The 144,179-nt window shown below is 39.9% G+C and overlaps 3 protein-coding genes across 4 annotated transcripts; 1 reads left to right on the top strand and 2 right to left on the bottom strand.

The window, feature by feature from the left end:
- Positions 1–50,220: 50,220 nt before the first annotated feature.
- Positions 50,221–71,976, bottom strand: TMEM182 (transmembrane protein 182). Its single transcript, XM_026103288.2, has 5 exons — positions 71,810–71,976; positions 71,326–71,425; positions 69,800–69,898; positions 61,719–61,856; positions 50,221–50,444 (listed from the first exon to the last, which is right to left on the bottom strand). Exons 1-5 carry the CDS (start codon positions 71,948–71,950, stop codon positions 50,221–50,223), a joined length of 702 nt encoding a protein of 233 aa, XP_025959073.2. The 5' UTR covers positions 71,951–71,976.
- A 9,844-nt stretch (positions 71,977–81,820) lies between these two features.
- MFSD9 (major facilitator superfamily domain containing 9) lies at positions 81,821–95,040 on the top strand. Of its 2 annotated transcripts, XM_026103215.2 has the most exons (6): positions 81,821–81,973; positions 85,331–85,418; positions 86,735–86,778; positions 88,054–88,183; positions 89,572–89,781; positions 90,350–95,040. In XM_026103215.2, exons 1-6 carry the CDS (start codon positions 81,887–81,889, stop codon positions 91,147–91,149), a joined length of 1,359 nt encoding a protein of 452 aa, XP_025959000.1. In that variant the 5' UTR covers positions 81,821–81,886; the 3' UTR covers positions 91,150–95,040. The 2 variants fall into 2 exon arrangements, with proteins under 2 accessions (XP_025959000.1, XP_064358972.1); XM_064502902.1 differs by lacking the exon at positions 85,331–85,418 and having other exon boundaries at positions 81,843–81,973; positions 90,350–93,258.
- A 3,200-nt stretch (positions 95,041–98,240) lies between these two features.
- On the bottom strand, positions 98,241–133,259 carry SLC9A2 (solute carrier family 9 member A2). The gene is made up of 12 exons (XM_064502886.1): positions 132,968–133,259; positions 126,849–127,312; positions 121,188–121,438; positions 114,109–114,326; positions 112,078–112,280; positions 109,158–109,247; positions 107,654–107,724; positions 106,019–106,180; positions 105,327–105,423; positions 104,255–104,386; positions 102,309–102,399; positions 98,241–100,139 (listed from the first exon to the last, which is right to left on the bottom strand). The coding sequence occupies exons 1-12, from the start codon at positions 133,242–133,244 to the stop codon at positions 99,769–99,771; spliced, it is 2,427 nt and encodes an 808-aa protein (XP_064358956.1). The 5' UTR covers positions 133,245–133,259; the 3' UTR covers positions 98,241–99,768.
- Positions 133,260–144,179: the final 10,920 nt, after the last annotated feature.

The raw sequence follows: 144,179 nt of genomic DNA, 5'->3' as shown, positions 1-144,179 counted from the left end.
TCCTGTGTGGACCATAAGTCTCTAGGAATGTCTTTCTTATATTGCAAAGCCTAGGAAAAAAGCTCCTAATTAGGTGTCTATGTAATACACAGAAATAGTGACAATTTATATCAATATCACAGTTCATTAGATTTACTGAGTTCTGGCCTGTTAATTGCTAGAAAGAAGTTTCATAAAAATGCATAGAAGTCAAAGTTATTTTTGACTCTGTTTATGGTTGTTCCTTTAGGGGCATTTCTGCTCTGCAAATTGAGGAAAGACCTGCATTTGCTCAGCCTGTGCTATGGGTTGACTGAGAGTCCTGTGACATGACAGGACAGAGTCAAGCCCAAAGTAGTAAATGCTGCTGAGAGTGAGGGCATCTTGATAAGGGCTCAGTGCATCATTTTAATTTTGGATAGGGAATGCCCAGTTTTCTGCCAGATCTGAGGCCTACCAGTTGGGTTCGTTTGCCCAAAAGTTCATGTACTCATAGCTTTAAGTAAGTCTATTTAGGACCTCAGCTGGCTGACACAAAATCTGTCTCCACCAAATGCACTCTATATACAACTAGAGTAGTGGCAGAACTTTTCATGTAAGTAGTGAAATAGTAAAAGGCACAGTTTGCCCTAGACCAAGTGCTATAGGAAACCAAGGGGAAGGCAGACTGATGGGACAGAAAAGCAGGAAGCATGGTATAGTCAGTGCCATGAAGAACAGAGGGGAGTGCAGAAGCCAAGGAGCAGCAAACCAGACTGTGTGCTTGAGGAAGGATTTGTCCATGAGCAATGTGGCATACTGTGATGCCCCTCAGGTGAGTATTACATCTCACGAGCATTAAGGATTTGACTTGCCCATCACTCAAGGGCTGCTGATCAGCTATGGAGGATTCTTCACAAGTGGAAGGCGCATGATTACTTTTTATGAGCAAGATACTCTAATTATCCTGTAGGGATTCATTTCAGGTTACAGAATTTTTATTGAAAACCATTTAATTTTCAGTGCCTGTCAGTTGAGGTGGACAAAGGAGAGAAGCACTGGAGAATTACTTAGCATAGGTCCAGACCCTTCATCATTAGCATACTCCCATATAATATAATTTTTATCTTCTACTTGTACAGAATGGCAGTGAAAGTGCTGATATGTATAGAATACAGTGTTGCTAGTGGCAAACCATTAATAACAGTATGGAAAATTGTAATTTTACATTATAGCTTTATACATTTAAGAATAACTGTTTTATGGGGGAATCTATTAGTACTAGAATTTCTGGGGTTTTATGCTTCATTTTTTTCATGATTCTGAAAGAGGTTAAAATAAATAGCAAACACTTATGCACAAGTCTGCAATACAATATTGCAATATTGCATACACTGAATATTTATAGAGGATAACTAAAATATCCACAATTACTGTAGTAAGGAGCAGAAAAGAAAACAAACAAAAAAAGACACCAAGGCTTTTGGGAAAGGATATAAATTCATATGCTTCAGGGCATAAAACAGTCTGCAGATTAGGAAGAAATTTTCCCTGTAGGCAAGTTGTTTCTGTAACAGCCTACTGCAGAGTTTCTGCCATATTTCTCTGAAGCTAGCCAATTTTATAAAGTTTACTGAAGGAGGTGGACAACTTGTCTGATCCAGTATGTCCTCTGTGTACTCAAATGAAAAATGAGAACCTATTTTACATTATGCTTACCTATGAGCAGTTTCATCTGCTTTAAGTCTGTTGCTTTTCCAAATGTAAATTAGACCAGCTTGCTGGATAAGGTTTCCTTTCCTATATATCTTCCCCCTTTCCCACTCCTCTCCCTGTTGTAGAGACCTGTAAGTGCCACCTGCTTACACTGCAAGAAGATACCACACGTGGAAAATAATACTCATAGCTCAACAGAGTGCTGTCAGTATAGCTGGCAGTGTGCTAGGAACAGGAACACCAGCAGACCACAAGTTTCCACTAGCTCCCCTGCTAGCACTGGGAAACAACAGCGGCTCCTCCGTACCTGACTGATGCCAGCAATTGCAGGGATTTGCTATGAGAAGCTGGCTTTAATTACTGCTTGAGGGGACTCAGAGGGAGATGCTATATCAGAGGGTTGGAGCTGTAGCTCCGTGTCCACTGCCCCAGTAGGCACCAAGCTGTGGTTTTCCAGGGTCTACACAACTTGCTTTGCCTGAGCGTTTTTTTATAGGAGCCATATGCTTTGGCCTCCAACAGCCTCCAACAGGTCCCATGAAAACACGGTCCGCTTACACCGAGTTATGCAGACCTTACACTTCCCTCCGCTCCCATGAGAAAGGTGTCACAGGAGAGTAAACCTAAAGGGGAGCTGTGCCCTGATCTCAAAGGTGCGAGCGACAAAGTGTGGGCAACCAGCCTTCCTCTCAAGGAGTCTGATGCTGCCTCTGGAGAGCAATGGGGGAGTGGAAGTGCTGGGATCATATATTGAATGTTATGGACATTTAATGCTATATTTAATCTTTTGATTAAATATACGCTTGGCGCTTCGGAAAATCAGACTCAACTTGTCTTAAATTGACTATCCAGAGTCAAAAGCCTCTCTGGAGAAATGTAACTAGTTTTGTATACATACCATTTTGCAGACCCTTTTTCTTTCTTTTTAAGGTATAACATAAGGCATAACATTTGAAACATTCTGGCAGGTCTGGGTTTTTTTGTGAATATGGACTATTCCATCTTTTGCATTGCTAGTTAGTAACTTTTGCAACATCTCAAATTCTTCTGGCTTTATTTGCATGGAGGACTTTTAAACACCCTATCATGTAATTTTCACACTGTGCTCCACAGAACACTACCGTTGGTAAGGCTGTGGTGCGAGTGAGGCTTGTCTGTGAGGGTTGATGCATGGACTGCCCCAAGTCACCGTGTCCAAAACTCACAGGGACCTCAATTATGGCCCATCCCTAGAGTCTGCACTAAAGTATAGGCTCTCTCTCTCTCCTGCCCTGAGATCCAGTGAGCTAGATGTACTTCCTGGTACAGATAATTTCCATAGCAGGACTAATTTTTGCTCCACTGTGCATGGAGCACCAACATAAGTTTGCAGAGCCATTAGTTCAAAAAGTTTGGGAACTGCTGGTGTATAAAACTCCTAACAGTCTGGCAAGCTGTTGGCTGAGGATTTATCAGAAAAATAAAACAAAAAGGGAGAGCAAAATAAAAGCATATGCTAAAATGGCCCTCTGACTTGGGCATTTCAATTTTAAGTCAGTGAAGATTGCGGGAACTCAAAATTTCTACAAAGCAAACACAATGTGCCTCAGACTGACCACCCAAAGTCAAAAGCTGCTTCTGACACTTTTAACTCCAATTTTGTGAATGAATTATTCAGCTGCTACAAATTACCCATTCATCTTCAGGCTTCTACACTGAGTCTGAAAGACTGTACTTTCTGTATAATCCAGAAAACTGAGATTATGCAGATGGAAAATATTTCTCTGCTGCAGTTGCCTCCTAAGATGTCTTACAAATACGGAGGATCCAGCCCCTGTGCAGAATACAGCTGGGCATTATTTGAATACTTCTTGAGAGAAGGTACAGGGAGATGTTGGAAATAGAGTATGTGAGGTTTCCACCAAAAGGCAGTAATTCCAGGAAGCACTGCTCACAGGAAGTTGAGGAGCTTCTTTCAGCAGTGACATTAACACAGTTGATTGAATGATACTGCCTAATCATTTCATTACTGTTTTGGGGGGTTTGTTTTCGTCTCTAGGAACTTTTACAGTGACTAACAAAAATCTGTCTGGACTACTGATATGTAGTTTAACAACCTCCACTAAGATCTTCAGGAACCTTCCTCCAAAATACTCTCAGCTATTCGGCTGATGACCAAAGTTTGCTGAATCTGTTTTAAGTAATATCCATTAATTCAATAATCCAGCAGAAATTAGGACTCTACGCAGCCTTCTGTATTAGCTCTAACAGATTTCCCTGAAACTTCATCACATGCAGTTTTCAAATTCTGCAAGCTACTGCAGGTCAGCAAGTAAAAGGCAGCAACAAAGCAAAGCAAAACATGTAACAAATTCAATGAGCATCTATTATCAGCCTGATTACACACTGCACCACACAGAGTCCTAATGATTTCAGTGAAGCTTCATGCAGCATAAGGAGTCTCCCATGCAGATTAGTTTACAAGATCAGGGTCTCCATATGGAACATCCTCCTCCCATTCTCTATGGAGCATTATAAAACAAAGGCCTGCCTTCTTGCGTATTTGCAAGGTTTTAGTTGCCTGTGGGCTTGTACAACCATTTAAAGAAAAATAGCTTTAAAATATTTTTGATGCTATTTGAAACCTACTTTGGTTTTCTTATTTTTTGTCACTCACTGCAGTGTTTTCTACCAGTCACCTTTCTAATAATCATCTTGATGAGTCTGTGCTGCTACAGAGTTCTGTGTAGATGGCTAAACTCATCACAGTCAGTTCCCAGGAACGGTTTTGTGGAGTGGAAGAACTGGATGTATAATATTAAGTGAAGAAAGCCCAGTGTCAGAAACTTCATATTGATACTTTGATCAGAAACAACATGAGACCGAAAGTTTTTGAACAACAAACCATTTGAGAGTGTGTAACATGCTTGTGAAAATATTCATAGCATAATTAGATAAATAACAGATCCAGTGTCTATTTTTACTTTCCCTTGATGAGAAGCTTTGCAGGAGAGACTGCTGGTAGTTAATTCTCCCTAACAACAATCTGTGTAATCACAAACCCCAATTAGCTGTGCCTGTTCTATGCTATACAAACTATTTCCTTAGCGCTTCACATCACTACTTTGTAATTAGCTTTCATCTACACGAGCTTTGACTAAAAAAATATAAAAGAGTGTAAGTGATTGTACTGCCACTCAGTATTCTACGAAATAATCGCTAGCGATTTCAATCAGATTAATTTTATCACCCGTATTAAGGAAAATTACCTCCCTCTTCACTCTCTACAGCTGAGGGCTATTTCATTTCCTGAGATGTTCATAAAAGCATAATATAAAGCAATCTGTAATTGTAAATATCCTTCCCTAATAACTTTGAGATATTTCCTTAATACATCTTTACATTTGGAGTTTCCGTTCCATAAAATACAGTAACAAGTGCTCTATTATGTTTTAAGTGTGTGCTGTTAAGCTGGACAACTTAGCGCTGTCCTTCCTGTTTTTACATAGGGTTATATTTAACTTGCAGATAATGGGAACAAGGTTTAAAAGTGATGGAGCGGAATAATGGCGTTACAGCAATAATATATCTTGCCTTTGTGAGGAATAGAACTTTACGGCCTATTTCAGGTCAGCCAACACCAATTCCATTTTTCACAGCCTGACAACTTTCACCTTCACCCACACTCCAAATGGATATTAAAAACTACTTTCCAAACAAGACCCAGGTTTGGCTAAACCAGTGCTCTAAACCAGTGGAGAACCCTGCCAATACTTAAAATTCAAATAAAATAAAACAAAAACTGGCAGCCTGTAATATCCTTCTGCCACTGGCCTGGGTGAGGAACCTTGCAGATATTCACAGAGCAAAGTGAGCAAAGTTCAGATCCTTGGGGAGGGCCATTCCAGGGAGATTTCCACAACTGAAGTGCCTGCATGTTCAATGTCTGTGACCTTAGCACGGTTTTAGTACCTTTTGTGGAGGAAATGTGAGGTGCGTGCTATGAGGAACACTGCAGCTGAGTATATCATCAACAACAGGATTTACTAAGGTGTTCGGGCCACCAGAACACTGCTTGAACATAGTTTTATGAGATCCGCATGTGGGACTGCCTCTTTGGGAAGCTCCTACCCAGGGCAGCTGGGAACACAGCCTGACTACTCACCAACTTTGTCAGACTCTTGTTACCATATATTTATGTCCTGCATTTATCAATATATTCAAAAAAAACACACACACAAAAGGCATCAGATGACTAAGGCATATTCTCAGCTATCCGTGTGTGCTTCGCCTGCATTGCAGGGCCTTTCCCCAACATCTTCAGCTTCACCCCAGCAGTACAAGGTGAGCAATGTGGAGAGCATGTGGCTCACGCCAGGACCGGCACTGCCCACAGCTGTTTGAAGCTGCCCCTCTTCTCAGAAAGCAGCCTGCAAGCCTGTCAAATGGAAAGATGTCTCATAGTCTGAGCAGCTTCATTTACACATGCTTTATATTTTGCTCTGTCTGGCTTAGCCTCTAGACCATCTCGCTCTCTACTTATTCCTGCAGCTAATAGTTGGAGACAGACCACTAAAATGTGATCAAGGCCAATGTGGGAGAGGGATCACCCGCACTGGAGAAGTGAAGTCACTCTGCCTGGTGCAGTGGAGCTTGAATTGTTCCCAACTAGTCAAGCTGCAGAGGAAAATGAGTTGTTCAGACCCCACACAGAAAAGCATAAGGGCTTCTCCAGCACACTGTGAAAGTGTCATGTGTTGCTGTATGTCCCTTGGCATTGTCAGACTCCCAAGGGGTCTGCATTGTATGTGAGGTGAGGAATAACACGGAGTATCTTGAAATATTTTGAATGGCATGGGCATTGTAGATAGGTGAACCTGTTTTACAATGTTACAGTGCCAGGATATGGAAGATGTTACAGAAAACAGCTTACTGGAGTTAAATGGGCACACAATAGCCTGTGCTGTCTCTATTATACTCACCCTTCTATCTACAGGAGTAAGATAAACTTTACCACCTTCTGAGTAGGCATGAGAAGAAGTTCATTCTTATCTACAAAAATGCCTTAACAGTTCACAAACATCTTTGCATGCATGGATGGGACAAGCCAGATAGGCTGCAATGGGTTTATTTCCTCTGCTATTCAATAAGATAGATATTTAACCTCTGCTGTCGCCCAGTCTATATGTTTCCATGAGAGTAGAAGGCACTGAAGACCACATCATACACCGCACTCGAGCATAACAGAGGTCCTAAAGACTTACCAGAAAGTTATTTTCAATTGCCTAGGAGTTTGAAGGAGTCCCTGGCCCTGGCCCTTTCCCAGAGATGTTGTCCAGAAAGACGCCAAGAGCTGGTATACCCCACAGAGCAGATGTGTTCCCAGCAGAAGAAATGTCAGTCTCCACTTCCTTCTTCTGCTTAAGGAGTGCCCAGAGACAGGGGCACGTCAGGCAGAAACACTAAACACTTTGGGGAAAATGAGACAGGATCATTGCAAGAAGCAAGGCTTAAGTTTATACATCTCCAGAGAAAACCATATGCAGAATGTTCAGTTTCTCATGCTAAAAATACCCACTTGGATCATAAACAAAGTCACCTGTTACAGTTATACAAATATTGCATTCCCACTGTTGTATAGTGTAATGAAATAAAGTGAATCTAGTCAAAAATCAGTATCCCCAGCAAATATCTGAAACTCTTTTTATGTGGCACAAGGATACAGCTAGGGCTGAGAGAACATGTTTCCAGTCCCACTGAAAATTTCACTGTCTTCATATTTGCTTTTATCCCAATTTAGAACACAAAGCCAAGAACTGACTACTGAAACTTCTGAAAATCCCAAAGTTCAGAAATGTCAAAACATGCCACTTCAGTATTTCTGATCTAAAGAAAATGCTGAATATTACAAAACTGCAGCATTGCATATCATTTTTTGAACCAAACCAAAACTTTTCATTTTAGCTCAGTTCAATACCAATATTAGTCCCTCTGAAATGATCTTGATACTTCACAAGAGTTGTAGTTTAGAAGTTCTGCATTATTAATTTTTCTCTACGGACAGATTTTCTGAGTGTGCCATAAGGTACATAGATATATGAATCCTCAGGTTCACCCCAAATAAAACATCCTGATGCATTTTGTGAAATGTAATGCAGCTAAGGTGCTTTCCATAGAGATCTCAGTCACCAGAATGTCAGGCACCATGACACTACATGGCAACACAGGTAAATGTTGAGCACGTAAGAAACAAAACTTTTAGGCTAGTTCAAAAAGCCAAAGGGATTTCAATTGAGTTGATCCAGCCTCAAGCAAGATATGCTTTTTTCACGTTTCCAAAGGCTGGCAAAGTAATTGTTCAGTGTTATGCTGATGACATGTTTATGTATAGCAGTCATTCTTAAAGATTCTCTGCATTTCATTTGGGCAAAAAAATAAGTATTACTGAGTAGCTACATAACTCTCTTGTGCTAATTTATTATTATAGTTTGGAATACTGTAAGTTATTCTACCAAGATAAAGTTAGCTAAGATAATGACAAGTTTTCTGACCGCTATAAATACATATTGCTGTCACATTTCAACTAGTAGATAATTAATGCAGAGCCAGCTGCTACTAATATACTGTACTAAGACTTGTTAATACAAGACTCTAATAAAGCTGTTAATTCTGATAATACCATACAGCATTTGAAGCTGTTGCAGAATTTTCCTTGGAATTGTCTCCTTATTACTATGGCAGGTTTTGATACATTTTGGTTTTCTTTTGATAATTAACCTCCAACAGCATACAGCATGTTATCTGTCATAAATAAAGTCGGCCCTTTCCTCAAGGGTCCTGAAGTCTAAAAGGCAAGAACAAGAAAGTCAAGATGTGGTAGAAATCTAAAACAAGTATTATTCATTATTTCGACTTGTAACAGAAGCTGGAGACCCAGTCAAACACAGGACTCCCTTGTCCTATGCACATTACAGACAGATAGAAAAAGATAGCTTTTGTCTTGAAGAGCTTGAATTAAAATAATATAAAACTAAAGGAAAGTATAGCTTAAGAAAATTACTTCTTGCTTGTAAACTTTTATTCTTTCTGCCTTTCACTCCAGCCTAAGAAAACTTGCAGCAGGGAGGGGCACTTAATGGCCAAACCAAAACCTCCTGAAATCTATGAAAGTTCTGGAGTATGCTTTTAAAAATTGAAATCCAGTTACCCAAATGCCTGAGGAATATCCTATTATAAATGAAAGGAAGGCATTCTTTGCTAATTCACTTACTTTTACAATAAAGCTAACTGAAAATGAGAATAGTTCTGATCAACAGAGTCAGAAATTGGTATTCCAACAGTTTCATAACAGAAACTATTTTACTGAATTATACTGTTCAGTAGTTAGAAACTCATTTTATAAGCAAATACATACTTACCTATTTTTTAAGGCTCTGACCCGCTGCTCGTCTTAATGGTTTATAACTAAGAGTGTTCCAACTGGTTGATACCATCTGTCTGAGTCTGCTAGACAAAAGGGTAGTGGACTAGATCTGTGGCTCTAGCTCATTTAGTTTATATTCAAGAAACTGTGATATTACAGTCTTCAGTATGGAACACTACTGAAATATGAAAGCAAAATCATTGTTTTTCTTCAGCAGGAAAAAAACAGCAAGTAATTAAACAGGAATGAAAAAAGAATGACACGGCAGCTATGGACTGTGTTATTCTCTAGTCCCTAGATACGGATGGACATTGAAATAGTCTGTCTTCTGGGAATTCAGAAAGGGGCACAAAAAGGGGAAAGTAGGCTCTGGCTGTCCAAAGTTAAAATCATCTTGCTAAAATAAGGGCAAGAGAGGAGAATAGCTGCCCACTCTGAATTGCATCTGGGGACTAAATCTGCGAGCTTGCGTATCTTAGCTGCAGCTGAACCTATGGTTCCCATGTGAATTCATAAAATATGATCACCTCCAATAAGCGGAAAAGATTGCCAGTGATAGAAGGAAAAAGCCTCTCTGCCTCAGGAGGTTTTGGAAGACCACTCAGCACATAGATGCTCACCGCCTTCAGGCATAAGCAAAAGGCAAGTTTGTGTCAGTGACCAGCATAGTTTCTGACATACGATGCCCATGACACTGAATATTAAGAGTAAGAGAGATCAATGCCTCATTTTATAGGACTCAAGGTTTATACTTTAAAAAGCCTGTTTAGAACATGGTCTTCACCCAAAGAGTTAAACACTGACTAAAACCTTTTTAACATGAAGGGTCCAATTTACTAATGATTTGTGTCCATGCACAAATCAACTTAATAGCACTATTTCTGGAAATATTACAAGCAGAGAGATAAGTTTCACATTCATCAAAGCTGTTTAAACCCATTTGGAGCCTTTTTTTGAGAGGTATTAAAAAGATTTAGCAGTTTAAGGGGATATCAAGGCTATTTTCATACAATTATTTGAAATTATTAAAAATTGCCTCTACTTTCTCTAAATTGCACATAGTGATGCCATTAAGGCAGCTCTGACAGGACTGTAGACAATGGATTTTTTCTCCTCCTCTTTTTTCGACATTTTTTGGACTTGCTTTAAGCACTCTGCTGGCCATTTGGATGCACAGCTGCCTTGTTCCCTTAAGAAATAGACATTATTAGTACTAATTGGCAAAGGATAAGAAAATTATTTGGGTTTTTTTGACACTGATGACTATACTTACACTCCAAACTGTTACCAACCAAAAAGCTGCCTTGAAAAAGGGTTGGTGTTAGCAAGACTTTTTTTCTCCTCAGCAGGAGGGATGATCGCAAACTTCAGATCATGGTAAAAACTAACAATTTCTCTTTTTTTTTCCTACTAATTAATTAAACATATACTCAGTTTGCTGCATGATATAGTCTGTCTCTGTTTGATAGGGTGTACCAGTCCCTGGAGCAGTTCTTAGCACCCTCAGTGGAAAAAACTTATTTAATAATGTTTTTCCCCAAATCTTAGGTGCCCTGATTCAGGCACCATGGTTAAACATAAAAAGAACAAAGTTTCCACTACTCCTCAGTGATTTAGCCCTGTAGTGGCCATCAAAATTAAAATTTCCTTTTAATCTAATTCAATTAAAATTAATTGGAGTCACATGCTTTAAGCTAGCTTGTCATACCGTCAGCATAGTCTGTTTGTCCTATTCTAGATAAAGCCATAACTGCTTGCTAAAGGTACACACATTCTGGCTTCTTCAATGACCTTTGAATGCTAATAAACTCCCCAGAAGTCAGGTAAGAATGCTTTTTTTTCTGTCAATACAGTGGCTTTCAGTGATAAATGTAAGGCCTTTCTTACTCTTCACACCAGTACTGTTCTACAAAGCCCCCTACTTTCAGAAGTTAAAATAGTATCCATACACAAGAGATCCAAGCTAGGCCATGAAAATGAGCTGCAATGGTCTTTCATGGGACTCCATCTTCGGTGTCCTGGGAGATGCATGAAAGTGAGAAAGCGAGTCTGTAGCAAAAGGGATGGGGAAGACAGTCACTGAAATGAGGAATGCACATTGGAAATATTTAACTTGCACAAACAGATAAACAACCAACATCTAATGGCGTCATAAATCATAATATGAAGCTCTTTTTATCTGCCTCCACGTGGACTGCCAGATGATATACAGGATACAGTACATTTCTGCTTATTCAATGAAATGAGAGGGTTAAAAATAATAATCATCTGAGGAATATTTCTATAGTACTCAAAAAGACAAACAAGTTTTCTTCTTTTTCTGCACTTCCAGTCCTTTCCCTGCCTGCTCATATTCTTCTTTTTTTGACTGTCTGACAAACATAACTTAGCAGGTGAGATACATACAGACACACACACATGCACCTGGGCGTGCACACACACACACACACAAATATACACATATATATTTTAACTTGACACTGGTTTTAAAGTTTTCTATGCAGAGTGTGGTGTACTTCATAACATGCACATCCAGAATGCACAAACATTCATCCTATGTTTTGGAGAGGCTGCTCTTTCCTGGAAACAATTCCACTTTTCCCAGCTTCCAAAAAACATGGGAAGTTGGGGGGGGAAAATGTAGTTTAAAAACCAAAGAACAGATATACTGGGCCAGATACAGAAGGCATAATGTAGGTAAATTAGGGAAATCAGCTTCTCATCAGATTATGTCTCTTCCTTTCTGTTTATTTGTTTTTGTAAATATGAATTCCTTCATTAAGGAATAATCACCTTGCACATCTCTCGACCAGTGTTAAGTGAGTAAATGCTCTCCATTTCCACTGTGACTTTCATCAGAAGCTCTCAGAGGATACTACTACAATATATAATCCCCTCAATACCAATTTGAGTATTAGCAGCTCTTTTTATGAGTAACAGCACAACTGTTTTTTGGCAGCAGTGCCAATATAAGCAACATGCTTGCTTTCCCGATCTCCCTTTCCAAGGCCCTGGAGCTGTTTGTTTGTCCCCCCGCTCTGTATCTTGCACTGGTCTGGCACAAGTGTTCGGTGACCCATGCAGTAGATTGGATTGGGGAACTAAATGGGCTGAAAAAATATTGTTGGGGGGACAGGGGCCTATATTTCAGCCAATTCAGTCCCCAGCTTTGCATCACCAAACTTGCATTTGTGCCAGCACAGCTCAGGGGTATGAACAAGTTCCCAGGAGAACAGATGGGGCATACAGTGACTGCTAAAGCTATCACCACCCCTGAACATCTACCCCTAATCTTGAAAAATTAGAAACTAAGGCCCTGTCCTTTCTCAGTTAAGAATCAAAAGTCAAATCTTCAGTAGCCCACCGAAGGTCACAGAGAAGGTCAGCAATGACAGGATATGGTCCCAGAATTCTGCTTTCTGGGTCTGCACTGCATGGATGGAGAGCCCCTGGTTATAATAGCCTTTAAAAAGTTTTCAGTGACTTGCTCCTCCGGATATATAATTGTGCATTACTCACATGTTTTTAATCACTTCTGAAAGGACCGTCTGCAATTGTGAAGGTATTTGGAGACAATCACCTCTTGCACGCATAGTCTAAAACAGGCGAATCGTAGAAGTCTGCATTGTTCACTGGCACATTAACTAGGCCTTTTTCCCCCTCCTCCCCTAAACTGAATGCCAAAAGATGCACAATCCATTTTCTGAGCCAGGTCACCTTTAAGAGCACAGTGACATGCCATAGAATTATTCACCAGTCCTCACCAGAGATGTCTGCAAGTGCAAAGCCTGTAACAAAGGACTGAAATGACAGCACTTTGACTCACTTCTACATTGTGTTTGTTTAGGAAGGTCCTAGAAATTGTATTTCACCAACCACATTCGCTATCAACACACAATTATCTGGCTTAATCATGTGGAACAGTGGCAAATTCACCTGGGGCTTAAGAACTAATGACATTCTCGTCTGAGCTGCTTTAGTGAAATGGCCTAGCACCTGAAGCAGGAACAGCAAGATTGCTCAAGAAAATTTGGTTTTCTTTTTTCATTTCACAGCATAGGGGCTCTGCTCAAATCAACAAACGCTCCTGATTAAATAGCTGTGGTAGTTGACTTATTTGCACTTGTGTGTATGGCTCTGAATGTACATTGAGAATCCCTAACCTTTACAGGGAAAAGAATTGTCTGTGACTTGTTTTTAATACATTGTCCTTTTGACATAGAAAATGGCCAAATAAACTGGTATCCAATAATTTTGGTATGATGAGATTTGTTAGTGTGGGTAACCCCAAATGTACCCAAGGCTAGCACAGGGGCAATAGAAAAAATGTTTTTTCAAACTGAATGTATTTTTATCTATTTTTGTCTGCTGCCTGGGCAGGGCCATTTAAATTCTGCTTGCTCAACAGAAATTCATACCCTCATGTTGGCCTTTCCCCCTAGTATATAGGAGATGAGTTGTGTTATTGCTGACTATGCCACTCAATCTGTGAAGTTTACAGGCTGGCAAAGATCAGAAATTGAGTGTTCGGGCTCCTGAATGAGTCAGAAAAGGGGCAAGAAGGGTTAAAAGATCACCCACTCCTGTTATTCTGACGGTGGGAAACAAGCCCCATTTCTCTGAATAAAGTCTGGAAGGACATTCAGAGAGATTTAGTAGGTGCAAATTTCATACCCTGACCCTGCATTCTTGAGCAAAACACCCACAGACTTCAATAGATAAACATAACAAAAAACAGTCCCAAAACAGGCTTGGTGTAACCACTGCCCTTCCTATGAAAATTAATTAGCATTAAATACAATATTGGTATTGGGCCAGATTAATATAGTGCCAAAATTTAGCTCATATGGATCAGCTACACATTCAAAGTTTATTCTGTATTGTATTATTACTAATACTCTATTCTATTAACACAGCATCAGCACCAAGCTACATATATAGTAAAAGCCCCACACAGTTTTTATACCCTGATTACTCCTGCACAGGTATGAGAAGTACCTGTGGGAAGTTGTGCACAAAGCAATTTTTGCTAAATCTGCCTAGGTAGCCCATCCATTGCAGCAAAGCTTTGGCAGCAGGATCTCCAGCAGCTACTGGAGGAGTCAGTGATTCAGGATCTTCTTACTGAATAGCACTGTCACAGATTAGGCTAGTAGGTAATGCACAAATAGGAATTTCCTCTTTTGAGTTAGTGCTTAAACATGGTTAGACATAATTCTGGCCGAGAGAGTCTCACTGAAAGATAGCAAAGGCAAGTTAAGTTTTAGAAATACAGAGCTAGAAAACAGCCAAAGCTTCAGAGACCAACAAAGAAGTTATTCAAATATGGCCACAACTGAAGTGAGTTTGGTTTGAGGTTAGTCTCCAGAGGAACAGGCTGCTGACATGTCATCGCGTTTAACTGTGAAGAGCTGAAAGCCTGCATCACACAGACCCAGAATGGAGAGAGCAGAGAGGCATATTTATGCAGATCAGCTTGAATGCAATGTTCAAGACATCTCAGGAGGAGGCTAGAGTCTTCTCTTGTTTGCTGGGGTGCCGTGGGAGCTACCCCAATATGAAACCAGGTAAAAAAATGGAGAGTATTGGAGGCTAAGAGGGAGTTCAGGTCCTCACTGCGTGCACTTTGTGCTGCATAACCTGAGGCTTACCTGGAGAGCCTTTTGCAGAACAGCCATCAGAATGAGCTGTTTCCATCACCACCACCTTTGAAACCCTCAGCATACTTCGCAGTCACTGGACATTCTCAGGCACCCTAAGACTGGATTTCTAGCATACTTCAACACCACTGACTGCTACTGATCTCATAGGAAGCTCGGGGTCTCTAGGAGCCACCAACAACAGACCCCAGATTTACGGTAACATGGACTGGGCTCTGTACTGTCCCAGCAATTGCGAGACGATCTGCCTGTTGTCTCTGCACTAGACTTCGCATGACTGCAGGGATTATTCCCCCCTTAATGCCTCATTCTGTCATAACTGTAATTCCTACAGTTTCATTAGCACTTCAGGTCACCTCACTTTTTAGATCTTAACCCACCAGTAGTAAAAATCCGTATATCTGGACTGAAGTCAACAGTTACACCAAATACTATTGACAGAGCATTTGGACAGTAAATCCAACTAGCTGTCATGAAAACCTGGGAGATAATGCCTTACAAATTCTGGTCATCTGAATAAATTTGTATAATTTGTGAAGCATTGGACAAAATTCAGTTCTCTGAGGTAACTCCAGCATTGAGGTTGCTCTGAACTTACCCCAGTGTGACTCCTAATAAAACAGACGTGGACTTGTCCATGAAGCAAATATGTTTTTAATCTCTTAAGTATTGAAACTCTTAAGCTTTTTCAATATACCTGTGTCACCACTTCTGTGAACTCCAATGTGTTCTGAGGAAAGGCAGTGCTTTGACAATACTGGAAGATCTAACATTTCAGGGAAGAAAACATAGTTAACAGATGGATTGCACTTTGGTGACAGATAAGGGGGTAAATGCAGTTAGCATGGATTTGTACTGGCTTCTGTTACATCAGTGCATTGCCATGAAGAGCAGTTTAGTCAGCGAGTTCAACAATATGAGGACACAGTAAATTCATTGTATGCCAGCAGAAGAGTGTCACTGTGACACTGGGATAAGTCCCTTTCAAGTGGTCTTACCCTACGGTCATGGGGACATTTGGCTGGTAATGCAGTATCATCTGTTAAATGACAGAGAAGCAGAAAATGTGAGACCAGGTGCAATAATGAAGGTTTGTATGTGAATCCTATCATTAAAGCCATTTCATGCCAGTCCCTATGCAGAAGTTACTATATGTATAGTCACTTATCACTAATACTAGGTTTCATCAGGCATATCTGAATCAGAAAATAATACGGTAATTTTCACAGTCACCAAGTGGAAAATATTTATGGTACAGCAGTTTAATATATCTGTATTCTACATTCCAAAGATTGTACCTGATGACATAATAAGAGTTTGAGTTTGAATAACAGCTGGATGAGCTCAGGTAGAAAAAATCGGAGTTGGTAGAAAGCTTACTCCTTTATAAAAAAAAATTTCCATGTTCATCAGGATTGCCAGCCTGGGGCAAGCTTAATTAAAGTCAATGGAGAAAAAAATTGAATAGTTAAAAGTGCTATTTGGGGCTCACAGAGCTTGAATGACTCAAAATATGAAATATTCAATTACTAATAATTGTGAGGTTTTGTTTGGTGAGCACGTTGTCACTCAGTCCACACTTCACGTCCTTCCCCTTTCTTTCTCTGCTAGACAGAAGGGTTAAAACAGGACACAATGAGGAGCTCAGCTCTCAGGGTGAAGAGGCTCCCACATTTCCCCAGCCCTTTGCTCTTCATCATCGTGGTCTCTCCTATTGATCCTGACCTTCTGCTTGTTGCTTGCTGGCTTGCTCATTCCCCCTTTCCCTGTAACACACAGTCTCTCCTCTCCGTCTTTCTTTTCTGCCTGTTCAGAGCGTGATCATGATTCATGAGGCGATGATCTGGCTTTGAACGTGACCTTACATTTAGCAGCTCTGTTGGCTTACATGCCTGAGAGAGTTTGAATTTCTTACTGACTTGGGCACACCATTTAACAAACCAAAATGGTTTGAATGGTGATTCGGAGAAAATGATGCCAGGACTTACTTTCAACACAAGCTCAACAAGCCTTGCAAAGGAAAAATCTGTTGGATGAGGAGGATGAAACTCAAAATGGTTTTATTTCCTGGATTGTATTATTAGAGGAGGTTAGTTCACGGCTGCTCGATTTAAAAATATACGCCCTGCCCAAAGGTGAATCCTATTCTGGATATCGAGTTCTGCAGCATGGGAGGCACAGCTCATTGTGACTGCCATTCCGGTAAAAGGAAAATAGGGATCGAGTAATTTCCTAAACTTTAGAATTAGAAAACAAATTAAATCAAAGGTTAGATTAATGTGTTAAAATAGGACACAAAAGTACTGAAGGCAACCTCCTACACCAGTATTAGATATTTCCTACTTTATTCCAAATATGCCCCATGAACAGAGACTTGATTGCTCAGTTTTGGACCATTCCACAATTCCAGAATTACTTGGAGAAACAAGAGTAAGGCTCATTAAGTGACCGATGAGGATAGGCTGGTTTGAGAGAAATTATTTTAACATATTTTGCTTTCTTACCATAAAAGAAAATCCTAACCTGGAGAAATGGCAAATTAATTAACGTATCCTCCAATACTTAATAACACCTCAGTAGAAGGCAACTCTTAAAATGTGAAACCCTTGACATTGCCAGTATAAAAAAATAAAGTACATGTCTCTCAGTGGGTACCAGGGACCTATATTATGTCCTACTGTTGGTTACAGAATTTTCAATATTTTCTTATCCTTTTTCACTCATATGAACTGCAGCTTATAGCAGTGGTAATCATTTCCTGTGTTTGAAAAAGAGATGAAAGCATTCATGGATGAAAGCAAGTTGGATTTAATCTCCTTCTCTCTCATCCAGTGCACTGTACTGATCATTTTCCAAAAAAACAAGACTTAAGCTCATTTTTGTCATGACAAAACTAGTTTCATAATAATCAGATGGCAATTCCTAGTGTACACAATTCTAATATAATTACCAGGAGGAAATGTAGAGGGAGTTGCAGGTTTGAGATAAAGAAAAGCCTGTGAATTTTGTATTAATGTCTCAGACTCTCTTATTTGTGCAAGTAATCAATCTTTCGGGGAGTAGAATAGTAATTCTTTGTGAAAAAATGACAAGAGTCTGAGGAAGAAAGAAGATAATCTGAGTTTCATTCTGTACACAGCAGGTCAGCTGTGATTGACAAAGCTCATCACAAAACTATAGCTCCCGGAATAATCCCAATAGCAGAGTTTCATTTGCAGCCGAAGCAGTGTTAATGACATGTTTAACAGCTGCTTGTTGAAGTTTGGAATCTGCATTAACCTGCAGAGCAGTGAACAGAGAAATGAGAGGAAGTATTGAAATCAAGCCTTCATTATGCTGACAGCCCAGGGTAAGGGGTAGCAAGGGGTTCATGGAGCAGGAGGATGGAAAGGCCCAGGTTTGGAGGGTTCAATTGCAGATAAGGATAGTCAAGGAGATGGCAGCGTCTGATCAATAAACACAAAAGGCTGCAAAAGGGAGCTGACGAGCTGGAGCTCAAGACACTGAGAAAGGGAAAAATTAGACAACTGGAATGAATAAAAAGGGAGAGGTGGAAAATGAAGGGCTGACAGCATGACTTGTGAAGAGGAGAACCAGCAGCACAGTGCCTTGCAGGCTATCATGGTACTACGACTGTTCGGCCAGCCCATTCTTCACTGTGTGTTTGTTCCCTTTTATCCAAAGACCTCTACCCTATTTAAAAGGGACTGATTTCACAGCATTCAGTCCCCTGCTGATATTCATTTCAAGATAAAAGACTATTCCCTAATGAAGAAACAATGAGAGGATACTGAATGTCTTTCCATGCCACACTGGTATCCAGCAACTGCAAATTTAGAAGTCCAGGACTGACTCCAGTCTTCCAGCAAGCAATGTACATGTTATCAGCCAGAGTGCATGCTTGAATTTCCCATATAGTACACCGTCCTACACTCACATTAACATCAATGACACACAATCAAAAGGCAAAGGCCTGAAAGTCTCTGATCTGTGCTGCTGTGGGCTTCAAAATGTTGGCAGTGCCAGCAGGCATCTCTTCATGGAGATGAAAATTAACAGGTGTATACATACAAGAACACCATAGATTAAGCAAAACACTTCATGCTGTGCTTTGTTTCTCTGGGTAGTGGGCTCAACTAGAGCTTCCACTAAAGTCATTGGAAGGCCATCCCTCACCCTAATTATGTTGACCTTGCTTGCCTGAGCAGCTGCTTAGTTGGTCTTTTTCATTGGATTGGGTTGTTCTCTGTTGCCTCATGGTATAAATGGGACTCACTTAACCCTCCAGGAGACCATTTAAATTAGACCTAGGCACTTAACTTCCACCTCAGTCCCAGTCTTCTTTCCAATGTTGCTTAAGCTTCCAGACAAGTAAACTCCAGGCACGTTCCTGCTTGACTGGAGAGCTCCTCAAGCATCTGACCAGACATCTTCCAAGGGTGCTTGAAAACTTTCACACGTTTGTGCTTAATCAGGTGCCTAGGCTGGACTCAGTAGACAGGATCAATAGACAGGAGCTTCTGATGTACTACTATAGTCACCTTTACCATTAACCCACATAACTATGCCTGGGAAGCTGGCACATACTTTGTCTCACAAGAATATTTGATATTCAAAGCCAAGACATTGCAAGGGTAAGTGCAAGCCACAAAAAGCAAGTACAAGGTTGGAGATGTGCAAGAGAGATCCAAGTTTTGGTGTCATGCTAATGATAATGTCTACCATTTGGACTTCCAACAGATTTCCGCCTATGTATGCAGTTCCACTGTTTTATTTGTTACCTCTTTTTCATTTTCAGTTCATATGTTTGTCTCTAGTGAGGGTCAAAATCTCTGCTTCAGAACAACATTTTCTGGGAAGCAAGCCAAAATACAGTTGATGCTCTCTGAAAACAACCAGACCAAGCAGAGCAGCACTGAATCGGCGTGGTTCAGAGGCTAGAGCAGGAGTCAGAGACCTGCATTATATGAATACCTTCAGAGTGACACATCATAGGACCAAGGGCAGTATTTCTCAATGTTCTCTTACTCAGAAGGGTTTTGAGTTACAGACAAAACAAAATTTAGCTAAATATTGAATGTTCCTAATATTTAATGCTTGATTGCATGTACAGAACATGTTTACCAGCATTTTGGAGGGGAGTCTTTTCACAAGCATTTGCAGACAACCTTCTCACATTTTAAGGAACATAATGACCCTCTGGCTGCAAAACACTGCACCAGGGTAAAAATAGATGTTGAAACTTATGTAAGGTACAAGTAATACACAGCATCTCTTGCACCCAAAATCTGCTGCCCCCACAGAAAATAAATGCATTTTGTCATTTTAGCTTCATATCCAGAAAGAGCTTCTCTTGCTGTGAAAAATTTTACTTCCTCTCTCGACTGACCTGTGAACTGGGGTGCTTAAAATCAGCCAGACTTTGTGATCATTTTCTTTAAACAGCCATTTGCTGTCAGTGAATAATATCAGATACTGCTTTTAGTCTTCTTTATGCATATCTGCTAGCTATTGCATTACCAAAAGACTTAGACAGTATTGTTAATTTGTCCCCTAAAACATATGCCATGGATTTACACTGATCCTGATGGTTTTGACAGTAAAATCTACTCCTGGGACAGTCTTCTTAATCCATGTTCTCAAACAAACCTGAGGGCAAAGACTGAATGATAGTAAGCTGTTGAATGTGGAAATAAATAACAAACAAAATGAAATGAGATATATCTATGGAACAATTTGGCAGTGATTTTTTTTTTTTTTGATTTTCACAGCTTTTTTTAAATAAAATTACTATGTTAGATAGAGAATTTTCTCAGTGAGAGTTTAGGAAGTTGTTTTATTTTCAGCAGAGCCTTTAATTTTGCAGTGGCCAGGGAGTTTATTATACAGAGTACAAATTCAGAAGCAGAGTTAGTCTTTGGCTCTAAATACACAATGATATGCAGTCACTAGAATTAACAGCCAGTTCATTTGCCACTCCCTTCTGCTTCAAAATATGAAGAGTATCATAATTGCTATTGCATTTTAACGTAATTTATCATTCTGAATATTTGCTATATGTTAACCATAAACATTGAGGGGGTGGATAGCATCTCACATGCCACTTATGGGTCTCTGTATCTGACTTTGTCAAGTGCTCTATCTCTCCCCACTTAGCTTCCATGTAAAAAAGCTAGCTAATACATGTTCATATTCCACTAGTAACAGTAAAAGCTCAGTTTAACTTGGCTGTGCAGAAGTTGGAAGACAGAGTATGCAGAAGCTACAATCCAAGGGATTTTCCTTGAAGAGAAATATTTCCCAATGAATTCTTTTTTCCTGAATTTTTTTCAGATCTTCCTAATGTTGTCAGTCAATATTATCCAGATTTATAAGTGCTTTAGAGAGGCAGACAGCATCACATGAAGAACTGAAGCACAGAGAGGTGAAGGGACTTGCCGAGATCCTTCATTGGACCAGAGGTAAACTCATTCCTATACCTTCAGCCACATGGCTTCCAAATTCAATTTGCTCCCTTTAAACATATGGTTTTATTGCTAAGCAAAATATTTCTAGATTTCTATTTTTTTCATTCTCAAGCTGGGACAAATGTCAGCATTTTGAAATTTTTCCCACATTAAAAAATCAGGGGGATAAAATTACCTCAAGTCAATTAAAATATTCCCTTTACATTTCATCCTTTTACAAAAGTTTATTGTATAATTAGACTAGCTTATAATGCAATCAGTTATTTTGAGCTGGAAATAGGAATTTTTATAGAGAGAAGGTCAGAACAGAACATTTCAGAATATTTTATCAAGATTTTGAAAAATTAAGTTTAAATGAATCAGCACTTTTAGGAGATACTATTTAAGTTGAATTATTTTCCAGTCATCTCCAAATAAACATAATGAATGCCTTGCGATTTGAAGGGAAGCCCACTAATTTCTGTTTTAGTGTATGAATTACCCTATGCATAGCAATTTATATATGCAGCTTTCCCAAGTTCATAACCTGAAGGAGGAGTACAGAGTGAGATGATGGGAAAGAACTGACTTAGGGAAATGTGGAAGTGAAAAAGGGAAGGCAGGCGGAGGTAGGTTTGGTAAAGGATTAGCACAAGAGATTTCAAATCACGTATGGAATGGGACACAGCAAGAAGTGAAATAAACATGAACAAATAAATGGGAAATGGCAGAACAAAAAACACAAGATATAATGAGTAAGGAGTCCACAGAGCTGTAAGAACTCTCATTTTACCTGGGACAAAGAGAGGAAACAGTAAGTCCTTGCTCTGTCATTGACCAAGGTATGATTTAAAAAATCACTACACTAATTTTGGATTTGAGTCAAGAAGGCCTGATGAAACTTTATGCTCATGACAGAACATTAGGCTACTTTGTCATAATGGTCTCTCTTTTCCTTTAAATCTGTGGCGATGAAGTTGTGGAAGATTGAAAGTCTCTCATGAATGCTGTGGAAATGTGATTACAACTAAATAAGCCATATGCGATGCATGCTAATGACACCACACATACAATGTGAGCGCAAAGTCATTAAAGAAAACATTTAAGACAAAAACAGAACCCCAAAAGGTATTGTGAGCAGTTTGATAATATTAGTGTGCAATGGTAATAACAAGCGATAGTAATGTCTGCTCACAACACTATCTGGGAGTCACAGCTCCACTTATTTAAGGGTGGGTGACAGTCAATGGCAGTCAATGATCATGACAGCTGAGGTAGATACAAATCCTTGGGAAATCTCCTGGACAGAGGTCACTACAGTAAGATCCTTGGCAGAACAAGGATCTCTGGAGCCTCTGTTAGTAGGTAAAGAAGATCTGTAATGCACAGCATATTGACATCCACAGTACACACATATCAGAGGGGTTGCTTCAGGCTTGGTCTTGCCCAAGCCTGTGGTCTGAGCACCCATTAGCAGATAGATTATGTTAGGTGCAGTCCTGAAGCATATATTCTGGTTTAGTTTCATCGAAAAGAACCAGTTTTGCACACTCTGAGACCACTCCATGATGTGAACCAAACTGTGGTAAGCGGAGCCAAGCGGCAGATTTACTTAAAAGCACACTCCTGAGCTGAACAAAAATGTTAATGTGCCACATCCTTGACTGTCTATGAACAGCAGGACAGAGTCAGTCAGAGCATCCTCCCTCTGAAATGGTTTCCTAACCGGAGGGAGAAACAGTGGAGGACTGTATGGATGAATCACAGCCTTGTTTTCACATTTTCCCATGAATGGCCACTACAGGAAGAAAATATAAGTGATCCCTCATCTTTCTGTTGGTCACAGTCATGAAAGAAAGATCAGGACCATTGATAACCTGGATAGGGGGGATGGGAAAGAATGGGGAAATGATCTCCACCACTCAGCAAGGCAGAAATACTGGTCCTCTGTCACATCTGGGGACAGGATACAGATAGCAGTCCTGCCCTACCATATGCATGTTAATGCATGCTTAATGCATGATTAATGTATGTTTTCCCTAATATTTTTAAAGATCATCTATCCTTTTCTTTTTAAGACCAGAAGCATGAACTGATACCATAGTAAATGGCCAAGCCTACAAAGTATCTCTCGCGACATGACTTAGGCTCTTTTCCCTTTCCTTGTTTTGACCTTTTTCCACCCATCTCCCTCCGGCAAGGTGCAGGCACTATAACCTTTAAGTTAGAATTATGCTTGTACCTGGTATTTGAGCCGGTGCAAAACCAAAAAAAAAGTAGTCTTTTCCATTTGTAGTTACTAGTAATCAGAGGGGCCTGCCACACCTTAGACTGTCAGCACTGAAGCAGATGTCCATGATCATTCATCTTTAAATTAAAGAATAGCTTCTCTACAGCTTTCACTAAAGCTAAGTTTTAGCCAATTTATCCATGAAGCTGCCCTCACACAAAGCTACTGTGATTTACATCTGATAAAGATCAGGACTACTAGTTGTGTCAGTATTCTTCTAGGAAGAGAAATATTAGATAAGTCCTTCATGGTAAGCAGGAATCAAACCCTTTCTCTGGCTAGCACAGTAGGAAATATACTCAAGAAACACTTTTGAAAGACCTTTGTCCTCCAAACCAAAAGGTAAGAATTTAGGGGAAAATTTGGAAGAAATTTATGGGAGATAGGTGCTTTCACAATTTGACCATTGGTACCCGTGCTGGATTTTAGGGTATGACTATCTCTAGTGATGCTCTGGTATGTCAGTCACTCACCACTTGCAGTGGTGATGTTCACTAAATGGATATCTGTTCTGTACTTCTAGACCAGCTATTTGTCTCACACTGGCCATTAGCTCACTGGAGTCCTACACCATGATTCACTAAAGCCAGAGGCTCTCACAGTGCAGCACCTCAGCTCAGTGAGAAGTAGGAAGATGGTGAAATATAAAGAAAATGGATTAGCCAAGGAGTCTTTACCCTAGGGCTATGAGGTACCCAGTCCCCATGGATATGGGAGTTTATGAGGCACTGCACTGACATTTCTAATTCAGAGTTTACGGTGACTGGACAAAAAGCCTTAATATTAGATTCTTTTTTTTGCAGAAAATTGTATTTTCCTGTGGAGGGGGACTAAGTCCTTTTCTAACCTTGCCTGGAAGAGAGTACTGTTGAATGGTGACAACCTGAATGTTAACATGGTCAAGCCTGATGGCAGTGAATGTACTAAAGTATGCTGCATTTTGTACATACATGCCAGCACTTCCTCCATGAATCTAGAGGTATGACTTCACTTACAGTTCTGTGCAAAGACAGTGACTCATTACCCAATTTTTTGTTTATTGTGGGTGTGGAAGGTTAAGAACCACTTATCGTCCTTTATTCTAATGTGTACAGGTTTAGTTATTTAAGATCAAAATAGCAAACCATTAAAAACCAGCTGGTCGAGAGACTGGAGTGAGTGATAAATCTATCGATCTGACAAATTTAGCTTCCTTTTTCACAAATCTGCTCATTATTAAAACCCTTTTAAACTCTATGAATTGATTTGAAGCAGAGCTCTGAGGATATCTGATAGCAGATACATTCTCTCCAGGGGAATTTGGAGATTGCAACATGTTCTGAAAGAGCAATGAACTTGGTACCCCTTTCCATGTTGACAAAAGGAACTGCTGTCCTCAAGAGATAGAAGCAGCATCTCAGTAAGAAAATAAGCTGAGAGCCACAGTTCTGGTCTGCGATGGTAAATTTGAGTGTCTAATTCACTCATCTTTTTGGTAGGGTTGGGTCCTGCTCCAACCAAATTTTGCAGGCAAATGAGAAAACCACTATTTCATTTTCTACATCTATGTTTGTGAATTTCAAATTCACTTCCCATTAAAATTTGAATGTTTAATGCCAGAGAAAAGATACACCTCAGACTGCAAGAAATAGATTTCTTGAAGTGTGATCATGTCAGTATGCAGGAAGTGGTTTTGGCATGCTCACTTTTGCTTTTTGCTTTTTGCTTTGTTCCAATCTGTTATATTTTGGGTTATACTATTCCTACATCTCTGATTTAATAAATAATAATTTTTTAATAGGTTACCCAGCCAAACATGCTGGCATATACAAAATTTGCCAAGAAACAATCAGAAGGGATTGATAGCCACAAAATATTTTTCTGACTCTGCAATATCATGAAATAAATAGCAGTCCTCTTCTTGCTCAGGCACCCAACACACTGCACTAAAGCTAAAATCTTACTTGAGGTTTTGTTATCAGAAAGGAGAAAACTTTGATTCTCTAAGTCAGGAGTAAATGAATGCACATCATAGCAATGTTATGACCATTTAATCGTTTTTCCATAAGAAAAGATTAAAATGCCTTAGTTATGCTAGATTAAATGCTCATTCGATAATTGCAATGGACAGTATGCTTTCAGAGTAGGAGAATTAAATTAAAAGAAAGACAACTACAGAAAATGTACTAGTGGTAGAATTAGACAATGTTTCATCAGTCCCCAATGTCTCTACAGTAATGAACCTGTCAAAAGATAATAATATTTTAGTGAAAGGTGTGATTGGATAAGTCACGTTATTTATTAACTGTTACCCTAAAATATCACTTTTGTCTTATTATTAAAGAATGGTTAGAGGGCAGCAGGGATGCCTGACATAATGCATTAAAATATGGATTATGGCTATAACAGGCCCTGGAGTGTATATGCTATGTTGTAAACTCTGTAGCATAACTTGCTAATACCCAATGACTAGGAGCATTCAGGAAACCATAAACCAGCAGAGACTTTATGCAAGTTCCTTGGATTGATACGATAATTCAGTAGTGTATTTAGATAGCTCCCTGGAGCTATGTTTGTCAAAACATCTTAACTATCTCCTGTCTACATCCTTAGTTTCTAAGCTTGACTTTCAAAACATTGCAATTGAATACTTTCTTTTTTTTAATGGTGGTGGTGATGGTCATAGGCAGGGGTGTATTATGGAAAAGGGACCTGTGCAGCGGCAAACACTGGTGAAACATTGGTCAAGGATGGCAGCAAGCTCTCCGGTATTCCCACAACACACGCTTTTTATTGTGAGCCCGGACTAAGTCAGCTAGATGTATAGTAAAGAATGGATCTTTGTAAGTTCAATATGCAATAATGAAGAGGGAGGAAATAAGCCTATAATGAGGATATTATACCAAAACCACAGATAATATGTACAATGAAACAGCTATTCAAAACATTACTTCCTTTGTTTTTGGAAAAGCAGTAGAAGTGAAGAATCAGAAATCCAGACTTTGCAATCACTGCCTGACATTTTCACAAAATAAAGCTAGGCACAAATAATTTTGTATTTGTTTTATACATATCTTTTTCATCTGTATTTCCTCAGCCCAAGACTGGCACTTACTAGTAGGGTTTTGCCATATCATACTGCCCTATAGCAATTACTGGTTACTCACGATATTTTGTCTTTCCTGCAGCTCACATCACTGTCATAAAATGCAAGATATGGAGCTACGTTCATAGAACCTTTCAAACAGCAAACTGTACCATCTCTAACTAACCATATGAGATTGCCTAAAACTGTTCCTCAGCTTCATTCTCAAATGAAATTTAGCTTGCATTTCCAGAATTGTTTTGATTAAGAGAGGAGGAAAAGTTACCAATTACAACAAGAAAAAGCTAACCTTATGGAAGGAGGAATAACTATTAAAGTGACCCCATCCATTGATAAAAACACAATTACTCACGTTAGATGCAACTTGGTCTGAAGTGTTAAGTGTGGGTTTACAGCCCCTCATGTTTCTTGTAATACAAGACCTCCATTAAGTCAGGGCACTCACAAGTTGTTGACTTTTTCCATCCCTGGCAGAAGAACTTCTGTTAAATGCATTATTTCAGGGAATGACAGTGTAGCACTGGAGAACACCAACTGTCCAAGCTCCAGAAATACACCTAAACTTTTAAGCCTAGTAAGAGAGGCTGCTCACAGGCAAATCAAGCATCCTATAGTAGGATACATACAGGATACATGACACAGATACCAAGAGTGTGCACATCACCTTGGCTTCATCAGCGCGTTGCATCCTCAGCTCATGTTCTTACAGACCAGCAGATCGGATGCTTAGGGTTGCTTATGATACATATAACACTTGTGAATGCACATACAAACCCATGTGGAAAAACAAAATCATATAATACCATATACATAATTCTTGTGCTTTGTGCTTAATATTGAGAGTCACGTTTCATTAGTGCTTTTCACATGAACTGATGTTGTTGAAAACAAAGCAGACACTGAGTCCCTGAGAAAACCTACCTTAGAGCTGAGGCTACATTCCTGTTTAGTCAAGTATACAGATCTCTTTCGGCTTGCTTTCTGCGAGAAACACGAAAACCTGAAAAGCTTCCCAACCTAGACTGCAATTATGAAATTACAGCTGAATTTCTGCACTAGATTTCTGCCATAATCAGATAATCACAAAGACCTTTTCTTCATGGCAAATCAAGGGTCATCTCCACTGCAGAAATGCTGGCAAATATTTTTTACTGTTTGATTCTTTTAAGGATGATTAATGCCAACCAAATATGTGGGTGGAAACATCAGAAATATGCAGATTCGACAGATTTAAGCCTTATCACAGGGTTATATGAGAGCCCCTATCATCACAGCTTTTGCCATTGACATGACAATAGTGTGATAATGCGGCTGCAGTAACCAAGGACACTGCACCTACCATGATGCACAGCTTGCTAGGAGGGGAGAACAGGCAACAGTCAAAGCATATTTGTGATTTAATGCAACCTTTGAACCTTTGCCTTGAGCACAAACAAAAAATTATGTGCCTTCCTGACATGGATGTCTGCAAAGTACAGTGCATGCCAGCCAAAATCTGAACTGAAGATGAGGTTTCCGAGGCGGGTTGTGGAAGGCGTGTTAAACTGCCTAGCTGTACCTTCATTGCTAGCGGTTCAAAACTGGAAATGACACATACTTGCACACATTCCTCTACACACTTACAGAGATATCCTTGCCCCAAGGAAGTTTCAGACCATGCAGCACCAGCTGGAAACAACCACCTTAATGAACAGAATAAAAACAGCTCAGGTTTCTAGAAAAGAGTCCACGCTAAAGAAAGGACATAGTAAAGATTAATTTTCAGCTCACAATATTAGATGGATACTATTTGCACAGTGGCAAACCAAGAGTTAATCTAATTCCCTAAAGCTTCTTATAAGATGACAGTTCTCAACAGGGCTGTACCTATAGTCATAGCCAGCTAGGCAAGATGCAAGGAAGTGGAGAATCAGACCCATTTGACTCTAATCCTACTGACTAAAATAAATAAATTTGTACATTAATCACAGTATGCACAGGAATACCTGTATAACAATACATAAGGAGAAGAATGGATTAAAGCACAGAACACTCCAGATGCTGGAAAAGGTTTTGCATCCTTATTTTTAGCAGTCAGCATCAGCAAGATTGTCTTTCACAGGAGGGAGGGAAACTGACTCCACAAAGACACTTGCGTTTTAGGTCAGCAGCACTTAGTGAGTATTTCTGTTCTCAGCTGGCTTCCAGAGTGTATTTGTAAGATGCAAAAAAAAGGACCTGCGAGTACTTCTGCACTCACTGCATTTTAATTTGGACATGTGATTAAAAGGAGGTGCCTGTGTAACTGTCACTAACCAGGCTCATATACATGTCTGAATAATTGCAGTGCCAAAAGGACAGAACAGTCTTGGCACCTGAAGCACTAAGAGAAAAGCCGCGGAAAGCCAAGGGATGAACACATACATCAGCACTAAGGATCAGATGCAAGTTATTGCTGTTATTTACTCCTGAAATTCTTAGCACAAGCAACAACAATATATAATGACCTGATAAACCATACCATTTTTTTTTTCTTTCAAGGTCAGTTCCAAGAACCCCTTGCTGGAATCAGCTAATTAATTTTTGGCCTCTTTAACTACAGGGTATTTGAAGCCACATGTTATGAACCATTTGCAGATGAGATATTAAAATCAGATTACAAGAGAAAAGGCTTGTAAATATTTGCCTTCAAATGAGGCTAAGAATAAATATATATTCAGTAATTCATCCATATTTAGGAGATATTAAAGAGACAAAGCGTGGCTTTAAATTCACTTACCATTTTATACAAAGAGGGGAAATATGAAACTTGGCTTGATTAGCTTGTTTCTTCCTATGCTTTGTAATACCTTATTAAAATTTGAACTTTGAAATTGATATTATCAGTCAAATAATGTCAGCAGAAATATTTAATCTGTGGTTAGAGCTTTATTAATAGAACTTTTATTTGAAGTATTTTATGTCCAAAAAGAAAAAATAATAAAAATGAAAGCCTGAAATGGATTTGGAAGGTTGATTTTTCTTCCCTGATTCCATTTTAAAACTCTACATAACTTGCTGCTAAAGAAAACTCCCCGAATCTAGTTTCCACACACACACACTTTAGATTAATAAGACTACTGTCCTTTCATTTAGGAAACTGCTCCTTTTTGGCTGGGAGGTTTTCAGCTCTTAATGTAATGAACCTCTTCAAGGTTCAGATGGCCTACTGCATTAAGCAACCAAAGACTAGACTGTTGTTTTCACTGGGAGAGACTCATAAAAGATGTTTCCCCTTTTCCTCCCCTACTGACAACATTTCAACAATTAAATAATGCCTGTATGGTACAGAAGTGAAACAGGAAAATCACAGATTCTTACTTGTTTTTTGACAAATTAGTGGCATTAATTGATGAAACAACAAGTATTTGGCCTCTGAGAGAGACCAAATCCAAAAACTAAATATAATTATTTTAAAGAAAATGAGGATGATATTACAGAGCCTCCAAGGGGACATTAAAGATGAACTCACTTCAGAATTTTGGCTATAGAGAGGCCGCATTTATGGAAATCTGAGTGACTGTCATTCATTGTATTCTATTTTGTGCTACAGGAATGTCATTTGAAATAGATTTCAGTTTCTCTGTAAAGTAACTTTTCATCTCCCCTGACACATGCACCAAATACTGCAGAGTGCACCTTATAAAGAGATACGTATGAGAGAAGGAATCATGAAGTCTTGCTGTGCATTGTTGTTTTTCCAGTAAATATCCCAACTGTCAGCTCTGTCAGTTATGATTTTGCAAGCATAGGTTTTCTCTTGCAAAGAGAAAAAAAAGAGAGAGAGAGAGAAAAAAAAAAAGAGAAAAGAGAGAAAGAGAGAGAAAGAAGGAAAGCAAGAAAGAGCAAGAAAGTGAGAGCAAGAACAAAAAAGAAAGGAAGGAAGGAAAGAAGGAAGGAAGGAAAAGAAAAAAAGAAGAAAGAAAGAAGAAAGAAAGAGAGAGAGACAAAGAGAAAGAAAGAAAGAGGGAAAGAGAAAGCAAGAAAGCAAGAGCAAGAAAGCCAGAAAAGAAGAAAAAAAAAAAGCAAGCAAGCAAGCAAGCATGGAACTGTAGGAGAGAGGAGAAATGTGTCCTACTGGGCAAATTTTAATGAGAACCTCAGTTTCTCAGTGTGAGTTTGCAAAGTAAGAAAGATATGAATGTTGATTTCACAGGGAATCTGATTTCAAAAGTGTTCAATAATTTTTAAGTCTTTAAAAAAAAAATCCTGATGCCTCTATTCATGACTGCTTTACTACCAAAGTATTCCTGATGTAAGGACAAAACAGAAGAATGCTTCATGTACCAGACTTTCTCTTTTTTCCACATACATCTTACATATTTGATTCATAAAAAGCTACAGGTCACAACTCTTGGCGACAAAGAGGGAAAAGACAATGCCTGCCACTTCAGCATGGTTTTAGTCTCATTTTCAAGAAAGAAACAATGTGATTCATCGTGCTACCATACAGTGATCTCTAATACATTTCAAAATTTTCATTCTGAAAGAAAATGTCAAGCAGAGATTTCAAAATCCTCTTTTTAGTGGCTATCTTTATGAAACGCTCACTCTGGATAATGCTGTAACATGAAGCATGGCCAAAGCCAGTCATTCACAAATCAGGAGTGAGGAATAGATCTAAACTGTTTTTGTGTTTTGCTTTTAGTTTTAAATAAGAATGGGTAGGTCTTTGCAGCTATCTCCTGTTTTTTAGGCTCTAAGCCACAGACGAAGCTTCCAGGGGGTATAAAGGGGGCTTGTTAAAAGCATGAAATATTACAAGATGTGTGATAATATCACCAAAGGTTGCAAGACGGAAGGCTTTATGCTGGTGCTGTTTCCCAGCCGGTTTGCTTGCAGGAAAGGAAAACATTTGAGCCCAATGCTGGTACTGCTCCTTTCGCGAATCCCCACAGCCACGTCTCCCGGTGCGTCCTGGGTGCTGGCCAAGGTGGGCAGACCCACATGCAAGCTGTGGCACACCTCCCTCAGGAGCCCGGAGAATATCGTCATAGAAATGCACTTACATTTTTATTTCAAGCGGCATTACCTCTCATTCCCCTTCCTAACCTCTCCAGTCAGTGGCAAAGTCTTTATTCAGATATGGACAAAAAAAATAACAGCCAAAACAAAGGAGAATACAGTTTCTGCCAACTAAACACTATTCAGGGCAGAAGCTTTGGATACAGTTGTTCTTGAATTTACGGAGATAGTTTATGCCAAACACGAAAAAATTAGAAAATCAGAAGTTATGGCTTCTGCTTTTTGCTACTCCAGCCCCAGTTTTATTTCCTTTTGTTTCTTGTTTAGTTGTAACGCATGCACTGCTGGGTGCATAGAGGACTATCTGTAGCACTCAGCCTGCAGGATAGTGGGGTTTACTTTGCCGTGACAATATTAACACCTGCACTTTCTTAGTGGCCTTTAAGTGTGTGATATTACTGGTGTACTAAAGCAGGCTTTTAAGTTTTAGTACATTTATAAATAAAAAAGAGGAAGGCTAGCAACTGCACAGGTTGGTTAAAACAATGAAGAAAAGGGCAGACAGCTGTGACATTAAATCAACTTTTTTAAAAGCATCCATTACTAATGAACGTACTCCAAATATTTAGACACTATTTAGTTTAATTCATTTCCAAATGCCAAACTAATTCCAAATGCCAAAGAGTGACTACAAAAGGCATTTCTGTTTACCTTAATATTCACAATTTTGTCTTTATTGCTGGAAAATTTTAAAACAACAGTGACATTAAATGGGAGATTGCCAGAAGGAACCAACGGGTCAGGAGCACAAGTCTCACTGCTGTGCAGAGAGAGTGCTGCCCCAAAGAGCAGCAGGAGCTTTGCAAAATCCTGCCCCAAACCAGCAACGATTTTAAGGCAACTGGGGCATGATTATATTAGCACTTTTCATATTTCCTTTCCAGCACTCCTGCATCTTGCATTAGTTCATTTCTTCCCTTGGAATGGAGGCACAAAATAGCATGAAGAGATGCAAAATAACACTCTGTTCTGTCTAATAGAGGAGCTTATTTGTGGTGTTGTGATGTTTCTACAGCATTGTGGTCTCCTCAGGAACCAGAGGGCACAGTTAATTTGCCAGGGTTTGTATGCAAAGATGCCTCCAGTATGCATCCTTTTGGGCAAGGCCACTGGACGTAGCAACGAATTGGGATTTTCAAACTGAAGTATGCATAGGTATTTTCAGACATCTGAAAATTAGCTGTGGCTGGAGTATCCCTGATTTGTCGGGCACATATGGGAAAATCACATCCCTCTGGCAGAGGAGAAGTAGCCTGACTGCAGAAGAGGAAAGACCTGACCTGAAAGATACTTTTCTTCTGGCAGGTGCAGGTGTGTAGAGGATGTGCCGGGAGCTGGAGGTTTGGAAAGGTGTGAGGAGGGGGCAGGGGGAACTGAGTTATAATGGGAGAAGAGGTTGATCAGGAGGGAGGGAGAATGGCAGCAGCCCGCTGGGCTGAGCCTGCTGCCTTTCCGAGGAGGAGCAGAGGCGGCCGCGCGGTTGTTCTTCCGGTAGGTGTACCAAGTGTATGATTGCTGCTGATGGAGGAAACAGTTTCAGCGAACAAGCACACTCTTTGTAATGCAAAAGAGAGGTTTCATTAATAACGAGTTGAGGAGCATTACTCAGGCACTGCAGATGCGTGAAGCAGAAAGGGGACATCCTGACCCACGTGGCATAACCCAGCTGTCAAGGCACCATGGCTGCACAGGCCAGAAAGCTGGTTTTCTGAAAACAGCACACAGAATCAGCTTCTAGGCTTTTATATTTAAACCCTCGAATTTAAGTGTGTGACAACTCCAGCAGGAAAATATCCTACAGTTGCTCAATGTGCAAACACAGCAATGAACAGAGGGAGCACTTAAAAATACATCTGAAATATTTTTTAAGCAGGAAAGTAGCAAAGCCACTCACCTTAGTATAGAGCTTAAACCAAAAATACAGACTAGCTAGTATCTTTTTTGCTTATAAATAAGCACCTAGACAGCTACAGTATGACTCTTGCTCTAAGAAAACCCTGCAATGCTTGGGTTGGAAGTGCTGGGGGGGTTTTTTAATTAGTTTAAAAAAAATCCAGTATTAATTTTACAGTTTTTCCTTTAATGAATGAATCCAAAGCGTAGGGCTGAACATTTCTGCCCATCTGTATAGGAACTACTACAGGAAAATTATATCGGCTTGCGTTCCTCACTGCCTCCCCCAGTCACCCAACGGGTGAATCCTGTAGCCTGCCTTGTTAGTGGCACAGCAGGAAGCAAAAATGAAACTGAGTTCTTTGTATGAGATGAGATGTTGGGCTGCCAACGGTTATAAATCTTGTGCTACTTACAGCTTCGGCTTTTCTTCAAGACTACTCCACCCCCTACTGTGGTTTCAACTGCTGGCGTGGCATTAGGAGACACAACTGAAAGCAGTAATATTGGCACTTGGAGAGGGGGAGGAAAAGGGAAAGCGTGAGGAATTGGCTAGGCACAAATGGTTTATTGGAAGAACGGCATGTACAAGTCCCGTAGCTACAGAGATTTGGGTGCTGTGACAGTGGAAAGGGGATTTGCCCCCTGCAATATTTACCTGCAGCCATACCTATTACTACCAGCTTGTTGTGTAAGTGTAACTGCTTGTAACCTCACACGAGCATTTCCACTGTCATATCATATTAAATGAGCTATAATTGTAGCCTAATAGAGTGCAATAACCTAAAAGTGATAGTGCATGACAGCACCTGTCAACACGTCACAAAGGATTGTATGGAATGCTGAATTATACCCATTTTATACCACATTAATGAGGCAGCTCATTCTTAGCCAGTCGTAAATAAATGGGTTTCAATTTCTTTATACAACATGATAGGCATTCTTTTTCACAGACCCACTGACGTCATGATAAGGTGATCGCTCGTCTGATAAGGGTATCATAGTGTGGCTGTTAATGACAATGGTGATTTTGTTTTTATCATTATTACATGCTCAATGAGTTTCTCTTGGTGTGACTCTTTCCTTCCATTTTCTGGAGAAGAAAATAGAGAAAAAATAAAGGAAAACCAGGCTGGTTGTCCCTAATAAAGCTTTAATATAAAATAGATCTATTGTCTGATTGCTTCAGCGGCACCCAAAGGATGGACTCATTTGGGCAAAAACCTACTCCCCTTAAGATCAATGGCAAACTTGAAATTTGTATGGAAAGAGAAAAAAAGGGAAATGACATTAGGAAGAGGAAAGTGAGAGAGAGAGGGAGAGAGAGACTTTCAGCCAAATCAAAAGAAAAGCAAAGGTATCAAAGTACATGTATAGTGCCCATTATTTTCTGTAACCTAACTGGATCAAGGTGCCTTCATTTCAAATAGCTGCTTAGGCCTCAGGAAAGGGATCCATAAATAACTGTCTATAGGCCTGTGCTGGGTCCACGTGAGGGGAGGCTGATACAGCCGTCTGCAAGCGTAGATCTGTGTGCCCTGACCCAGGAAGAGGCCCCATACACCAAATATACTCTCTTCTCTTGCGTAGGGCTCAGGCCTGACTTACTCAGTACCATCACTTCTTCTTAGTTTAAAGTGAGAGATGGATGTGGGAAGAGCGGTCATGCTAGACAATTTCATTCTTTGCTTTATTCTTGCTCTAAATTACTCAGATAATGTGAGAAGAAGTAACTCATTCAGTAACGTCTAAGTACATGCAAAGTCTGACATGGAAAAATAAAACATGCTTCTTGAGGCAGAGAAGGACTGATAAAGAGTGGACTGCATTTAGAAGAAAGAAAATATTTTTGCTATAAATACAGGGTTTAAGAGGAAGGAACCTGATACAGACCACAACAAGCACTAAATCCTGAACTAAATCTATTCGTTTAAGACCTCTAACAGTCACCACTCACGGAGTCCATGAAATGGGTGTCTTTTGGAATCCTGAGAAAATAATCTGTGTCCCTTCTTTAATCTTTCCACTATTACAGAGGGAGAGAGAGCTTGAAACCACAGCCTACAAAAGATGCAGCAGCTCTTCCCTAATGAGTAAAACCCAGTGATTTAGCCTTTGTAGCTTCCTGCTCCATGTTAACACCTGAGCAGTTGGGGAAATCAGACACATGATTTTGGCTGTGCTCAGCTCCACAAAGTAGCTAGGAGTCACCCGTTGCAGGAATGCTCATTACCAGTTTGCTGCAGAAATGATGTCTTTATAATTCCAGTACAAACCCATGACACTTACCTGAATACTGACACCACACACTATTTTATTCTGTTTTAATTCTCAGGATTGGTAATTTAACAGTAGTGTTTTGATGGACTGCTTAAGAATAACTACTTTATTTGTCAAGCCTTATTTACAGGTTATTACTTATTTACATATTACTGTATAAAAACCTACAGAGTAACTTCACTTGAATATTCTCTCCATACTCTTAACTTTGCAACAGAGGAATGGGATTAGAATTATGTTCTTCATCTCAAACACAAGTGAGTTAAAAATCCTCATTTAAAAATTATACCATCATTTTTTTCAGAAGTTATTTTCAATCATTCTTCCAAGAATGAACTATCCCATGAAAGCAAAGCTGAAGAATAGATGGAATTAGTGTCCTTATTTACTACAGAAACAGAACAGGTCAAAATTGGTCATGACTTTGGTTTCATTTGGCTAATAGTTTTGACTGAAAAGAAAGATTTCAAAATACTGAAATAAATTATTTTCAGATTTTCAAAGTATTTCAACCTTTCTCTTCAAAAGTTATAATTTTTAAACTCCCCAAAAGTAAAAATGCACTTAATGAGCATTTAAACTCCCCCAGACAAAATAAATATTCATTATCTTCGAGCCCCAACCATTTTTTCACTTTTTTCATTTTGTCAAGAAATTCAATAAAATTTTATGTTTCAGATCCACCCATAATGAAGGGGGTTTTTTCTTCAGTTTGTGTAGTGAAGTGAAAAATCAATTATTCAGACAGCTCTACTTTAAAACGACTTGGAACTATCTAATTGGGCATGTAGGCAGTCACTTACTGTGTGATCTTATTACTACTTTCCTAATTCTTGCTCTTTTCCCCCATAATTGTTGTTATGCTTTGTTCTAAGTCAAACTGTAAACTGCTATGGGCAGAAACTTTCCCACCCCGTATGTCTGAAATGTGTATGTACAACAATTATCCCTACACCAGTGGTAGAGAAGTGGAACAGGGCCATGCGCACTACATGTCCATCAGCCCTCCCTAACACTTAGACACCTTCCTTGTCACTACAAGTGGCATTCCTAGCCTTCAGGATTCATGGCCCTCTATTTTCTCCTGAAAATAATAATTTAATGTTCCCGACTAATCATTTAACCTTTTGTATCGGGTCCATCTACTGCCGTGTGAATTGGAAGCCAACTCAAGTAAGGAAACACAACAGAAACCTTTAAAATCTCCATAGAAGAGGGAGAGCTAAATGTTTGATTTCAAAACTGGAAAGCACATGAAAGAAGCAGCAAATGACAGAGAAGGTTGGAAGAGTCTAGTTTCTGCCTGCTCGCCAATGTTGGCAAAGGAAGAATAGATAGACGAATGAATGGCTCTTGGTGTACATATAATTACCAGATCATTCAAATACATCTTTATCTTCAACTGTCTCTTCCAGCTTTTTTGTTGTTTGGTTTGTTTGTTTTTTCCTTTTTAAAAGAAACACGTGGTACTATTTTCTGGTCTCTGCTCAGACTTGTGCGAGTTTATTTCAGGGGACTTACACCTCGTTTGCAGTGTGGTAACCGAGATATCTTTGCATCTCAAGAATTACACTTTATATAATCGAGGATTTGCTGTAAAAATGTTTTATTCCCTCTCAACACCAAATAGATATTTCATCTTGACCCAGACAAACAGCAGATCCTGCCGAAATCTCACTGCAGCAATCAGAGAGAGAGGAGAAAGCAACGTTGCATTCATACAGCAGCCCCCAGATTACTCTCAATCAGTCAAAAGTAATTCCTGTGTTGTGCTGGGTTTTAATGTCCTTATAAAGTTTTACTGCACCTCTCTTCATCCTGTAACTAACAACGCAGTTATCACAAATCTGCCTTCGAACAGCGCGATGCACAGTCTAAAAAGCATCTTTATGAAAGGAGACTCATTGGCAGCTTCTAAAACAAACCGCTTCGTATTTGCAAAGCCTTTCGCATGCATCCTCTGTACATGTAAGTCATAGCTCTCTATCTCTGTGCATGACCAAAGCTGAGGCAGAATCTCTGTATTAGACTACTGCTTAATATTTCAGGGCACTGAACAAGTAACTGGTTGCATAGAGTGCAAACAATTGTCATGAACTTCCACAGAAGTCCACACGCTAGCCTAGAAAACTGAGATTCTTACCTTGTTCTCCACCATTGCATATCTTCTTCGGGATCCTCTTAAGAACGTAAGTGCTGGCAAAAACACCCCACAAAAGACCCCATATCAAGCCCAGACCCAGAGACTAGCAAGACACTACTCCAAAAGATAACAACGTTTTTGGTGCCAGTCATGGCATCCGCTGGCCCCTGACCCAGGCCAAGGTCCTGCACGCAGCACTTGGGAAGGAATGGTACCTGAGACCAGAGCCACAAGGGACGACCCTCAGAGCAGTGTCCCACATCACTGGCAGAAAATTATATGCCATTTTGTATGTAGGGAACACATTATGGAATAAATTGTAGCTATTTAATTAACTGTACTTTGCAGTTCTATATTATTAGCTGCTGAGGGCAACTGGCTGCTTGGCACTGTAGGCAGTGTCGATTACATACGCAGCCTGAACTTGCTAATTGAGTAAGAGCAAGTGTACGCAGCTCGGCTGGCTGTTGTCCCAGACTCTCCCGCACCCGTAGCATGTCTCAGGTTTTTCTGCTGGACATGGGGTGCAATTATGTAAATCAAAGTAGAATCACTTCTCCAACTTACATATAGGGAACAACTTGCTGACTATTTGCTCACTCCATGATACCAAATTTGAGCCCTAATTTGAAAGGGCTGTTCTGGGAATGGAAGGAGGCTTTCTTCTCCTCAGCTGAATTTCTAAAAGAAGCTTTATCTGAAGCCCAAGTACCACCCACATTCGCCAGCTGACACCCTGCGTCAGACTGTGCTCCTGGTTTTGTAAATTCCATGAAGACCCCAGGGACAGCTGAAGTGCAATAGTAAACAGATCTTGGGTCTTTCTTCTCTCTCTCTTTTTTTTTCTTTCTTTCTTTTTTTTTTTTTTTTTTTTTTTTTTTGCAATTCCTTTTCTATGCCAGTGGAATTTAGAAAGATCAGTGGAAATGATACAGACTTGTGTAATGCTTGACATCGATTTCAGCAACATCTGAGCTCTCTACAAAAGAACTTTGCAGTTTAATTAGAATGGCTTACATCCAGCAACTGTGTTCAGAATAAACAAAAATTAGAGCATAGGGATGATGATTTTTTTTCCCAAACAGTAGCTCAAATAGGGAGAGGGGAGAATTTAATTACACTCATACATTCACAATTTGTTTTAGAAGCAGTCTGCCAGGGCAATTGCTTTGGGTTGGAGGCCATGAGGAGACCCAACAGGCTAAGTCAGACAGCGTGTGTGTTGTCCAGAGGGTGAAAGGAGGGCCCGATATTAGGCCTCTGCCAAGGACCTTCTTTTTGTTGTTCCAGCTCTTCAAAATGTACAGGAAATGATATGAGAAGCCTGATTTTCTTCATATATGATTTCCTATCATTTGAACTCTTCCTCTTGCTGAAAGTATCATGGATAAAATAGAGCATATCAGCTTTGATCTGAGCCTTTCCCAGCAGCCCATAAAACACAGCTTTGTGCACCAGCGCACAAACAACACCAATAAAAGGGGTGCACTTAAGGGCAGGATTTTATGGATCCATCTGCCAAGCATTTCTTTGCAAGGGAAGAAACACATCATGAGTCTAAGCAGATGCCAGGACTCACCAAATCATTTATTGCCAGCAAAACATCAAGCCAATTTGGTGCTCTCTGCAAGCTGTTTCCAGAAGAATTGCATTGCCCTTGATACATTTTTTTTCTACTTCGCAAACGATGGGTGAGGACATATGAGTTCTCCTAATGGATGCATCCAATTGTATCCATGCTCCGGCTGTATGACTAGGTGTGACATGGTGAGCTTGGCGTTATAGCTTCCCTGTAATTGCCCAAACTGGGCTCTACACTTCAGAGTAGAGTCTGAAGAAATCACGGAGGCACTGACTCTGAGGGAGCTCTTCAGGGAAAGGAACATGGCAGGAAATGATGCCAAGGGCACTAAAACACTTTCCCTGTTCACCCTTGAGCAAGTAGGGTCCTAATCTGTAGATTTATCCGAGTTCCTCCCAGACTGAGAGAGAGGATTCAGAGGACACCAGATTCATAATCAATTGAGGAGATGTCACATTCAGCCTTCCTACATGGAGGTCCTGAGCTTTGAGAAAGGCAGAGTGGAAGAGCAGGCATTGTCACTGCATAAAACTGGTCAATGACACACAGAAAATAGAAGTGCACTCACTGCTCAAGGACATGCATAAGTAAATGGGATGCCACTGCCATAGGGCACAGCCATAGCATTATAGAATAATTTCGGTTGGAAGGGACATTTGGAGGTCAACTGGTCCAACCACCTGCTCAAAGCCGAGCTAGCTTTGAAGTTAGTGAATCAGACCTACCATAGTGAGCGAGTTCAATCAGTCATGAAGGAGAACATGATTTTTAGAGACCCAGTAACACCTTCTGACACCCTCAGTCCCCTGGAACAGCCAGAAGTTGCCTGAGTCCCTGAAGAGGAATTGGGGAGGGACAAGCAGCATGGGCAGGGTGCAAGCTGCCAAGTAGCACTCAGGAAGCCTTAGGCTGGGACAAATCCCTTAGAAATAGGCTTTCTCCAGTTTTCCCAGCAAGCAAGGTGATCCAAGCCTTGCTGATGTGGAGATGCCACAGTATTGGTTGGGAGAGGTAACCGTTCAACCTCTCCTCTCTAGGCCTCCAAACACCTTCCCAGCTGCAAACACAAGGGCAGAGCAGAGGCAAGCGCCAGCCAGAAGGCCCCACACCCTGGGAGAGACGCGCTATTTGCACAGACCAAAGCACCTCCTGCACACCTAGGTGCCAACAAAACCTGACCACCCAAATGTTTGTGCAAAGGGAATAAAAGGAGCAGAAACGTGATCAGATGGAATCGCTAGCCAGCTTTAGCAAACATGGGCTCTAATTAATTTTTTCCTCCCATTGTTTACCCAGCTTTGTATGTAACTGAGAGCCGAACTGGGCTTATCAGTAATTACCAACAGTTCTGGAAACTTTACACATCATCGTGCTGTGTTACTACACAAGGTAGTGATCCATGAAGAAGGGTGTCTCTAACCCATTTCTTGGGAATATTTCAAAAAATCACAAAACCCCTCACATCCGTTATTAGTGTTCCTGCGGTGGGTTAAAAGAAAAAGAGGAGGGGGAAGCAGAGGACAGAATCGCATCTGTTTCAGATCTCATTATGAAAGTTTCCTGGACGTAGCGGCACGCTACCTTCCCAGCTCTGGCAGCGGATGCTCTCCCTGCAGTCAGGCTCCTGCGCGGGGCTCCGGCAGCTGCTTTCCCAGCCCGCAAATTGCATTTCCCCATTCCATAGTGACACCTGCTGGGAGCAACTGAGCTGCTCAAGCGGAGACTCCCCCGCTGCTCTGCTTGGCAAGGGGCTGTGGAGTGCAAAATGAAGGGTCTCCGGCAATCAGGCAGATTGATTCTCCCCCTTCCCTGCCAGATTTAGCCGGTCTTTTATCAGGGGAAAACGGATCTCTGCAGCATGATTAATGCTTCGAAAGGCCTCATGCAGCTCAGAAGCGGTGCCGGCGTATCAGCCGGAGGCCTGTGGGAGAGAGCAGCTAAAGGGATCGGAGGGTCGTTCAGATGCAGAGGGCCAAATTCGGCCCCCGTGGCAAGGAGGTGGAAGCAGGGATGAATTTGTCCCCTTTGCAGAAGCTGAAAGGTCGCCCCAGAGGGAGGGTCATGCTATGCTTACTCTTTTCTCACAGTCTCCCTGTAAATATGCCTGCCACTGCAGGAGGACAAGATACGGGGCTAGTATCTGTGCTCTGGTCCAGTGTGGCCATTCTCGTGGCAACCTGAACTGTGGCTTTTCTGTGTTTTCCATTCTCCTTTCCTCATGAGGATTTCACTGATCCTATTCACCGTTTAGACCCCATGGTGCCTGGCATGTGGGCTGTGATCCTGCAACACATGCACACTATAACCAGGGAAATGGAAAATCCTGCCATAACCCTGCACCTTGCTTTCCCCCACTCCAAGCTGAAGGGAAAAGACAACTTGGCAGGAAAAGTGCCAAAATGTTTTAGAAATAAATTACAGACACCAGAGTCATCACACATTTTCCGAGGCAGGATAGTAATTTCTGTAATGTATTTTTAACAGTGAGGAGTGATGGGAGGGAAGCCACTTAAACCTAATGCAAAGGGAGGATTTGTCAGTTACGCACTTTGTATAATGTCATACCTAGAAAATGTTATAAAAATTGAGGGATTATGGAGAGGAGAGACATTTCTAAAATCGGAGGCCTCCTTTTAGAGCTTTAACCCCCCACTCCTCTTCCAGATCACTGGGAATGCCCTTCTTCAAGGAAGGGCAGGAGCCTACCTCAGAAATTTTGACAGATCTTTAAGCTGCATGTTACTTAAGAAACTCTCCTCTGCCGCTCACTGCTACCTCTTCAAGTTTTTGCCAACTGCTGCGTCTCTTCATTTCAGCTCTTCAGTGATCCCAAAACATTTTAACCACAGCAGGGCAGTTTCCAAATGCTTCCAGTCTATTTTCTTCCTCCCTTCAAGGTAGCAGCAGCTTCTGTGACCAGAAACCTTATCTAATACGGAGGCTTCCTGCTGTTTTGTTTTTGGTTTTGGCCCTAGCTTAAAGGTGTTAGCAATGGGACCGTTTGACCAGCTGATGCACAGTGACAGCAGATATGAACACATCTGGAAATTCTTCACAGCAGTGGTTCAAGAGGGTTAATTGTGCTGAACTCATTTAAAAAGCACTTTGAGCTCTATGGATGAATAAAACTGTATAAAAACATATATTATTGTTATTAATATGTATATTTGTATTAATATTTATATTATTCTCATGGCTAATTATTTAAGGAAGAAATTGTTGAAGCACTCGTTTACAGCAAAAAGCAGAGCAGAACCCCAGAAGCAGGAGTCTGGCAGGCTGCAGGTTCTAGCACAACATTTGGGGCTGTCCTGCCCCAGAAATGGCATTCATTATTATTAAGGTAATTTAAGACTTGTGTTAAGGGTAAATTATGTTTATGCGTATTAGCCTTAGTTGTGTTAAGGCCGACACAATCTAAGCTCTGAAAAGATTTAAATGGATAATATCTGAGCTAGGAGCAAATGCTCTATGAAGGCAAGAGAAAAGCTATACTATTATTAACAACAGTAAAACCCGCAGCCGTCTTTTCTTTGTAAGAAGCTCCGGCTGAGCTTTGCCACAGCCCCAAGTGTGCTTCCAGCTCTCCTTTGGGAGGTGCAATGAAGCCCCCAGTGGCCGGCAGCTCGCCGTTGCTGCAGGGGTGCTGGGTGCCCCTTTCTGCTTGCACGGTAGCACCCACGTTCTTCTCGCTGCTCCCTTCAGCCTTACTCCCCATACGCCTGCAATGAATACAGAGCTTTTGACGACCATTTGTCCGTGGCAAGCCTTGCTGCGGGAATATCCAGCTCTGAATCTTCCCCTCTCCAAAAAATCGCCGTCTTTCTTCTTCCTCCCACCTCTAGTCTGCTTTTATGAGTCATTGAGTGAGAATAAATAGTGCTGGGCTGACAGATACAGGTGTCAGCTGACAGGATTTCCATCCTGCTTAAAATATATGGGCTATGGCTTACGTGGGGTGACATGGATATTACCTTTGTCTCCTTTTATGCTAAACTGTAAATACAAATCTCTACAAATGTGATATATGCTGCAGTTCCTCTTTCACAGAGGAAGCAGTAGGCAGGCATCCCTGTCCCACAAGGTTCGGTTTAGTTAGCCTTTTGCAAAGTCCTACACTGTGAGAATGGGTAGTTCAGAAGTTCGCATAGTAAAAGCATCTTTTTTCCACTTAAAACTACATCTTTGGCACTCTTCTTCAGCAGAATCTGGGTGTGTTGAAAAGCTGGCACGGGCCAAACCCTTTTTGTTAAATTGCTCCCTCACAGCTCCATCTTTTTCTCTGATTGAGCTTTTTTAGACATTCTTGTGAACAGACATTTAGGTGATAACCAAATGGGCAGTTCTATCAGAAATCTTCCAGTGAAATATGAGACTCTGCATAATTTCTACACATTCTTACATAAATCTTACTGAAGAATTGCAACCTACACATACCAAGTTCTGTTCTAAACCTCACCAGGCTCATATCCTCAAAAACAGCTAACATTTGGGGGACCCACAAATTAATTGTGCATTGTGCAACTTTAAAAACCAAACACACATTTCCTATAGGCAAAGGTGGATCTATAGCAATAGGAGTATAATACTGACACAGCCGGCCTTGTCTCTGTGGGTAAGACAGAGAGCATAATCCAAGTTATAGTTCTCTCTCTTGCCAACTCTGTTGCCCACTACAGTATGGTCACTATCAGCTGATAGAGTCCAACACCTGAGCTAACTTTTTAGAGCTGAAGATTCGTCTATGCTACATCACAATGTAGACATCTCCGGAGAGTCAGTGCAGAACGTATAGCCCATGTGTCAAGCTACGTCCTCTTCCTGAGGCCGGATTCCTCAGTGGGTCCTGAAGTAGCTCACACAGTTCTGCAGACTGATCTCAACAACTAACCAGGGGTTTTGGTGTGTATGGCATATGCACACCTGCGCTCTGAAGCACAGAGTCTCTCACAGGGAGCCTTAACACTTCCTTCCATAAAACCTGCTCCTCAGGGAGGGCTGAAAGTGGTGCTCTTTGCATTGGATTATGTGATATACGTGCCAAAGAAACAAGTTATGGTGTAACCTTAGCACTAGTCCCAGGAACATACTGGAAAACAGAAGTTGCTATCCAAAGTTCAGGGCAAAGCTTTAAAGCCTGAAAAAGGTTTTTGACTTAACTGCTTGGAAAAGAAAAAAGAAAAAGGAATAGAAGAAGGATTACATCCAAAATTTCGGTTTCCTAATCAATACCGACTGTTCCACTGGTGCTTCTGGGTATAGCACTGTCCCACATTTCCTGAGAGAGGCTAAATGCAATCTGATCACCCCAGCTCTTCAGTTCAATACATCTATTAGAGTTACCAGTGACCTGGGTTTGAGATCAGTTGCTTTACTTCACATGGAAAATTCTCCCATTCTCCATCAATAAAATAATTCCCTGCAGAGTAAGGCATTTATTGGTTAATTCTTCTTGGGAGTTGCTTGTCTTGACTTTGTTCAATGTTTTGCAAAATTCAAAATCAGGCTCATTATATTAAGAGCAGGATTCAAATCTATTTCCCATCTCATAATCGCTACCTCTCCTGCTACAAAATCTAGGCCTGGGCTTCATTTGAGAAGACAAAATTAGTCCTTTTCAAGAAGCAATCATCAAAGATCAATGACCATCAAAGCACTTTACTTGGGGAAAAAAAGAAAGAGGCCAAATTTCAAGATAGTACAGAAAGTCAGTGAGACTGGAGTGCTTGAAGCTGGTGGAATTTTTTTAAGTCATTCACAAATACTATATCTACCCTTGACAGGTCATTTCATTCTATTTAGCACTTTTTATTCTCAGTGGTTTATAAGCTCTTAAGCAAATGTAAGAGGGAGGAGAAGCTAATGCATCTGATAATACACTATATCAGGCTGACAACCTAACTGAATTTCCCCTGTGGTGCTAGCAAAATGCTGCTCTAAAAAGTAATAACGCACAGGGAAAAAAAAGAAAAGGAAGAAGAAAAGGGGGAGAAAGGATCATAGAGATCATGCCATCACATTTAATTTCAGAGAACAAAACTTGAAGCTGATTTCTCTTTAGATCAGTTGTATACCAGTTGGAACATGGGTGCCTAGCACTGCGACAGAGTAATACGATCTGAGCTTTAAATAGCTGCCAAATAACCATGTGGTGGCTGGCAGCATTAAACGTGTTGCAATGAGAGTGATCTGTTTCAAAGTAAAGCCACATAACAGAGGGTAAGTCAATCTGATGTGGGATAGAAGTGGAGGGAGGGAACATTTTTCATTATCTTTCTGGGTTTCTTTCTGTTTTAAATGTGTTTTCATCTTAAAAAGGCATTAATTTAAGGCCTTTTTCTTAACCAGTTTAATACTCGAATCATATGCAGGTCATTTCGGAGAATGTCTCCTTGGGGATCCAGGGCACAGGGTAGAGAGGAATGATGTGCCAAATGCGGAGCACCATTGCCGAGACCATCTCCTTCCCACAACCCAGGTCAAAGTGGCTGCCTCTCAATGTGAAAGGCACCTTCTGCGCATACACGCTCCCCTGGGTTTGTACAAAAGGCATCCTTGACAATTTTTAGGAACAGATAAGCTACAGATAGGCTCGGGAGTTTCACCTACAGCAAATAATCTGGGGTGACTTTCCTATAGTGCCATTGCTCTGCTCCAGGCACTCCCCTTATACTCAGAGAGAAATGTGAAGCCTGGTGGCACTCTGTGAGACACATTTGGGCTCTTACAGATGCAGAGAAAAATCAGATGCAGAGTTTGAAGGTCTTACACAGGAGATCCTACCAGTCCTCCATTTCTTCCTACCTTCATGTCAAATCTGCTCATCTGCTGATCACTATTATCAACATGTCTCCTGGGAGAAACAGCAATATTTCGGATTGGTTAGACAGACCAGTTTAAACTAGGAACATGAGTAAGACACATGAAGGAAAAAGTGGTACTGTAAATACTTGTGATTCTTCATCCCTTCTGACACTTCTGATTGATTACAAATGACTGACTTCTGTTTTCAATTTCAGTATCTCCACTGTCTACAACAATGTCAATCCTGATTTACTCAAAGCTAACACAGCAGAATTTCATGTGAACATATTTTACCTAGTCTTCACTGCTTGGAAATCACACTGCCTAAAGTACGAACAGGAACAGGAGAGCCAGAGGAAAACCCAGTTGCTCCATTAGAAGGTAAAGAGCTCCTATAAGAGGTTCAGTATGACTTCTTAAAAGATAGTAAGTGCAAGGTACTTTGCAGCCAGTTAGGATTTTGCAAGAATGTGGACAGCAGTACAGATATTACTTACTGCTCTCCTATTAGCAGTTTACTAGCACATTGTAGTTTCAGTGGCAGCAGCTAGGCACCCTGCAGAGAAATAGAGCAGGCTTTATTTTGCATTTCCTCAAAGGAGAACATTGCTTTACGTCACTAATGTAAATGTTAATATGCGACCACATACTTCGTGAAGATCAGACCCAGTGAGAATTCCAGCAGCCGCCCCAATGAGTAACAAGGATTAACTAGGGGCAAATCCTCTTCTGCCTGTTTTTGTCTGCAGCTGCCTTTGCCACATTGTGTCAGTGTATCCCTGTGGAATCCACAACAGCTGCACAAGGGGGAACGCTCGCCCTGCTTTCTTTCCCTCTTTTCTTCTCCCACCACCTATTTTTCCTTCATAGGCAGTCACAGTCCACACCATACCTGCAATGGACAAGTTTGTCATTGTGCAGGTGGTTGAACTTGTCAAAAAATGTTTTTTAATCTATCCACTCCTTTCACCATCACTTTTCCAGACACAATCCTCAAAAAATATCTTTTTTCTGATTTTACCACAGCTTTTTGAGCCAACCAGACAATTAAAAAAGAAAACCAAAAACGCTACACGTTTGCGAGGAACACAGTTCTATGACCAGTTTCACAGAATATTTTGATTACAGTATTTAATCCTCTTTACAATCTTTTACTCGGCTCTAATCATGAAAATACCTGCATCGCCACCAAGGATTTTCTAGACAAAAGTATATGTGGAAGAATGCCACAAAGCAAGTTTCTTTAGCTGGTCTGTCTTCCTGGAGATCTTAAAAAGCCATTTCTTTGTACTTAGTTTTTAAATGAAATCAGAGGACCAAGAGTTAGACTATGCTTTTAGGTAATATTTATATGGAAATGCTTCCTCACCACCATCAACCCAGCATCCTGATCTGCAACAGCTACATGATTTGCTTGACTATGTATGTGTATTGGAGTGTGCAAGCAACCTGTCCACCCTCTTTTCAGAAGGAACCTGACTCTCAGCTCTACCGTTAGGAGAAGGTGGTGGTGTCCAATTAAAGTAAATTGACAGAGCTACAGAATATTGCCAAAAGTGTGAATTTGAGTGAAAACTTAATGAGTACTTAAGCAATTTCTACTGACGCCAGAAAGGCTTCCTGAAGTTTCTAAGGAAACCCTCAGAAACACCTTCGATCTTCCATGGCCATTATGCCTGCAGCCTGACCCAAACGGCTCTCTAAGAGGGAGGCTGCATTGCACGTAAGAGTGTAGCTAATTTAGCTGCATAATGGAAAAAGCTCTGAAGATGCACATGGGCTGAATTAAGGGCTCCACGGGAGCCTCTGGCTCATTCCTTGCAGAGTTTATTAGTTGCCGCTGCACACATGGTTAGGTTTTCTGGAAGAAGTCCAGCTCTGAGGCACCTCTCAATCCTACAGCTTCTAAAAGTTGCAAGAAAGTGACTTAAGTTCTTATGGAGAAGGACTCTCCCCTGCAGAGAACCAGACAGAGTTCAGGAGGGGCACCTAGTCAAATAACTCTTGATTATTGAATTTAGCTCCACAATTGCCAGTGAGTATCCTGGACTGTAAAGGGGGTAAATACCAACAGATTGTATGATTTGAGAAACAGTATGTGATTGTGTAATTAAGGGCAGGAATATAATACCATATGCACAAGGGGCAGGGTTAACTTCAGCATTTCCTGACTAACCAAGCGCATTATAGTGTAACCTTAATATTCTCCGGATGGCTATCATTTATATGGAGTTCATATATATGTTTATGAATATTTGGTTAAAATTCACCCATCATACTCTCTGACACAGTAATTAAAAACACCATGTTAGCTTCCAATAAAAATACTTCTGTGATTTGGTAATTATTCCAAACCTCATAGTCCCAACTCCTCTACCCCCTGCCCTTGTTGTCTTCCTGTTCCTGTATAAAGCTAATCTTGATGACGGAAAAATAAGTAAGCAGCAGGGAATGCTGGAAATCTTCCAATCACAAAAGCTCCTGAAATGGAAGCAACAGTCAATCTAGCCCACCACGTCTTCTAGGTGGGCACTCCTTTCCTGCCTTTTAGTGATGCTTTTAGTATTCATAACAGCTGTGGAATTAAGCATTATGGACAAGAAGAAACCAACATGCAGTCTTTATTTTTCTCCATCCATCCCAAACTACTCTGCATTGAGTTACAAAGTGAAAAACTACACACTCTCAGATGGATTTAATTTCAACTTGGACACAATGCCAAATGACCAAAGTTTCCTCATTGTTAATACACCACCCAACTTTTCCATACCACGCATACAGTCGCATCTTCACCCCATCTTCCATACATATCCTCCCCACACACACACACACACACACACACCCCAGCCACTACTTCAATACAGAACCCAATCTTTCTCTTCCTGTTGTCTTAGCTATTTTCATTAGTTGCACTGGGATGACCAGTAGGCAAGCAGGATTTGGTCTATAATGCAGATTTTTAATATTTAGGAAAACGAAGGCTACATAAAACATACATTTCCATGGTCTGGATATTGTTTTCACAATAAGCCTTTTTTAATAAAGACATCATTTTACATTTTCTCCCCTTCTATTTAAATCTACACAACCAAGAAAATATGTATCAGAGGAGCCAATTATTCCATCCAAAAATGTAAGTGTTAAAACTTGATTAAAATATGAACACTATAATTCAAAGAACAATTTTGGCACAACTTTAGCTAGTGGTTTAACTGTGGCATTTTGGCTTACAGAATCATGCAACAAACAAACACGGATTTCAGATTATAAAAGTATACATCTTTCACATGCGTACAGAAAAGCATGTAATAGAAGCAGTTACGCTTTTACATGTACGGACTAGCACCAAATTGCTGTTCACTGAAATTGTCTTCCCTCTTGCCTTCTTCACATGGATGCCGCATGAACAACTGCACTCTATTTTTAAGTGCAGACATGTTTGCTTGTATTAAAGCTAAGGCAAGTAGTGGAAAACAGGAGAGGAGATGGGTCGAATTACTGTGTTTGAATGTTTCTTTTCCTCTCCATCTTGTATCATTCTCCAAAAGCAAAAGTACAAGACAAATACTAAAAAACAAATGTATAAAATCTTTATTTGGCCCATTTTATGTTGGGCTTTAGGTTGCAGAATATTTTTGCCTTCTTCTGTTTGCAAAATTATCTAATGCTGCTAATAGTACAACATGGAGAACTATGTGTATATTTTCTAAAGAATTAAAAGCAGCTAGCTGGGGCTGAAGGTTGCTTCTCCCTGTATTGAACTTTTGTGTCCTTTACCCTTAAATAAGTAACAGAAGAAATTCCAGAAGTGTGCCTGCATACTTAGGATTGCCATAATGGTAATAATGTATAAAATTCCAGTTTTAAATCGTCATGAAGTCTCACTAAGATTCCAATATTCCCTTAAGCTATGTAAGACTAGTCTGAGTGCAAATAAATGGTACACCCTATCAACAAGAAAAGCATTCCTGCTAATAAAGCAAAAAACACTCCTATAGGAGCCAGCATGAAAGACCAGCCATAGCATACATAAACAGCAAAGTCCGGGCACTCCATTTTTTTCATATTTGTGTAGTTTTCCAGATCAGCCATCACCTGGACCCAGATGACGTACATCACAACTACCAGTGAAAACAAGATACCTGGAAAAGAAACATGAGGTTTTAACAACAGTGTGTGAGACAAATGTGGGGTCCATTTTCTGGTTACAGTAATACCTAGAAACCCATCAATGTTTGAGGCCCTGTCTGCAAGGCACAGTCAGCTGCCACTGGATATTTTTTGCCTTTGGCTTCCCTGTAATAAGCTTGCTCTCTATCTTGTTTCTGATTTGCATTGAGAGGCATAAGTCCATATCCTCTAAGGAGCCCACAACAAAGGACATAATCTGGTTTTGGTCGGCAGATCAAAACACAGCTGTGTTTAGGGCCCCAATTCAGGTAGGTATTTACCGTTCAGAATGTACTGGGGTGGTGCGGAGGAGGAGGAACCACCTAGGAAAAAAACCTACCTTTTCTTCCCAGACTCTGGAATTGTTTCTATCATAATCTTTTCGATGCGATATGAAATGGGGAAAAGAATGGGAAATCTCTGGGAAATCTTTCTATCGTCCTCACCCCCCTACCTTATGCTTTTATTTTAATGAAAAAGGCTTTGTTTAGAACATACTACATTCAGATTCTACTCAAATATTTTAGAGACAAATTCAGATGAATTTCATTCAAAATCTTCCACATTCATTATGAAAGAAGGTCAGCATAGTGACAAAACCCAGCAATAATGAAATAATAGCTATGAAGCAGGCTTTTAGTATTAACCTCAGATTGGGTACAACCATTTCCTGGAATTAATCCACCACATAATTCACAACGTTTTCCTAACCACTCCTCTAAAAGGCCTTTGGATTGTTTACGCATGATAGCAACAGGAGCACATGTCCTTACCAACTCTGTTAATCTCTGTCACTATACACCAGAAGCAAATACAAGGAGAAAGTGCCTTCCAAAGTATCAGTTGCATGCCTAATATTTCACTTTACTTCAGAGGAATGTGGACACTCAGGAAACACAGGCCTGCAGCACAGATGCTCTAGCAGAAGATCCGTTGGAAAACTGGGGACACAAGTATGAATTTTCTGCATGCTGCAGCCTGAACCCACTTGTTCCCTGAGCTCCAGCTGTCATAGTACAGTTACGGCAGCAGGGTTAATTATTCAGATATTAAAATATTAGGGAGATACCACCCCATCATGCTTTCATCCTATGATGCTTATGTTGTTAAAATAACAAGGCAGCGCATACTTCTGGGAATACTTATTGTCAAAGCTGAGTTGACTGGCTGTAGAGCAGTGGAATACAAGTCAGAGGTGTTTGCATTCTCTCCCCAGTCCTGCTAAAAACATACCATGTGACCTTGCACAAATGTAGCACTTGGGCAAAACACACAACTGCACTTTGTAGGCACCTGTGGATTGATATTTGCCTCCGGACCCACCTGCGCTGGCAAATATGGTCACCCTCCCCCATCGCCACACTGAGATGCTCCCTCACCTCATCCCCCCTGCCATTCCTACCAACCTTCCGGGGAGCAACTCATGTCTTCGCTCCCTCCTCCACTTAAGGCAGGTGAGCTGCAGCACTTTAAACTGATCTGCTGACATTCTTGTTGGTCAATATATAATAGCTTTACGTTGTGGATATCATGAACATCTGACAGGCAAGAGCTCACAACTCCTCATGTTTGTGAACACTACCTTTCCAAGCCCACCAAAAAATGAGCTGAAGTAGTTTACCTGAGGCATAATCAAAATGTGACTGAAAACCCCAAAGGATCTGCAATTTTTATGAAGCTGAAAGGAGGAAGAATAACTAAATAAATATTGAGGCAAGCACACCGCCTGCTTATGAAATATACTTCCAGGATTACACTTTTTGCAAAATTCATTACATTTTGTTCAAATTTATGATGAAATTAAAAAAACCCCAACCCTCAACTCTAAGTGGTATAAATTCAATTTTGAAAATGCTTTGCCTAAGCAAAACTCAATTTTGATGGAATTTATTTCTGAGGTTATTTGAAACATACAACTGGTGAAACAATCAGAGAGAAGGATCACCTCAGGGCCAGACATAAAAAATGAGAAATTAAATTGAAGATTCTCCAAATATAAGTCAAGCTGAGCAGAAAAAACCCTACAACAGAACATCTAATGATAACAGATAATGTAGACAACTTAGGAAAAACAGAACCAAACTGAGCTAGTAACTTCTCATGGAAAAAAGTGAAAGGATTCAGGGTCAAATTCATAAATGGAGTTACTGGAGACATGAAGTTAGTTCTTCACAACTTCAACCAAAAAAATTTTAGCTCACATCACACCAAGATTTGGAAAGATGCATTGATAATATGGCAAAATCCATATGAACTTTGGAATTTATCCCTCTTTAGTTGGCTGTCTGTGCATTTTCAGATGTTCGTGGTCTTATATTTATTCTCTACAAAGACAGACAAACTTAATCTAAAATAATAATAAATTTAAAAAGTAGTGATGTACATTTCTTCACTATTGTAACACATAAGCATAACCAGGCCTTGCACATCTGGAATGCTTTTGACCTCTGGCACCCTGGACAGACATAAGCTAAGTAATCTGGTTAGTCAGAAGCTTCTGCCATTAAAATAACACTCTTTCAGAGGTCCTTTAAACTCAAAATCAACACCCCTAGTTCTTCAAGTACTCTGGAGCAACACTTTCTAGGTAGTTAAACTAGAGCCAACTCCATGTAGGTGCAAAATAGCAAGCTGGTGCTGTGAGTGGTAAAACAACTTCAGCTAAGCTACAGTCCATCAGGAGATTTCACAGCAAGCTGCTAATACCTGTGTGTGGTAAATTGTTTGGTATGGAAATTTGCTGAAGAAATGTATGTCAAGCAGAGATAAATGTCCTTCTTTAAGAGAGAAGAAAAAGAAAGGGAGAATATGCAAACCATCTTAGTTAATTAAGGCACTAGAAGAGTATTTAAGGGTTCTCACAGCTCCGATCTGGTAATGGAGGCGAATTAGTTACTATATTGTTTAGTGTGTTCAAGAAATGTCTTGAACAGTAGAATCAGCCTAAGTAGAAACTGGCCAAGTCTCATTGCCTTCAACAGGATTTCAATGGTTAGTGTTTTGTAACTCATAATTAAGTGCCTAACTTCCAAAGAGTTATGACTTCATGGAAGTTAAGCACAGGAGCTTATTGAGGCCTCTGTATGTCACAAATGGTAACATACAGGGAAAGTAAAGCAGAAGCATTTCTTAACAGGTAGACTTTCTGCTCTGCCTATTCAGCATGGTTTCCTAAGATGTTAGAATACACTAGAAGCAGTGGTGGGAGCAGAAAAGCAGATCATGTACTTGCATTATCACTAATGCATCTGCTTAAAATGTTTGATGTTTAGAGCTAGAAGCCTTGGTTCCTCCCTCTTCATTGAGTACTTCAGGTTGTACTTAAATTTAAGCACATGTGTAAGTCTCTTTGACTTAAAGGTTTTTCCTCCTGGCATCCACGCTGATTGAATCAAGTATTTGATTCAAAGGCAAATTGTGAGCTTAATGAATGGTTACTAGAGCTTGAACATTGTAAAAGAATGTTTTGTTTTCAGATGAGCTAATTTCATGTCTGTTTGCAATGTCTCATTTTAACAAAACAGAGGGATGTTAAGGGTTCAAGCACAGCTTGAGAGAAAAACAGTAACAAGAGTAGAGGACAAACAATTTGTCCAGTGGACTGAGTAGTGGACAAGATTCAGCTACATATAACATGTAAGGTATTTTTTATAGACCAAAAGGTAGCAATTGGGATTATACATAATGAATTATAATAATCATGCCAAGTAACAGTTAGCACTTTATATGGTGTTTAGAAAAGTATAGATCAAAAGCTGGATTTATCTCCATTTTTTATAAAGAAAAATGAGGCATGGAAAAAACTAATCTGATATTTAGAGGTTCTGAGCACCCAGTCTTTGCTTTTGACTGGTTTTCAAAGGAGTTTTGCTCCTCAGAGTCAAGGCAGATTTGCTTAAGTCACATAACACATTAGTAGCAGAGCTGCTAATAAACAGAGGTCTTCTGCCTCTCCATCCTGTTACCTTGTGCATACAGCTACACTTTCTGCCACATTCAACTTTTGTTATTTGTACCACTTGGTGAAGTACACTGGAGTGCCCATAAATAAAAGGAAGTCTGAAGACAATGCAAGGTCTTACTAAGCAATTGTCTATCTTTGGCTGCTTAGGTGCTTCAAGACTATCTTCCATCACTGCAAAATCTGACTGTTTCAATTCATGTGTAAGGAATACAATATTTTTGAAGGAAAATCATATATTGCAGAATGTTCAAAATTAGTCTGTTTCTTTCTATTTCCTCAATCACAAGCTTTGGACTTGATTCTGAAGACAGTTATATTAGTAACTCAGAATCAATGGCAAAGCCTATGTAAAATTGAAGTGAGATCAGAATCAGACCTTTTACTGCTGGAGAGTATTTTGTTAGATAAAGTTTATGCTGCTTGTAGAAGATGGCAGGGAGAAGTCTTCTATTTTTATAACTACATTACTGCTATTCTGTCTTATTTCTGTACTCACAAATTTTCCTCACCAGCTTGTCTCTTTCCTACAAAATATTAGTCATGCCAATAAGAACTGAGAAAGCATCCATTACAAGTGCAATAGGAGTACTTGTTCATTATGAAGGAGAATATACCAAAATGAATATATATTTATTTTGGGAAATCATTCCTGCACTCTTAAACTGACTATCTATTGTGAATGTCAGGAACTTTTCCAGCCAAGCTCCCAGGCAAAATTACCAAGATTGAAAAAATCTCCACAACTTCAAGAAGCAGATATTTTTAGGAACAGTTTGTGCTATGATGTATTTCTACATTTTCAGCATTTAGACCTTTTGCATAGTGTGCGGGTGTCCATTTGCCCTTGCCTTTTAGTGAATATAAAATAAAACAGCAGTTGCATGAATCAGGAATGATGGAGGAAATTATTCCTAGAACATGAAATATGTCTGAGAGAGATTAAGACAATAAATACTTTCCTCCTCCTCTTTTTCTTGTTCTTTTTTTCCCATTTTGCATTTTTTTTAAGAACACACGTTTGATACACAGCTCTGTGCAGTGTGATAAGACATGGACTTCTCTGAGGTCACTCTTTTCTGTCTTTTGCATTTATTCTTTTGAATTTCTTTCAAACACATACTTTTGCATATTGCAGAGGAAAAAGAATATAGAACCTTTAGAAATGTTTATGAATTCAAGAAGCAGTTTGCTGGCCTTTAGTATTTATTCTTCCCACGTATAAATGCCTTTCACTTGTCAATGGTGAATGGCTGTTTATAGCATGAATCTTTTACTATGCAGACACAAAGACAACAGGTGTTGGAAAGAATGATGTGAGCTTTTTAGTTGTGCCTAGAAGTTTAGAACTCTTTCTCTAATTTGAGGAAACTTGTATGCGTGTGTGTATATATATATCTTTTTCAATTGTATTTTCCTGTCTTTGCCTTTATTACAGATACTTCCTCCTATCTTGGCCTCTTGTGACCTTTATTTAAAAAGTATGGCTGACATTTCACTCTGGAGTATGTGCAGAGGATCCCATTTAGAGTTATGGAAGTTGGCACATCTCTCTAAGGACAGATTTCGTCCTCATCTAAAAGCTAGAATTAAGATACCAGCTTTTTTTTCACTCTTTTGGCAGCAAATGGAAGTCATACGTATATTTCTATATACGTCTGTCTGTTCACAAGGGGAGTGATTCTGCAACGTTCTGCGCACCTCCTGGGAGCTTGCTTGTTTGACATCAGTGCAGGCGGATAGTTTAAATCACCACCCAGACACCTTGCAGGAACAGGCCCAGGGTCAGTTATGCACTTTACTGAAGGCTGCTCTAAGTCATTAGGTTATGGCAACTTTCTGCTTTCTTCCTATAACATTTGAAGCAACTATAAAGCTTACAGTCTGCACTACCATACCTGTTCTTGTGCCATCCTCTCAAGGTGTAGGCATGGAGGTGAGGCTACAATGACAGTGACTGTGATATCTTTGAACTGATACGAACTTTCTCCCCACAGCTCTAGCATCTGTAGTTTCATCTGCAGGCTCAGGCAGGTAATGTGGTTTCGAAAGCTTAACATGGAGAGCTGCTAGTCAATAAGTTGCTACAAAAACTGATAACTGCCTACCCATTTGTGAGTAGTGCAGATGTACCTGTTCAGTGAGAGAAGCTTGCAGCTTTTCTTAAAGACTAAGATAAACAAAAGGCAGGTATGTGACTCTGCCACAGATCAGACATGAGACCTGCTGTCTTGGTACATTTGCTGCTCCCCTGTGGCCCAGAATTGGGACACCACGGAGAGACTCCTGAGGCTCCTTCGGTCTTCAGAGTACAACCCTTTGCTGTTCATCCACATGGGCACCAGTGATGCTGCAAAGAAGACCTTGCGTGGATGATTACAGGGCTCTAAGAGTGAGGCATAAGGGCAGGGGGCACAGGTGATGATGGTCTCAAATCTGCTGCTCTATGGATAAGGTTTGGGCAAAAGTGGGCACACTCTGTCTATTAACTCCAGGCTTTGTAGCCAGTGTCACAAGCAGGCTTTGGTTTCTGTGACCGCAGGACCGTCTTTGAGGTATGAGGACTGCTGAGGAGAGATGAGATCCACCAAACAAAGTGGGGCAAGAGCAACAGGCTCAGTAACCTCATGAGGAGGGCTATAGAAAAGGACCATCAGGAGATGGAGATCAAAGCTCCCAGATAATTGGAGGTCAGGGAGAGGAGGGCATATGTATGGGACACAGCAGTGAGGGAGGCACTCACACTTCCCTTGAGAAGCACCATAACTGAAAGCCCATCTCAAATGCCTGTACACAAATGAATGAGGCCTTGGATGATGATGTCATTGCAGCTGTAGACATGGTGGGATGACTTGCATGACTGGAGTCCCACGATGAATGGATATAGACTCTTTAAAAAGACAGGCAGGTAAGATGGGGTGGGGAGGTTGCAGTCCACATTCCAAAGAAATATCTTGAATGCACAGAATTCTTCTGAGGAACAGGGGCTTATAGGTGAAGATCAGAAAGATGGCCAACAAGGCGGATGTCAGGGTGAGTATCTGCTACAGGCTGCCCAAGAGGAAGTGGGCTGGAAGAAGAGTTACGATTTCAAGTCCAGATTCTCATTAGGAACTTCAACCACCCCAATATCTGCAAAAAGGGCAGTATTGCAGAAAACAAGCAATCTGGGAGATAGCAGGACTGCATAAAGGACAGCTTTTTGAGACAGGTGTTGGACATGCCAGCTAGGGGAAGTGCTTTACTGAACCTGCTACTCATAAATAAGGAAACCCAGGTCAGGGATATGACGGATGATGCTAGCCTTGGCTATAATGGCTATGAAATGGTAGAGTTTAGCATCCTAGAAGTATAGAAGTGAATAGGACATTAAAGATTCAGAACTTCAGGAGAATAGTCTTCAGCCTGTTCAGAGAACTGGTAGGCAGGATCCCAAGGGAGGCTGCCTGCAAAGGCAAAGGGGCACAGAAAAGTTGATTGTTCCTTGTTGTTGATTGTTGTTGATTGTAAGGGCAACTTCCTTAGAGCACAAGAATGGTCCTTCTCAGTGTGCAAGAAATGAAGCAGGTGTAGCAGAAATGAAGGTTAACCGCATACAGAGCTGCATTAGCAAGAGCATAGCCAACAGGTCACGCATTATCATTTCTCTCTTCTCAGCATTTGTGAGACCATATCTGGAATATTGCATCCAATTTGAGATGCCCTAGAAAAAGACAAACTGAGGCAATGACCACCAAAATGGTTAGGTGGATGGAGCACAAACAGAGGCTGAGGGAACTGGAGTTATTTAGCCTGGTGAAGAAAATAGAAACTCCATCTTTCTAAATGAAATAATAAAGAAAATGGGGACAGACTCTTCAGAGAGCTGCACAGTGAAAGCATGAGAGACAACGGTCACAAGCTGTAGCAAGGAAAATTTGAGGTGGATATAAGGAAAAAATATTTTTCACAGTAAGGGTGGCCAAACACTGGCACAGCTGTCCAAACGCATTGTGGAATAGCAATTATTGGAGATTTTCAAAACTTGACTGGATAAGCCCTGAGCAGCCTGCTCTAACTTTGAAGTCAGCCCTGCTTTGCATGGGAGGTTGAACTTCATTGCCACAAGAAATCCCTTCCAAACTAAATGTATTCTATCACATTCAGGATCAGTTTAGGCTTATTGTTCCTCCAGAATGCAGGTCTATCTGCCCCAACACAGACAGGGTGAATTGTCCTCTGAGAGCGTGTGTCTTACCACTGACAATAGAAATCTAACCAGCTAGTTCAGACAAAACATTTAGCTTTTGGATGGCTAAATAGATTATATGAATCCCACTCCAAATAATTTCTTCAGCTGCCATCTAAACCCAAAGATAGGACAGCAGATCATGCTACAATTTGCTCTCTTCAGTTTAGGCAGGGCTTTTAGCTGCTACTTAATTCATCAGTTAAGGCAGCAAAAAGATACAGATATAGATACTTCTTCAGTTCAATAACAGGAATTAAAATTGCTTCATCTAGCATTTTCCTCTAAAGACAAATATAAAGAAGCAATTGACTGTTCTTCCTATCTTCTGCCTTCAGCCTTCCATAGAACAACCATGGTGACTAACTTATTTCTCAGAAGCCTAGTGTTCTCTCCAGTATAATTCCTACATGAACTTTGCAGTAAGACAGCATCTAGGCCCTTTCAAAACAGTTTCTATGATTTTTTTTCTTCAAATCAATATGCTGTTTTCTGTCTTACGAGAACACAGACTTCACCTATCATCTAAGTCACATTACATCTTTTCATTTTCCCATTAAATTTGTGCTTAAATAGATACATGCCCTGGCCACATCCTGATTACATGCTGAATGTCAAATATGCACCATCCCTTTCACTCCCCTCTCCATGCCCCGTTTTCCTCTGAAAGGCAGTACAGGCTCCTGAAGGAGCTAAATAAAGGAAGGGGTCAGGTCAGCAGGGAACACTGCAAAGCACACTGCCCTTCTGTTTAGAGGCATGCTAAAACATTCCTCTTCTGCATCAGGCTGTGCCTCGTCTTACTCTGCCCCCAAGTTATCCCCGAATTAAGATACTACCCATCGTGAGTAATTCTTACTGGAGGAGAAACAGAGATAGCAATCCCACTGGACACAGCTTTAACAACTGACAATGCAAAGTATTTGTAAGCTTTTCTTATGTCTGCATGTTCCCGCCCTCCAATACGATTTTAATCTATCCACTGTAGTCAGTTCTATAAGACAAGCAAACTTGTCCTAATATAACTTGGCTATGTGAGTATCCTGACTTGTGAGCAGATTTGGGGGAAAAAAATCTTCTTTTTCTTAATGTTTTTGTGAGTGATCTGATGTGTTGGATAGGACAAGGATATTTACATGAAGTACCTTCCCCAGCCACCTCAGTATGACTACGGATGGATGCAGAGGGGCTTATTTGGGAACTCTGTCCCCCTACCCAAGCCACAATATCTTGTACTAGCTGAATGGCTCTAGGGTCCTACTGCCAATACTTCCTTTTGGCAAATCAAAGCATGATTTTGCTAAATAGCCTTCCATTTCAACCACAACAATGGTAATTGTGATAATAACACAGCCCCACTCTGAAGCTCTGATTGAGAATAGTGCTAAAGTTGAAAGATACTAGGCAAATACATAGCAAAAGTCAGGATTTCCCTTGAAAACCATCTGTTCTGTAGGGACAAAGGGTGAGAGGGGCAGAGACAGGCCCAAGGTCACACACACAGATGATAACAGCTCACCTAACTTCAGACACCTAACAAACAGTCTCTCTAGACTTCTTCAGTAAAGGAAAGAGAGATACAGGGCTCCTTCATAGGATATTCATATGACCTGTCTTAGGCACCTATTTTAGGATGAAATAAATTTCCAGATGGAGGAACTTCTTACATACCATTTTGGCTATTACAAATGTTACTGCCTCCTGCAGGCCTCCTACAGAAGCCAAGAATGACTAGCCCAGATTTAGGTGTTTAACTTTCACATGCCTAAATTAGGGCAGATGAATTGACTGAAGAATATATGCTGTCACTTCAGACCTCTACTCATTGGCTCATAGTGTCTTCCAAGTGTCTCTAGGTACACATGCTCTTGTTTCCTCTCTTACAGTCTCTGGAACTGCCTAGCGAGAGATGAGGTTTATTACAAATAATACTAGACTACAAATAATACTAGACTACAAATACTAGAAAAGAGCAGGACTCACAAGGGCTTTTAATCCGCAAATCAGTGACAACTTACATACTGTAGGATTTCCAATAGACTATGAATACTTTTGTATTTCTTTTAAAAGTGTGGAGGAGTAATTCTCAAGGGAGTAAATGCAAGTATTCAGGATTTTTTTCCAACAATAACACTATAAAATATTGCCCACTCAAGGTCCTTCAGAAGGGAATAATCATCAGCAGCCCATGTAGGCAGAGCTGCGAGGTGAAGTGGCTAAGCAAGGTCAGCAGGTTGGTAATACAAGTAGAAACAGAGCCCAGGCCTTTTGACCCTGACATGAGTACTCTACCCCAAAACACAACACCACTCTCACAGGACTGACTCCTACCAGGCTTTATACACAGTAGAATAGTGACTGAGCACATATTATCATTTACATCCTATACAACTGTACTTTACACAGCAGCATGACATCTTCTCACACTTTTCAAGATTAACAGAACAGCACCACAGAGAGTTGGACATATCAACTGAATGCAGGGTGGGTGCATCCTCCATGGTATGTGCAAGTAAAGAGGAAGGTGGGAACTCATTTATTTGTTGTCATTCATAGGGGTTTAGAGCTCCCACTTACTGATATTTGAGCACTATCTTGTGTACTCCATTCCTATTCAAAACATTCCTCCTATGTTGGTCATGTGAATGTGCTGTGTCTTTCAACTTCTTTACAGTCGACTGTAATCATCTTCATTGCTTTTGATTCACTGATAAAAACCTCTCCTTAACAAAAGCCCTTGGGAATCCTGCTTCTATAAGGCAGCATTACTAAATATGCATTTTTTTCTGCTAATAATGTCGATTGAAATTGCAGTGTAATTCCACAATTCATCTTGGATTTTTTATCTTAATTCAAAAGTAGCTTTTAGAGGAACTTCATGACTAAATAACTGTGGAAAGAATCATCTCCAAGGCAGGTGCTCCACTGGCCAAATGATGGAAGCAATTTTTTTTTTTTACTGTGATTAATATAATTTTTGATCAAGGAAAATGGGGAGAAACACCTCATGCTTTGTATTCTAACAACTTTAATTGACTAAGCAAACAGCATACCCACCAGCAATGATGAAAAGGCCTCCTCCTGCTTTGTACAGAACATGACTGGCAAAAGGAGCTGCACAGATGATGAAGAAACTAGCCGTCACAATAGTGACCACTCCCAGGAGCATAAGAACTGTCCAAAAACCTCGATAAACTGGAGAAAAGGAAGAAGGAAAAGAGAAAAAAAGAATACGGTATTTTTTAGAACTTAAACAAGTCACATATTTGGCTAACAAAGATTTTTGTTTTCACGTTCTGTTTTTACTTCCCTTATTAACAAACCAAATATTCATTTCATTGTGTACATATGTCAAGTGGACCAAATTAGTTTGACCCCCAGTTCTTATCTGATGATCACGGAAAATATGATATAAGTTATCAAGAATGAAATCCGGCTGCTTAATAGTTAGACAGTGTGTGCATGCTTAATACAGCCATTAGCTTGACCAAATTTATGCTCTTTGGAAAATGGTACACCACAGCTGTAGCAATAATCCTCCAGGATGAATGACTGGACTGAATGGATACAATTGTTTCACCAAAATTGACTGGGAGAAGCAGGGAGCAGTAACATCTTGAAATTCTTAGTGCTCAGACCATATCACCAATAACAATCTGTAAGTTCTCTGTAATTTAAAAATGGATAATTCCCCTTACATACAGTCATATTCAACAGAAGAAAATCTGAAGCAGGAGAGAAGAGAAACTAAGGAAAATGTAAACTGGGTTCCTGAAGTTAAGTATTTTAAAGCAGCCTATTCCTGCTGTAAAGCTTTTTGTATTTTATTACATTTTAAATGTGATGTTTCAGAAGTCCCTGTTAGACAGTGCCAAGCAGAGTTGAAATAATGGATGCAGCTGGTGATAAATGAGCCGAGAGTTTTGTGACATACTCTGGCCAAAAGAGTCTTTCTAACAATTATTTTTTAGCTAGTTAATTGCACATCCATTTAACAAAGTCATCATTTTACAAATGCTACAAGAGTGACATAAATTTCTCCCATGAATTTAAAAATTGGTACATTAACACAACCCATTAGTAAAATTATGAGTTGCAAAGCTCTCCATCGTCAGATCTGAAAATCTTGAAGCACTGACAATTCAGTCAGTGAAAAACATTTCCACCCAACTGAGGGAAAGCATATAAGCCAGCTGGCAAGTCAGAAAAAGTGAGTCACAAAAGAAATTGCCACTTATCATTTGACAGCACCTACTTACTGTTATGGCAAAACACAACTAAGCAACTATTGTATTGGGTTCATATCCTGAAAGTTTCAAATCCTTACAGCTTGTTAGAGCCAGCTATTCTGGCATAACTCAGGCTTGCTTTCATCTGGAATCTGAAGGTGCACTAGACATTATTGGTTAGTGTTTCCCACTAATGTATTCCATAAATCCATAGTTTTTAGCTTGACCAGTTTAACTCCTGGTAAAGTACACACTCTTGCTTGTATCAGTCTTGTAAATGTATTAGCTAGATCACATTCACCACATCACATTAGCTGTACTTCTTAAACAACATCCTTTCTAATCTGGGCAAAGATTCAGAGACAATTTTCTGCCACACTGATCAGCAGACTTGGGATAGGAAAGATGAATGTGCTATCATCTAGGTGAAAAAGGCTGGCAGAAGGGTTTATCCTGTTTTGGTTCATATCCAATACAAGACTTCTTTTCATATAAATAAATATTAATGGAAATAGTATGTAAGAAACAGGGCTCTGGTTCAGCAAAGTAGTTAAGTGTGCGTTCTGCTTTAAGTATGTAAGTCTTATGGGATTTAGGCACCTGCTTAAAGTTAAACACATAGTTAAATGATTCACTTAATGGAAACGGACAGACCTAGAAAGGTAAATCTCTCAAGTCCTTCAGTCTTGGGTCTTTGAAGCAATTTCATATTATTTTACCCATGGGGCTACTTTGCTAAGCCTGATCGCAGTCCCCAAGTCCATGGGACATTACTTCCTCATTTAAAACCTAATGCTGCTAAATCAGTCTATAACCACCCAACTCTTTTACATGGCTGGCACAAGATACTTCAAAGTCATGCTACATAATAGGACACATTGGCCAAAATGGACCTTGAAAAAGCTTTCTTCAATATCATTACGGTCAGTTACCTAAGTCATATGGCAATGTTTCTGTTTTCTGAATGGGTGAGGACACAAGCTTCTCCAAAATACAAAATTAGTACACAGTTTCATTATCTACTTTTCATCGAGGAAGCTTTGAAGTCTGCTCTTCGAGAAATGTTACCAGAAAAGTCTGATTTGTTCAAACATTTCTGAAAACTGACTGCAACAGAATATGCTACTTTGAATTACACTTCTTTATATCTTGCACAAAGGGAAGACTCTGTCAGCCACGGGACCTGTTTCAAGAAATAACGGTTCAGTGTACCTGTACAAAGTTTAAGAAAAGTTTGCACTGTTTCAAGTCTTGCTGAGGCAGTTTATAAGAGAGCCCACGTTCTGATCTAGAAGACAAGGAGTATCCTTGCCTTCTCAAAGGCGGCATGCAACTAACTAAATTAGTTTCACAGATATGTTTGAGTTAGCTACCTCGAGTACTTGAATTATTCCGAGTGCTTCCTACAGTAAAAGTAGTAAAAGTACAAGGCACTACCACAGAGTCCGAGGTAACTCTATCTGCATTATTTATCTTAGATATCATTGCTGCATGTTGCAAGAGTGCTAAACAGAAGGTTCTGTAACTTGCCTCAGTATGCCAGCCCTTCATAGGGGCATATTTGCCTTGGCAGCATCAGGCAGGCCTAAAAATAAAATGGTGCTTAGGGGAAAACAGAAGCGCTTGTCTTTGAGCTCTGCACCATTTAGTATAGCATGGCAACATTACAGCTGCAGTATATGCTTTCAAAATTGCATGACTTGTAATTTTGCCTTGCTACTTGCTTTTCTCCCAAAAGATCCTAACTTAGATTCCTCTAAAGACTTCTGCATCATTTGAAAACTAGCAGAAATATCTGGTTTTGAGTAACGGACTGAACTTTGGAGAAATAGCTGAACAATAGCAAAAGCCCCCTTTGCTAGTATAGTAGATCCCAGCCCTGATTATAAACTGAAGCCACAGTTTTATATTTGAAGATGTTACCAGTGTACGATATGAAAGACAAGCAGTGGTATATTTGTCAAAGTTACACAGTTGTGCCACCTCAATGCATACTTTTTATACAGTATTGACGCACACCTCAGAAACTCTGTAACAGATTATTCAGGAACAGGTTAGCTAAGGACACAATGCAACACCCATCCTCAGCTGGAGATGTTAACACAAAGTTCATGAAAACATACCAGGTATTTTATTGCTCTAACTGGCTGCAAGTGTTTTAAAATCTCAACCACTTAAAAGACTTAGCCTATGCATTTCCTATGGCCTACCAAAGCAACCATTTAATACCAAAGATGAATTATTAAGCACTGAGAAGCTGAAAACCTTTCTGAAGCATATGTGAGTACAGTGCTCTGTAATCATTACTACAGATAAGCAAAATAACTTGGAAAAGCTGCCTTCAATTTTCACCCACAAAGTCAAGTCCTGAACTGAACTATTTCTGTTTAGAATCCACCTTTTTATCTCTCTCTGTAATGTAAGAGACATTAGAATGCTTTTGACAGGACGTATCAAAATGCCACCTACAGTATAAAACACAATGTAAGGTAAAGCGCCTGAACTGCTCTAAATCAGGAGTATCTTCTCTGCAGATAAGCAGCAATAAATAAGATCACAGAGGTCAGCAGCAGCACAAGGTGCAATTGGAAACACAGTAAACCTTGCAAAACTTTTCTCATTGTTTCTCAATACCCTTTACTATCCCTTAGTAGTAATAATCTCTTCTTTAAAATAATCTTAACAGTAAAACAAATACAGTATTCACAGTATGAATACATTGCTTTGTTAAATACTTCTTGCTTTATTGCTACTTGGTGGCTGGGGAGTTTTCCAATAGTAAACGTACTGTATTACAATCTCTCATGGGCAATTATGTGACTGTATTACCTAACAGCATTTTTTGCCCTAGAAAGAAGTTACTTCTAACATTTCACTATACAATTATTATTTTCGGATGTCATTGCTGGTATTTCCTAGATTACTTTAGGTTAATTTCAACGCAGTAACAAACCTCCCAATAAATTGGATCACACCATTTTAGATGTAATAGTTGCTGAACCAGAATTTCTCTTCAGTCCCATAAACATTCTGTATTCTACATTATATTAAGCGCTACTTTAAATGCTGGCAACGTGCCCAGTACTGGACAAAATAAGATACTAATGGTCAGGAAAAATAGTACTAGCAGCTACAAATCAGAGTATTAAACTAATGGGTCAGTGTAGCCCCATTAAATAGTTTCCAGTTTAGCTTCAGAAGGCACTAGGGCAATTTACAACAGTTAAGGAACTACTGTTTATTTCCAAATAAAGCTGAAAAAAAGTTAACTCAAAAATAAAACTAATGACTTGAATAAGTGCTAGATCTTGCACTTCTTTTTGTTAGGAATAATTTCACTAAAGCCAATGAGATTACTTATGTGAGGGAGGCTTTGTACATTTTTAAAAAACAGGCCTAGTATTGTCCTATACTAAAAGAAAAAGCGGCATTATAGAAAATGTGACATTCCTTGAATGTCAGCATTAAGTAAACTAATGATGTAATACAATTAATTAATCTAGCTAGCAATGAATTATTATTTCAAAACAGCCTGACAGGATGGCTCCAACCAATCTGATCAGGATTATACAAACATGTATATATGCATATTATATGCATATATATATGTATATTATTTTAGAATGCAAATGTCACTCCTCTGGTGCTTTTATTGTATGGGCTAATTTCTTTTTTTTTATTCCTAGCTTGTAATCTGTGGTGCATATGTTTGAGAATCATCATACAAATGAATCTGCTGGCAACACAATGATGTGCCGTATGGGTCTGCTTAATAGTTGCACAACACAGTAACTGTCCCTATAAACCACTGTATCATCATGGAAATTCACTACAGTCAGGCTACCCCTGACTTCATTTAGATGCCTATTTCAGGTTAAGATAAATGGCACAACCTGAAAATTCCTTTAAGTGCATTAACTATAAAAGATGGTTAGTACAGCCACGGACTTCTACGCTGCAGGTAAGGTGAAGTCCTTCCTCACACTCCCAAGATACTTAACAAAACCAGTGAATAAACTAACCCATAATAATTGTGATTAAAAAATACAGCAAGCTGCAATTTCAAAACAGTTCTTTCGAACCCTTCCAAACTGATCATGCATCTGACAGTAATGACGGAAGGAAACCTTGGACAGTAAAACATGCATTCAAAGCCACACTATAAGCATCACTGTAGGCTTTACATTTCCACCTAAGGTTATAATTCTGGACATGCGGAGTGCATAGGCTAGGTTTTCACAGCAGGATGAACCAAGTCTTTGGTCTAAAGTTTTGTAAAGTATACTAAAACTCTAAACTTCAAAGTCTTCAGTGCCTGAGTGTTTTCAGAACTATCACAAAAGCACATAGGAATTACAGCTTAAAACCAACTTATGAAAAGATCTAAATAAACTAAGAGGGCATGGACTGAGTCTCTTTTAATTATGGCCCAGAAAAGCTTTGAGCCAAATTCTTACTGATACTAAAACCAAAGGAGTTATGTCAGCAGAGAACTTGGTCCAGCCACACCACTCAAAAATTATCAGAGATTATATGTTCCTCAGAAAACCTAGTTTTGCCTGAGCTGTTCTAACTGGATGAACTGAAGTTAACACAGGACTCCACCGAAAAACCTCACTTGTGTTTCCACTAGGGGCTGCAGTTAAACCAGAGTTACTCTAATATGATCCCAAAGCCTCTTATGACAAACAGCCTGTAAAAGAACAAGCCAGGTGACTTTGCTTAATTAGAAAGTAACAGTTCTGTTAAAAGAAAGTTAGAGATTTTTAGAAAATTTCATGTTGCACATGCATATTTGATTTTTTAAATTAAGTTTAAAGCTTTTATGTCAGCTGTTTATTTTTCTAGGAAGAAGCAGACTGAATATTTTTCAAAGGGCAGAATATTTCTTTTTCTTCACCCCTAACAAAAGCTGAAAAAAAAGGACTTGAGGAACTCAACAAAAACACTGTAATAAATCTTTGTGAAGAGACTAAGTGTGGGAGATTTCTTTTTAACCCCCAAAGTGAGTGTTGAGAAAGCTATGAGACATGAAAAGGAAAATATTTTATCACCAAACACTAGAAAAACTGGCAAAAGGCACAATAAGCTCAATCTTTTGGTAGTGCATTGTTCTATGTATAGTTGACATAGGTATTAGATGCAGCCAAGTAGATAAAGAAATTGTTGATAAAGTCCGGTTCTGCACAAAATCAAATGCAGCGTTTTTACTACCGGCTTTCACAGAGACAGCCCTTCCTTCACTGTGAATCGAGAAGAGGATTCACTTCTAGTATTTCTTAACTTAGTGACTGCAGTTGCAGCAAGGTTTAAAAAACTTGTTTGCTAATATCATGGGCAGGACTGTCAGACTAGACTAAAACAGAAATTAGTTTTGAACTAACAGAAGAGACAATGACATAACCCTCTTCACAAAACGTTGTGAAAGATTCTTGAACAAGCATATCTGCTATAGTAAATAACTGCACTTGAATGCTGAAAATGAACTGGATGCGTAAAAAAACCCTCAGCAGTTTTAATGAGCTCCAAAGCAATCCAATTGTATTTATTTATATAGCAGGAATGGATCTGAATATATGCTACCCGGGCCATCATCTATAGTACAGCTCAGGCTACTTTAATCTCCTAAAATGAAATACAGATAGGTAAATTTTATTTGAGCAGTGGTTCGTTTGGCAAACATTACCTAAAATTAATTAAACTTTTGATGATATACCTTCTCTCTTCCTTATTCTTTGTTTGTCCACTTCTGTGTAATCATGCAATATAGTTTGATGATCCTTTGTGAATGTATGAGTGGGACATAAACTCTGCCTAGATAAATTAGGCGCTCATGATTCTGTCATTTTTAACTGGAAGGATAAACTTTTCTAGATGTACTGTGAAGTTACAGATTAGATATCTGACTCTGAATGCTGAGGTTTGAATTCTTCCTGGACAAACAGTTTACAATTTCTAAAGATTAACAGAACTGTTATCAGTCTATTTGTTTTTCATGTCTGCAGCATAGAGATTGCATTCTGAAGACACTTCAAATTTAGCAAAGGTGTAATTACAACTTCAGGACAGGAAGAGATCACTTAAGTCACTGAGCCAGCGGGATAAAAGACATACAGCATCCACCCATCACTGGTTATTTTAGAAGTCATATGAAATAGCTATCAGAAGTGATTTCTTTTAAATACTTTTGCATAAAGCCCTTGATTTGATGACATGTGACCAATTTTTAAAGTGGAGTTGTAAAAACAGCTTTCCAGATATTATTCAAACATAAAGTTTTCAACCACTCTGATACATTTATTTATTTATATGTATATGTAGACATACATGTGTATATCTCTGTTACTCCACTAGAGTTTCTCGGTGTTAATACCTCAGCTTAACATAATACATGTTTCAGTGCTTCAGCTCCCTATCACGTCAAGGGAGAGAGCCTGGCACCTCCAGCAGTCGGTGCAGTATATCTGAGTTAGTTGACTAAACTTAGACAGTTTCAAGGCCCCGCTCCCTTCTTCCTCATAAAGTACAAAAGCAATAGAATTCTACATTGGCTTATTAATTTAACAACAAACAGTTTAATTGGAATATATAGGAAGAAATATGTGTACAGTGCATTCAGCCCATAAAAAGATACTTTTTATGTTGAAGAAAAAGTACTAAAAAAGAAATTTCTCTTTCTTTTTTTGGAAATGACTTCCATTCTGCCCCCACACTTAATGCGTAGCATGCATTCAAGTGCTTTGCTAAACAGTGACTTAAATATGTATGTTTTAAGTATGAGAAGTATGAAACACCAAAACTCTATTAATTAAACTGTGTGGAGTGATAACGCTGTTTATACTCAAGCATCCAAATTGTCTTCATGAAACTATAGGCATTGTATCCATTTGCAGTCAAAAAAATACCTACTGATTGCAGAGTCATAGGAGGTTGAGTTGTGTTCATCTCGGATAAGAGGAAATGGTGAGAGGTAAGCATGTGTGCAATTCTTAGAAGGTGACTGGTTGGCTGAAAAAAGAAAAAGAAAGTTAAAGATTAATGTTTTATTGCCTTAACAATAAAATATTTTTAAAATCTTCTTCAAATGGATAAACTGTGTTTCGCAGGTCAAGATTCCAGGTTCTTTCCCAGGTAGTAGCTTTACAGTGTATTTTGCTTTACTAAGAGATACCAGCCTTGATATCCAGCCAAGAATATTCCTTAAAGGGCAACTCAGGCACGATTTGTATTATAGGAACAGTAAAACAGGCTTGCTGGAGGCAAGGATCTGGTACACTGCAATTAATATGCAATGCATATGTGTGTTTTTGTATGCACATGTGCTTTTCTTTTGTGACAGATAATTATGTCCCTCTCATTCTTGCATGTCCTACAAAAACACTCCAGGAAATTAATTTTTCCTTTGTGAAAGAATAATGAAAAATATCAAGCATCTTCAGAAAGTTTATAGCCTCAACAAATATGAGTTCAGTCTATGGAATCAATAGACCCAAAGGATGGTTATTTCACCTTTTATATTAAATGCTTATAAAAAGCATCACCTTCTCCCCTGTGAACGATAAAGGCTGGCTATGGTGCAAACTGCATTTAAATTTCCGATTTCTGACTGCAGAATTCTCCAGATAAAGAACAAGAGGAAATTAAGAACAGTAACTATTACATTTGTCACCTAAGACTGAGCAATCAATTTAGCAAAATAGGGGCCACTGAAGTCAAACTTGTATGATGGCACTTGCTTTCCACATGCCCTGTGGAAATCCTGCAGTAAGGAGAAGGAGCTCTGTGCCTCAGAGGTAGGGTCAAAGATAGGAGGAGAAGTTTTGCTTGACCTCTCCTTCATGGGAGATTTTGGTGGCAAAGTACCTACTATTTTATCTTCTAGAATCCTGGCACGTAATAAAAGAAAACAAACAGTACTTTGTAGAGGTACAACATCCTCCTCTGTTCTGAGATATTCCAAAGTTTACATACATGTCCGGCCATCCATGAATTCAAGTAAGAAGGATTCTTCTGGAGATGAAAAGTCCTACACTGTTCTTACAGTAGAATTCCCCATGCCCTCCTTAAACCACTGCTAGAACCAGCTGACGGAACTTTGCAAGCAAAAATTCATAGAATTTCCTATTTCCCTACATTAAGGAAATAAGCAGTCTGTTAACAATAAATTGCAAGAGACCATCCTTGTAAGAATGGACTCACGGTTAACATTACAGACACAATACTTAAGGCGTGACTTGATAGTTAAAAATGTATCATTTTGTTTTGGTGTTTCTTTTAGTGCAAATTAAGAAAGTGTTTGTCAATAATCTGTTTCAGGAGAGCTGAAGAACATTATCACCAAAGATGCCATAAGAACTCAGGTGATTCACAAGAAAAATAAAATCAGCTTTGAGATCAAACCACTGTAGATAGTGCAAAAGAACAAAGTTACTTACTGTACCAGAACTTCCACATGCTTCCATTATTCTCTCCTGCATCTCCACTAAACCAACACCTCCAGAAGAAACCTTCATGATGGAAAGTGGCCTTCTCTTCCTATGAAAAAAAAAAGCCATTATCATATCATTTTTTAATTGACTGAAAGAATAAAGTCCAACTGAAATTAGATGTTCAAGAAAAAAAATACCACTACCACAAAGAAATGCATCTTGTCTGAATATCAGTTAGGAATAGCATATCTCTACAGTTACAGTTTCTTTGAAAGTATGGCATGTTGAAAAAGCAGCAGCACAAAAGACAAATTAATTTTAGAGTTGATTACAATTGGTTGCAAGAGGCTTTGGATCACCTTTGTAAGCCCCCAGAAGGTCAGGATGAACATGTTGAAAAGTTCATAAAGAAGAAAGTTCTTACAAAATAAATACATCCAAGAAACCTACACATATAATTCTTGTTATGAATCAAAATACCCATACTAACCCCAGCATCCTCAGGTCCTTTTGAACATCTTCCTATTTCCGTAGCAAGAAGCCAATAATCAGTTCCAAATGCCACCAAAAAAAGCAAAACCCCCAAAGCTGCAAAGAAGCCTCCAAAAAATATCCCCACGCTCAATTTCATTATCAAATTTATCTTCAAACAAATACAAATACTTTTCTTAATATCTTAAGAAAAAAAAAAGAAAAAGAAAGAAAATTTGGGGGCAACTAAAAAGCAGTTTGGAGAGTACAGCTCATATCTGAAGAAGTTTCTCTTTGCTTGCTTTTCTGTCTGTATTTCCCTGCACCCCGTGAGTTGATTTGTATCTCCTAATTTGTGTTCCATGCGGCTGACTCAAGCCTGAGAGATGATAAGGGCCTTCTATTTTAGGACATGGATGGCAGAGCTTCATTCTGTTTCTCTATCTGGGCGCGGCCAGTCAGAAATAGCTGACCTTCCCCTAACTAATCAGGGATTGACTTGAAATATTATCACAGCTGTTGCATCAACACCAGTGGAGATGGAGATGAAGTTGCAATGGCTCTGTCATTCCATGTAAACTGCATTACAGAGCACACACTAGTAGCAAGGACTTCCAAAGTTCAAGCCCGGTGGTGAATGCTTCCCCGGCTGCTAGTAGGGAAGGAAACACAGACAACACTTTGGAAATCACTGTAAACCACAATCCTAAATGAAGGCTGGGATTTTTTTAGAGAGCTTTGAAAGCACGGTAGTAAAATTTCACAGATCTCTTTGAAGAGTCCTAAACCTTACTGAAAATACAGTTAGCTTTAAAAATACCAAGAGTATTAGCTTAGAGGAGTAGCTTTAACAACACCAAACTGATCATTTAAGTGCTTTAGTTGTTCAGATTCAGCTTATTTTCATGTATCATAAATACGTGCAATCAAAAGAAAAAAAGAATGCCTTAAACCTGAAAAAGTGAAACCAATTCCTGCGCCACACCTCCTAGCACCTGATATATAAACATCAGTCTTTCCAAGAGGAACATACCTTTCCATATGGGTGCTCTGGACATTTTGGAAGATGACGAGGCAGTACACTTAAATTCCAAGGTCCTGCTGCAGTCCTTCTTCCCAAAAAAAGGTTGTTCCAACAACTTCTTTTCATGCCAGGCAGGCCTTCCCTAACATATCTAGTGGATTACAGGGCATGCTCCTGTAGAGATTTATTGAGCGGATATTATGCACCAGATCCTGCAGTCCTTACCCAACAAGATTCCACTGGTGTTATCACTGGAGTAAATAGTAACTCCACTGATATCCCATGCTGGGAAGTGCTGAAGCCAAGACAAAGATGAAGTCAGTTTACTCCAGAAAAGATCTGTCACAAATTGTTATGACTACTGACTTGTGTCTCCAGACATGGGAATTCCTACTGCCAATATCTTGGTTTGGACAGTGGTATGCTCAGGGAATATGACAGAAAAGACTTCTCTACCACCTCTCCTCATTTCCAGAGATAAGCCAGTCCTGAGTGTTTTTATAATACTACATTATCTGGCTGATGCCATATTTGCAGCTGTTAGAAAATAAACCATATTTTAGAAAGGGAAAACCTTCTAGTTAGAATAATGTGTCTGACTAAAATAGCAGAACAAAAAAAAAGTAGAATTCAGTTCAGGACCAATATGCCTAAATTTACACAACTTCATGTGAGCTAGATGTCTCAGTGTCTTTCCATTATAATCAACAGAGATCTGGTCAATACAGTGGGGGAGTCTAAAGAGAGGTTCAGCACAACCTAAATTAAGACACAAAGGTTTCAGTTCAATTACTTGCACCCAGACCCACAGCTCCATCTAGTCCCCAGTGTATCCCACTGGTTTTCAGCTGCCACTCCAGAAGGGCACGTTGCTGTCACAGATATAACTGTATTTGCCAGCCCAACCCACGGATCTCAGGCACCCTTTACCACTTGAAATGGCACTAGGAGCCTATGTGAGATTGACTGAATCAAGCCTGGACAGCAGGATTCAGTTGCCTTACAGTCATCTCCTAGCACTGAAGATGCTCCAGCATGTTTTGGCAGGCAGGTATGAGGAGGGATTTACAAGAGACCACACCTGTCTTGAGTGATAGCTAGAGGCCAGGTAGGATACTTCACACCACCTAAAAGTGCCACTAGACACCACTGTTTGGACAGCTGAAACTGGTCTATATTAGCTGGTCAATTATATCATTCTAGGGGCACTACTGACTGCATTAACTCGATCTCCAGTGACTACAGTGACAGATCCCTATTTCACATATAGACAGCTGAATTTAAACGTCTTAATATGGAACCAAATCCCACTCAATGGGTCTGAGTTCCCAACAATTTTCCTGTTGTTCGGGTGACCTTACAAAACACTGGGCCCAAGTTCAATCTTATTCAGTGAAATCAGAAGAGACAATGAGTCATGACACACAGAAAATCTGTATGCCACAGAGTTCTACACATTACTCATTACAAAAACAGAAATAAAATTGAGTTACTTCTGATGTACTATTCGACATAATGCCATTTGGCTGGCCTTAAATAATGTTATTTCTCAGCCTTATAGTATATGTATTTATAACCTATGAAATACCAGTTGGATGGTGCTTTGTGCAAGTACTACATTGGGGACAGAACTGAATTTGGTGGTGAATTCTGACAGTGGATAAAATTCTTCTCATTCACATGCTTTCATCTACAAATCTCAAAGATCTTTTCAAAGATTGTTATGCCTTGTTATTCATACCTGTAACTAAAGAAATTGTGGCGCACAAAGGTCCATGACTTTTTCAACACTACATCAGAAGTGAAAAGAGAACTCAAGCCTTCTGACTCAGCCACTGAACCACAAATAATGGATGAAATACAATGGTTAGTTCTGCTCTTATTTCACCTGCCTGTCTACAGGTGGCTTCAGGAACAGACAAAAGGAAATATATCTATGACTCCTTGAACCCATTTCTGCATGAGAGTAACTTACTCTCATAAGTACTTCCACTGAAATCAGTTTGTATGAAAAGTTGCACTGAATTCAAATGACAGCTGAATCACTGACTAGACAGTGCAAATATTTATTTTTAATACACTGTACATGCCGCATTCTGGTCTCCATTTAGAACGTTCATCCTGAGAGGATCTAATTTAATTATTCTTTTATATTTATGGCACATTCTCTGGCAGCACTATCTTCCAGATACCCTAACATCTCCAATATTATGCCTGACTATGTCAGGAATGAATCAGAAGCCACATTAAGACTTGTTATGTCATCATAAAAATTCACATTATCCACTACTTGAATACTCATGGAAAGTCTCAGGGCACTTTTTCTTCAATTAAATTAAATTCTGAAGGTCCCTCAATAGAAAACAGAAATTTTCAAAGCAATGAAAATAGGACCAGGCTTTTCAAGCCAAAACAATCATGATACTGAATCTTAAACAAGGTCAGTCGCTGACTCCTATCCAAAATTTGTAAGCTTCTATAGAAAGACTGGCATTTTAAAATCAAAGTTCCTGAGCCAAATTTATCCCTACCATAATGACAACACTGAATTAAATGAGTTTTAACATACAATCAATTTGGCCAATTATGCCCAGCATTCATTAATTGATTTTGTTGATTCATAGTATGAAAATTGAAGGCCCTCATATAATGGATGGATTCCAATCTCATTTAACAAAGCTGGCAAAAGTTTTACAATTTTATTTGCATTTCTTTTTTTTCAGATACGCCTACACTAACTCCTAATTATGTATATTTCTGTTTATTTATGTACTTAAATGGCTCCAGCACCAATATAGTATATGAGCCTCGCCTTGTTTTTAAAATCAAGAAAACAAAAACAAAACAAAACAATAGCAGGCGGTTTCTTTTTTCCTTTTCCATCTGAAGGAGAAATAGCTTGATTAGTTTTTGGAAAGGGGAGGTTGTTTATTTGCTTGTTTATGTTTGTGTGTGATTGAGTAAATGTCGTGTGTGTATGTCTGGAATTGGCAGGCAGCTCCTTATCTGTGCTGGCAGATATGTCCAGGATCTAAAAACAGCCTTTTGGAACTGGCTGTATGTCCCAAGAAGTCTATATACCAAGAAGTGATTTCAGCAGCTGCCTCAGAGCTGAGTCCTTCTGAGACCTCATTGCTCATTTTTGAAAAAAAAAAAATATATATATATATATATATGTACATATATATATTTAACAGTTATGGAATATTTCACCTACTGATTCAGATCCTCATCCTGTCCATCCTCCCAAGCTTTGCAGTATGTTATCCATTACCTACAAGATCAATTGTCTGCAGTGAGCTGGGCAGACATACAGAGTATAGCACACCTTGTCCACTAAATCTTTGGCTGGAAATCACCTCACTGAACTCTAGACAGCTGCACTGCAGCTGTCTCCAATGAAGCTGGTCACCTCAGGTTTCCTTTACAATCATATAGGCACTTTTAGGACACAGTCCATCTGACCTATTTTTGAGTGACTACTTCAACGTGCAATGAATCACACCCTCAAAGTACAATTCTTTTTTTTTTTTTTTTTTTTTTTTTTTTTTCTTGTTCTATTGCCCAGAAAGGAGGCCTGGAATAACTACTCTGATTCCTGTAGAGATATGACTATTTCAAGCTTAAGAAATACTATAGCAAATGAGGTCACAAATCCATAAAAGAAAGTACAAATCGTCTACCTACGGATGAAATCACGCCATTCTGAATACAGTATCACTAAGTTATCGATTCCTCAGCACTGCTACACTTGTGTTTAGCATAGCTCATGAAGAGAAGATGATAACTACACTTCTTATCCAAGGACAGAAGTAGTCCATATCGAGCTACAGCTTCAGCAGGGACTCTAATACATGAACAATTACATCTACAGATTTATATGTATCCAGAGTTTGTATCATACACACTGTGTGGGAGCTAAAAGCAAGCTACAGGCTCTCCCTCCCATTTCTACGAGCACTATCTGGTGTAACACACATCTGCCAAAATATGGAATAGGCTGGCAGCCACCCAGATGAACAGAGCCACAGGCAGTATATCCCATTTGGACCCTGCAGCATCCCCTCTCTGTGCTCAGGACATTCACACCCTGCACAAAGAATCACAGATATATTCAGCCAGGGGAAGGAAGAGGAAATGTTAGTATGACTGCGAGTGGGTCAGTTTCCTGACCAGTTTGACCATTCCCATCGCATTTTGCAATATATCTTACATTAAATCAACAATGGATAAAATTGATAAACAATACTGTAAAATAGATGTTTTAAATTGAGTAATACTACAGATTCTCACTGTGGTGAATCCACATTCCAGCGAGTTAGCTGATATAGCTGGAACCATCACAGGTGCAAGAAGGTGCACTTGGGTGAGTACTCTAAACTTTTACCACAATCAAAGAAAAGCAGGGCCACCACCATTACTGTTTCCAGTGGTGTTTTAAAGCAATGACTCACCCCTGACTATATTTTTCATAGAAATAAATAAGTTGCCTAATTTTAGGAGGTGTTCTGGGCAGTCTCCCATGGAAACAGAATTATGTGCCTTCTCCCTAGAAAAGGTCAGAAATAAATATTTGCACCTTTCTTCAGCATCTCCTATTGCTATCTTACATGGCTCCCTACACAGCAGAAAGCTATTATGAACCTCACGCTGAAGCAATTAACTCCTCCCACCTACTGCACAGTCATTTTTGGCACATATTTTAGGATTTTATTCAGGAAACTATCTTTCTGGGGATGTAGGCTTCAGTCCCTTCTGTGTACTTCCAACTTCCGCAGAGCTCCTGAGGTTAAAAAACAAAACAAAACAAAAAAAAACCCACAGGCTGGTGGATGAAATAAAGATATTGTAGTATGACAGGAAATGGACCGGAAAGGAGCCATCTAAGCCACCCTCTGCTCCACAGCAGGATCTAAACCATTCCTGAAAATTTTATTTATTCTGTTAAACATTAATTGGAAGAAACATAGAAATCTATGCAGCCCTAATTATGTTCCCACAGAAAACTCTAGAAGGGGAGAACTAGGCCAAATGCCTGAAATAATTCCTTCCCTTATCCAGATTTTTAAAAATGCTTTCTAAGTCACTCTGCCATGCCCACCAGCATTTATAGCTTTGAGGACAGAGTCAATTAAAAGGCTACTTTCCACATTCCTTAAATCTGCAGCTCTTTTCAGAGATTACACTTTAAAGGTCCTTAATATTATCAGCAGTTTCCAAACTCGAGTTCATTTACAGTACCTCTTGAAATGTTCTGGACCAGTGGATTGTAACTTCTTCTACTGGGCTCAATTTGTATATGAAAAGTTGAAATGACTGTTAAATGTTACCGTAATGATCTGAGGCTGTAAACCACAATGTCATTGTTAGATTTTCTAAATTTGATAACAAATGGTATATTTGGGGGTCTTGACCTTGCCTATTTGTAATGCAGAAATCTAATATGTTTCATTTACCACAATAAATTGCTGCAGTTGTCTTAGATCTGTCTGAAAAAAATGACTGTAGAAACTTTGATAATTTATACGGTTCAAAACTTTCTCCCTTGTTGAAGAAATGAAAGGATCTTTTCTCAAAACTTTGTTAGACTTCAGAAGACGCCTTCCATCAGGGCTTTCATTCTGTCATGGCTTGGAGCACACACAGCTATAGCAACAGCAGAATGCTTCAGCCCCTTCCTTGGCAAGTGACACCAAGCATTTCCCATAGGAGGTGTTTTTAGTAAAGGGTTGCAGATCCTTCACCCCTTCCCCTCATCAGCAATCTCAACCTCAAGCAGATAGTCCCCCTGGAGTACTTCTCCTCCTATTCATAATTCAAGACAAGAATAGCATACTAGGCGAGCCAGAGGACTCTCCCATCTCTGGCAATCTGACACTATGAGAAATGTTCTTCCGGTCTGTAAAGGCTCTTTTTTGAACCCTCTCCATTTATTCAACATTGTCCTTGAATTATGACTATGCAATATTTGACAATTGATACAGAATAATTGTTACAGAAATAATAGTTTTCTACTTTGCTACTTGAGGTTCCTTTATTACTGAAAGATAGTTAGCTTTCTTGGCCAGAGTAGCAGAAACTTATGCTCAGCTGATTATTTATTACTACTACGAAGTTCATTTCTTAGTCACTGACTGCCACAACAGAGATACACATCCCCTAAGTATGGCCTTCATGCTTTGTTTCTAGCTGTGTCTTTATACTCTCTCTTCTTCCAGATCATGGAAAAAGGGTAAGAAATTATCCCTGGGAAAGAAATGACCTATGCAGGCCCCTCTTCAAAGAAGATTCTCCATTCACAATTACAGTCTGGAGACTTGCCAATTAAACAGTTCTGAATCTACTTGATGTTTGCCATCGCTGAGTTTGTATTGCTCTACTGTTTTAAGCAAAGAATCATCCAGTAACAAGTCAAATACCTTACAGTAGCGTAAGTATATCATATTGACAGTATCATTGTAATCAACTATGTAAAAAGATACCATATTAGTCCGGTTCTATCTTCCTTAAGGCTGTGATAAATGGCCTTAATTATATTTCATTCCTTTAATTCTTTGTTAGTTAAGTGCCTTATCAGTCATTCCATTACTTTATTCGGGAACCTTTATCTTGCATTTCTTTATTTGGGAACCTTAATCTTAAATTTTGTAATTGCAATTAGAGAGCATGAGTGGGATCCTCTGAGGAAGCAAGAACCATCTGCCTTCCATTCAAAAGCAACAGATATTTGCCATGTTACTGTACATTAATGCCTTTTTCTTAAACATTATGTAAAAGTAAAAATGTAATATGTGCAAATTTTTAACAAACTAATCAAATTTGCCAGTACAAAAGCACATAGAAATGTGTTAAATGAACAGAAACCTGTATGTTTTCTAAATATTTTTTCTTCCATGAACAACTTGCATTGAAAGCGTTATTGGAAAACTGAAAAGTTTTGTTACTGTCTACTTTCAGGCCACTCTGCATGGCGATAACTGGAAATAATAAAACTAAGAAACAGCTCTCATTGTCACAGAATTCAAGGCTGTGTATATTGTAATATTTTTGTCTCCATTATATTTGATCATTTGGATCTTCAAAATCTGAGGACAACGCAGAATTGCAAAGTCTGGTTTCAGAGACTTATGGTGGAGACTTCAACATTTGCACAAAGCATCAAAAATTTCAACTGGGCTAGCACAAGAGTCAATCTACATTCAGCTCCAAGAACAGAATCTAAATCCTTGCACTATCTTTTAATCTTCCACTTCCTTCATAGTTTTCCCCAGTAAGTCTGTTTCTTCTCTCAGAAATAAAATGACCGGCGTTAAAATTAGTACACTATTAGGCAGATGGACAAGGTAGTGTCAATTCACATGATATTCTAGTATTTTAGTATCTTCTAACCATTTTGTTCCACTTTGGAGCAATTGTATGTAATTGTGGTCCCCATTAACATTATTCCCAAACTTTTGAAAATAGCTTTATTTCAAGAGGACTTGTTAAAATTATATGGATGGCCTCAGAGAATTAAATTAGGGGGATATATTGGTTAAGGCAATATAAAATATCACATCCATCAAGATAGTAAATAACTGAGTTATTTTGGAGACTACAATAACATCTTTTTTCCCTAGGCATATGCAGGTTATCCTTTGCCGTGGTACCTTAAAATAAGCTACGTATCTAGGGATTTGTCTTGTTTTCCAATGCCTTCTTTTTTTTTAGGAGCGTAATTCTTCTTGACCTAGAGGAAAACCACATCCCCTTCTCCTGTTTTGTGACCTAATTCTGCTGAAGACTCTCGACTCTGTGATACTATTTCTTCTGAAAACATGAAGATAGAACTGAAGATATTCTATTAACCAATGAAGAACTTACCTTCTCAAACTTTATCAGCTGGTTGTAAATTGGATACAAGTATAAATTTATCAGTCAAAGAAGGGAAGACCAGAAAAGCCCTTCTGCTACTAACATATATGCTCCATGTCACTAGAGATTTAGGTGAGCAAAGTGTCAGCAGCTTGTTCTGAGACAGTGAATTCTGGAAGCTATCAATGGGTCAAAGGAATTTGCTGAGTATAGCTGCAGCTCAAAACACAACTCTTTTAAGACATCCTGGCACATTCTGAGCTGAGCATTGGACAGTTTTAAAATTTAAAAATCAGATTTTGTTTTTAAAAAGCTTCTCCTTACTGGTACTTAAAAACAAAAAAGTTCTGTAGATCATTCTCTTCTTGCCTTTTTTTTTTAATGCCTTTAAAACATTTAAAAATGTCTTTTAGTTGATCCCTGGCCAAGCAGCTATATAAAAAGACCTCCTCTGGTTAAAATATAACACTATTTTGTCTGTAGTAAGTACTTTTATCTATGCATCTCACAAATTTATAAATGTTGTTTTATTTCTTTGGGTGCAAATACCTTATAAAGCAATAGTGATCCAGAATTCTAGGTAGCCCCGACATTAATTCAAATGCAACACAAAAATGCAAAGCCTTAGATAAAACTGGAACGCACTTCATCCTTGGATCAACGTCACAGACACCAGCCAGTTTACACACAGCACAAAGAGAAACACACTTTACCATCATAAACACTTGATCACACAAATGCACTTAGACATATGCCCTGAGTCAGCCAGGCAGGACTCTTTCAGACACGAAGGACAGCAGGACAGGACAGCCTCCCCATGAAGGAGACAGACTCAGAGTTTTATGGTTTAAAAAGTCTTTTTTTCTACAGTGAGCAGAGGGACCGTGTGTGGGATGTGTCACAGTGCTCCCCCGAGCATTTTTTGTCTCCCATCTAAAACCCGAAGAGATTTTTTCCTCCTCGCCTTAAAGAGAGGTAACACAAAAAATGCACTCCTTAATATAAATGAAACGCCAGGATTTGTGAGATTTTCCCCCAGTGCAGCTGCCCCTAGAGTTGCACAAGCAGGCTCAGCCTCCCCCTGCGCCACAGCCTGCCCAGGCCCTCGGCGCGCCGCGCCGCCGGCACCGCGCATGCTCTGCCCGGCCCGGCCCGGCCGCCGCCCCGCCCTGCCCGCGCCTGCGGGGGCGGGACCGCGCTGCCCCTCGCCGGCGCCGCATGGAGGATGAGGGCCGCGGAGCCGTGGGGAGCCGGCCGGTGGTGTCCGGCCGCTTCGTGCGGTGTCTTTACGCCGTGGGCTTCCTGGTGAGCGCCGGGGACGGGTGCCTGTGCCGGGAACCCCCTTCCGCCCTCGCACAGCTTCCCGGCCCGCACGCAGTTGGTTGCCCCGGCGCGGGCCGCGGCAGCGACGTGTCCCTGGGCCGGGCCTGCCGCTGCTGGGTGGGCGCGAGGACAGGCCGCCCGCCGCGGCCAGGCCTCGGCGGCGCGGCGGGCGCGCGGCGGCCGTTGGAGGGGGCCGTGCGTGAGGTGGCGGCGGCGTAACGGCCCCGCAGCCCGCGCCTGTCCCCGCGCGTTGGCGCGCGGCCGAGCTGGGCGGTCGGAGGCCGCACAGTTCCCTCCGGGTCAGGAGCCAGGAAATGCCCCAAAGCTGGAGATAAGGCAGAAAAACACCCCCTTCTGTCCCTCTTCTTCCTTTGCGGCTAACTGTCCTAAACGACCGGCCCTGGAGTCAGGTGTGAGGATGTAGCGGGTTTCCCCATTGCACTCCAAATGAACTACTGTGTTTTAAGATAGGTCATTTTAAATATTTTTGGTGTTTGCGTGTGTTTTAATAGTTTTATAGTGGTTATATTTTTTTTTCAATGGAAACAATGAGTCTTGCAGCCTGTTACAAAGATGTGACTTGCATCCTGTCAGTAAGGTAGGGTAGCATAGTGCCCTTAAATAAGTTTTGTCTTTTGTTTTTCAGAGAATTGTTCTTTGTTTCCTCGAAATTCAGGTGCTTAGCATACGCTCAGATAACACCTGCACTCTTCCTAAAAAAAACTTTTACTGGAAGAACATAGTATGTAGTCTTTAAAAAAAAAAAAAAAAAAAAAAAAAAGGTTTGTGCTGTATCATGGCTTTATGAATTTCAGCGAAAGGGTGTTTTGTTAATTTAAAATTAAACTCAGGATAATTTAGAAATTTGTTTAGAATACAAAATTGCACTGTGAAATGTAGGTTTACTCTGCTACTTACCTTTAGGTTGGGTAGTAGAAACAATCTAGTTGGTTTCAGTTCTTAAGCTAATACTGCAGGAAAAGGTGCATTAGAGCACAATTTGCTTCTTAGGTCTTTGGCAACTGTAGATCTAAAATTGTGTAATACGTTCCTGACACAGAGTGTAGCTTACACACTGCAATCCGCTGAGGAGCGAGTGCTGTTTTTAAGAGTGCATGGTATGGTGAAAGATCATAGTAAAGAGCTATTGCCTGTTATGTAAGCTTCCTGCAACCAAGCAAATACAGCATAGTTATCATTTGACATAAGAAATTATAAGTGAAATTAGAAATTACTGCCCATTAGAGAATGGTAGTTGACAGGTTGCATGTCTGTGACAAGTGTAGTACTGCTGGGATGTATACTGGGACCTATCCTCTTTAATGTCTTTATCAAGACATGGGGGAGGTGACAGACAACCGTCTTCAAGTTTGCAGGTGGCAAAATAGAGGGATGCAGCTGATGTGCTGAGGGGCAGGGCTGCCATCTTGGGAGGGACCCAGACAGACTGGAGGAATGGGCTGTCAGGAGCCTTAGGAAATTTAGCAAGGACAAATGCAAATTCCTGTGCCCGAGAAGGAATACGCCTCTGCAGATGTAGAGACAAGGGACTGCCTGGCTGGAGAGCAACTCTGCTGAAATGCCCTGGGGATCCTGGTGGGCAGCATGCTGAACATAAGTCAGCAGTATGCCATGGCACCAAAGACTGCCAGTGGCATCCTGGGCTGTATGAACAGGGAAGTGCTTGTCCTCCTTTACTTGGCACTCATGAGACTGCTCTTAATATACTTTGTCTAGTTTGGGGCCCCCCAGTACAAGAAAAACATTGATACACTGGAGTGAATTCAGTGGAGGGTCACCAGGATGGTGAAGGGAGTGGGGCACTCACCCTGTCAGGAGAGGCTGAGTGGTGACCTAACAGCAGCCTTCCAGTACATGCAAGGAGTTTAACAGGAAGATGGAGCCAGGCTGCTCACAGTGGCAAGGGGAAGAGAGACAGAGGTCTTAAATTGAAATGAGAGGTTCTGATTTGAAGTAAAGAAAGCACTTTTCACCATGAGGATGGTCAAGCAGTGGGACAGGTTGCCAGAGAGGTTGTGCAGTTCCCATCCTTGGAGAATGTTCAGGCTCCAACTGGATAAAGCCCTGAGCAATCAGATTTGACCTCAGAGCTGACCCTGCTTTGAGGAGGAAGTTGGACTAGAAACCTCCTGAGGTCCCTTCCAACCTGAATTAGTCTCTTAATCATGATTCTGTATGCAAATTCAGATAATAGTTATTGAACCCAGAGATTGTATTACTAAAGATGTTTATATGTTATGTGGGTTATTTACTCATGCTAATGTATTTAGTAATGTTTCTAACCTTGCAAGTCTCAGTTTAAGCTGTCATAAGATACTTAATGACAGAGTATAGCAATTTACCAAGTAATGTGCATCATCATTGCAGTTACTCTAGCTTTGGGCATACTATGAACTGCTAGTCTAGTTCAGCTGCAGCAATCACTGATAGAGGGCGATCTTGCTTCAGCAGCCCTCTTCTATAAAATTCTGCTGTGATGTAGGACTCACATGCCAGCAGCATTGTATAGTATAAAAAAAATAAACAAACAAAAAAAACACCCCAACCTACTGGGTCAGTGTGGCTAGCTCAATAAAAGATTTAAAAGGACTGAATAGGAGATCCTTGTACTATTTGGGATGGGCAATCTGCACTGGCTGCCTCCTATACTTCTGCAAAAGAGTCTTTCACTTTGCTTTATTTTTTTTTCATGTTTCCATCTTTTCATTGCATCTCTTAAGTTATGGACAAAGCTGGTCTCTTGGTAGGTTTAGATACATCTTGAAGCTTCTTTCCCGTTGTGGATGAAAGTTCAACTCATAAATTGCACTTTAAAAGTAAGAGAAATACATACTGTAGATTTTTCCAAACATTCTTTCTTTGCACTAGTAAAAAGTAGTTTTAGGTGATTGAAATAACAGACTACTTACTATGTCAAATTAAAAATACTAGTGCCAAGTACATTTCTTTTTAAACAGGCAAATTTTAAGATATATTAAAGGAATACTTAATCTTTAAATATACATCTTCAGGATAAATATACCTGAAGGGGGAAAGAGGGCTGATGTTTTTATAGCTTTCACTTCTGTATAAAACAATTGATTTTTTTGATTTTTTTTTTCAGCTTGTGTTTTGTAGTTTTGTACCTGAGAGGCAGAGGTACAGAGGCTATAGAGGTTACAACATATCACATTCATGACCACACAAAATATTTTTTAATCCTGTATTGATATGGAAATCATTTAAAAATTTTTAAATATTAGACCAATCTTAAGTCAGGGTGCCGTCGTCTGTGTCAGTTGTGATAAGTTATTGAAGCTTTTCCTGTCTCCTTTTCAGGATTTATTTGGTGTGAGCATGGTTGTTCCTTTACTGAACTTTCACATCAAATCTCTAGGGGCAGGTCCTACGGTTGCTGGAATAGTAGGTGAGTTGCAATGCTTATTTTGATTATCAAATAATAAGATAGTGTGAACTGGAATCTGTGTTACTGGAAACTGGATATTGTAACAATATTCTACCTTGGTAGTAGCATAATAAAAAGTAATGACAAATTTCAAGTAAAAACATAGGAACAACCATGCTGTTTTACACCCCAAAATCTGTCTTATGTTGCATCCCAACAGTAGCGAAAAGCAGATGCCTGGGAAAATAAATTAAAAAAAAAACCAAAAAAAACCCCCCAACTTGTAATGATACTTTTAGAGACTCTTTCTTAGTATCCAAGAATTCACAGCTTAGCATCTTTGGAAGCCAGAAGCATTACCTTTAGTTTTATTGTTATTTACTGACTTTGCAAACAGTACTTTCTGCAGCCATTTCTGATGCTCTTGATTGCTCCCACTTTGATTAAATTCCTTGCAGCTGCCTCTTGGTAAAACCTTTATCAACTTTAAGGGGTGTTTACAGGTAAATTCTGAAGGTTTGGGATTTTGACTTACAATATGAAGTGGTAAGATTCTGTGATTCTAAAGTGCTCATTTATATCTCACAGTATAGTTTATGGTTCATACTGAAAGAAGTGTGGTATTTTTATAGCTGTGTGTGGTTGACTTACGCTCTCTTTTTCATTTTTTTTATTACTCTGCTTTTTTATTTTGGGTGAAATATAGGACTTTTCATGAAATAGTTATGCTTCTGCTCTGAGTTGACAGAGTGTTATTTTAAGAAGCAATTCATCAAAAATATGTTTTCATTTCAACACTCTGCTTTGATTTAAACTTTAAAAGAACCTGGGTTTTGAGGTGTATTCTCATGAATGAAAGAGGCTGGCAGATGTTTCTCTGTGCTTGTCTTTTCTTTTTCTCTTCTGTCACTAACTGCTGCTAAACTCTTAGCCTCCAAAATGAGAGTAGGGCCTGTGGTTTCTTCAGGGCTTCTGTGAGATGCCTTGTTGTAGGAAAGTAATTAGTGCCTCCCAGTAATGAAATTAGCTCCTGATTCTGACAGAGCAATTGTAGATGCCAAGATCTGTTTTATTTAATACACCTTGCAAAGCAACATCCTTTTACATTACATACTTCTACAAGTTTGGTCTGCAATTGTTTCTCTTCTTTCTCATGTCTGAAACTGTTTCCACAATTTTGTGCAGAATTCCACACCTTTTTTGTCCTGCTTCTTCCTATTCTTTTACTAACTTATTCCCAAATCTTCTCTCATGTTTCCTCATTTAAAATTGTGTGCAATTTTCATAAACAATTCATGCTTAATTCTTACCATAGGTATTTTACATGTTTGTTTTAGGCTCTCTCTATGGTGTAATGCAGCTCTTTTCAAGCACATTTGTGGTGAGTTTTAAAACTGCATTTATAAGTATGTTGTTATTTCTATGGATTTTTATGGGAAAAACAATGTGGTTAATACTGTTATCTTGAAAATTTGAAAGTGTTTTTGGTGCTTATGCAAGCTTTTTTGATTGGAGGACCCAAGTTTTAGTCTGTGTAGAACTTCATTCCACTTATGGAGAACAGTCAGATCCTTCAGATCGTTACTAAGCAGGAACAGTCTTTAGACAAAAAGTAGAATCCAGGTTTGGAATCAGTCGTACATTACTGAGCACATCTCAATCATACAGGGTTCTCTTTAACATTGTTGCTATTAAAGCAGTTTTCTTCAACACAGTAGCCTGTCCAAAATGTAGTCTTACAAGTCAGTTCTTCATAAGCCTGTTATCTGGAGTTTGCTTTCCCTGCCTCTTGTAAGTTGCCATGTGGCCTTAATTCATGCAACATGTTTTCAAGCTTTGTTTGCTTTTGTTTTCTATTAGCTTTTTTACCTGCTAATCTAACAAAGAGTGCAAAGACTGAACATCAAGGCCAAACTTCCTGAATTCGTGCTTTACTGATCAATATCTTTAGTGTCTATATTTTAGCCAGGAGCACCTTTAATTTAACCCTGGTACATCTTAGCTCTCAAGAAAACAGATTTTGAGCATCTCCCCAAAAGAGTGTTTGAGGGTTTGTTATGCAGATTACCTGAGATAATTTGCTTTTGTAAGCTTTGTGACATTTTCTTTGAAGTTTGAACTGCAAGACCATTGCCTGCTTTCTTAAGAAATCTACTTCTTCTGTTTCCTACAGTTAATCCAGCTGATTTATAAATATGTTGCATGCAAATTTACTGCTGGCCCTTCTTATAACTACTTCCTACTTGTCTGCTCTCGGATAACAAGCTCTTTTTAGCTAAGACTGTTCCTTTTAGGATGCTCAGGAGTGCTTTGTACACAGTGATCATTGTTGCAAACAAACAATATGTGTATGGTTGTGATAACACTTTTTTTGGGCCTCTAATGCTAATATTTCATGGTGTTTGTCACAGGATGATATTTTTTAAAGGGCAAAATTAAATAGAATCATAGTTTCAGCAGGTGTACTGTCTGCAGGACAGAAATCCACTCTTCATTTCCAAACTTTGAACCCTTAGGAAAGGTAGCTGATAAGCTCATTAAGTTTTCATTGACAGCTCTTTGATGATATTTTTTTCTCAGTCTAATTTAGATGCACAGATTGTTCACAGTAGATCATTAAATGTTATAAAAAGCTTTAATTTCCTGCTTTGTCAAGGGCTGCTGGAGCGATATAGTAGGAAGACGGTACTCCCTGCTTGCTTGCATTCTTCTCAGTGCACTGGGTTACTTCCTTCTTGGAACATCCACCACAGTATTTCTGTTTGCCATTTCTAGGATCCCTGTAGGTGAGTAAGCACTTGGTATTTTGGGGCTTAAATTTCCTGTAGCCTCAGCATAAGAATTACTGTTGGAGAAATTGTGGCATGTGAATGGGTAAACAGATCATCCATTGGCACCAACTGAACCCCAGTAATGGAAAAGTGTCTACAAATCAAACATTCTCATGATTATTTTTTCTGAAAATAATTTGAAATGTATACTCAAATTGTTGCAATTTTTATGCGACCTTAAATAGTTGAATTTTGTAAGAAAGTGAATACAGCAGTTTCTTGAAAGAGGCTGTTGTAAGGTACAATTAGTCATAAGAGGTACACAATATACCTGATCACTGCCGAAAATCTCGGCCTTTATTTTCAATACAAAATGGAACGACATCTGCAATATTGTTTTTCTCATGCTGAAAACATACTTAAAAGTGGTAACGTAAAATCTGGTTGAAACTTTAGGTCACTACTGCAACAGAATATTTATGTTGTGCAAAAGCATATGTGTTTTTAATCACTGAAGCTAAGTTTGTGTCAATGTTCATATCTGAATTTTATAATAAGTTTACAATTTCATAATTTATAATTATAATTTTATAATAGTTGAATACTGTTATATGTATTCTGATATAATAAGAATTACTATTACTATGAACCCTTCTGTTAAAGGCTGCTAAAATGGCCAATGGTCTTGATTTAGGAGCTATTCATTCCTTTGGAGTTTTGTTTGCTGTTTCTTAATTTAAAGAAAGTTTGCTAATGAATGATTTTGTTGCTTATTGATTCGTTAGTAGGAGTAATGTTTTTTAATGTTAATGGCAACAGACTGTGATAGCATTGCTTTTGTCAGGAAGGAACATAAATGATTGCATAATTAGTATCCTGCAGTATGCTTACATTTCTGCCACCTACCAGTCTCTCATATGAATTCATTGTGTTGCGATCCCAAAGATGTCCACATGCAGGGAAGTTGGCACAGGGATATGTTTGTAATCAGATAAGCCATTCCTGTTTCACCACTACCCACTCACAGGATCCCATTTTTTTGAGGCTGCTTTATTCCTAATGAGATCCAACACTCAGAATAGTTACTTCTTCCTTTAGGAGAGCTGCAGGAGCACTCCTTTGAGAAAGATGCCTGCTCAATTTTGATTCCAAGGTCCATGTCTTTGAATAGCTGGGGAACAGTCATGGCTCAGTATACCACTTTATTCAGCCTGTCTCCTCCATCGCATACTCTTGCATGACTCCAGTGCTGAATGATTTGTGATTTATGGAATATTCTAAAATACCAATCATACAGACTTTGAACATTGATATCCCAGGTAGCTGCTGTCATTTGCAATCTTTCTGGATTGAGCAAAGCTTTCTTTTTTTTAAAAAAAAAAAAAAAAAAATTTATGTTGCAGGTATTTTCAAACACACACTCTCCATTTCTAAAGCCCTGCTTTCTGACTCTGTTTCTGAGAGAGACCGTCCTCTAGTAATAGGACGCTTCAATGCGGCCTCTAGTGTGGGCTTCATACTGGGGCCTGTGGTTGGTGGCTGCTTTACAGAGCTGGAAGACGGCTTTTATCAAACATCTTTAATCTGCGCCTCTGTCTTCATTCTGAATGCTGGTAAGTTGTACATCATACTTTGCATCTCAGGTCCCTTGCGTTTGTACTTTTGGGTATTTATGCCATTTGTGATACCTTGAATTCACCAGTGTCTTTTAAGATCTGTGACATAAATGTTTTATAAAGTGATACTACTCTTTGAATTTGAACCTGTGTGGAAGAGCAGGAATTTTGAAACAGTTAACTTCTAGATGCTCCTTCTTTATGTTGCTCCTTCACTTTACATTCCAACACAGGATTTTTTCTCTTTTTTTTTTTTTTTTTTTTTTTTTTTTTTTTTTTTTTAATGCCCAAATAGGAGAACTAGGAGTCAGAATTTTGGCTATGGTTCTTAAATCAGTTTGTATGTTTTGAGTGTGTCACATCAGTGTTCTCCTTCCTTTTTTTCACATTTAAAATTGAACTGATACTGTGAATAACACTAGACTTTGTGTTATTTTTTTAGCAAAATGAGTGTTAAAGTACTTTTATTTTTAATTTCTACACTAAGTAAACTGTAACAAACAAACTAATGTTAAAGTCTGTAAAATCAATGCAGTTGAATAAAATAATTCCCTTATCCTTATAGGTCTTGTCTGGATGTTACCATGGAGTGAAGAAAACACAAGCGGTAGTGAGGGTGAGCAAGGCACCAATAGCAACAAAGTTACAGACGATTTCTCAGCAAAAGCAAATCAGGACCTGCAGTTCAAATCAGTAGCTATTGGATCTATGGCAAGTGTTAGTCCTCTCCAGTCTTCATGGATCCAAACTGCAATGGTGTTGAAGAGGATTAAAGTCGTTGCATGCTCTGATTTGTGGGATATATTTCTAGTACGGTTACTAATGTCTGTTGCTATACTGCTATACTACAGTAACTTTGGTCTGGCCTTGGAGGAGAGATTTGGGGTGAAACCCAAGTTCACTGGATACCTACTAAGCTATAGTAGTACTCTTGGAGCCCTGGCTGGTTGTCTGCTTGAGCCGATAACAAGACTGTACCAGCACAACACTTACACAATTTTGTTGCATTCCAGCATTCTTACCTGCACACTGATTCTTCTGTATTCATCAGCACTTCACGTATGGACAGTCATTTTTTCTTCCACATTCTTAGCTTTTTCAACTACTGTAGGCCGTACTTGTATCACTGATCTTGAATTGAGCCTTGGTGGGAATGAGGCCAGTGGTATGGTCCTAGGTGTTGGACAGTCCGTGACATCAGTGGGACGTGTAGTTGCCCCGCTCCTTTCAGGAATTGCTCAGGAGTTCAGTCCTTGTGGCCCTCCAAGTCTGGGGGCTGGACTAGCTTTAGTAGCTATTCTGATAATGAACATGAACAAAACAAAATACTGTGGTAAAAGAAACGTTAAATTAAAAACTCAGTAGCCGCAAATTTGGATTGAGTGGAGTATCTTAAAGGAAAGACAAAGTGAATTAAAGAACCTGGGATAATGCTTACACCTGCCAGACCCATACAGTAGTAACAGGATACTTTAAGAGGGCACATTATGTGTTCAGATGGAGGCACATACATATAAATGTCTTCTACAGGGTTGTTACTCTGGACAGTTCTTTCTGAACTGCTGCCACTGGAACCCTTGTGAGAGAGACAGATTATTAATATATAGTGTTGGCTGTGTGTGTGTTTTTTTTTTTTTTTAAGGATTTTTAACCTTTTGGAGGAAAAAAAATGATACGAAATAGACAAATCCTTCTTGCAGCTCACATTTGAAGCAATGTTTACATTAATAGGTTCAGACATGAAGCAGCTGATTTTTATTATTTAATCAGAGGTGTAGTTTTATTACTTAATCAGAAGGAGAATTTGCAGTATATCTTGTTAGCCTTTATTCCTTATGCTGTTGTGAATAAGCCCTTGGTCTGCTGTGAGAGTGGCATAATTAACAGGATGTTTCCATATATGATGTTGTGAAGCCTGCTTTGCCTATAATACTTACTGTACAGCATGATTAGGTACTTTAGAGCAGCCATCTGATCCCTGCTGATTCTTTCCCAGAAAACAGAATTGAGTATATGCTAACTTCATATATTGGCTGGCCTAAAATAGTTTTAAAATAATATGGGGTTTTCAGGCTGAAACTGAGAAGGTAAACTTTATTGAAAGTCGCACTAGTGATTTCTGTATTAATCATAATTTCTGGATAACTTTATCATAAATATTTTTTAATGTTTCCTGAGCAATTTTTCTACCTTCATTTTAAAAATAAATTTCCTTCTTAATTTTTGTGCCTGACTGTTAAAGGTATGCTGGAGCAAATAGCAGTAGTTTAAAGGGGGCTTTGGACTAATATGTTCTCTTTCATCTTTGGAGGCATAAATGACATTTTAGTGACAAGAGAAAAACTGTTTATTTGTTGGTATTTTAGTCCTCACTTCTATGGATGGCTTAACTAATGAAAGATTACTCACAGAACTACAGTGAGAGTTGTAGCACTGGCTGGTTGCTATTTGTTGTGCAATCCCATATTACTCAGCAGTCATCACCATTTGGCATTTAATTTGAAACACACAGTATATTTTGCAATAGTAACATCAGTCCCATGTGCTTTTCCTAGCATTACTTGATGAAAGTAGAAAGTCAGCTGTGCAGAATGTTATTTTTTGGTAAAAGCAGGGTAGTTACCTCCCTGAAGAGGTGTGCAAATAATGTTGCTGCTTCAGGAGAGCCATAGTTGTTTTGCAGTTTTTATTTTATTTTCTTCCTTTCCCTTTCAAGAACACCTGATGTAATTAAAGGTCTTTACTGAAACTCCGTGATTCCGATGGAAGCATCATGAGAATAGATATAAAACTTCCAGTTGTTTTAATTTTGTATATTGAAATAATGGATGTGTGTCTAATTACTGCTGTCATTTCAGTAGATAGCCTCATTTTCCATGTGATAGGTAAAGCTCACACAGAAAAGAGTTGCCTATTCTAATAGTCTGTGTTTCATTTGTCCTTATGAACCTGAGGAATTTTCAAGTGTTTTATGTGCCCTTACTTTGCTCAGTGGTTGCCTCAAAGCACTCTCCATTAATTTCCTATCCTATTCCTTTCCATTAGTTAAAATAAATATTTTTTTCCTAAAATCACATTTCTCTAAAACAAGGAGTTCTGTTTTGCAACTACAGCAAGAGGTAAAGGAAAAAGGTAGGAAAAAAACCCCAAAGATTAATTCAACATATACGAAAGATTGAGCAATTTTTACTATCCTTGTTGGTAATATTAGGTAAGAGATAATGCTTACCCTTCTAGAGTCAATGCACTGGTTAAACTTAAATTCTGTAAATACTATAAAATTCAGTCTATGCTAAACTATACAGCATCCTGAATATTGTTTCTGCATGTAAAACTTCACTGTTTTTGTTTATGCATAATTGAAAAATGTGCTCTCCACAATCAGCAGATATTTTTGTTTTATCATGTTATTTTGAAAAATAGTTCTCCATATATTGTTAAATAAAAATGGAATTAAATATTTGAATTGATAAACCTGTGGAAGGCTGTGGGCTCAGGGACACGTAACTGATGTTACTGAAGAAAAGTTTTTACTTGTTTGCCAAAATGATTTCTGAAGTGCTGTAGAAATATTTCTTCTTTGTAAAGCTGCAGTTACAAAAAAGTTGCACTAAAATTTTTTTTATGGAATAGCAGTAAAATGAAATGGCATTCCACTTCTACCATTTTTTCCCTGTGTTTTCACCCCTTCCTCTGCCCGAAACTATAGTACAAAATATGGGTGACCAAATCAATGTTACTGAAGTGCAGATTTTTTTTTTCCTTTGAGGAATGCTGTTCGTTAAAATGATCACTTCAATCTGACTACTTTCATTTAAGAGGCAAAGGAGCCTAGGAGTAAGCCAAGAAGTGGATTGACAGCGAAGAAGAAAAAATGGAAATGTGTCATCTAAAAAGCGCTAAGTTCTCTAAGGCAACTGTTGCTAGTGTCTGGAGACCACGTTTGCATCCCCTTTGTTGTCTCTTACTAGTACCTTCAGAGAGTGATGAGTAAATGACATCCTTGGACAGGAGGGTTGTAACTCCCCCTACATGGCTGGAGGAGGAGCAGTTGCAGCAATTTTTGGTTACAGTGTAGTGGGCCTTACTGAATTACTCGGCAGTTTCTTGAATCCGATTGTGGTGGCTAAAGGCTCTAACAAAACAGATCTGAATATAGACTACAGAAAAATAAAGTTTCTGCCTGCAACTGTCCACAAATTAAGACTTAAAAGCAAGCAAGGGACTTTATTCTGGGGTTTGTTTTGTAGGAGGGCTTTCTCCCTTTTGAAAAAAAAAAATTTTTTTTTGAGTGACTACTTTTCTGACCTTTATGATCGGCCGTTGTTTAAGGGGCTGCATATACAATGCAGTAATTTCTTTCTGTAGAATAGCTCATAGTGCATGATATGCCCTCATTCTGTAGGGTAACTGCTTTAAATGTTGCTTTTAAGTGATTAAACACAAAACCTGTGTTCTGTTGGTGTATGTTGCAAATATTCTAAGAGATACTTTCTGAATGTACAATTTTTTGCACATTTTGGTTTCCTTTCTTGTTTTCTTTTCTCAGAATTTACTTACCGCAGCACCGCTGTAGAGGTCAGCACCATTCTCATTTTCTGAGACTATGTCATTCTGTGAGCAGATAATGCAGAAACAAACAGGGCAAGCGTGTTGTGTAACAATTGACTTGTTGATTACTTCAAACACTTTTTAATACCACCATCCAACCCTCATAGTAGGCCTAATGTCACAACTGCATAGAAAGTCTCATTCTAGCTGACTGGAACCTCTGTGGATATGATCACTCACTGCCAATCGCTAATCAGTTATGGCTGCTGTGGAATACGCTGGATAAATATTTATAGCTTGGTGCTTTGGGATTTGTAAAACCTCAGACTCAACTGTGCTGTCACTGCTATAATTTTGCAGGCTTCTTCACAAACATCTAATCAGAAATCTTTTAAGGGAGTTTATTGTAGCCTTAGCTTTGAAAACCAACAGGTTGTGAGTGGACGTCAAATTTCTTTCTTGTAGAAATGAAAGTTTGCAGAACTTTTTCTAAAAGGATATCTTGAAAATATCCTATGTTAACTTAGAAGGAGAAATGAAAACAAATTTCTAGTTATCTTTAATTCTATACTACAATCAAAAAACTATTTTTGAGGTGTGCTATATAGGAATTTTCTGTTCTGTCAAGTTTGCCATTCTGACAAGTTTGTAATAAATAGCAGGTGTCAAACAACATGAAAAATAAATGGAGAAATAAATGGGGTACTTAATGCCTTTTCCATGTTCTCTAGACTGTGGTCAAAAATTGCTTCTTGAAGCAGAATCTCTGGCAATGGTAGTGCTATTGTAATCTGTGAAACATAAATGTAAACCTGAGCACATTTCAGATCCTGAAACAGTGAGGCTTACCAGAGCAGCCAGTGTAACTATTACTCCCCCTCCTGTGATTTTAATCCCTGGTATTCTATCAAAACTCACAGGCTAAAGAGCCTTCCAAAGCATGTCAGTGCTGTACAGGAACTGCATCTGTGTTTGACTATTTAAGAGAGAAACGCTGCAAACCCAGTATCTCATTGTGGTATCCTATTAGAAGCACTGTCTCCCACCTGCAGAAGGGTTACTTCTGAGGCAGAAAGTCCTCAAGTGGAGATGCACGGAATCCAGGGAGGAGAATTTTCAGCCCTAACTTGAATAACTTCTGAATGCTAAGACTCCTTCAAATACTCAGAGGAGAATTAAACAGCCATGCTTTGCTTTATTTTATTTTATTTTATTTTATTTTATTTTATTTTATTTTATTTTTCTGGTAGCTCCCAATTTAGCTGGCTGTCTAATAAGTTAGATGAGAGAGAAATGAAACCCTTTGACTTGAAAGTGGTGAGACAGAGTGTGGTGGTACACGGCGTAGCTGGCTCTGTCAAACACAGCTGTAGGTTTATCTGGAAAGTACATCATGGTCTAGTAAAATGTGGGAGAACAAATGACTTGGCTTTGGACCATTGATCTTCCCTTCTCTCCTGGAGTTAAGTAGCACCTAAGTTGGGTGAGTCAGATAGCCCATGACTTCTCTCTACTATGTCCTTTAACAGTTCCTATTTCTCCTGCCTGGACTAGACACCTGCTTTATGTTTCCTGGGCTATGCCTCCAATCTAATGTTGGCCTGGCTGTAGCTGTGTATTGCAGATGCCGTATTTGAAGTGTATTCGGAGCATATTTTATAGGACCAGAGCTCCTGTAGTGCAAAAAGCATTCCTCCAGCTAATTTAAAAATCCTTCTTCTATTCAGGATCTGGGAGATGCTGGCAGAACTTAGACAACTTTGGAAATTATGTCTAGCTGAAAAACTTCTAGCAGGGTCAGCCTTAAAATGTTGCTGGTGTCTGAAATTGGTGAACTTGGTATAACTTGAAAAATCTGGTCCAGCGTACAGTGTGTTTGTTCCCAAAGATCCCAAGGTACTCTTCATAACAGCGTGTATGTTATTTTGGCTGAATTTTCAACTTAATTTGTTTCCTTATGTGATTCCTATGTGGCTTCAGCAGAGAAGGATATTCTCAAGTTTCTAAAATGTTATGCAACATTATCATCTTTGGTTGAACACCTGTGGTTTCAGTGGAGCTTGTATTACACTTTAATATGAGTAGGACAGCCCTTAAAATTTGGTCCCTTATGTCAAATTATTCTCTTTTTTCCAATACCTCCTTAAAACAAATAACTGAATGCCAGTCTACTCTCTAGCCCATGCCATACCTCCACACAGTTACTCTATTTGCTTTCCAGCTATAGGTCTCAGCAACTGGAAGCGGAAAGAAACTCCCAGAAACCCCTAACCCCCCATGTGCTAGCATACTTATTTTCTACTGTCTCATCCCTGAAATTGAGCAGCTGGGCATTGTCCTTCTCCCCCAAGGCTGTAAAATATCTATACTACGGAGTGTACTGGAGCATCAGACAACAGAAATCTCTGTGTGCATTTGGCAAGTTTCCCAGTCACGCTGAAGAAGTGTTTTGCTGAAAAAATGAAAATCATGTCCCCAGTCAATACATGCTTTCCCCCATCAGATGGTGCTCGAGGACAGATTTACTGGGCTTCTCATTCTGTAATAGGCAGAATTCTTCTTCGATACCTGATTAAGTCTCCTCTGCAAACTGAGGCTAAACGGGCCATTTAGACCTAAAAGTGCTGTTGAACTTGCTTTTCTTCTGCAGAAGGGAGAAAAAAAGGTATGAAGAGACAAGCCTCAGACCCAAACCAGAGTAAGAGTGAGATGAGGGGGGCCAGATGGGACACAATCTGTGTTGCTGCCTGCTGCTGCCGTTGCTACTGAAAACAAGAACATACAGGAAAGTAGTTCCCAAAGGTGATGGGGGTCTGTTCAAGCAATAGCAGAAAGGAGCCTGGAAAAGGTGGTAGGAGCAGGGGTGGGCAAGCGAGAAAGCACTCACATGGAGATAAGAGAGTCCCAGGACTTGTGATTCTGCTTTACAGCATAACACTGCTGGAGTCTCACCTTGATGCTTGTCTTCCATGGACCTCAAAGTGCTTTGGAAAGGTGACTTAAGTATGGCCATGTTTTGAAGCACCAAGAGCTTAAGACCAGATTTCGTAAAAATGACCTCCAATTTCACGTGCCTGTGCGATGGGGCACCCAGTCTACATAGCAGCAATCTGAGTATGCACTGTTCTAGTGGACAGCAAATAAAACTGTGAGGTTCCTGAAGTCCTTATTTAAAGCTGTGTCAATAAAACTGATCACCATTTGAAAAAAAAGGCACCTCTCCAGATACAAGCCAACTGCTTGGTCATTATCAGCCCAGGAAAGAGAGAGCTCCACAGAGACTAAAATAAATGTTGATGTGCAATGTTTTGTGTTTGTTTATTGGCCACTGATATAAAATACCTAATCTACAGAATCTGATCTGCAAGGAGGACCTGGTTTCAAAACTGAAATCCAAGCTTAGGGCTTCTTTCTTATTCAAACACGATCTTGATAATGCAGTGACAGAGCATTCGTGACAGTTTTACTAATGAAACGTATGTTCTTGTTGAAAGGCAAATTCAGATTTGTTTTTAAAATTTACTGACTTTGAACCCAGCTTTATTTCCAAATAGGAGATGATTATTCATGGATATCTAAGTATTGCCATGGTCCTTCCACAAAAATAGTTTGTTTATAATAGAGACATTGCCTCAACATGAACATTTGACTGAGATTTTCTAGGGTTCATGTAGCCATCTCTCTGAAGCTTAGAATTTGCATTTGACATACAGCAGAAATTTCCATAGCTTGAACGGAGGAAAAAGACTAGAACACCTGTGCTGATAAAGTTTAGCAAAGTTTGACATTTTAAATAAATGCATAAAATGAATATTTCTGAACAGCTGTTTAAAGAGTGAAAGTCTTAATCCCTATTTATAAAATTCAATCTGTCCCCCAAACCTTTGAAAGAATTCTACCCTGTGTTTTAAAAGGAATATCCAATTTTTAATAGTTTTTTAATAGTTCTTCCAAAACAAGCTTAAATAAAAAACAAATCTTATTGCCCACTGATTTAGAAATGTGCTAATCAAAAAGGAAAGTAAATTATGATTTTCACAGTGTACATTCTTAAATGAAAGTCATGAATCTTGTAACAAATAGGATGAAAATGATTTCTGCATTGTGCTGAAATGCATATCTGTGCTGAAGCAAGCTCAAAACCCAGGAAAGATTAAGTGGGACAGAAAGTGCAAATTCCTGAGAGCTACAATTAAGTATCATTTATTTTAAAGCACCCTCCCTTCCCATATGCAGTCAAATGACAGACATTTACACTAGAATGAAGAAAATCTGTTTCTTATGGGCGTTATTAAGGTGCACAGTGACTTCAACTGATTCCAGGGCCCTATTGTGCTACTTTTCTGTACAAACAAATCAGAAGGAACATTTTCATTCCAGGGAGTGTATAGCCCAGACAAAGAAAAGATTATCTTTCCCTTTTATAGATGAGAAAAAGGCAAATGAGTAGACCAGAGTCACAAGCATGAGTGAACTAGCTTCCTTGAATCTCGATAGTCAGCGATGCAACCAGGAAACTCTGCTCACTTTGTCTATGTGCAGTGCTCTGCAGCCATTCTACTGCTGTTTGCACTGCAACTGAGAAACTAAAGTGCAAAAAGCAATTTTAAATAAGAACATTATTTATCTGCTCAGAGCTTTCCTTTTTTAGGGCCTCTGATGTAGTGCTAGGTGCTGTCGTTGGCATTAATGAAAGTCAAAATCACTCAGATTTTCCTTGGTGATCCTCAGTACCTTTCAAAGGTTACACATTGCCAAAAATTCAGGAAGTAAAAATTCAAGATATTCAGGTCTTGTCTCTATTGCAACTTTCCTCTATAAACTGTGTTTGCAGTTCTGCTTCTACAGTTTGCTCCTTTTTTTTCCAGTAAGAAGATACTGGTTTTCTGTGTCCCAGCTCTTCAAACAAATTCGGCTTCAGGAATACGTTTATTCTTCTTACAAAGTCTATATGATAGGTGCATTGTGCAATTTTCAGTGTTACTCTTATTAAAGCTCTGGTCAAAACAAGTATAATTTGATCATAAATAAAATCTGAAATTATATAGAATGTTTTTAAAGACTCCATTCATAACTGGACTTTCAACAATGATTTTCAATAGATAATTGGATATTGAACCTGGATGACTTCGTTCCAGAAATGATGATGTGATAAGGCACATTTCCATCCTATTTTAATAGTGAAAATAATGTAATTAAAGCATTGCTAAAAGTTATTTATAAAAGAGATTTTTTTTTTAATGTCTTCAGTTTTGTAGTTGCTCCAGTATTCCATTCGTTTAGTTAATGGCATTGGCTTTACCCAAACAGAAACGCTTATATCCTCATTGAGTTTGTTTTTGTTTTAATAGATCCCATTGTTTGATGAGGTGGTTTAGAATCCTAATTCATTATGTCCATGATTTATTACTGATAGCTCTATTTTTGATATGTTCAATAGGGCTGGTTCTCAGGCTTATTTCTCTGCCTTTCCCCTTGTGATGCCTGCCTAACTAATCGTGGCGGTGGCATAGGTCTTGTTGACCTGTGGTCTGTAGGCAAATCTTCCCCAGTCAACGTGCCAAATCTCGGTCTCGTCAGCAGTGGTTGCCTGAACCCAACGGATGGCTGAGGCTGGCCGCTCGGTTCCTGGTGCGCTTCCCCTCCGTCCTGTTTCCCGTCAACTTCGTTCTTCCACTCCATCCGAAACTCAGGCAGTGGCCTCTGCTGTTTCTCTCTCTGGTCTCTCAAAATTTTCCCTGCTCTGGGTCTTAAATTGAGCACCGTGGTAGCGGCATCCATTTCAGAGTCACTGCTGTCACCCACTGTTAATTTAAAACAAAATTCAAATTTTAGGTACAGAATATTGCTGTTTCAGGAATATTAAATTAACAGAACACTGAACAGTAGTAGCAATACAAAACTAAAATGCTTCCCTGTGTTTTCTAAATTCAGTCCTTCAAGAACAAATACTTAGCTCTGCAGAGACAGAGGACAGATTTGACTTACCTTCCCCTTTCCCCTCCATAAAAACCTGTGGTTTTTAGAAAGCCCCACTCAGCTGCCACTCAATCACTAAGCGACACTGGTTTTGCTGACATTTCCCCAAGCTCTTCTGTTCTGGCTCTGGACATAAAAAAATCTGACTCCATCTGAGCTACTTGGGGTCTGGTCCCTGCTTACATCCAAGCAGGATACAGAAATGAGATGTTGCACCCCCATGTCCCATAAGAGGCCTACTCTGAGAGGCATTTGCAGAGTACTGAATGCTACAGGGAGGCCAGGAACTTAGGAAAAGAAGCTTCAATTTCCCACCAAGCAAAGGGTCTCCAAAGGATAGTGCACAGATGGAAAAAAACAAAAAATCCTTAACACATCTGAATGTAAGTTTTCAAAGAAAATCTGTAGGGCAGATCTCACAGGTTGTAAGTGCTACGGACACCTTCACCCCTCCATAGCAGGGTAGGAAATGCCCAAGGGAAAGCTGGCATTACCATTCAGGGAATTAATTCTTAAAGGACCACTATCATGTAAACCAAGCTGGAAACGTTCTGGATGTGCACATGCATAATATATTTTCCCCAGAAGACTTATTTTAAATTGACTAACATATTCACCAAAACTTGCACAGTTCAGTCATCCAAAAATCATTTGAACAATCACTTATGAATGACCCACATTTGTTCTTAGATTTGTCAGACATGATGTTTTAAATGTATCAAAGTAATGAATCGTAGATTGTGCAACTGTCATAAGAACAACTTCCATGAATAACCTACATGTTATTTCTCTTAAACAGATGAGGAAGGAGTCAACAAAATATATCACCATATAATTGTCCATTCACCCAGATAATTTTATATCAAGAAAGCTCCTCTTCAGACTGTGTTAGCAGGCTTTTTTTTTCCCCCTAAATATGTCAAATAGTATATTTTTTGACAATTGAATAATCTAGAGGCACATTTCCTTTTTCATATTTAATTCTAGGTGACAGTAGGTGACCTCTGTAGGCATAGCTACAAAATAAAAGGCATCCTACATTCAGGAGAGCAAAGATGCAACTATCAACAGACAAAGACACAATCTCTTCTAAATTAATTTGGAAGACAGGAAAACTGATCAGGGGCTGGGGGGCGGGGGGAAGTGGGGCAGAAAAATCAAGAACTTTTTGTGATTGTGCAGAGATTTAATCTTCCCAGCAGGAGACCTTGATTGTTACATGGCAGGAAAGGGAATGATCCTGAGCACGGTATAAGCATGGTAATGTAAATGGTAATAAGTAAAAATAATACATAGGATTGGTCAAAGTTTTCATATGAAATAATTTTGTTGCTACATATTTGTTTTTGTTATAAAACTCAAGAACTCCAAAATGAAACCTTTGTGAGTTTAGGAAGAAAAAAATTAAACATTTCAGTTGTAATTTTGAGCATTTTGAGAAGTTCTTCCTGAGATCTATAGATCAGAGATCACATCCTCGTTTACCTCTCTGGTTTGGTTTTCAGGGCACTGCCCACCACTCTGACTGCAGGAAGAAAGGAAACCTTAATGAATCATAGGGTCATAATCCAAGAAGGAGATCTGAACATTACATACGAAAGAAAAGGAGCATGGGCCATGACAGTATTTCAGGTGCAAAAGTGTTTCAGGCTGCTACTTGCCCACACGAGGAGATATGCTGCATGGACTATGCCACTAGAGCATTTGAACTGCAAAAGCTACACAAGACTGCGCCTGCTGGGGCATTTCTCTACATTAAAATAGCCATGTTAGGCCCATTCACTTTAATGCTCTGTAACCCCTGTTAAATATCCAACACCTAGAAATATGCTAAGAATGCATTACTCTAGAATGTGTGCTTGCACATAAAATGGTTAATATTTATTTGAAAATTAATATGCCAATTGTTCCACATCATCCCCGGAAAAGCTTTCCATCTACATAGGCAAGATGAGTAGCAGCACAGTAAGAGACAGCAGAAGATTTTCCATTACCTCTAGAAGATGTTTTATTTCTTACTCGTAGTTTCTCTGGGAGTTTAGTGTTTTTAGGAAGTGAAAGAAACCTTTTCGTATTTGCAGCAGCCTGTACAAATAAATGTAAGAAAAGTTAAGTTACAGCAGACTGAAGTATCTACAAAATAATGTTAAGATGCACCACTGAGGCTTGAAAGGGCTTATGTAGCTAAAGCTAGAGAGCAGTCTGGGATTAGCTAGTGTGTGATCTTTTTCTACACACTAAACACTTTTTTGCTGGTTGAGATCTGTGCTAAGGTAAAGGCAAAGAGTAACCTCGGTCAGCTCAGTGAAAGAAAATGATATGCCCTCAGAGATCAGCGTTAACAAATGTATGCCCTCAAACCACAGCCTGACTTGGACAGGTTTTCTGAGGTAGGCAAACACTGCATCTTTTTCTGCACCTGCAGTCTGGATCCTTATTAGTCAGCTGCTAAAATCAGGTTGAGACTGCTTGGGTACAGGAACAAATCTATATTCTATCCTGAAAATGCTTTATACACATAAATGATGTTATGACAGGTGACTAGCTGCTCTGAAGCTGATGGGAAAGTTAAGCACTAGTGTGATTGCAAGTTCAGGGCATGACAGTCTAGTTTCCCAAAGACTAAACTCTAAGAGCCCTGGGTGCACAGCACATCTCATACTTCCTGGAACATAAGTGGCACTTTCCTGGGTAGGACACTGTTTTAAAATTCAGAAATTTCTCAAGGGTAGCCTTTCTTATATTTATTACAAAGTTTTTTTAAAAAAACCTTTACAATTTACCAGCTCTCCCATGCTTGTACCATTCAGTACTGCACCCCCCAAAGGGAACATGAAAGGAAAGCCCATTTTTCCATGAGCTGTTTTCCCTCTTTGGATATGGTAGTGCTGCTCAGGATCACTAAGCTTCCTCGTACGATGGATTTACTTAAGGATAATTATTTTTAAAAATTACAGTCTATGCAATCTAAAAACTTGTCTCTGTTCCTGCCCCCACAATGTCTCAATCCTGCTGAGTCTCTTCATTACTGCACCTAGTAAATCATTTATTAGTATGACAAAGAAAACATATGTATCTGTGGCTGAGAGGGAAAAATCATTCAGGAGCAGAGCTATTGTTGAAGTAAATGCCAGAGTAGCCCAGGTAATGATCACAAACAAGATACAGTGCTTACTGGAGATGTCATTCCAACCTCAGCCGTCAAAGGACAACTGTATCAGTGAAGGTAGCAGTCATTAAGAAATCTTGCAACATGAAAATACATACTTATAAGATGGTTAATTTCCCTGTCACCTGAAATGGGAAGATGATTTGGGGGCTCAGCTTTTCTGTTGAATGAATCAGCATGCTTCTTTTCAGTATAGTCTAAAGTTTACAATGATGGTATAATAGGTTTGCTTCAGATCACCAAATCTCATGATGCCATGAAATTTCTTGTAAAGAAAGGAGTTTTTCCTATCCTGTGTCAAAACCTGAAGTTCTGGCTACATTTTCTGGATACTAAAGAGCCCATGACATTTTTTAAATGAAGTGCTCACCCTGTCTTGATCAAAAATGCTCCTCTTTTGCATATTTTGGAGCACTTTGTTTATCTCAATGTCATTTTCTACCTCAATGATACAGGCCTCACCAAAATAGCGAAAAAGAATTCTGACCAGGTCTTAAAGGTACACTGCATGTGGAGCTTGTTCAGCTCCTCCGAGCTAAAATCATGGCAGTAAACCCTGCTCCTACATCATGCTCTACAAGACTGGAGCTTTGCTGAAGGGGTCAACACAAATTCAGGGGCAGTTGTGTGCAACTCAGGGTGCAAGTGTTACATGTTTGTGTGGTTGTCTTCCAAACTCAGGATTTATGTTTCTGCATTTCAGAAGATTTTTTTGACATAACATTTAGCTACAGAGAACTACTCTCTATAAACAAACTAAAATGCAAGTACCGGTCTTTCTCTTGACAGGCTGTTAGTTTTCCTTAAGCTCTCCCTAAGGCTGTGCCGGCGACGGATCAGAATTTCTTTGGCCTGCTTTTCATTTGCATCTGCAGCCAGGCTATGTCGGTTGTATGACATTGTCTGAAAGATAAAGGCAGTGGTTACGTTCTGAAAAGCACAATGTCAAATGCGTTGAGCTATATAAACTGTGCAAAACAGACTTTTTGCTTTAATGGTTTAATATGCATCACAAATCCTTGCAAACAAAATCATATTAAAGATGATTAAGAACAAGGATAGTAATTATGCCAGCATTTTTTCAGTCATCTCCTTCACCAGCACCTGTTTTTTTTAAACCTGCTGATATTTATAATGGAAGAGAAACTGGAAAAGGCTGGCTTGATACGGTGTTTACCCCAGCCTTGTACTAGCTCAGTCAATACATCAATAGAGGATGCACATCTGTGAGCGATAAGATCAGTCACACAGGAGGAAGTCATCTTTACCTCCAGCAAGCTGAAGCAAGCTCCACTTTTGAATGTTTTCTAAAGGTGCAGACATTCAAAATACTTAGCCACAGGAGGGTAAATGTGAAATATCCTTTTGCTTTTATTTCACTGCTTTTCCAGCTCATCACCTCTGTTCTTAATACAAGCAACTTCACAACTGGGGACAAATGGGAAACCTAACCCCACATCAAGAACTGACTAAAATGCCAATGTAAGTGGGACTATGTTGTGGTTGAATTTGTACCTATGATTTGCTTCAGAGTAATGTAAGTACATGGTAGGTAATATGTATACTATATATAAATATACATATGTATAAAAATATATATTATGCATTATATAATATATATAAAACATTAAGCTTTATCAATAGTGTAAGATCAAGTAAACTGTTCGTGTAAAGGAGTCTGGATACACTGCTGTGCATATGACAGGGAATGGACCTCTAGGTGGTATAAGAGGAAAAAAAAAAAAAGCTATTGTACAGCAGATGCAGAGCTGGTGCAAAAACAGGCTTTAGAGCTAATCAGTACACTCAAAGATATTTAACTATGTAAAAACTTCATCCTTACTCGATGTCGTATTTGGTACAGATTCTTTGTTAATATTTCCCGCATGTTTTCCATTTCAGTGGGAGAAAGCGGCTTTATTTTTCCTTCATGATTTTCACTGTGGCAGAAGAAAAAAGGAAAAATAGGAAAGAGAGAGAGAAAAAATGTTTTTATCGTCGGGAATTACACTGGAACTATTTCCTCTTTTAGAGCTGGAAACAACATTTTTAAACCAATCAAGGAAGACGTAATAATTTAATGCACAGAAATGAAACCTTGATCTCATTTCAGTCACTATTTACCCTCAAAACTTACTACAGGTTCTCAAGACTCTCCAAAATTTGATATAAATTACATTAAATTGTGAACTTGATTAAGGTACTTTTCCAAATGCCCCTCAAACTTCCCATGTAGCTACTGTAGCAGATGTGCGGGCAATGGTTCAAACCCAGCTCAGCCCTACACGGTAAATCAATGCTCCTCAGAAGCCGCACAGAGTTGACCTTGTAAACCTTGACTCTCCGGAAGAGTGAAGTTTACCGAGTGCTTCATATGTGCGCTGCAAGTGAAATGCTCATTTCCTATCTGCTTACTGTTCATGTGACATTAGCACACAGGCCTTGTCAAAGTGATTATCCTGTGTACAGCCTGGGTTGTGAAATAAATACTAAGCCAGCCATGATGCTCAGCCACGCTTGGCCTCGCTTGCTTACCTGAGAGACGCTGACGATGGGACCTTGCTTATCATTCCACTCTCTGCCATCTCAATGGCATGTTTTATTTCCAGCTTCTTGTATAAAGAAACAATGCTGGATTTGGGCTGGTTCTCCCGGATTAGAAGTCTTCGCAGGTATTTATTGTCAAACTTTTTAAACCTGTATACGAGGCAAACCAACCCAGCCAGTTAATTTTTACTGTGCATAGTTAAGGAAAGCCAATATACTGTCTCTAAAGCAATTGTACAGGAGCTTAATTCCCTGAGAACATTTCTACTCATATTAAAAACTTACTAGTGAATAACCTGATATGGAGTCAAGTTCATCTTTGCTTCAGATAGTCTTGACCTATATTTTGGTTAATATGTTAATGGTCAGTCGCCTTAGCAGGAACTTTTAACTTTTAGGTACTCTGTGTTATTAGCCAATATTATTTTTAGTTCTCCATTTTCATCAAGACAAAGAGAACATTAAATATTTACTGTAAAAACAAATAAAATGCCTAAGTTTACACCCACTGCTTTTTCTTTGAAATTTTAGCCTGTTCTTGCAAAATCTTGGAAGTTCTCCACTCCTCCAAAGCAACTGCAACCCTTTTGGATGCTTAGTGAAATAATATTGATTAGAGCTGGGGTGATTTTGTTTGTCAGAAAATATCTCGCCCTACGGTCATCCTGAAATTATTCTTGAATTTGGGTCAAAAATGTTTCTGAAGGTAATGTGGAGGTGGACCTTTCTTTCTCTCTGTAATCTGTTAATTAAAGATCTCACATAGACTGCAGGACAACTAGCCTGAGTAAAGGAGAGTTGTACCCATATCATGCATCTGTCAGGTAAGTGTCCTCACTGTCATGCCCTCAGATCATTTGGAGAGAGTTCTTAGATCCTCCTGCTGATGTAGTTCCTCTTGTACGAAACACTTAAATGATTGTTGAAGCAGTGACTAGAAGGTGGGTGAGTAATGTTCTGGGTCTAAAGGATCAGTATTTGGGGGGGAAAGAATGTGCTTCTGATAAAAGTAAGGTAGATCTAAAACAGCGATGATGATAATTCAGTAGCTAAACTGAATATGTGTATTATTCACGCATTGCTAGTGATAATCTTCTTAACTCACACTAAGTCTTAAATAATACCATCGAGAACTGTGGAGCTGCCTGCCATTAAGATCTCTCATGCACCTCATTTCATCTAATGCCTTGATCTTCCTATACAAAGCCCCAAAGCTTTTGTGTGTATCTCATCAAATAACCTCTCACTGAACACCAGAGAGATACACAATTTGCAGTAGGAAAACAGCCTGTGGATGAAAGGCTCGGCAGATACACAGAAAATGCTCTGAAGCAGTCAGATATAGGGAGACTACACAGACCTCAGAAGGTAAAACTCTTTGCCCTGGGATCAGAGGGCTGTGTTTTTTCCCAGCTGGAGTTTTTGTTCAACTTGCTTGTGGTTTAGTACAAAGATTCTGTTTTCCTGTTTTCTCTTTGTAACCCACACATTCTAAAAACAACTATCTGCTTTCAGGAATAAAATGCTGAAAATGAAATATGATGCCCAACAGCCTTCATTTGTTGTGGCCCAGCCAGTTTAGTCTTTCCTGTATAACAAAAGAGTTTGAAATGCCATTCTTACTTATCTCTCCAAAAATTATGACCCCAGTGTCCACACACATCTTCAATTCCAGTCTTCACATGATCGAAGAACTAAAGGGGAAATATTGGTTCATTACATAATCTTATAGACATCATCTGGTTTGCACTTAGATATTATTATTTTTTAACACCAACTTACTTCAAATGGAAAAGTCTAGTCAAAATTCAGGACGATGCTTCATTTTAACTAAATACAGTCAAATGAACCTAGTGCGGACTTGGCTTAAAGTTACCAAAATGTCTCAGTCTTTGCGTCAGTTCAAATGCTTGGGGAGGGTAGCATGTATTCAGTCATTAGCCTGATTGAGAGAGCCAGATTCAGCTCTGTTTTCCCCTGCAGCTTCCTCAGGTCAGATCCCCAAAAGGACAGAAGTTAGTTGCCTGTCTCCAGAACGTCAGTCTTGCTCAGCTCCTAGCTAAATCTGCAGGCAACTTGTTTTCCCCATATTTTCACTTTTGAAAGTTCCCTAGCTGCTTAGGACTGTGCCTGGGACTTCCCCAGGGTCTTCCCCAGGCTTGGCAGTGAACCAGGTATGACTTTGCAGAGGAGAGAGCCCGAGAGGGCAGCAGCTCCCCATGTCAGCACTCTGCATGCCTGGGATGTGGCTGAGATACCCAGCATAAGGTCCCAAACTCCTATTTCAGGGGGCTGCGGTCCAGCCTGACCTCAGAGCGTTCTGAGCACCTAATATTAGCAACACACTTCCTGAGTCTGTTGCCAGTGATGCAAAGGTGAATCAGTCCAGCTAAGATCTCACTTGATCCCCACAGGCATCTCTCTCTCCCTCTAAAACATTTCCTAGAGCAACTGTGTGCTTAATTCAAGTGCCTCATAGGGGTCTCTAAAATTCAGGGGCAAATCCTAGTAGATAGGATAAGTTCTACAAGTGATTGACTTTTAGACAGCCAGGTTCAGTTCTTTTTTGAACCTGGCCCTTATTATTCCTCATTTGGGAAATTTACAATCACCTGTCACAGGCATGCTGCAAGGAGAAATACACTGAAGAATGTGCATGGCTAGTAAACTGCAATCCTGGGAGATGTACAAGTACCAAAGACAAATCCATAAAGAGGCTGATGATGTGAGGGTTAAATAAGATTGTGTCTTTAGAATGAGTTTGCATTTGTTTAATTAGACTAGCTGAAATGCAACGTAATGTAATTAAATTGCCGTAGGTTTCCTAATGTGGTCAAGTTCTAAAACAGCAAATTTCCTATGCGAAACAAACAACAAGAAGATAATTTATCTCAGCAGGTGAACCATTTATAAAGGGAAAATTATAAAATAATGATAAATAATAATAATAATTTTATAACAATCAGAAGTTAAATATAAATGTACAGTTATTGTCTTTATAGCAGTTATAGAAAAGAAATTTAAAAGAGCACATCTTCCTCTGTAATGTCTCCCTTGTCTTACTGAAAGCCACTGGGAGTTTCATCTGTATCAGGGTTTCATCTACGACACTGAAGCTCCAACATACCCTGTTATAAATTTCTTCACTGACAGCAGGCTGCTTTTTATTTGACCTTTTGACATCAAGAAACTCCACCAGTGGGCGAATTGTTATTCCCTGTGAAGAAAATAGCAAATATTTCTGTGTTTATCCATGAATAGAAAGGAAAAAGAAAATCTTTTAGTCTCTTAGTCTTTTCTGTCAGAGCAGTCAAACTGGCTGTGGGTACCTTCTTAGCACTCAACAAGCAAGCCTGAAGCTATAATTACAATAGCAAACTCACGTTTGTGATTAGCAGGTGTTGCACTTAATTATGAAGTCCTTGTCAGCCCACAGATTCTGCTAACGTAACAGAAGAAATGAAAGGGACCTCTAGAGGTAAGAGGTCCCTGCCTCCCTAAAACCATAGCAACTTGACAAATCCAATCAGGAACATGTCACTTACCACATCCTTGAGGTATGAAATACTTTTTTTCTAATTCTATTATGTATTTAAAAACCTATCACTTGTTTTATGAATCAACAAACAAATCTTCCCTCATTCCAAAGCAAATGTATGGAGTCCTTTTTTCTAGTGATCGCTTTCAACACAGGTACACAAAGATGTCTCAAAAATAGCACTAAAATTACTATTCGAGACCTGTGACAGTAAGATTGTTGGTAAATATGTAAAAGAACAAAAAGTTTTGGCCACCCCAGAATGATATACTGGGGTGGCCAAAATTACAAATTCCACAATTACTTGTGGAAGAACTGACATAATTTTTTATTTGTATAGGCACACTGAGACAGGGGAAGGGAATGAATTTTGCATGGTGTTGAGATCAGTCCCAACTATCCCAGACAACCATGCCATGCATTTCTTTTCATAAACAAATCAAGCTTTATCGTAAAAGTAGTTAGGTTTTCTTGCCCCATTGCTCTTACTGGAACACTCATCCTGAACCTCATTGTTCTGATAATTAGAAATCTTCTTCTTAATTGCATCATGGTCACTTTGTACCACTTTGTTCTTGTGCCAACATTGTCTTTTTAACTTAAACAGTTCTTCTCCTTCTCTGGTGTTTACCCCTTGATATAAACAGTAATTATATTCCCTCTTCTCCTTCATTTTGCTAAGGCCAAGACATTCTGGTCTCCTGTTACATGACAGGCTTACCAGTCCCGTGATCACTCTAGAACATGGCATTATTGTCTGCTGCAAATACTTTTTCATTACACCTTAAAATTATGTTTGCCTTTCTTCTGTCCCCATTGCGTTGGTGGTTTAAACAGCACACAGTTTTTAACTATTACACCTGCATCTTTCTCCCCTTCTGTTTTTTTTTTCCAAGGCCCCCATTTCATAGGAGAAATTTCTAATAAGTAAAAAAGTCCTAGCAAGAACTTGCACTTATTACTGTTAAATTTCATTCTATTTCTACCATACTGTTCCTAGTTATTCTCTTCTTCGTATGTAGTACCCCATACCTCTGTCACCCTGAGAATGCTTTCCAAGGTCTGTCATCAAGAAACATCAGCACCAAAAGAACTCCCACCTTTTTGTGCCATGGTCTATAATGAAAATATTAAACAAAACCATCCCCATGAACCATCCTTGAACCATCCCTTAATGACATCTCTTCAGAATATTATCTGCTGGTGGTTGTACACTGGAGCATGTGCCCAGAGAAGCTGGGTATTCTCTATCCATGCAGATATTCAGAACTCAGCTGGACATGGCACTGGGCAACCTGATCTAACTTTGAAGCTGGCCCTTCTTTGGGCAAGGGATTGGACTACAGACCTCCAAAAGTCCTTTCCAACCCAAATTATTCTATATTTCTATTTCCCCCTATAGGAGAAATTGCCAACCCCTTCCACATCCACTTTACAGTCATTCTATAGTCAATCTAACCTCACTTTAACTAACAGTTCAACTAACAATTTCTCGTGTAGCCGCACCACAAAGGTTTCACAATAGTCCATTCAGATGAGGTTACTAGTGTTGCCTTGCTCTAGAAAACAAATTATCTTATAAAAGAATGATAAGAGGCTTCCCTTTGGTAAACCATGTTGCATTTCATAACACATCCCATTTACCCCCACATTTTTAATTATTCCATCTTTCAAAGTCAATTTTCACAGCTGACATGCTAAGGAAGTCAACTAACTGTCCTGCAGTTGCGCAAACCACCTTTTTCCCCTTTTTAGCCATGAACGCAGATACTTGCAACTTTCCATGACACCTTCCTTCAGGCAAAGGACACGTTAAAAAAAGAATTTGCCCACAGATTTGAAATTCCATGTTCTAGTTTCTCAGAAGTTTCTCACAATTCTGCATAATGACTAGCCCCACATTTTGACTTGAGTGGCTTAAGCTCCTCTGAGTTTTGCTTCTTATGGTCACTTCCTTCTTTTCATTCTTCTTGGTCATTTTGACCAGGGCCCCATGGTCAGTATGAAGCCAGAGACAAGTTCTACACATTCTTCTCCACACCTGCTGCTTTTGGATGGGTGTCCAGCTGGTTTTCAACATCATTGCCTAACACCTAGATTCAAAACACTCCAATTCACCTCTCAGTGTCTTAAGTATCTTCCCATTCCCCTGCTCACAGCACACCATATTCACCATTGAACTATCGAGTAAATACATAATATTAAATATTCAAACAAGAACTTAGTGCTGAGGCTATATCCAGATTATCTTTTATCTCTACCCCAACCTCACTGGTTCTTAAAACCTCAATACTACTTCCACGCTAGCATAAGTACTTAATATCTGGCATACCTTTACTACCTCTCTACCTCTGCATAGAATTCTTTTTTAAGTATGGCCATGGAACAATGCAGAAGAGTACCTTCAAGTATGTTCTGCTAGTAAGTGGAAATGTCTGTTTTTCCACTGACTGCTTATTAACAACCCATCTGAGGAAAAAAAAAATGTCCAGAAGAGAAAAGGCATTACCTGAATGAAAACAGTAAAGAATATCACCACGATAACAGCAGTGATGAACAATTTCTTCCTGGGGAACACAGCAGGAGGAAGCAGAAATACAAGTGAAAAACAAATAGCTCCTCGGAGACCTCCATAGGCAATAATAAATTGGTCCTTAAAAGTGAGAGGAATTGTTCGGAACACATTAATGATCTGAGTCAGAACAAAAACACCTGAGAGAAAGAATGGAAATAGAGGGAAGAGAAAAAAAACAATTAAAATTACATGAAAATTCTCTACAATGCTGATATTTAAAACACTTTTTATTTGTTTTCTATTTATACATTTTTGAAGAAATTAAATGTTACTTAGCACCTTTAAAACACCACATTAAAAAAATTTTAAATGCCCAAGGAATAAAAATATTTAGTCAGCTAACCCCCAGAGGTCAGCTGGATTTAGGACCCAAAGCAGCTAAGTGATCTCCACTAGACAGCTATCTACTAGACTTTGTCTGCACCTTCAGAATATCCATAAATCTCTGTGTCAGGATAGACCAAGGTGCCTAAGTTATTTTTAAAGTGGGATTTGAGGTGCTTTCAAACACTTTTGCTTGTCCACTCCAACAATTTGTGATTTGCATCCTGCAAATTCCTACTCACCCACTTTATTTCACATGCATTGTAATTTTATTGTAGTGAGTGGGCTACGTTAATGAAGTTAAACACAAATTTAAGCTTTTACATGAGTGCAGGCTACAGTGGCAGTTCTTGAGATGACAACTGAGAAAGGGTGGAAGCGGACGCAGAGCGCAGAAGGGGAGAGGAAAGGAGGAAAGGGCAATTTCATCTGAGCTTTGCCCTTTGCTTCCTCTTCCTTCCGCTCTGTGTCCTTCTCTGGCATCCATCTGGAGAGTGTAACCACTGCTTTGAGCCAGCTGGGACAGGGAAAGGGCCACTTACAGTGACTAGGCGGGCAAAGACCACCTTCTTCCTCCCTTCCTCCCTTCCCTCTTCCCAATGGCAAAATGATCAGAGCTGGGCAGGTGCACCACATCCACTGTGCACCAGAGGCACATGCAAGGCTGCACCTGGAGCTCAGGCTTGCAGCGAGGAAAACAAGAGCAGTGTGGCTGGGCAACAAGGACACAGAGAGACACAACACACCTCCGTTTAGACGGATGGGGTGCAGGTCTAGGGATGATGTGAGAAGATGCCAGCGTAGTGTGGTGTACCAGAGAAGGCGGCTCTAGACACAAGGAGGACTGGCTCAGCAGTAAAGGCATGAAGGCAAGTGAAAGAAGTGAGCCTGGTGGCCAGGAGCTGAGGGGCAATCAGGCTGTTTGGCTGCTTTTGAGCATGAGTTATTAATTGTGTGGGGGAGGGAAAAGAGTTGAGATATCTGCACTAGGGGGAGACTTGGGAGCTGGAAGTTTGGGTGCAGAAGCAGAGCAGAGCATGAGTCACTTGTATGCCTGAAGTGACCAAAGCATTACATAAGGAATTGGGGTGAGAGGCAGGCTTAAGACCTATAGGCCTGGCCTGCACTTGAGTCCTGAGGTGAAAGATAAAGAGCTAGTACTGTAAACACAGGAGAGGTCAAGCAGTTTCTTACAGTGTTTGTTTCTTCACAATATATTCCTGAACAGCATTTCAACTACAGCATTTCCTGGTTTGATGCTATTTATGCCAATGACTAGCAAACCCTACAAACCTAGCAAACACTCAAAAAAAAAAAACTGTTTGATTGTTCCAGAACTGCTAATTATTTAAGTAAATGTGTTTATTTGTAAGTAAATGTGTACTTAGATACAAAGTGTTCACTCTGATTAACATGCAGACTGTCTCTGACTTTGTATGGGCAGGCTCAAGATCAAATTGATCTTCTGGGTACCATTTTGGGGAAAGGTGGAAGCTGACCCTGAAATGTAAGACACCTGATAAATAAGAACATTGTATGGGCTGATGGGACTCTACCTAAATTTGAAGTTTCCTACTTGAGGTAGGACTAGAAGTTTCACTTCTAAAGTACATATTAACACATAATCTTAGATGTGCTTACCCAATGCCCTCCAGATTAAACAAAAAAGGAGGGTGAAGCTAACAAAGGCCCAGTTCCACTCATGATTCTTCCCAACTGTAGACACTCCCATGAAAATGAAGATTAAGGTTTCACTGACACTGCTCAGCATCTTCATAAAATACTTTATCGTTGTGTAAGACTTTTGGGAAACATTTTCCTCCACGTACTTGTTCATGGTCATGGCACAAGCTGTAATCCTGAAAGGCAAACATTATTCTGTGTTTCATTGGCTTGATTTTTGTTATCTCATCTCATTTCTGGAGAATGCCATTCACTTTTCCACGGTCTTTTTTAAAATAAAAAGTGTAATTGATCCCATCACCAACCAATCTTAAATTTATAGATGTAGTAAGCCTACAGTTTTGGACATGAGATTTTTTTTCCACAGTGGGACAGCTTTCTGAGAAGACATCAGTATATGAACAGTTTTGTCACATACTAAATCCACATGATCTGTGCAGGGATAACTGAAACTATATTTTGAACTTCAGAAAGGGAGAGCTTACAAGAGCTGGGGGGGCTGCTCTGGAGAGCAGGGATGGCTGCTCCCATTGCTGCTGAAGCACATAAGAAGCAGGATGGCAAATGCAAGTCCTGGGGCAGGACTTCCCTCCCTTCCCATCAGAAGTTGCCCCTCCATACCATTCCTCTCCTCAGTGACAGAGTAGCCAGCTCCTTTTTCCAGTTAAAGCAGGCAGCAAGGCCATAGACAATTTGTCATCCTTCTCCACTCCAGGCTTTCTTTGCCTATGCATAGGGCTGAACATGGCCCCCACAGGAGAAAAACACAACCAGAACTCTTGCTGGCGCAGTTGCACGTCTAAAGTGCCTACAAATGAATGAAATGGACATCTCGGCTGACACATGAAAGAACAGACAGGACTTACTACGTGTATGTCTATGTGCCCGTGCTCTGAGCCCATGTTAGTGAACACAGTTTTTCAAACAGCAGGAAGAGCAAAGAATAATACCAGCTGTACATCATTTACTCAGTACAGCTGCCCAAGGTGCAGGGATGGCTGAGGACCACTGAGATAGAAGGTTTACAGGCTTAAGGATGGTTAGCAGTGCTGGCTGGAGGATAACCTCAAGGTTGTGTCTCAGTGTAGGGGAAGCACAGTCTGAATCACCTAATAATTATCAGGGTGGGCAACTAAGGCAAGATTCACTGTGAAATAGCTATCTCTCTTGATTATACTACCTAAGGCAAACACATCTCTCCCCTCCGTGCAACCAGGTCTTTTCAGATTTCCCAGTTAAATGCAACTTTATATACACCCATGTAAGGGTTTTGAGTCAAAACATACAGATTAAACCTAAGTGAAGAGAGAGAGATGTGTATCTACGTTGTCTTTCTGAATATAGTCCATGAGGATTTATCCCAAGTTTATTCATCCCAGTTTCGGCAGTTGTTTGTTTATACAGAATATTTGCCAACCCAGGGGGATATCTCTTCCCATCTCCACCTTGTTCTCTCTCATGGAGGAGGAAGATGGTGGGTTTTCCAGTCTCTTCTTGGAAAAACTGAAGAAGATTCTGACATGTCTTGTGGAGATCCCAGTGCAGAGAAACTTCCACTGAGCATATCCTGCCTCTAAGACAAGAGCCCCATCTCCGAACAACCCAAACATCCCTGACTGCAAGTGCAAAAGGAAAGGCATACTAAGGGACAACTCAGGACAAGGCCACTGAGGGCTCTAAAAATATGAATTATCATTTTTGCATGTAGCCAACTGGAAGAAGATGGGGTCCAGAACACCACTGAGACAAAACACATCACCTCTGGCAGGTGATGAACTGCAGAGAATTAGAATAATTTCACCTCCTGTATGGTCTTCACTTTGTAGAGTGTGGTCCTGCCTGCAGCTGAAATTATGAATAAATATATCTAAGGTCTTTCTTCTAAAAGAAGGGACTGAATAGATCTTTTTGCAAAGCAGCAAGAAGAATCACAGAAACAGCAGTAACCTCAAAAGTACTTCAAAATAATACACTTTCTTAACATTTAGATGGAGGGTGTCCATAACAAAGGCTTGGGCTGTAGTCACTGACAGCCTCCTAACAAGTTTCTCCTAATTAATTAAAATTAGTGCATTCTTTTGTCCAGAAGTTTCCTTCCATTGTGCAGAGCCAGAATGGCCTGCTTTGGAGAAGAAAATCCAAGATCTGAAATGTAGTTGCAGATTTTTGACCCCACCAATACATCCACATCCTCATCCCCAAAGTGGTTGAGAAGCATTACTTCTGACTGATGAATCTGGGAGGCCACATGGGCACTGGAAAGGGCCCTGCATGCACATTAGGATGAGGGGAATCCAAAGAAAAGGGGACAGATAGGTTGCTAGCAGAAGAGCAGAGGCTCTCAGTGTGCCTAAACCTGGCCTTTGACCTCCATTTTTGCCCACCTAGTTAGTGATAGAGAGGAAGTCTAGTCAGCACAATATAAAACGGCCATTTTTATTGGAAAGCTAGTTTAGTCCCTAAACAACTTCAAGACTGAGCAGAAGAAAAGATGGATCAAAACACTCCCAGGCCTTCATTTGCATTTAGTACTGACATAATTGTCCACTATCAGGAGACAGTGTCACCCTATTGTCACCCTATTTCACCAAGATCTTGAACAGAAAGGTCCTCTTGGCCCAAAAGTAGCATGCTCTCTGGGAAGCGGAGCTCATTGTGGCTATTTGGGATCTAGCACAGAAGAAAAAATGCATATTTCATGACTATGCAAACTTCCTCTCTGCTTTAGGTAATGCTTCTAGTTTAAGTGTGTAGCTGGGACAAAAGAGGTTCTGCATTTTGCCAGCACAGGCAGACTGTGTCATAGGTGCTCTTCACAGCTCCTTCTCTTGTTTTGCTCTTATAGTCTTCCAAACCAGGGACTTGGCTCGATCACTACAATCTTGGGAAGAGATCACTTGCACATCTTGGGAATAATGAAGAAGACCTGGACCATGCCTGGATTTTGTCCTGACATGTAGGCCAGGACATACACCCAGAGCTAGAAGCCAGGAAACATTTCCAGATTCTTCAGTTTATACATAGCTCCAGTGACCAACCTCAAAAGAGTATGTGAGGAAGGGTCTCAAATCTGCTTAACACTTTCCCTCTCCAGAACTCTATTATTTAGTGGCAATTCTGTACTTCACAAGCCACAGTCTTGCAAAGTCCACACTAATAGACCTACAAATATCTCATGCTGTGTTACAGCCCAGGACAGCTCTTCTGTGCATGGACAGCTTATCTGCACAAGTATAACAAGTCCAGTGCATCTTGGCCACCTCCAATCGGTTGCACAGGCAACAGAGTAGGCAAGTGCAGGGGCAGCAATTCCAATATATCAAGAGTCCAATGGGCAGGCTGCACAATATCCATTTCCAGACACACAGTCATTCCAGAGTCTCAAAGCTGTGGCCTGTTGCCCATAGCATCAGGGCTGTCAAGTCCACATCAAAGACAGAACAAAACACTACTCTTTATTACCTTCTTAAAATAAATTATTTTCACAATTATAGTCATTTAGGAAAGCCCTGCAACTTGGGAAGCGGGGAAGCATGCTCTGGGCACAGTTTGTTTTTGGATCCTGAGGTAATGGAGACACTGTAAATAGATGTCTGATAAGAATCTGTCACTGGATTAATCGGGATCTTTGCAAGCTGTAACTTAAAACACCTCCCATGTTTAACAACTAGAATTTAAAGGGACTACCCTCATATATACATTTTTTTCAGTTACATTTTGCATTCACCCAATTAGTGTCAACAACTGAATTGATTCACCAGTATACCAAATAGTGCTGTATATTATTTGTTATTCTTAAAATGAGTACTATTCCACGGCTAATCAATGCTCACTCTAAGAATTTGTTCTCTTCAGCTTATTTATTCAGATTAGAAAAAAACCTACTGAAGTCTCTTCAATTTAAAAATGATACAGCAATATAGTGTTAGAATATAAGATATAATCAAATTGTGAAGATATGCAAGATGTTACATGCATCATTATAATATCTTTTTTCCAAATTAGGTTCTTACTGTCACCATAATCTAAGCAAAACCTTAGCTGTGCTTTGTTTGATATTACTTGTCCATATATGCATTACTTCTAGCTTCCATTTCTGTGACCTGAGGTGGTTGCCTTGGTCAAGAAAGGGAGGAAAAAAACAGTTAATTACACTTAACCTGCAACCTTCAGTGCCTCTGAAGAATAAAAGTTCTCCTGTACAAACAGTACAGTTTCTGTCATGGCTGGAATAAACAAGGCCACTGGGTTCAATCCTCATGTTTCCTTGACCTACTAAATTTACAGTATTTTCAATGTTCATTCCTTTCAGCCTGCTAATTCACAGTTGCAAAAAAAGAAACACATATTAATACTTCTATCGCTCCACAGCCTTTATAAGAAATAGGTAAGCAGAAAATGTAGTATTATAATTAGAAATGGAACCAGGCAAATAAAATTCAGATGCACACCTGTATTTTTTACACCCATGATCCTGATTCAAGCCCAGCTCTAATTACAGGAGAACCTATTTCCTCTCCTTCTGAAAAGAACTTTCTCATTGCAGCTCACAAGGATATGATTCAGTCCCTTAGCTATTCAAGCCGAGTCACCTGACTCAGGGGTTATACACAGATGTTTCAAGAATCATTTGTCCCCAGAACAAGTATACAGACTTATCAGAAGAGGGACAAGCACCTTCCCCTCTATTCCTTTGCCAGTGAATTCCTAGCTGCACAGAAATGACGCACTCTATGCACGTACCTTAATTATTTCATAATACTGTATGTTCCTGCTGATGCACTTCATCTAAAGTATGGTGCAGTGCATAACTGCAGTGTCTTGTTGGGTATATTTAAGCATCAGGCTATGAAGGAAGCAGGATCAATAGTTTAACGGACTCAAGTGGATATGGGTGAAAAGAGGGAGATCAGGCGTTTGCTGCCTACAGGCTGAACTATAAATGACCACAGAGTCATAGACCCATTGAACCACCCAAGTTGCAAGGGACTCTCCAAGGTCATCTGGTGCAACCATCCGCTCAAAGCAAGGCTGCCTTTGAAATCAGAACCAAGTGAACACAACCATGAGTCACTTGTTGCAGGAAACGGCACACAATGTCGGTACATGTTGCACTTTGTGACACAGAGCAGAATTTTCTCTGCAGTTCAAAACCTAACCAAATGTGAAGGGCATGGTGTAGATTTACTTCAAGTGAAAGTGGGGATTACAGAAGCTATAAGGCCTTCACCAGCACTGCTTGGTAGGGAGCACACTCTATAGCTCGTGACAGTTGAGACACTGCACCTCTGCAGAGACCTCTTCCTCCTCCCCATGAGCGTTACTGACATATCCATCTGTTAGCTATTACAAAATACGTTCAGAGTCAAAACACATACAGGGCATATAGAAGATTTTTCTAGTGCATAAAAAAATACTACGTGTTTCCCCTATTGTTTTGCACCTACTCAGGGGCACTGGCATAAATAAAAAGGCACCACACACAGTGCCATGTGAAGCATTAGTGTGCTGGTTCCTGGCACAGGCATGCAGTAATTCCATTTATGCACTAGCAGACCCATGCTGCCCTTTTCATTTTATCCTGGATGCAGAATGTCCAATTCAATATTTTCGTGCATACTACTACCACTTTTCCGTATACACTTTAGCCACGCGTTTTTGGTTTAGAAGCCCTTTAAGTATTTGATCACAGGATGTCAAGGACATCTGACTTAAGAAGAGGAGGAAACTAGAAACCACACAAATGCTATGAATAGACGCTAGGGAAAGAGATGGCACATTTATGAACTCGGTCACAGTGGATGCATATGTTACTTTATTTAGGCCCATATCAGAGAAAGTAAGCCATGCAATCTTTAGCTCTTCACTTATATTAGAGTACTAAACTCTTCCTTTTTGTGGCATATTTCTATTTCCATACTACTGAATCATCAGCTGTAAGTTCCCTTTTGAATTGCTTCTTGGTCCCAGAAAACCTTAAATTGACATGGCTATGATATCAAACCTATCTTCTCTTTCTTAAAAGATAATCACCAAAACAGGTATTATCAAATATTAGAGATACTAAGAAGTAACATGTGAGCTTTCAGAAAATGCTATGCTTCTAATGCCTGAATGACTCATATTTGCCACAAGAACAATACAGAGATATTAAAGAAGGTTGGCCTTTAAAAATATTGCTTGCAATCAGAGAAAATCATTTAAGTGTATCAAGTGTCATAAAGGTTCTTTCTAAAATTGAGGTTGTTACAGTATAAGCAGCATAAAATAAGATGCTATGCTCTCTATTGAAGCCCAGGAGCCAGAAAACATATTTTTATCTATTAGAAGTGAGAATAATAATATTATTTTATACGTATCTATGTATACAGAGAGCATTGTAATACACAGGCAAATGTATCAGGAAACTAAGCTACAGGGTTATATCACCACAGGACTAGATTCTGCAAATCTTACATTCATCAAATCCTTACTGCACTTGTAATCCAGCAGCAGGTTTGCTTTAATGGTATATGCATCACCTTCATTGCAAGGTACTTACTGGCTGCTCACATGTGTAAGTGAAGATGCAGTTTCACAATACGTTGGCACAGTGGTGAAGCCAGCTCATGAAATATCCTGGCTACCACTCCCACTCCCTCCCAACCACTGCTGCCCCCACATCATTATGCATCACCCCTCAGTCATGCCTTTAAGACTAGTTGTGGGGTCACACCAGGACACAGGTCACAGAACTGATCTGGGTTAAAAATAAACCCACCAAAAATGCAAGGGATTATTTTTAACTTGAAACATTTGAAAGATATGGTTTATGGTGTGATGGCATGAACAGTTTTAGTGACACAGCTGGTGTGGTGGCAAGCTGAGACAATGAGATGGGAACAGTAGGGGAGAGGCCGGAAATCCTCAAGCCAGCTTCACTGCCTTGCACGATGGAACTACGCCATATGGCAAAGTTTGCAAAATCTGGTCCTCCCTGCAATTTCCTTTGGCATTCTTATTTGGGTGCTATTATTACTGAAGTTTGGGGTACTTACGCCATGATGCCCGAGAGATGAAACATTTCAGCTGTTATGTATGACAAATAACTGTACAGGAAGACAAAAAGTGGCTCAATCACTCGGATTTTATGGGTGAAACGGGTGGTAAATGCTGCTACAAATCCCAAAAGGATTCCAATCAATACTCCACCGATCCCCACTATAAAGAAGTTAGCAATCCCAGCGAATATGTCAACAATCTTAATTGTGCGCATCTGGCAGAAAGACTTGAACAAATTGTACAGGACCTATGAGAAAAAGAAAGCACATTATGTTTCTGAATTCTTCTTAATTTCTCTTCGTGTCATTGTGTTCCTCTACTTCAATTTTGGACTTTGTAATTCTGTATCTACCTTGAACTCACTTTTGATATATGCTGTTGTGTACCTCTGGCATATTATTTGTCATCCATAAATATCAGGGAGCTTTACAAAGAAGGGTAAATATCATTATTCTCATTTTTGCAAATGGGAACAGAACACTGAGGTGTCATTCTGCAGGCCAGGAGCACAGTCATGCGTAGAATCTTTACCTGGCTGATTCAAAGTCCTGGTCAAAGCTCTATCTATTATTTCTATAAACCTATTCTTTTGCAAACATTAATTTCTCCAGAAATAGCCATTTCAGATTTTACTCATTTTCAGGAAAAAAAAATTAAAAAGAGGAGGAAAAAACAGTTTCATAATTAGTGAAAAATCAGATTATTTTCACATGTGTTTGAGCTCCATAAGACACCAACAACTGAAGTAGCAAATCAGACTGTGGGTCCATTTGGCATAGGGGGAGTGCACAGAGGCTGCCCCAAAAAGGAGTACAAGAAACAAGGCATCCATGGAGTGGTCTTTCTCTGATATATTAGCCATTAGGAATCCAATGGTTTAAAGATTTTAAAGCTGTGGATTGTTTCTAGAAACTTGGATTTAACTCCCATTAATAGACTTGTTTCCATGTATTTGCCCAGTTTCATTTTTGAACTGTTCATAACCACTCTCCAAAACAAGTTGTGTCAATGAGATTTTTATGTTTTCTTGGCCAGAGAGTCTTTTCCATTTTACACAGGAAATGATGTAAAACCCGTATTTCTCTAATATCCAGTGTTCTAGTTATGACAAAACATCCACCAATGAAATCAGTTACTTCTAAAGAAAACTTATGAGATCTCTCAACTGCAGATTTACTAGGGAGATTTAAGCTTTGCCTGATGCTGCCCACATGCTCCCAAGCCATGTGATACCATGAGGTACCACATGGTCTTCTTGGACACATCAAAGCTTGGTCGTGTGCACCTATTCCTGTCAGAACAGATAAACACCAGAAGTGAAAATCAGGTTCACAGACCAAGCTACCGCTAGTGTTCTTAATAAACATCACACTAGTCAGCTTGGAAAGCTTACAAAAGTTAAACCTTTGCTTTCTTTCCGAACTTCTTAGTAAACCAAACAGGTTCCTCCATAGCAAATGTTACTGAGATAGCAATGTTTTATTGGTACTTGCATTGTGCCAACATGTACATATTTGAGCAGTGACTAGAAGGGATTTGTCAAGTTAGCAGTCTTGTTCTCTCTCACATGGCAGAAAAAAAGTTGTAGAGCTCTTCTTGGACAAAATTTGATAAGTCTTACGCAGGTAAAAGTCCTCACTAAAGATTAATGTGAAGACATGGCCTGTTATGGGTCCTTTGGGCTAAGTGAAGGGAAAGAAATGAAAAAGAAGAGAAAAAATACATTCCAGGACAAGCATGAAAAAAGAAGGTCAAATCAAACCCAGAAGGGTCACCACTACTTTCTGATTTTCTGATTACAAAGTGACAAATAGGGCAAGGGCAGGAGCATGAGTTATTTATTTCATAAGAATGATGGGCTCAGGACAAGTCCACCTGGGAGAAGTGTCAGTTTTCACCTGTGCAAACCCACTCATCTCTCTGCAGTGAGGCAGACCCCCGTCTTTGCTCCATCCCTGCTAACTTCTCCTGTGAATGACTGGAAAGTTACGGTGTAGGCTCCAATGGTTTTCAACCTGTCTTGATTTGCAGACCCTACGAATTTACATGGGGAACATATATCAAAATAAAGCCGATGATTGACAATAGGTGTGCTTGTGCTGGTCACTTTACAAAGACCCTTCAGTTCACAGACTCCCAAGGCTCCATGAATCACAGGCTGAAGACAAATACTATTCTTTATGTCAAGCAAGCAGAGTAGTTTCCCTGAATCACTTCTTGGCACTTGTGACTACATCAGAGTTTTGTCATTCTTCAAGACATCTACAGAATTTGACCTTGCAGAATGATCAGTTGGTATGTATTAGGGAAGATGATTATTTTCTTTAATTGGAGTTAAATAGTCTTCTTTATATTTTATAAGAAACTATATAAAGATATGTATCGAGCAAGTTTCTGAAATAAGGCTGCTGAGAGCTGCTTAAAAAGAAACATATAGTTTTGACCTATTCAAGCAGTAATCTTTCCATAACATCACCTCATCTTCACAGAGAAGTGTTCACCCTGCAGATAGTTAGAATGGAGTTGTCGTTTCTGCATGGACTGCCCTATAAACCTTTAGTCTGCTGCCATAAATTACTTGAAAGAAGAAAAGCAATTTTCTCCTTCGCATCTGAGTTCAAAAACATACTGCCAAACTAGAAACAGTAACAAGGACTACAGAATGTCATGAATGTGATTTTAATCTTGTTCCTGTTGTTCTTTATTTACACTAGCGTAAACGAGATCATAACCAGGTTCACTTCCCTTTTGCTCTAAAGGTTTTTAGAGTAAAGTTTTACAGTTTTACAGTCTAACAACTCTTTAAGCTTTTAGGTGTGCTAAACAACAGCAGCAGTAGTCATATTTTTTAATGCATTTGGTATGAGAATGGCGGTTTTTCAAGTTCAAGATTTGCATTCACTCAGTGTCTTTTAGCTGAACTCACTGAAGGTTACACCATGGAATATAGAGTCACCAATCATTTTTTAATCTTTTGCCAAAGTGTCTCTGCTCTTCCAAGACACTAATTGCTTATTTCCACCAATTTTCAGTTATTAGCTTTTATTTCTGAAATTATTTTAAAGCACTCTAAAATAATGATTTTAGAAGAGGTGTAATACAGAGAAATGCTGTAATATTTTCTAACATGGGAACAATATTATAATGACACTGGCTCCCTCATTGTTATCCTAAGCCCAGCAGTGGAATTTGAACCACTAACACTCAGCTTCAGCTGTGATCTTGCCATTTAATACCATTGTGCTAGTTATCACTGAAGCAGTCTTTTGGTAAAGCACCAACCCCAACCAAGAAGCACTACAGCTGACTGGCAAACTTTGTCCTCAGTCAAATTCAAACTCCAAAATTTCATCAGTGGGTGAAATACATCATGCAAATGCACGGACATATCATGAAGTGTCTCAGTCCTGAACTACTGTACGGAAGATGGCACAATGATGAAGGTAGATTATGCCATCTGAAAACTGCAGCAGAGTTTGGATTCCTGGCAAAGCAAATCTTGCTTTATCTATAAAATGAAAGCGTGGTAGACAATTTGCTGAAAAGGGGAAACAGATGACATTACTTTCCTAATAAATGCTTTTATTAGGAACGGAAAGGCATAGTGAGCAGTATAGCAGGAAGAAGAGCTTAAAGTATTTAGAAAGTATGTTTACTAAAGCCATGCCATTCTGCACTGCACATCCGATAGCCTCTGGTTTTTTTATAATGTAGTGGCGAAGTGTTTGAGTGTCAGGAGTTAAGCAGCTTTCCACTGACTGCCAGCCTGACTTCAGCTCCCCTCCCACACCATGCCCCCATCCTACCGAAGGCATCACCAAGAGAACTGGCCCAGCAGCACCACCACAGGTAGGGAGGCAAGGTCTTTTAAGGGCAATCCACAGGGGATTTGTGTGACTGCTTGGGTCACATTTTAAGTAAAATCACATGATTACAGGTGTGCAAAATCACAGCATGCAGACATTAGCAGACCAATGCTTAGCGTGTGGTAACCACTTGATCTTCTGCCAAGTACTACTTTTAAGCGGTAGCTGGGAAGTAAGACTAAACATACTCTGGATTCCTTTTATTCCCTCATAAATATATGCCAAATTGGTCCAACAAACTCCTCAGAATGTCCCCCATGTCAGTGAATCTGGGCATAAATTCTGTGAGAAATGACTATATTTACAAGAGGGCAATGATGATGCCTATAGGAAAGCTATGTATCATGGTTATGTACACGGTAGTGCCTATAAAAATTGCAGTTTGAAGTAATCCTTCCTTGGGCAATGGCATGCACAAATACTTCCGTCATCAAAACGCAGTGTTTTGCTTGCAAATTTTGCTAGACTAATTGCTCTTCCAGGGTAAAGTGATTGATTCTGTGATCGGAAAAAGAAATTTTGTTTGGGAAAATCCACAAAGAAGGTGTTTTACACTAAGATAAAAATATCCTTTTTCCCCCAAAAAAGTTACATGAAAATAATTCCACTGCATGAGTGGTCATTAAAAGAGATAGGCACAGCCATGGCTGAACCACCAAACCATTTGCATCTCAATATTTATACCAAGTGTTTTTCAGGACTGGACTAAATAAATACCAGTTTAGGAATGACAGGCAGTTTCAGCTGTGAACTAATGAGAAAAGCTAGGCTTTAAGGCAAGCCTGTAAGAGAGGATGTGATTCAATTGGCTGGATAACAACAGAATCAGATAAAGTGTGAAGCGTAAGTGGGAAAAAAAACAGCACTCCCAAGGAAGCAGAAGAAAGAAATGACCAGCACCAAGGCTCACATTAAGTGGATGGGATATACATGTGTAAAGTTAGTCAAGCAAAGTCCTAGAAAGTATGAAAAATGAAGGACAATTCTGCATGAAAGGGGACAGTCAGTAAGAATCCAGTGACAGAGGCAGGGAAGGTGTGGACCCAGCTTACAAATCTTTCTGGCAATGAAAAAAATGGATTTACATGGCTCATAAAACAGAAAGCATGACAGGACATAGTTAACACAGCCGGGACTTCAGGTAACGTATGGATCAATGGGAGTAATGTTCCAGACATGGTGTCACCAGGTACAAACAAGGGACATTGGGAGTGTTAATGGAATTTGCAGATTGCTGTCCTCAGGTCAGCACCACAAACCCAGCTCAGCTAGTTAATGATTAGAAACGACTACCTCCAGATGGCTGTCCTATCTCAACTGTAGCCTGAGAGGAACATATCGGTGGTCTCCATCCAGTTCCAACTGGACAGGCACATGCAAAAGATCAGCATCAGCTGGACACTCTGCTTGTGGTATATCACGGATTTGCCCAGCCTCCCTACGTACATGCAGCGGCACTCCATGTCGGCCCTTCTTCCTCTTCTGTCCAGACATGTCTTCAGGTGAGGAAAACCTCTAGTTTAAGATTACTGAAGCAAGAGAACTCAAAGGTATAGAAACTAAAGAGATCAGGTAGCAAAATGACTAAGAGAAAACATGCTACCATTGCACATTAATCTGATGTAGCCTAAACTACAGTAGTTTCTAGTCTGAAGTTTAGAGGATTGCATAAGCACATTAGCACTCACTGACTTCCATCTTTTAGCAAACTGTAATAACTAGATATAAAGACATATAGCATGCAAACAATCATTTATCATTTATGAAGTAATCATTGATCAGGTAACTTACCACAGTTATAGCGTCATTCAGCAAAGATTCTCCAAACACCAGAATGTAAAGCTGCTCATTGACATGAATATTTTCAAAAACCGCTAACACTGCCACAGGATCCACAGCTGAAATGAGGCTGCCAAAAAGCAAATTCTGCAGCAATGTGATATCAGTCAAACCAAATGCACTGATCTGGCAAATTCCAAAAAGTGAAATTCCAATGCCAATAGCATTCCAGAGCGTGCCTACCACAGCATACCAGAATATGGTACCAAAGTTCTCAAAGAAAAGACGAGTTGGCATAAAATATCCAGCGTCGAGTACAATCGGTGGTAAAAGATACAAGAAAAAAACATCACTGTTCATTACAGGTGGGGACTTCTCCTGTGCTCCAAAAATAATCCCACCAAGAAGCAATCCAACCAGAATAAGGAGACAGCTTTCAGGTACTATTGAGGGCAACTTGTGATAGAGATGAAAGCCTTCAAAGGAAATTCAAACACAAGAAAGTAAAATAGTTATTTGTACAGAATCCAAAAGACTACTCTGGATTCTGTTGTCTTAGTCTCTATAGTAAACAAGCAGTAATCCAAGAGCAAGTTCATCTTCATTGCAAAGACTGAAATGGACCACCACAATAGATCAAGATGAATTTATCAGTTAGGGTAGTTAGTTCAGTTAATTTAGTGGATAGTCCTTTCCTGTTAATAGCTAGGCTAGCTGGAGCAATTGTTTGAAAGGGCTCTGTTTGCAAATGCATTTTTTTTCCTGCAATATGGAATACTCCAGAAGGAGGTTCCCCAAAGACTTTTTTAGTGCAGATTATATCTAGATAGGGAACAAAAAATCATACTAACTACTTCTGTCTCCATTCACAGCTTCACAAACAAATTTTAAAAGTACATTAATTTTGTTTTTAGGTGTCTTTTAGATTCTCAAAGATAGAGGAGTGGGCATATGTAACCAGTGCCCGGTGACCCATGGTCACTTCCTCAGTGACCATGAGGAAGCGTTCTACAGACCCATCATTCTTTTCACTTCAGTGGAGCCTCCAAAACTGCATGTTTTCCATTAAGTGACGGCAACTTATAGCCTTTATTATTATGGTCTTTGTTCTGTATTATATGAATTATGATAGTGTCAAGAATCTCTATTAAAGAACTATACAAAGTATTGAAAAAATAAACAAAAAAAATGCTGAATGATGACTTAACTGTTAAATAGTCCATAGCCTATTTAAATTCTGTAAGCTGTGCAGTTTTGATTTAACAATTCCAATTAATTTTAGAAGTTTAATTTTTTTTAAATGATAAAACAAGCATGATTTTTGTAATTAGTGGGAAAAAATTTATAGAAAGTTACTCTGGCCAGTCTAATGGAACGATCAACCTTAGGCACCAACGTCACATTTCAGGTTCTGGAGATGCCAATCTTTTCCAGGCTCCTGCTTATCTATATTTAGCCCACATAATTATATAGAAAACTGTCCACACCCACAAGATCCTACAATTCCTGTGTAACTAAAAGGCATTTTAATTATTGTAAATGAGAGCCACACAGAAACACTGGGTGCGGCAATAACGGACGTCTATTTCAGTAAAACTATTTCAGTAAAAATCACACCCGTAGTTGAAACAGTTAAATAAGTGCAAACAGTATATTTCATACCCAGTTTTCCAATTTCAGTCTTTTGTATCTTGTAACACCTATTTTGTTAATTCTCCTTTCATCATAGATTTTGTTCATGAGAGAGAAAGACTCAGCTTATAATTAGGAAAAAAATGGTTAGGAAGGACAGAAAGGAGAGCTTTTTGCATAGAGATTCTATACCTATTAAAGCTATTTTTAAAAGTAAGTAGCTCGAGCTGCATTTTTTCCTTTATGGATGAATACAGACTGGTTTTTTTAATACTTAGAAATATAGCCTATGATGTGACTTCTTAGGACTGCCAAATTCACCATCATCCTTCCAAACAGGAAGCACCAATATCCAGTTTGCTGTATGGGCAGAAGAGGTAACAACCCTGGAGACATGAGAATTTATGGTTGGAGACTTGACTCTTCACCTTTCATCCACTTCCACATAAATATTTTATGACTTGTATTAGTTTCTGCTGTGGCAGGAGGCCAAAATTTCCAACACTGTGATTGAAGTTTCTCCCGAGTAAGTAAGCGAGTTTTGCTAAAAGAAAAGTTTTTAGAAGCCTTTCAATAGTATATTAAATCATTTTCTCAATAAAATTGAAGAGAAGGGGATTTTTATTAATGCAGCTTTTCATGGAAACAAAAACATCCCAACCAGTTCTAATACAGTACAAAGACAATGAAATGTTGACTATGAAAATAAAATAAAAATCTCATTGCTTCCTTTCCTTCTTTAAAAGTCACTATTTGGAAAGTCCAGACCCTCTCAGAGCTTTTTCGGCTTTACCTTATCCGTAAAGGTAATGGGAAGGCTCCTGCTATGTTAAGTGTGTTTTTTATCCATGTAATCTGCACCAAAATTCCTAAAAAACTGCCTGACTCCATGAAAGGCATTCACAGGTCATCCTAGGGGATAAGCTGTGGTTACCCATTTAAGGGCAGGGAGCTAGTAGAAGCCAATGCACATTAAGTCAGGCAAAGATGCCCTGTAGGATGAGAGACATTGTCGCTGCTCCGCCAGATCCATAGCCTCATGGTCAGGCGTGCCAGCCCTGCGAGGCCAGAGGGAGAGCTGCAGACCTGCTCCAGGAACGTGGATGCCTTTCACCTCAGGCTATCATGGTATTAAACAGAGAGCAGCCCTGGGAGCGGATTCTGAATGCCCCGACCACTCTGCTGAATCCGACCAGGGACCACAGCTACTTTCAGATCCTCTGACTGCTGGTTCTTGGACTCCTAACTGTGAAGTGATCCAGTTTCAACCAGCATTGAAGATGGTTACCCTCAGACCTTTGGGCATTAGGACACTTGCCTAAAGAGCAAATGCAATAATCTTCAATTTAGAAGTCCTTAGAGTCCTGGTCTGCTCCTTCTGGGGTGAAATCCAATAATATCTGATGCTGGCAATGTCACCATCAGATATAATTCTGATTACACACGAGTTTTCCAAGGGTATTTTCAGAGTTCAGGTGCTGAACAGTTCAAGACTTTTTTCAGGAGGGAACTGTAGGAAGGATATCAGCTCATGTTTCCAGAAGGAGCATTTCTAATCATGCATTTGTGATTAAAGGTAGGAGTTATGGGAATTTGGATGAGTTAGGCAATATTTTGTAAATTTAGCAGCATAAGGATTAAGCAAAACTGTAGATAGACTGTCTCACTGTCTAGACACTATGGCATACTTTAAGTACACTGGATCCCACCTGTACATTGGTAGAGTCCATCAGCATATTAATAACAGATCTTATTTATAGTATCATCACATAAGATAATAGATAACTAGAGATAGTCAGAAAATAACAATTCCTTTCAAGGCATCTTCTGAGGTTTCAAAATGTGTTCTCGTTCTATGCGGGAATAAAAAGCACTGTCTTTCTATAAAGTCTTTGTGAAGATGTGCCTTGTCAAAATGTTTTAGTTCTGCTTGACAACTAACTGTAGGTTTTCCTTTCTCGCATTCTTTTTCTTGCTCTCTCTAAGCCTGGTCTACAGTGACCCCATCACAGCCAGGATCTGAGAAACATTTCAGATAAATCCTCTAGAGAAATAAGCATCTCTTTGGAACATCTCAGCTTCGATGAAACTATATTTCTGTGAAAATGTATTTGTCCAAAAATGCTCCAATCAAGTGATAAAAAGGTGCTGTAATATATTTGTCTCTGGGATTCTTCACACAGTGTGATAGGTACTTTAAATTCAACCATGCCTTCTGAGAGCCTTGCAGTTGAAAAGAACATAGGGCTAAGTTCATAAAGGTTTGCAGTGCCATGTGCACATGTTCAGCACCTAGCCCCAGAAAGGAATTGGCAATGCCAGATTAAGCAGTTAAGTTTCCTGAGTAGTGCATGAGTCTCCCCGTGGATTTCAGGCCACCTGGAATGACATGGGCAAGATGCCTATGCTGCCCGGCACAAAATCCTGGAGAGAGGAATATGTCAGAGAATCCCGGGCCTATCCCAAGGCTACGCATCATGAGACAGGCTGCAAAATCTCCTCCATCCCTTTGAATGCAGGTGAATGACCCACTCGCAGTAACGACATAGCAGAAGGATGCGGCACAGCCAACATTGCTACATCTCAGTGGTTAGAGAACTGTCTATCTGAGCCATCTTTAATATAATAAGCGAAAAATTAACACTGTGGGAATGTGACCTAGGAGCAATGAGGGCCTGTCCTGGGAAGGTCTGCCTGACGCAGGCGCTGGATAAGGAAGCGCCAAAGGAGCTCCAGGAGTAAGAACTGGGTGTTCCTAATTGCAGTCTCGGAGTCAGGGCCCCTGCAGTGAGGTGTGGCGAAGCTCAGCACTGCCACACCTAGGGCTTCTCTTGGATCTGGCCCTTATTGCCTAGTGCACACTTAAAACAAGCGAGATAATGCCCTAGATTACCAGCACCAGTTTTTGTCTGGCATAACTGAAAGGACCTAAAAATCAAACGCCTTTCTCCTCATTTACACTGTTTGCTTATTTATTTTACTACAGTCAGCTCGGAAAAAAAACAGGCAGCTAAGTCTTTTTTTTTTTTTTTTTTACTTTCTAGATGCCTATGCACTAGCAAATTATTGTGATGGTTGGAATGTACACAGTCCTACAGAAACTGTACATTATTCTGTATGTATGTGTGTTTAGATGTTTTAAAGTGAAAACTTATAAAACAAATCAGTTTCATTGGTCTTAGCTTATTCAAGAGTTCTTATTTTACTATCTAAACTCAGAACCTAGAGCAATTTACAAGCTATTTTAATTTGGCTGAGAGAGATAAATTCTGGATAAACTTCCATATGTTCTGGCTATAACAGGTCATGTTATATTTGGGTGTATCATATATGAACTCTATCTTGATTCTGCAAATGCCTAAATACATGCTCAAGACTAAGTAGGCAAATCTTAATGCATCTTTAATGCATTAAGATGCACATGTCTTTAAAGGATGCAACATACGGTATTTCTGTAGAAGGTAATGAAGCTCTAGGCAGTTACTTGAGTAGAGCATCTGGCTCCCAACTTCGACACTAGCTGTGATTGGAGGTGAGTTTTGAGCATGAGTTTAGGCAGAATCAGAACTATCTGACCACTAATCAGAATGTGACACAACCTATTTAAATGGCACAACTGGAAGTCAAAGTTTTCAAGTTTTATCAAAATATTTTTTCAGAGTGATTATGACCATAGCTTTCACTGAAATCTGCGCTGCAAAACCAGACTTCTCAATCAAACAAGTGGAGTATTTGTACGCCTTTTCTTTAGTTCCCACAGCTTTATTTCTGAGGTTAAGATTATCTTCTAGTTAAGGAGGTACAACGTTCATCATCTATGGGGATTTTTACTGATTTTTAGATAGATCGCTGGTGTGCCTTTATCCGATTTTCTTTAGATCATTATATGGGACTCATCCTTTCGGTCCGGGACATAGACAACTATTTAAAAATACTATATACAAACCGCACAAAATGTACTGAAACTATGCAATACAAATATTTTCCACATGAGGGAATAAGTGGCCTTTCTTACTCATTCAGTTCTGTATTTTTTTCTTTCACAGGACACAAGTGACTGGTGGGAAAGTGCAATGAGGAGGCTTACTCTACCCTCATTAATATTTGCTTTCCATCGATCTGTTTTTATGTTATGGAACTGTCGGTACACCCGGCGTTATTTTAGGAAGAAGGAAACAGTGCTCAAATGACAGGAGGGAAAAGTCTGTCGGGCGCTCAGCAAACTCCCGATTTATCGTCCTGAGAGTTTGGCGTGCGTGCTTTGCTTTAGGGGCAGGAAGCAACCTCCTTCCGTCGCTCGCTCTACCTTTCCCGAGCAAACCAGAGTACCTTTTCCCAGCCCGGTCACGCCCGGGCATCACCTCCCGCACGGGGACGCCGAGGAGCGCATCCCTCGCGGCCCCCGCGGCGCCGGCCCCCGCCTCGCCCCGCCGCCGGGGGTCCCGCCGCGGCAGGAGGGCGGCCCCGACGGCCCCGCTCCCGCCGGGGCGGCCGCTCACCGATCTTGGCGACGGACGCCAGGAGGATCCAGAGGGTGATCTCGAAGGGGATCTGCACATGGGGGTAGTCCAAGGTGAAGACGTGCAGCCGCGTCTCCTCCAGGGCGCTGCCGCTGGGGCTCGGCGCGGTGCCGCCGCTGGCGCCCATCGCCGCCGCCTCGGACGGCCGGCTCTCCGCGGTGGCCCGCGCCTCCGCCGCCCCGGCCGCGCCGGCCGCCGCCGCCGCCGCCAGTGCCAGCAGCGCCGCGGCCGGGAGCCGGGGGCCGCTGCCGTCCATGGCGCCCCCGCCGCCGCCGCCGCCCGGCCCGGCCCGGCCCGGCCCGGCCCGGCCCGGCTCGGCTCGGCTCGCCCCGGCCCGCCGCCGCCCTACGGCCCCGCGCCGGCCGCCGGCACCATCCCGCCGCCGCGGGCACCTGCCGCCGCCGCGGCGCCGCCGGCTCCGCCTCCCGCCCGGTGACCGCACCAGCGCCGGCCCCGCCGCCGCCGGCCGGCCGCGAGGGGGGCGTCCAGCGGGGGCAGGACCGGCCCGGCCCGCGGCTCGGGGTTTAGCGCAAAACCCGGCAGGATGCAGCTGGGCCTGCGGAGCGCGTGCGGCAGGCGCTCGTGCGCGGGGCGCTGCCGGACGAGCCGCTGCAGCGCCGGCCCCCTCCTGCCAGCCAAGTGCTGGGGCGGCGGGGCTCAGCGGAGGCGTAAAAATAGCCAGAGTGCGCTCTCCTGACTCTCCAAATTGCTTTAAGAGAGACTGGTGTATAGGCATATTAATACGCGTGTAAACTTACATACATTTATATTATTTACAGAGTTAACGCGCTCTATATATACTGCATATTTACATATCTATATACAGAAAGAGAGAGAGATACACGTTGCCTCTATCAAACACAGGAAAGACAGAATTCTGTTCCTCCTAATTAGGAGAGTTACATTCTGTTAATTTAGGGAGTTTAAAGAACACACTCTATAAATACGAATTGATATATGTGTATGCATGTGATACGGGTTCTTTATATACATGTGTGTTGCCTCTATCAAACAAGATAGGAAAAAACCTCTTCCCATTAATTGAGTTAAATGCTCTTAACTTAGAGAGTGAGCACACTGTATAAATATATATATATGCATGTGTGTAAGTAAATAAATGCATATTTATACACACACACACACACACACACACACACACATATATTGCCTGTATCAAACATGATTGGCAAAATCCTGCTCCTATTGAAGGCAATGGGAATTTGTCATTCATTTCGGCAGTGCCAGAATTTTATCAGATAATGATGAGCATTGGCTCTCTCAGGATCACAGCCATGATTTTCTCTTGACTTCTCTACTTAAGAGTAATACGGTATTCCAAAGCTCAAGTCAATAAAATCTTTATAGCTCACCATTCTGCACACCTTTATAGCAAACCATATTATTCATGACAGTACATTACTTACAGGAAAATGAAAGCCTGTAGCAAGAGCTCTCCTTTTTTCCATAAATGGTAAAAAGTAACAAATGCCTGCTGTTTTCGGAGGGAGTTAAAGCTAATGCTCTGAATCAATTAGCTGAATATTTGTAGCTGTCATTTAACCCCACAACCTGAAAACAGTGTGCTAAGCCTATGCTTTTAATGATAAATTTTAAAATATAGTACCAATAAAAGATTTTTCTGTATTTCATCTGCAAGTCAATTTGGAGAACACATTTGAATTTCTCACCAGTGTTCAAACTGTCTAACCCTTCAGCTGCATATATCTTCAGAAGTCCTTTTATTTGTTATATTTGATTCTCTGAAATAAGAGCAACAGCTGAACATTGTCAGTTCTGAGGAAATTCCCCTTAAGGGGGGGGAAGAAGATGCAGGAAGAAAAAGGCTCCTTGATTCCTGAAAATATCTCTGTCAGAACACCATCACTGGAAGAAAAATCCAGCCTTTCAGTGAAGGATACAGCATTCTCTCACACATGCAAGCCAAACTCTAAATCATAAGTTTAACTCCATCGATAATCATACAGTTTGTAATTAAACTTTAATGTTCAATTTTATGACCTTTCCTTCAGGTGAAGAAAACCATTCTGAAAAATACTGTTATGAATGTTTCAATACATGGATGTCCTAAGAACAATATAGATCCTCTCTAGTTATCTGATCTGTGGCTTCAGGATATTACACTGGCGTGAGCGTTATCTTCAATAAATGTCAATGAAAAAGCAGTGGTAAGAGCAAGCTGACCAAAGTATACTCGGAAGTATAATTATTTATATACTGTCCCATCGTTCTTTAACACTCCCTCTATGCTGGGAAAGTCCTGCTATCCCCATGCAACAGTCACAAAAGAGATATGTTATAGAGCAGGAAACTGGACCATCATCTGTTTTGCCAGCAGGTACTCGAGCCACTAGATCAACAGTTGGAAATCTTGAACAGCTGGCTGGGGCTTTTTGGTTTGTCACAGGAGTGAAAAAGATGCCTTTGGGCAGAAAAGTTCTAATGTGTACAAAAGGTGGACGGACCCGTCTCCTGGAAAATGTTCTTCTGTGCTGTCCTGTTGTTTCTTTTGAAGAACCCAGCTTCTGAGTATTGGTAGAGTCAAAGAGACGCTTCAGTGCCCAGGTCATGTCTTTACAGTCACAAGTTTCTCCCAGCCACTGACACAGGAATATAGTCCATTCACCTGGGCATCATCAATACCTTTCAACGTTCAGGTGTATTTGCCATCATTTGTCCCCATACTTTCCCCCTCTCCAAAAAAAAAAAAAAAAAAAAAGCGTACACAGAACAGGACTCCTTCTAGCCCTGATATTGCTGTGGATCTGGGTAATAGACTATTTTTTTTTTTTTTTTAGTAATACAAAAAAGAGAAGCTGGTAAATGGGAAGAAAAATAAAATGAGGAAATGCCATCGTTAATCCTGAGATGGGTGACTAACCTGCCAGTGATAAGGGAAATAACAAATAAATACAGTAACACAGGGACAAAAGGAACAGGAGATGGAAGAAAACTGGAGTGGGCAACAATTACTAGAATTCATCTTGCTTATTGTTAAATGAAAATAGAAAAAAAATCTGTTTTATAGATAGATTTTATAGATTAAAATATCCAGCTTTTGGATGAGATTTCCCTTATTGTATAATATGACCCAGCAGGGAGGTGGATCATATTTGACTTCTAGATGCAGTAAAGCCCATCACAGTGCGAGATGCTGAAGCTTTTGCGAGGTCTCACACAGTATTTGCAGCACATGCTGCTTTTCATTGCCACCAGTTCCGTGCAGTTGGAGCTCTACCTTTTCAGAGCCCAGAGGAGTCAAAGGGTTTGACTGCCAGTGGAAGGCCTCAAAACCCAGGGGGAGAGTTACCTCAGGGAGAAGAGCGGGGTATAATATTCCCATTGGCTCTGCTTCATCCAGGTCGCATGACATGGTAGCGACGGTGGCGCTTGTGCCACCACCACTCACACCCCACCCGAACCTGCCACTATCCACACAATAACAACTCCTAATGAGGGCACAGCCACAAGGAGAAAAGTACATCCGAGCCTTGAAGCCACCTGGAGAGGGAAGGAGGGTGCCCACTTAGACCGGGGTGGGGGGGTGGGGGGGAGTGATAGCAGCGATGTGCAGGTGTGTCCCTGGCGCCGCTGTGTCTCGTCATGGCTCTGCCCCTGACAACTCAATGCATCTGCTCTTACCTGGAGCGATTTTGTGTCGGGTCGCTCTGCACCATTTCAGTGATGGCACAAACAGAAAGCAGGAACGCCGCACTTGCCCGACTGCAAATGATCCATAGAAAGCTTTCCCACAATTCACCGGCCAATGCTTCAGCGCCCACTTTGTGCCATGCCGTCTGCGTCTGTGGGTACTGTCATCTCTTTAATTCTAGTCACCGGCTTTGTGTGTTTTACGAGATCCAGTGCCAAAAGCATTTCATGTGACGAAGTGCATGTTATTTTATACATTAAGATGGTAATTCACATAATTCAGTTTGTTTACTTTTTAATCCATTTATTGATTGCTGCTTCTAATTACTACCAAAGCAAGGAATTGTTCAGGCTACCTACAGTGTGCTATTTGGGAAAGAGTTGTTGGTAGTTGCACTAAACAGGTTTGCAGGTAGTTAACATGAGTGTTATGAACCATTTCAAGTTATGACAGCTTAGTTTTATCTTCATTGTCGTAGGCATTGTAACTTTTTCATTGTAGATGAGGCTTTGAGATACAGGGTTCTATGTCATCAGTTAATATTAATCCAGCTTTATCTATATAGGAGGGAAAAATCTATCCTTATTATCAGTGTGATAACTCTGCTTTCACAATGAAAAAAATATATATTCTGACTTAAACAAATGAGATTTTTCACTGTATCATAAATTCAGCCCAATTTTAGGGACTCTCTAAAACTCATGTGATCTGTAATCATATTTGCATGTTTAATTTTCTGGCCTTTCCTTGGTACCAAGGAAACTTTTCTGGAAAATGCTATTGTGAATGTTTCAATAAATGAATCTCCTTGGAACAATGTTATAGCTGCTCACTAGTTATATGATCAAAAAGTAAAGATGATTGAAAAAATATTTTTTCATGAATATATTAATAGATATTTGTCTATAATTTTCACTGATGTTTTGCTTTGACAGACATTTTCAGCAAATGGAAAAAAATTGACATTCTACTGTTGACATTTTATTTTGATGGAGATAAAATGCAGAGGAGCTTTTAAGTTGCTTACTGCTTGAATTTTCTCTGATGTAGTCCAAATAACAGTATTGTAAAATCTGTGTTCCTGGTTCGGAAGAAAGCTATAAATGCCATTCTTCTTCCTACCCACTTCTCTAAAAGGGACACAAAGGTTTTCCTCAAATTTCCCCTAGAAGTTTAGTCCAAAAGACTTAAATATGGACCATCTTACTAAAATAAATCAGTGTGTTACTAAAATAAATTCATTAAAAACTATGGCATTTCCACTAGAACATAGAAGAAAATTTTCAGGTTACCTCAAGTAAAAAGGTAGTTCTTATTCAACATCAGTGGCCACATGGGAATCAGAGTAATACAGAGGACATGTGCTCGTGACAAGTGTAACTAATGTTCCAAAAGTTATGGGAGAATGGACAGCAAAGATGTGATATATGTTTTTCACTCATTTAAAAATACCTCCTTCAGTGGAGATTTGAGAATTAGAAATGATAAGCATGCTTGATTGATAGTCATTTGTAATTTGGAGGGGGGAAGTTGGGCAATCACTTTGCACATTATTTTAGCAAACATTTCTCAAAATATTTCTTCTACTAGCGGTTAGATGCTCTTTATTAGGACTATGTAGTCACAGCCTTGATCATGTACCTTTGTTTCTAAATCCATTAATTAGTGAAAGATATCTCAGCTATCAAGTGATTTATTATATGAAATCAATAGCCCATTGAAGATGTCTTTTTCCACAGACTTTTCCAGGGCTGCCTAGCAACCTTCACCATAAACCACATCTACTAGAGGTTTTATATCTCCCTAACACAGTCACTTTAATGGTAGCAATTTAGTTGTGCAGATCTGAACTTTAGTAAGCCATTTTATGGCCCGTACTATGTTAACTGTTGTGTCCACACAACTTTGGCTTTTAAATTGGAAAGGGCTGAGAATGACAACTTAGATACTGTCAGCTGCCTAACTGGGCAGAGTTCAAGAAGTGATAGAAGTAGCAGACTACATGATTACAGGTGCAGGGCACGAAGGAAGCAGCGTGGCTGGGTTTTTAATTTTCAGGAAGCAGCGACGCTGAGCGTGAGGCTGGGGTGCAGTGCGGCGATGGCCAGCGCTGAATTCAGAGTGACAAACTTGGCTTTTCAGGCATCTTCCAGGGCTGCACTCAGAAGCTGCACTGCCAAAACACCACTCAGAGCAATCCTGATACAGAGCCCGAGGGAGCAGCGTACCGCTCTTCCCACGGGTTATGGGCAGCCACCTCCCCAGAATAACAGCTGGTCTGGTTAGCAGAGTAATTGCACCTGCATGAACACTTTCCCAAGGACTTCTCCTAAGGCCTTCCCAAGCCGTGTTGTGTGTACACAGACACAGGTCACTGTGAGCAAGCAGCTCTAACAGGTTCAGCCCGGAAGCTCTGGGAGGCTATTTTATGCCTTATATATCAAATAACAGAGAGGTTTTTGCAATGCTGCAGGGCATCGGATTAAATATCATCTGGGAGGACAAAGGGACCCACCGTCAGCTATTGCAGGAGGAATAAGCAATGTCTCTAGCTCCAGGTGGACAGTTACATCCCAAGAAGGCTAATAACCCATTAAGTTAATTTTTGCCATTCCTTGGATTGCGAGTGCACTCATTCCGTTCAGAGCAACACAGGCAAAATTACGAGGAGCTAGCTGGAGGGATTGTGTGCTGTTTTTCCTTTCTTTCATTACTTATGTCCCAGAGGGTCATCGCATCACTGGAAAATGACTTTGTTGGGTGCATTGGCCAGAAACCCAGAACCAGAGATGACAGGCTGGTCTCCATCCCTTAAGGATTAAAACAATCTCATTGTTTATTAGCTAAGCAACATGTTTAATGTTTAAACCGTAAATTCCTTCTTTAGCTCATTCTGCACCAGGACACTTAGGCATTGAATGATTTTTGAGGCCATGTCCCCACACTGGGTGTCAAAAATAGCCACTGTTCCCAAGCTTAGTACCTGTCACTGCCAAGAATGCAGAAATACTTATTTAAATGTTTAACTTCTTCTTTTTTGCAAAAAAGGTTAATGACTAAGAGAATGCCTCCTGTTTCAGCTTTACAATGGCATCATAAGAGACAATGAGAAATTTCCCTGCTTTTAAAACAGAGTTTGGTATGTTTATAAGCATATGTTTAAATGTGTGCCTATGAGTTCAGGTGTTGGACTTGGTGACTGAGTAGACTGATTTAGTGCTAAAACCAATAATTATAACTCTGGTAAATTTTAATGGATAGGGGTCTAAACACTGCATAGGGCAAGGTATAGGCTGATCTAGTCCTATAGTCTCAGGAGGCTCTCTGATAAGCTACATTTCCCACTCCCCCTTTATCAGTAGATTAATGGCAAAAGTTTGTTGAACAAATAGTCCTTTCAAAAAAGCTAAGCTGTTTTCTTTCTGAAGAAAATGTCATTTTAAAAAAGTTTAAAAAATTGTTTTTCAAGCAGTTCTGAAGCAAGCAAAACTGTTTCCAAGGTGTGTTCTGTTCTGAGACAAATCAGCTGCCTTCTTATTGCCAGATTCTCCTTTAATGACCAGTTACGCTGGTCTGGGAGCTTTCTTCTGTGTGCTTGTGTTCAGTTTACAGCACAGCTTATAATCTGATTCCACCTTCACTGACATGAGCTGTTTTGTACCAGCACCGCAGGTTAGATCTGGGCCCTTGATAAGTGCTTTTACAGGAGGACTCAGACCATCAAAGGCTTTTAGAAATAGCTATCGGAGTACCTTACAGGACATCATCCCGTAGTAAATGCTGCAGTTGTTTATAACCTGTAGCTGGAGTTGTTATGCACATGTGGAAAGTACAGGGAGTTTATCCTATAGCACCTTTCTCATCTGTCCCCTTGTTTCCGATTCCCTCTCATCTGTCCTCTTTATACCACGGTGTACCTGTGTACCTGTGAAGTACAAATGTGCACGCACTGTGCTCACTCCATCAAAGCTGAAAGGCAGCTGTTCATCATTGAGCCAAGGGGAACTGTCCTGTAGCAATGGCATAAAAAACTAACTTGTATCCTCCACAACCCTCAAAGCTGACTCTCTATCTTGGCTGATGCTGTACATATCCCACAGAAGCCAAGGAAACCGCTTCCTGTACAGCCGAAGCAGAAGCAGCCCAAAAAGGTGTTTTGTAGATTGTGTCCGAGTTGTGCTAAAAGGCAGCTTGAGAATTGCTGCCATTCTTAGCCAAAGAATTAACTGCTTGTGTACTAATGTGGCATATGCAGAGGTTAAATGGTGAGAAAATGTTTTCTAGAGAAACTGGAAAGCTAGAGTAGGTTATATTTTGTGTATACTATGTATAACTTTCCCTTAGGGTACAGAAATACACATTTGAAGCATTGATAAATTCTTACTTCTTTTCAGTGTCTTAAGTTTGTTTGTGTCTTGCTTCTCTCTGCTATTTTTTCTTAACTTCTTATTTCTCTCTATCCAGTCTACTTATTGAAGTTAATTAGCCATTACTTACAACTCTGACATCATTGCGTTTTCATTGCAGAGGGTTAATAATCCCTTGCAGAATCTTTAAATGTTGATCTCAGCTGATTGGTTGAATGAGCAGCAGCCAGTAGGTGTGAACACAGGTTTTCCACATGGCTTGGTAGGAGTTTGACTTTAAGTTTCACCCAGAATGTTATGTGGATCTTGTTTTCAATAAAATTTAGTCCGGTTTAGTATTGTTCCAAGGTCATGTGTAAAAATAAACCTTTTTCACTTCTTCACATAATGCTTTCATTGGAAAAGTTAGCATACGAAAAGAATTCTGGAAAGAAAAAAATCAGGGAAGAAACAAATGCAAATCCATTTCTTTGCATCTGAATTCTGGTTTTGTGTTCATGATCACTAAGAAGCAAAGAAGGACACCTTACCAGAGGGAATAACATGGAAAGGTAGAGGAATTCAAGCATGGGCATAAAGAAGAAGAAATGTTTTAGGAAACTCTACCCTGTACCATGCTGCATAAAGATAAAATGTAGTTGGGAGAACATAGACAGGAAGGTTGTGAGACTTCAAAGATGACTTTGATTTAAGGTTCTCTGTAGCTACCATAATCACATAGTCAAAAATGTAAGTTGAATAGCAAAGCATCTTTTTATTTATCTAGTTACCCTTTATCAAATGACTCTCTGAATTTCAGGAAAACATATAATCCATTAGCACAAACTTAAGTGTATAGGCACATTTAAGTGTTTCCCAAATGCTGATAAAGACAAAAGAGTTGAGGAATTCAACACAGCAACACCTTGGAAGGATTTGGTGTGCATACACGCAATGGCTCATAGGATTTGGGTCACAAACTGCAGTGAGCAGTCCTGACTGAGGAGAAAGGAGTCTACTCTACCATCTGCTTGGCTATCTCACTGGTTGGACTGGTCCTCGGTTACAGACTCCCAAGTCGCTGTCTATAATTCCACACACACACTTCCAGCGTGACCAGTATTTGGGGCCGAATACTAAAGAGAGCTAGAGGAATGAACTGTTGAAATTGTACATGAAAAGGATCTCCTCCATCTTGGCTGGGATCAGCAGTTTGGTGGCAGTTAGGATCCACAAACTAAGTGTTCTCTAAGCAAGCTAACACCTCAGTCCATAAGAAAAACTGATAGCCATTTTCTTCTAAAACATACCAGAGGTTGCCAACTTGCTTCTAAAACATGGGCAGAGAAAGACGAGCTGATTGTGGATGTCTTTTCTTTATTCAACAACTCATCAATTAGAATGTTGAATGTGTAGGAGAACAATATTCAATTTCTTGCTTTCCTCCATTCAAGCTTGCTTTTGTGAACACTATTAGTGGAAAAAAGAATCTAATCCTGTCTTCTGAAGCAGTTCCATGGTGCAGATAAGCAACAACCACTGCAAGTAAAAGAGAGCAGGAGATAATCTGTTTTCCTGCTGTTTATGACAAAGAGAAGATCAGCATGTCAGTGCCTGTAGACTATGTGCTTTAAATGCAGTGCTTCCTTGGGTGCATAAAACAGCCAAATGCTCCTTTCATCCAGAGGAACAAACTACTTGCTGACCTAGAAAGTCATGCTCACTGGTGTTTGCTCTCCCTTTCTGGTCCAAAGAGTCCTGAATGATTTATCCAAACCAGCTTGATTAGGAGAGGGTAGGGTACTCTGCTTTCCTTCCCCATCCCCTGAGAGAGGGCATTCATATAGGTGTGGAGAGAGAAAGGCATCACCACCAGTCTGCCTTCAGCTGTCCCTTTCTTGGAACAAAGGATACTGTTTTCAGGACTCCAGCTGTTAAACTCTGCCTCTCCCCACTGGAGAGGAAGGGAACGGTGTTATGAAAGGCCACCACGACAGCTCACTGCCACCACTGAAAGCAGGAGGTTGACCTCTCTTCTCCCTGCTCCCCACTGGGCTCCTCCTCCTCGCCTTGGGCTAGCTCTGGCAACAGCCAGCACTGAGCCAGCTCAGCTCATTAAAATGGTAGAAAAACTATGCAATCTAAATACTGGCAAGCTCAGGCAAGGACCTAAGCAGCACCACAGCCTGGACAAGGGGAAGGCAGGATCCCGCTGCTAAGGCAGGAGAAGAAGCACAAGGAAAGGGAGACTTTCCTCATTCAGGAGCAGTGAGCTCTTCCACCAGTTCAGCTGCACATAAAACCATCCCTAAACTGCAGCCCTGTCTCTAGTGCCTCCCTCTGCTCTAAGTAGAACAGGCTCAACAGGTGGGATTAACAGAGACACAGCCTAAAATATTCAATATTGCAGTGATTAGAGCTATCAGCAGACAAGCATCAAAATCCTTTGTTTCAGAGAAAGATCTTTTTCTTGATCTCAAAGACAACATGGTTGAACCCCACACCCCAGTTAACCTTCCAAAAGGGTGTTAAGATAAATGTAAAATATCTTCATTACCAGAGTTTTCCAAATAAAAAAATCAAAAGTAATAGAACAAATTACTAAAATGATGAAACCTTTCAAAGAATTTTAATGGTATTTTAAGGGGGGAAGAGGATACAGCAGCTTTCAGAAAATGTTGGAAAATTTGGACACTGAATCGGATAGTTCCCAGATGAGTGAAAATTTTTGTAAATAAACTAATGGTTGCTGTCAGCTGTAGAAGGAAACTGGACATATTGGCATGAAGAAGATGGCAAATTTCTTTGTCTCGGTAGAATGACTTTGGTTAATTTCGATGACCAACCTTTAAATGCAAGACAGATATAACATACCACTGGAAAGATGTGATGAAACTCTTCACAGAACAAGCTTTTATTGTGGCCTCAGTGGAATCTTTCTGGAGGTCATCAGTAGCACTTTGACTCACATAACCTCCGTATCTACCTATACTCTGTGTTTAATTATACTGGCATAGCAATTATAGTTAGGTAACAAATAAGTTCACTGCTTCTGCATGGTCTACTATCCAGTCTCTTTTGCATTTTATTCAGACACACACACACACACACACACACACATATATATGCAGAGGTATGTTAACATATATATGTGTGTGTCTGTGTGTGTAATTTT

Source organism: Dromaius novaehollandiae, chromosome 1, assembly GCF_036370855.1.
Source record: "Dromaius novaehollandiae isolate bDroNov1 chromosome 1, bDroNov1.hap1, whole genome shotgun sequence".
NCBI classification, from domain to species: domain Eukaryota; kingdom Metazoa; phylum Chordata; class Aves; order Casuariiformes; family Dromaiidae; genus Dromaius; species Dromaius novaehollandiae.
This window is presented reverse-complemented; position numbering and strand designations above follow the sequence as displayed.

What these genes read in the sequence shown, in the direction of transcription:
- SLC9A2 (XM_064502886.1), bottom strand. Translation starts at nt 133,244, where the DNA reads ATGGACGGCAGCGGCCCCCGGCTCCCGGCCGCGGCGCTGCTGGCACTG. An exon ending in TCTTTACTGTTTTCATTCAG is followed by an intron (nt 109,248 to 112,077) that starts GTAATGCCTTTT and finishes TTTTCTTCACAG; the next exon opens with GGAATAACAATTCGCCCACT. An exon ending in CATAATTTTTGGAGAGATAA is followed by an intron (nt 106,181 to 107,653) that starts GTAAGAATGGCA and finishes CCTCGTATACAG; the next exon opens with GTTTAAAAAGTTTGACAATA.
- TMEM182 (XM_026103288.2), bottom strand. Translation starts at nt 71,950, where the DNA reads ATGAAATTGAGCGTGGGGATATTTTTTGGAGGCTTCTTTGCAGCTTTG. An exon ending in CATGTGGAAGTTCTGGTACA is followed by an intron (nt 69,899 to 71,325) that starts GTAAGTAACTTT and finishes TTCTTTTTTCAG; the next exon opens with CCAACCAGTCACCTTCTAAG. An exon ending in AGGCCTTTTCATCATTGCTG is followed by an intron (nt 50,445 to 61,718) that starts GTGGGTATGCTG and finishes TTTCTTTTCCAG; the next exon opens with GTATCTTGTTTTCACTGGTA.
- MFSD9 (XM_026103215.2), top strand. Translation starts at nt 81,887, where the DNA reads ATGGAGGATGAGGGCCGCGGAGCCGTGGGGAGCCGGCCGGTGGTGTCC. An exon ending in CATTTCTAGGATCCCTGTAG is followed by an intron (nt 88,184 to 89,571) that starts GTGAGTAAGCAC and finishes TTTATGTTGCAG; the next exon opens with GTATTTTCAAACACACACTC. An exon ending in TGTCTTCATTCTGAATGCTG is followed by an intron (nt 89,782 to 90,349) that starts GTAAGTTGTACA and finishes TTATCCTTATAG; the next exon opens with GTCTTGTCTGGATGTTACCA.